At 49.0% G+C, this 142,690-nt stretch overlaps 3 protein-coding genes across 8 annotated transcripts; 1 reads left to right on the top strand and 2 right to left on the bottom strand.

Moving 5' to 3' along the window:
* Positions 1–22,500: 22,500 nt before the first annotated feature.
* On the top strand, positions 22,501–28,132 carry FABP6 (fatty acid binding protein 6). The gene is made up of 4 exons (XM_066277477.1): positions 22,501–22,696; positions 24,621–24,796; positions 26,024–26,113; positions 28,007–28,132. The coding sequence occupies exons 1-4, from the start codon at positions 22,630–22,632 to the stop codon at positions 28,058–28,060; spliced, it is 387 nt and encodes a 128-aa protein (XP_066133574.1). The 5' UTR covers positions 22,501–22,629; the 3' UTR covers positions 28,061–28,132.
* A 7,642-nt stretch (positions 28,133–35,774) lies between these two features.
* Positions 35,775–89,327, bottom strand: CCNJL (cyclin J like). The gene is made up of 7 exons (XM_066277478.1): positions 89,163–89,327; positions 88,882–88,951; positions 88,663–88,777; positions 60,477–60,690; positions 41,344–41,646; positions 39,173–39,332; positions 35,775–37,776 (listed from the first exon to the last, which is right to left on the bottom strand). Exons 1-7 carry the CDS (start codon positions 89,164–89,166, stop codon positions 37,353–37,355), a joined length of 1,290 nt encoding a protein of 429 aa, XP_066133575.1. The 5' UTR covers positions 89,167–89,327; the 3' UTR covers positions 35,775–37,352.
* Positions 89,328–117,465: 28,138 nt separating this feature from the next.
* Positions 117,466–132,827, bottom strand: C1QTNF2 (C1q and TNF related 2). Of its 6 annotated transcripts, none has more exons than XM_066277483.1 (4): positions 132,764–132,792; positions 124,229–124,334; positions 121,729–121,981; positions 117,466–118,411 (listed from the first exon to the last, which is right to left on the bottom strand). In XM_066277483.1, the coding sequence occupies exons 3-4, from the start codon at positions 121,970–121,972 to the stop codon at positions 117,798–117,800; spliced, it is 858 nt and encodes a 285-aa protein (XP_066133580.1). In that variant the 5' UTR covers positions 121,973–121,981; positions 124,229–124,334; positions 132,764–132,792; the 3' UTR covers positions 117,466–117,797. The 6 variants fall into 6 exon arrangements, with proteins under 6 accessions (XP_066133580.1, XP_066133576.1, XP_066133581.1 ...); XM_066277479.1 differs by lacking the exons at positions 124,229–124,334; positions 132,764–132,792 and adding exons at positions 128,559–128,701; positions 128,962–129,025; XM_066277484.1 differs by lacking the exon at positions 132,764–132,792 and adding an exon at positions 124,603–124,623.
* Positions 132,828–142,690: the final 9,863 nt, after the last annotated feature.

Here is a 142,690-nt window from a genome sequence, read left to right on the forward strand (position 1 = left end):
CTTTCTTTTTTATATATAATGAATATATCAAATAGTCGGGAATCTTAGGTTTCGTCTCTGTAACCCTGCCAATAAGTCTGTTTCAGGGCTTGCAGCAGATGACCAACCACAAAGGAACGTCTGACGTCACAAGCCTAGAAGTCCTGGCAAACTTCCATAAAAGACAATCCTTTGTCCAGCAGCCAATTAAAGGATGCCCACGATCCTTCTCACTCCCCCTCCCCCAAACCTCTTAAAACCGGGTCCCAGGCTGTGCCTGGCATGGGACTCCCCTTGCGAGCCAGCCCGGCAGGTTTTCTTTCAATAAAGCCTGTTACTCTGGTCTTTTTGGACTCCGATTAATTCTAACAAGACGATATCATCCTGTTTTACAGGTGGAAAACCCAAGGCCCAGAAGGCCAAGTAACCCACCTAATGCCACACATACAAATATTGTTAGAAATAAGATCCAAACCCTTGTTTAGCTCATTCCAAAGCCAAGGCTCTCAGCCACTCCACTGTGAGTGTGAGGACCCCCCATGCTATTGCAACTCTGTAATGTGCCTACTTCCATGTTTGGCATCCAAACTGATCCTTCTTCTTGTCCATCTACTCATTCACTCACTCTACAAATATAATATTGAGTGCTGGCTGTGTCTTCCAGGCCCTTGCTTACAAGACTATAAGATCCCGGCACCACTGTAGATTGTGTTCTAGTTGGGAGACAGGAAAGAAAGACAGGCAATTCCAATAGAATAGGGATGAGCCTTGGGTATCACGGTATGACCTAGTTCTAGGGGACAAAGAAGGCCAAGTTGAGATTTCAAGGGCAATGAAGCATTGTCCAAGCAAAGAGGACCAGCTGCTGCAGAGTCCAGAAGTAAGAGAGAGGACCAATTCCAGCACCAGGCAAGAACAAATGTTTCTCGACCCTCAAGATCCTCCTGGCTATTCTACTAACCAGATAAATGGGAGACAGATTAGCAAGAGAAAGTAACCGTATTTAATGCATACATATGCATGAGAACCACAGATACACGAGTCAGAGATCCCATGTGCAAGAGAGGTTCAGAGACAGAAAAATACCCTGAACTAGGGATGAGGTAAGGTGCCTTGGGGCTTTCAAGGACCATTGCAGAAAGATAAGAAGAGCATATATTGCCCTGGCTGGTTTGCTCAGTGGTAGAGCATCGGCCTGGCATGCAGGAGTCCCAGGTTCAATTCCCGGCCAGGGCACACAGGAGAAGCGCCCATCTACTTCTCCACCCCTCCCCCTCTCCTTCCTCTCTGTCTCTCTCTTCCCCTCCCACAGTCAAGGCTCCACTGGAGAGCAAAGTTTGCCCAGGCGCTGAGTATGGCTCTGTGGCCTCTGCCTCAGGCGCTAGAATGGCTCTGATTGCAGCAGAGCAATGCCCCAAGATGGGCAGAGCATCGCCCCCTGGTGGGCATGCCGGGTGGATCCTGGTCAGGCACATGCGGGAGTCTGTCTGACTGCCTCCCAGTTTCCAGCTTGGGAGGGGGGGGAAGAGCATATATTTAGTAAATGCAAGGCTGCCCTGCCATATAGGTAGATCAAAAATGTTATCCCTGACAATGTCTTTTTATGGGCAAGGCCCCCCATTTAGGTTCTTCTAGGTAGTTAAAGGGAGGGGCAGAAGTTTCTCTTGAGCCTGAAGCTAAAACTGCCCTTAGCTCAACACAGTCCGCCTACCACAGAAGCACGTCTTGTGATGAACAGGTCTGAACCCAAACAGCAACAGATGGAAAGAAGCAGAGACAGAACTACAGATTCACGGAGTGGTTGCAGTGTGGCCTCCATCCCTGATATGAGACTGTGGGGAGCCACAGCAGGAAAATGAGATTTGCATTTAGAGAGCTTGGATTCTGTAGGAAGGATGAAGTGGGGTAGGGTAAATGCCTGGAGGCTGGCTCCGTGGTGTTTCCAAAGATAAGGAGGGCTTTGGTGATTGATTAGATCTGGGAGTGAGGGGCAGGACTGACAGGCAAATGGTGAGGTGCGGGCTGAGAGAATAGAGAGCCAGCCGGGGAAGAGAAGTCTGGGGAGAGAGGCAAGTCTCCTTGAGCTATTGAGTTTTAAATGCCTAAGGAGCATCCAGGGGGTTTTGTTTATAAAGTGTGGCTGAACTTACTGGCTTGGATTTCAGGCCTTACTGGTCTTACGGTTCTGCAGAGAACAAACTGCAGACCATTTTACCCTGTGCCTCAGTTCCCCCATCTGGAAAATGGATAACATTCACCACCTAGCACTCTTTTTTCTTTTTCTTTTTTTTTTTTGTATTTTTCCAAAATGAGAAGTGAAAAGGCAGTCAGAGAGACTCTCGCATGCACCCAGTCAGGATCCACCTGAAATGCTCGCTAGGGGGCGATACTCTGCCCATCTGGGGTGCTGCTCCTTTTCGGCTGTAGCCATTCTAGCGCCTGAGGTGGAGGCCATGGAGCCATCCTCAGAGCCTGGGGCCAACTTTGCTCCAATGGAGCCTTGGCTGCCAGAGAGGAAGAGAGAGATAAAGAGGAAGGAGAGGGGGAAGGGTAGAGAAGCAAATAGTTGCTTTTCCTGTGTGCCCTGACTGGGAATTGAACCCGGGACTTCCACACTCCAGGCCAATGCTCTACCGCTGAGCCAACCAGCCAGGGCACTGCCTAGCACTCCTTTAAAGATCAAATGGATATAAAATATATAATTAATGTATAAAGCACTTAATGTAGCACCAAGCATATGGTAATACTTAATAAAAGTTAGTTGAATTACTCGAATGAATGGTTCTTAGGCTGTGGCTGATGGAAGGTATTTGGAAAAAGAGTTGATTAAAAAACCCAAGGACCTTTTCTTCCTTCTTCAGTATTTAGGGCTGGGTTGGAGGGCAAGGGAGAAGCATAGTGACACAAATGTTAGCTGAAAAGGATCGAGTGGGAGAGGGGATGGTGCCAGTTTTCATCCTTACTCCCACTCTGGACACACACACACAGTCTTCTGCTGGGGAGGCATACCAGCTACAACACAAAGAATAATATCATTCACATGGTAGCTTCATCTGTTGTCTGACTCAGCCCACAACCATACCGACTTTCGTCAGTATTTGCAGACGAGGAAATATTATAGTAATGGGCTGCATAGGCCCCACACCTAGGAACCCTTTAGAACTTCTCCTTTCCTTTAACCCATGGGCAATATCCTGTCATGTTACTTTGATTAAACCTTGGGAATATATCCTGAGTCTCTCCATTTGAAGGAGGGAGGAGAGCCACAGCTCTCTTTGTTTTGGGGCTACAATGTTTTGTTTTTTTTTAAGTTCTTTTTTTAATTTTTTTTTTTTTTTTTTACAAAGACAGAGAGAGAGTCAGAGAGATGGATAGACAGGGACAGACAGACAGGAATGGAGAGACATGAGAAGCATCAATCATTAGTTTTTCGTTGGGCATCGCAACACCTTAGTTGTTCATTGATTGCTCTCTCATATGTGCCTTGACCGTGGGCCTTCAGCAGACCGAGTAACCCCTTGCTCAAGCCAGCGACCTTGGGTCCAAGCTGGTGAGCTTTGCTCAAACCAGATGAGGCCGCGCTCAAACTGGAGACTTCGAGGTCTCGAACTGGGTCCTCGGCATCCCAGTCCGACGCTCTATCCACTGCGCCACCGCCTGGTCAGGCACTACGATGTTTTTTAAAAGCACAGAGCAGATCCTGCCACACCCCTGCTTAGAAACCTTAAAAGGTTTCCCAGTTGACTTGGAATAAACGCGAAGCCTTCCCTGGTGCCCAGCGTTCGCTGCCGTCCAGCCCCCCCCATGCCTCCACTCGTGCTGTCACCCCTGCATTTCCCGCGGCGGCTCTCTCTGCCCCTCCATTGCTCCAGGGGGCCATGGCCTTCTGCACTGCCTGCAGGTCTTCACGTGGGAGACGGCCCCGGTTACCCGTTCCCAGCGGGCTTCCCTGGCCACTGCAACCCCGCAGCCCCTCCCGTCACAAGCCCCATTTCACTCTCTTCCCAGCTTCCACCCTGGCTGAGACTCTGCCCACCCTGTGTCTCCCCGGTGGGATGTCAACTCCATTCCAGCAGGAACCATGTGGCTGCTCTCTCCTACATCCCCAGGGCTCAGCTGTGTCTGACACACAGTAGGTGCTCAGCCAATACCTGCTGAGCTCATGACTCACTGGATCTGGATCTCTGTCCTCTCTGTGGGAGATCGCAAACTTGCAACAAAACCATCTAGCAGGCAGGAAGTCCTACCATGTCCCTGGCCCTGCACCAGCCAGCAGGGCAGCCACGAAAGACATGCCGAGTTTTGGGCGGAGCGACTCACCGGCCCCCCACACAGGCGGGGAATGTGCACACACAGTCGAGGCCAGGTAGATGTGCCCCGGGTCTGCTGAAAGCTGCTGGGTTCAAAAGGAGCTGCAGAAAAGGCCACATGGCTACTGAATCCGGTCAGAAATCACAGTTCCCTGTGCCCAAGAGCTGGGCCTCTCGTCAGGAACCCCACCTGGAAGACCGCCCTCCACAGCACCCCCCAGCCTCCCTGGCTGTGATTCATTCTTCACTCCAGTTTCTCCACCACTTCCTCCCCGAGGCCTACCACCTCAATGGTATCTGCAGTCGATTCCAGTCCTAGCATGTGTCGCTTTGCATGGTTGGCCAGTTTCTCTGATTGTGCCTCCACCCCCGCCCCCACTCCCACTCTCTAGGGCTATTGGTCCCAGGGACGCAAAGACCCTGACCGCTGCTCGGCACAAAGTGGAGCTCCAGAAAGCTGTGTTTTCTGAATGAATAGACACATGGCAGAGGCTTTCCTGGGAAGGCAGAATCTCGTCTTTCTGAGGCCAGGACAAGGACCCTCTGTCTAGTCACTACCCATTCTCTGTCTGCGGCTGGCGTGGCTACCTCCTCCTCCTCCAGGGGCTCCAGTGCCCAGCCCCAAACTGATTCTCTTTTTGTTTTCTTAACGAGGTCTATGACGGCACACATTTCAGGAGTTACCAAGGACATACACTGGAGTGTCTTTCTCCTCCTTCCTACCTCTCCCTGGGCTGCCCACCTCTTTGTGATACATGCCCAGGCGTCAGTGCCCTCTATAGCTGGGCTGAGGCAGAAGCAATGATGGGGTGAAGGTAGAGGGGCCATGAGCCAGGATGATTCAGCCCAGACTGGAAGATTCCCAGGTTCCGGGGCAGCTGAGAACCCCCTGCAGAGAGAAAAGACAATGCTGGCTGTCCCACATTGCAGGGTCTCTGCAAGTCCTGGATGCCACATGGCTTGTGGAAGGGTGGGGGAGGGGTGGCCCAGGCTGTCAGGGGAAAGGATCTGGCTCCAGGGTAGACCCGGAGAAGGGACATCTCCAATCTGGCTCATTCTGCCAGTTCTAGCTCCAAACCTTCCCCAAGAATGTCGTAAAAATGGTAAAAATATCAACTATAGCCTTTTTCTGCCCAAACATATGAATCCAGAAAACATGAGGTTAAGGTAAAGAAAGGAAGACCCAAAAGGGAACCATGATGGGGCGCTGGGAAAGAGGCACAGCTGGTTCCCTAATTCTCAGGGGACCCTCCTGGGGGACCACTGTGTACAGGAGCCTCAAGTCCTGTGTTCAATGCAGGGTTCAAGGCCCATTTTTGAGTCATAACTGAGTTGCAAAGAGTGGGGAGAAGAAAAACATCTCCCAGTCAAATTCAAGTCCCTATTGCCCATCTCTCAGGACAGGGGAGGATTCACAGCCACCCCTATACCCCATCCTGCTCCAGATCTCATTATTAATCATGGCACCTCTTCTGCTAGTCAACACATGCTTCTGCTCCGGATGAAACTTTTTCATCACTCCTGCCCGAAAGGTACTCTGCCTTAGCCCTACTACCATCCTGAGGTGCTCACAGGAATGGCGTCCCCAGCAGTTGACAGCTCTCTTTGGTGGCCCTGCCAGGGCGGAGAGCCTCCAGAGGGTAGGCAGGATGAGGTGGGGGAAGGGGAGTGGGGCCCTGAATTCTGTCCCACCCTGCTTCACCCTTAAGAGGCTCTACTTCATCCCTTACACCGCACACTTCCCAGTAAGTCTTCATTTGAAACAAAATGTCCCAGCGCTCACAACAAGGTCACACCCTGTGAAATCCCTTCACTAGAGAGGAAGTGGCGAAGGTGCAGGCAGTCCCAGCTCCACCTCTCACGGCCTGTGTGACCTTGGGCCAATGCCACTCCCTCCCTCCCAGCGAGGCTAAGACCAAGGAGATGATGCTGGCGCAGTGCAACCACAGAACTACTACTGCCTGATGAATGGCAGTCATGACAGTGGGGCCACAGGAAGACGACAATCCCTTCCAGCTCTGAGGGTGGAGCTGGGCAGGGTCTCAACCACAGCACAGTTGACTGGGGCCACATTCTTCTTTGTTGTGAGGCTGTCCTGTGCCTCCCGGGCTGTTAAGAGCAACCCTGGCCTCTACCCACTAGATGCTAGTCACATTCCCTCACCAGTTGTGATAGTCAAAGATGTCTCCAGATATTTCTAAATGCCACAAGGAGACAAAATCACATGCGGTTGAGAACCACATAGGTATGGAGGGATCTTGGCTCTGGCAACTCCTCTTGCTGCAGGAGCAGGAGGAGGGACTGTGAAGGCAGCAAGGGCTTCCTCCCCACCTCAGAAAACTCCACAGTCATGCTTCTAGGGAGAGAGAGAAAGGGAGGGAAAAGGTAGGAGAGAGAGATTGCAGATGGGAGCACCTGGGGCATGGGGGAGGTGACCCCCAGGTCCCTAGTCTCTGAACACAGTCTAAATTTATCCCTGGGGGCCTCTGCCCCTCTTTTAAGCCATCAGTGAGTGGGCCCTACCACTGAGCTGGAGGGGTGTGGAGGGGGAAGAGAAGGCACCCAGCCTGGTCTCAGTTCTCCCTCCCTCCCTCTCCCAGACGATCACCACAGGTCCTGCCCCCGCCCCCGTGCCTCTGAGATGCACCAGAAACTGACTCCTTCTCCCTACCCTGGTTAGCCACCATCTCTTTGTATCTATCTGGACACCTGGACTTGCCTCGTGGCTGGCCTCCCTGCTTCCACACTCACTCTTCCTATTCCTTTATCCTCTGTGAATAAAGCAGAGGCACAACATATTAAAAACGCAAATTGAGCCTGACCAGGCGGTGGCACAGTGGATAGAGCATCGAACTAGGATGCCGAGGACCCAGGTTCGAGACCCCAAGGTCACCAGCTTGAGCACAGGCTCATCTGGTTTGAGCAAAAGCTCACCAGCTTGGACCCAAGGTCTCTGGCTCAAGCAAGGGGTTACTCGGTCTGCTGAAGGCCCGCGGTCAAGGCACATATGAGAAAGCAATCAATGAACAACTAAGGTGTTGCAATGCCCAACGAAAAACTTATGATTGATGCTTCTCATCTCTCCGTTCCTGTCTGTCTGTCCCTGTCTATCCCTCTCTCTGACTCTGTCTCTGTAAAAAACAAACAAACAAACAAAAAAACCCACAAATTGAATCATGTCATCTTCATGCAGTGAAACCATTGGAGGAAGCCCCCAACTTTAATATACCTGAAGCCCCTCTGCCCGCTATCCCCAGTCCTGTGACTTCAGCAGTAAGGTGCCTACATAGATCTTCCTTAATCAGACAGGACTTCTCTGCCCACCTGGCCTGAAAATTACTTCCTCGAACACTGACATATCATCTGTCGTGTAGTCTTCCTGCACTTCTGACCATGTGAATCACCTTGTTTCTTTGTGGTCTGTCCCTCCTGGCCTGGGGTTCCAATTCCTAGAAGTCAGGGACCTTGTCTATCATTAATTTCCACATCCCCAGGGCCCGTGTGTCTGGCACACAGTAGGTGCTCAATAATTACTGAAACGGACACACAAGTGAGTGACTGGATGGTCTCAAGGGCCCCTTTCTACATTCTCTTTGTGTCTCATTGCAGGCTCTGTGCTGCGGCTCACAGGCAGAGGTCACGGGGATGGGGAGTCAGGAGCTGACCTGGACAGCCCTGAGAAGGTGCATAAAGGTCAGCTGGGGAAATGCAAGGATGCCACAGGTCATAGTAGGAAGGATACTTGGGATTTCTTAACCTTTCTTGTGACTCTTGGTTTCAAGAGCCCTTTTCCTCCTTTCAACAGTGTCTTTGTGGCCCTGTGTGAGTGTCTCATTGTTATTACTTCTCTCTGAGGAAGGACACTCCTGGGAATAGTGGCAGGTCCCAGAGACAACAGTGGGAGGAAGGGGACAGCCCCTCAATCCCCTGGGCCCAGGTCGGACTGCAGAATATGCCACCAGAGGGCGCTCCAGGCCACTCATCCTGACTGGAAATGGGAGGCAGGCTGGGCTGGGCATGGCTACCTGTCCTACCTGCTGTGTCTGTCTCTGTCTCTTTTTCCAACCAACCCAGCTTTTCCCTGCTATTCACCTAAGCTCCTCTCTCTCAAGTGCATCAGCAAACCTGTTTTTGGCTCCACCCTCAAGTAAGCCCCAATGTCAGGCACCACAGGGTCTCTGCTCGCCTGGGAGCTCACAGCCCAGGCTGAAAACCCCTGGAGGGCCTGGAAGAAGAGGGAGAACTTCTGAGGACTCAGGCCTCTCTGAAAGGAGTGGAGCGTGATGTGGTCTCCACGGAGGGGGCTCTAACTCCCCACCCGCCCTACCGCAGCCAGGCCCTCTCCCTGGGCCCTCACTCAGTGACTGAGCCCTGAGCCCCTCACTACATGTCCGTAGGCCACGTGACCCCTGAGGTGGAAAGGGCTTAGGCAGAGTCTCCCTGCTTTACCTCACTGAGGGGTAAACTGAGGCACGGAATAGTGCTAAGCCTGGGCTCCAACCTGACACTGCCAATAAGAGCTGGCTGACTTTGCCTGACCAGGCGGTAGTGCAGTAGATAGAGCGTCAGACTGGGATGTGGAGGACCTAGGTTCAAGACCCCGAGGTCGCCAGCTTGAGCACGAGCTCATCTGGTTTAAGCAAGGCTCCCCAGCTTGAGCCCAAGGTCACTGGCTCGAGCAAGAGGTCACTCGGTCTGCTGTAGCCCCCTGGTCAAGGCACATATGAGAAATCAATCAATGAACAACTAAGAAACCGCAACAAAGAATTGATGTTTCTCATCTTTCTCCCTTCCTGTCTGTCTGTCCCTCTCTCTGACTCTCTCTATCTCTGCCACAAAAAATTAAAATAGCAATACTGCTTTAAAAAAAAGAGAGAGCTGGCCGACTTTGGGCAGGTTCCTGACCCCTTCTGAGCTCAGGCTGCAGAAGTACCAGCCCCTTGAAGCTATGGGAGACGGATTCATGCCATGCGCTCAGCACTGTGCCTGGACTTCGCCACTCATCATTATGAAAGTGGTCTGCCCAAGGCCACTGGTTAAACTGAGGTGGCAGACAGACCTGGGCCCAGGATCCCCACCTCCTAACTCTAAGGACGCAGCTCTTCCCGCAGCAGTGGGCAGAGGCTGCAGGGACAGGGTGCCACCTCTGGTGGAGTGTTTATTTTGGGGAGAGGTCTGTGTTACCAGTTGAGGTAACAGTACTTTCCCCAGTGTCTTGCCTGTGTTTTCCTGACCTGGGTTTCCCTGGGGATGGCTCCACTCTTCCTCCTGCCTGGCCACATGGGATCTTTCCTCAAACACAGCCCAGGGCTGGGGGAGGGGTGGCGGTCTCAAATACACAGGAGCATGAACCCTCAGGCAGGAGCGTCTAGCACATACTCCGATGCAGCCATTCTACTTCAGGAGACTGAACCCCCTCCTGCACCCCTCCTCCCTCTCCTCTGGGAGCTGCCGTCCCTGTGCCAGCCACAGTGAGCCTTCTCCAAGCTCATTCGTCCATTTATTCATTCATTCATCCTTCCTATACTTGTTCCCCCATGTGCTCTGCGGCAGAAGCAGGGATTTAGGCAGACTCTGCTTTCTTCTATGGTGGAGGGGTGGGAGGGGGAGGTGGGGACAGGTATTGTGAACAACCCAACAAGGTCATTACCGTTAGGTTCCTGTAAGTGCCCTGAAGAAACGACATGGCAGCGTGGAAACAGGAAACTGACCTAGCCTCCAGGACTGGAAAAGCTTTATTTACTTTTATTCTTTATTTAATTTTTAAATTGATTCGAGAGAGAGAGAGAGAGGAGAAATACCGATGTGTTGTTCCACTTATTTATGTACTCAATGGTTGATTCTTAGACATGCCCCGATCGGGATAGAACCCAGAACCTTGGCGTATCAGGACAGTGCTCTAACTAACTGAGCTACCGGGCCAGGGCGGAAAGACTTTTCTGAGAAAATTATTTTTTTATATTTACTTCTTGAACAACCTCTAAAAATTTCCTATGGAAGAATTCAAACACATATGAAATGAGAGAGGACATCATAATGCTCTCCAGCACCCATCACCCTGCTCCCACAACGATCAACGTGCCCATCCCACTGCGCGGCTGCCCCGGCCCCGCCCCCATTTCCTCCCCGCCCAGGTACTGTGAAACAAATCCCAGGTACCTTATTTCAGCTGCAAATACTTCAGTAAGAATCACTAAAAGATAAGTACTCTTTAAGAAAGAAAAACAGCCTGACCTATGGTGGCACAGTGGATAAAGCATCGACCTGGCTTGACCAGGTGGTGGCGCAGTGGATAGAGTGTCGGACTGGGATGCGGAAGACCCAGTTTCGAGACCCCGAGGGCGCCAGCTTGAGTGAGGGCTCATCTAGTTGAGTCCAACATCGCTGGCTCAAGCAAGGGGTTACTTGGTCTGCTGAAGGCCCACAGTCAAGGCACATAAAAACAAACAAACAAAGCATCGACCTGGAACACTGAGGTCGTGGGTTGGAAATGCCGGGCTTGCCTGGTCAAGACACAAACAAGAAGCACCTACTATGAGTGGATGTTTCCCGCTCCTCCCCGCCCCCTCTTTCTCTCTCCTCTCCCTAAAAAGAAAAAATATCATCAAATCACCATCATTATATCTAAACCAAATGAACCTTTCCTTAAGATAGGAAGCAGCATACAGGCTGAGAGCAGGCCAGGCAGAGGGAACAGCAGGTGCAAAAGGCCCCAGGTGGAGAGGGGCACCTATCTGTCTATCTGTCTAATCTCCGCAAGAATAAAGAGAAGGCCCAGGTGGCTGAAGCAAAGACAAGGCTGCTGGGCAGCAGCCTCACCATTTGGGACTTCAGGAGCTGCATCAGGAGCTTGGCTTTGAACTTCATCTTCAAAGCAATGCGCAGCCCCTGAATGGCTTGAATCCATGTTGAAAGACATCTATCTGATGGGCAGTGAAAAAACAATTCCAGCCTTGCACCTGGGCCTCCCACTGACCCTGATCTGTGCTTTTTGTTGACAAGGTCATATATTGCAGCTCACTTATCTCCTTCAAGTGTCTCAGCATCTGTGCTCCTGTTTAGTGGCTGGGACAGAGTGTGGGCCCTGGAGTCAGGTGGCCCGGAGTTCAAATGCCACCTCTGCCCCCTATAGGGGGTGTGACTGTGGGAACCTCTCTCCCTCTGCCAACACCCTTTCCCTCGGCGGTTGGTAAGAAGAGCTCCCTGTGGGATCGGGTGAAGTTCCGTGGGGGATGCACGGTGACAGCACACCCGTTTTTTCTCCCGGCTTCCTGCTCTGGGGACGTATTGCACCACTGCGGAGAGCGAGGAAGCCACGCCCTCCCAGCAGCCGCAGCTTCCTGCTCCCTCTGAAGCCCGGTCCTGGGGTTTACTGCCTTATGGGCGGCGTGGGGGCGGGGATGGTGGAGGGAGGGGTGTAACAGCCAAGCGCTTCCATTGGCTGTTTGGGGCCAGACCACCGGGGAATTAAAAAGAAATGTGGAGGACATCCTCCTCCATTGCCAACAGTGAGGTTTTCGTGGGATGGGGTTATGATAAGGGCTGAGTCTGCTATCTGGCTTGGGACCCAAGGTCTCTCAGTCAAGTACAAGGTCCCAGAAATGATTAGGTTGTTACCTTGGCCTGGGTTTGGGCTCTCAGCATATCTAAGCAAGAAGGCTACAGCAAGGGCAGGTCAACTCCACCAACCCTCCCAACTCTGCTTGCACACATACACAAGACCCTGGCTCAGGTGCATGGCCATGTCTGTACACACCGGCACACACCTCCTGTGTGCACATGCACATTCCTCTATACACACTTGCCCACATGCGTGTGCGCATGTGCACATAAACAGGCACACTTACATACACACTGCCATATACACATACCCCACCCCCTCATACACACATACAAATAAAAAGGCACACACTCAGACACACCACCCTCAGGGTCACCACACACTCCTACTGTGGTAACTCATTTCCAAAGGCTGTCATGCTCATCTCATGCCAAACCTCTAAATCAAGTTGATAAACAAGTTGTTTCAGGGGATAAGGTAGTGTGGGTCATATAAGTTTGCAAATATGATGTATACATTTGCTCGCTTACAGTTTGCATTGGGTGTGGGGAACATGCTATAAGCAGGCAGGGTCCTTATAGCGTAAGGCTTAGTTTTAAGACTAAGCCTTTCCTACCCTTTTATTTATTTATTTTTTTAAAGATTTTATTTATCCATTTTCATTAGAAAGAGAGACAGAAAAGAGAGAGAACAGGGGGAGGAGCAAGAAGCATCAACTCCCATATGTGCCTTTACCAGGTGTAAAGCCAATGGTCAGGGCCACCATCACAGCAGCCCGGTCCATGCAGGTTCGCATTGGATTCGGACAGTCGGTAAAAAAACAACAGAGCCAAAAACTGGTGGGCCATCATCTTTAATCCTAGCTTGCACCCGGCAGGTAAGTAAAAAACACACTGGGCTCCAAAACCCACTCACATTCAGTGCTCACAAAGCTACTGACTTATCTGAGTTTCCTGGAATCAAAGGTTTCTAGCTTACCAGACTTATTCACCTCTGTTCCCCATCTCCTTCCTTCTCCCTGCACAAACTCTGCACAAACTGGCTTCTCCCTCAGCACTCTGCCATCTTGGCTGCTTCTCCTGGCCTCCTTCACGTGGCCTTTCTCTGCTCTCCTCTCTGCTCTCTCTTCTAATGTTAATCTCAGGAACCAAGAGAGCAAACTCCCGTTCTGCCCCCATTTTATAATGTAGAAATCCAGACCTTTAATCCAATATACAAAATAAGGAAGTCTCTGATACAAAGTCACTTATCTGAGGCATGGTGGGGTTGTACCACCCCACATCAAAAAGGGTGGGAAAGGCTTAATCCTAAAACCAAGCTCCAGGCTACAAGGATCCTGCCTGCCCACAGCCTGCCCCCAACACACATTAATATCACCTGGGCAACAGCTTCTGTGTGGGCAGCGCCACCTTTAACAAAGTGAGCATAATATATTTTATCTGCCCAACACCAGGCAAGCCCAGGGTTTTGAACCGGTAACCTCAGCATTCCAGGTCAACACTTTATCCACTGTGTCACCACAGGTCAGGCTCCCACCCTTTTAATACTAAGATCTTCTCAACACTAGCTTTTCCCCCAATACCCTTGACTGTTGCATGATGTGGGGTGGTGCACTCTTGTGAGGAATCCCACTGATGCCTCAGATAAGTGGCTTTGTATCAAAGACTTCCTTATTTGTATATTGGCTTAAAGGTTTGGATTTCTACACTATAAAATAAGGCAGACCAGGGGCTTGCTCTCTCTTGGTTCCTGAAATTAGCATTGCATAGGAAAGGCAGTCAAGATGGCAGAGTGCTGAAGGAGAAGCTAGTTAGTGCAGAATTTGTGCAGAGAGAAGGAGATGGGGATCAGAGATGAATAAGGCTGGTGAGGTACAAACCTTTGATTCTAGGAAACTCAGATGAGTCAGTGGCTTTGGGAGCCCTGAATGGAAAGGGAAGTGTTTTCCCACTTGTGTATTTCTTGCCCGCCGGGTGTGGGCTAGGATTAAATGTAATGGCCTACCAGTTCTTGGCTCCGTTGTTTCATTACTGTCTAACCGAATCAAATGCAACCTGCACAGGCCAGGCGGCTGTGATGATGGTTGTGGCTACTGGCTTTACAGGTAGCAATAAGCAAACTTTCTCCCTGGCTATGTATGAGGTTCTCTGGGTTTTATTTGCTAAATAACCCTTTTGTCTCTTCCCATGACCCAGAGGAGTTATCAAGGATATTCTTGTTCAAATAGTTATTTGTTTTGTTGTTTTGTGTGTGTGTGTGTGTGTAAAGCCAGTAGCCACGGCCACCATCACAGCTGCCTGTCCTGTGCGGGTTTGCTAATCTCAGGAACCGAGAGAGAGAGAGAGAGAGAGAGAGAGAGAGAGAGAGAGAGAGAGAGAGAGAAAGCGCGCGAGTGCTCCTGGTCTGTCCCATTTTATAGTGTAGAAATCAAAACCTTTAATCCAATATACAAACAAGGAAGTCTCTGATACAAAGTCACTTAGGGTGGGAAAGGCTTAGTCTTAAAACTAAGCCTTAGAGTATAACAACCGTACCTGCTTACAGCCTGTCCCCCATACCCAATGCAAACTATAAGCAAGCAAACCTAAACTTATTTGACCAACACCACTGTGCCACCACCTGGTTAGGCCAATTAGTTTTTACTTGTCATTTGACAATATAAATTCACCTCAGCAATTCATGGTTCTAAGTTTAATAGAAAGCATTTTCCAAAATAGCACATACGGTATGCTCCCATTTTGAATAAAATGTTTGTATGTATATTTATATGTGCATTTGATAAGGTCTGGAAAGATACATAAACCAACTGTTAAACAATAGTAGTATCTGAGAGATAAGATTACAGATAATCTTTGTATATACTTTAGACTTTTCTGGCTTTTTCTGAATTTTATGCAAAAGGCACGTATTACTTTTATCACCAGGACACAATGATTTCAAACTAAAAGGAAAAATAGTTTAATCTACATTTTAGCTAAAACTATGAAGCTGGTTGTAAGATAGTGATAGAATATTTCATGGAGGTATAGGAAAAATAGACAGGAGATCAGCTTGTGCACGACAGAATCTTCCAGGTGTCTTTTAAGTGATCCGACCTGCTCTTTCCAAGGGAGCCTATGGCCCATCCTCTGAACCAAGGCCAAACAGGTCAAGAGGAAGGTCTGGCCTAGGTGGAAGCAGGGGTCACATGTGCATGAAAAGGGCTCTGGGCAGTAAATGAGAGGGGAGTGGGAAGAGAACTCACCTGGAAGTTGGGAGATAAGGTTCTGTTCCTGTTCTGGCATCCAGCGACCTTGGGCAAGTGATTCCACGGCTGTGAACTTCAATCTCCTTATCTGTCAGAGAGATATAATGACAATAATTGGGATGCTATGATGATCAGATAAGATAGCCTATCTGTGAGCTTTGTGAACTCTGAGGTATGGTACAGGTCACCTCCCAACCTGCTGCAGTGTCTCCAATGCAAACGGATACCTCCCTGTGCTGGAAATCCAGACCCAAGCAAAAGGCAAGTGGAGTAGACCATTCGGGCGCAGGGCCATCTTTGGAGGGGCCTTTAAAATCCCACCACATGGGCTGTAGCCTCCCAGCTCTGACGTTACACGACATAAAGTCAGGGTGGGCTCCCCTGCCTCAGCTCAAAGACCTGCACACTTTCCAGGAGAAAAAAGGAAGAAAAAAGGAGAAAAAAGGAACAGCCACTTTCCAGCCTTCTCAGAATGTCTGATGCTTTCTGTCATTTAACTGCCTGCTCTGGATAATTACTTTGCTCCTGCTTATGGGCTTACAGCAATAGTGGTGCCCAATAACTAGATTTAATAAGGCTAAATTATAATGAGTGTCCTGTAGAATTACGTATCATATTAACACCAAATGAGTTCATTAGAAATTCATTAGGACTGATTCCTGTGACTGCTGTAGGAATTAATCACAGGTAACCAGCAGCAGGAGAGAGGGGGATGAATAATTGCACAAGCAAGTGGATGAAGACCTTTTGGCAGCTGACTGTGGCCTGAAGCCCTGTGTTCCTAGGGTCACAGGCTGCTCTGGTTGTAAGTCGGAGGTGCGGTTGCTTGAATGTTGTTGGAGCAACCTCCCATGCTTTCTCCTGGTTATGGCCCCAGCCAGGACTAGACTGGTAGACATGGGGTGGACAGACTTCTTGTCCAGTCCTGGGGGGCTAAGGAATCATATGGGAGACTTACAGTTCTTGCCTGCCTGTAAGAACATGCAGGTCCCCTTCCTCTGTAAACACTTTCATGTTCCTTCCATGTCCCTTGAAGAGTTACTCCTCACCCAGCTGCACCTGTGTCTTCCCGGAACTGATAGTCAAGACCAGGGGTCCCCACACTTTTTACACAGGTTACCAGTTCACTGTCCCTCAGACTGTTGGAGGGCCGGACTATAAAAAAAACTATGAACAAATCCCTATGCACACTGCACATATCTTATTTTAAAGTAAAAAAACCAAAACAGGAACAAATACAATATTTAAAATAAAGAACAAGTAAATTTAATTCAACAAACTGACCAGTATTTCAATGGGAACTATGCTCCTCTCACTGACCACCAATGAAAGAAGTGCCCTTCCAGAAGTGCAGCAGGGGCCGGATAAATGGCCTCAGGGGGCCGCATACGGCCCGTAGTTTGGGGACCCCTGGTCAAGACCCTCCACTCAGCCCCAGAACTGGACTTTCTCTCCTGGTTCTTTTCTTTTTTTTCTTCAGTGAGATAGAGAGACACAGACAGAAAGGAAGAGAGATGAGAAACATCAACTTGTAGTTGTGGCACTTTAGTTGTTCATTGATTGCATCTCGAATGTGCCTTGACCGGGGGGGGGGGGGGGTGCCAGCTGAGCCAGTGATCCCTTGCTCAAGCCAGCAACCATGGTATCGTGTCTATAATCCCACACTCAACCACACTCAAGCTGGTAACCCTGCACTCAAGTTAGTGACCTTGGAGTTTTGAACCTGGGACCTCAGTGTCCCAGGACAATACTCTATCCACTGTGCCACTGCCTGGTCAGGCCTATGTTTTCTAATTTATAATTGTGAATAAACAAAGTGGCAACTGGATTTTCCAAGATAATACTGAATTTCTTAACTTCTGACAAAGTGAGGAGAATCAACATGGAATAAACTGCCCTCAGAGTTTTCATTTATCTTTGACGTTCTAAGGAAGTTTGATGGAGAAATCTATAATGCTGATCAATCACATACTTTATGGCAGTTCTGGAAGCTGCCCAGGTTAGGAGGCGGCCCAGGGCTTCTCCTCCAGTCCTGGAGCCAAGCACCTGCATTTGCCACCCCCTTCACCAGTTACTCTCAGAATAATGGGGGCGGATGTGAGGCAGGAGCCAGAGTCCAGGTGGGAAGTGGGTGGCCCAGGAAGACTAGCCTTGGGGCCCTTCTTTATCTCCATCTGGGTATAGCTGCTCTGCGGGTTCAATTACCTCATAAAACCTCACTGGGAGTTCATTTACCCCTCTAGAAAGGCTTCCAATGAGTACCTGAATTAATAGTGAATTCCAGTTGAAGAGGGAGCAAGACTGGGTGTGAGTAGGAGGGCTGGGGGTCAGAGGCACGTGTAGACTCCAGTGTACAGCAGAGGACTGACTCAGGTGTTCTAGTGCCAATGTTGTCCTTTCCACACACACCCCCCACTCCCATCTGCCACTGACGCTGACCTTGAATGAGTAGCTACTAAAGAGAAGACAGTTCTGGCCATGAAAGAGAAAGTCAATGCAAAGGGCATTAAATGAGGGCCTGAAGAGACCATCGGGTCCACCTAACCAGCTCTTGCTAACGTCCCTGGTCCTTGCTAACGTCTCAAGGTAACTGTGCAATACAACCACTGGGGAACTTGTCAAAGGCAGATTCCAGGGCCCCCATCCAGATCAACTGAGTCAGTTTCTGGATCAGGGCCCAGAGATTTCCATTTTTCACAAAGCCACCCCTCCTGCACCCCCAGCGGTGTATGAACCACACTCTGAAGAACACAGTCTCACCGTCTATTCCAGGTGGATCTGAACAAACAAATCAAAATCAACAATATCCTAGTGCCCGCCAGCTACATGGCCAGAACAAAGTGTGAATGCAGCCTCCGCCTTCAGCCCCCTCTTTGAAGGGGAGATAAAAGACACACTTTGTGAAGAGTTCCATTAACGTCACAATAAGTAGTGATTCCAAACCATAGGTAGATAGGCTGGACAAACTGCGAAAGAGTGAGAACAACAGTATCATTCCCTGAGCGTCTATGAATACTAGGTTCCGTGCTAAGCACTTTATTTATATACTCTCATTCAATCCTCATTTAATCTCATTAAAAATCTGGATGACAGGTACTTTTATCCTCACTTAATAATGAGTGATTTAAGGCTTTGGCTTATTTGTCAATTCCTTTCAGATCAGCCTTCCCTGACCCATAGGGGGTGGTCAGGATGCTGTCACTGTGTACTGAACTTACCAGCAGCTGGTTCTGGAAAATGATATAGTGGAATATGTGGCTTTCATCTTTACTATACTCTCTTTGAGCTTCTGTCTTTTTATACAGTGAGTATGTCTTAATTTTACAGTTGAAAAGCAAGAGCCTATCGGGGGATTCCAGGTAGCCTTTAGTTTATTGTGTTTTATTTCTCCCAAATTTCCTACTATGAACATTGATTACTTTTATTTATGTATTTATTTTTCTTCCATTACTTTTATAATTAGAAAAAAAATGTTTAAGCTTTTATTTATTGATTTTACAGAGAGAGGAGAGAGAGGGGTGGGGAGCAAGAAGTATCAACTCACAGCTGCTTCACTTCAGTTGTTCATCGACTGGGCCAGCCCAGGGCTTCGACCCGGCGACCTCAGCATTCTAGGTCAACACTTTTATCACTGCACCACCGTAGGTCAGGCTAATTAAAAAATTTTAAATCCTTTCCTCCATTAAGGTTGGTAAAAAGAAAATAGGCCCTGGCTGGTTGGCTCAGTGGTAGAGCATTGGCCTGGCGTGCGGGAGTCCCGGGTTCGATTCCCGGCCAGGGCACACAGGAGAAGCGCCCATCTGCTTCTCCACCCCTCCCCCTCTCCTTCCTCTCTGTTTCTCTCTTCCCTTCCCACAGCCAAGGCTGCATTGGAGCAAAGTTTGCCCGGTCGCTGAGGATGGCTCTGTGGCCTCTGCCTCAGGCGCTAGGATGGTTCTGATTGTAGCAGAGCGACGCCCCAGATGGGCACAGCATCGCCCCCTGATGGGCATGCCAGATGGATCCCGGTCGGGCACATGCGGGAGTCTGTCTGACTGTCTCTGTTTCCAACTTCAGAAAAATACAAAAAAATAAAAAAATAAAAAAAATAAATAGGTTCTCAAAATGGTACAGTTTATGATGTTCCTGGGCAGAACATTTGGGGAAAGTACTAAAGATTTTTTCCCCTAAAGATGTTTTTCCTAAAGCTGTTTTAAACATTGCAGCCCAAGGCCTGACCTGTGGTGGCACAGTGGATACAGCATCGACCTGGAACGCTGAGGTCGCCAGTTCGAAACCCCAGGCTTGCTTGGTCAAGGCATATATGGGAGTTGATGCTTCCTGTTCTGCCCCCCCCTCCTCTCTCCCTCTCTCTCTCTCTCTCTCTCTCTCTAAAATGAATAAATAAAATCTTATAAAAAACACATACACCCATTGCGTCCCAAGAAATTTAGCACCCAGGCAAGGTGAGTATAAACCAATTTAGTCACAATTTGGCAAAACATGCTAAGAGCTCTAACAATGTTCCAGATCCCATAACTCTGTAATCCCAACCTGGGGCTTTTGCTCAAGAAAATGCTAAAAACAAAAAAAAATCCTACATAAAGAAGCTCACTGTGGCCTGGCATTTAATGGGGTAAGCTAGGATCCCCCTAAAAGTCCAACAGCAAACGTTATGTAGCCATTTCTGACAACATGCCAGCTTTACAGAAACATGGGACTGTGTCCACAAAGTACTGCTGAGCAAAGAAAAACAGAATGGAATATTGCATTCACTTGGAGATTATGGCTATTATATATCTTTTATAGTTAGAGTCAGTGAAAAGAAAGCAAGGATGAGAGAGGAGGAGGGAAAAGAGTGAGAGAGGGAGGGCGAGGAAAAAAAAAAAAAGTGGCCTGACCAAGTGGTGGCGCAGTGGATAGAGCGTCAGACTGGGATGCGGAGGACCCAGGTTCGAAACCCCGAGGTCGCCAGCTTGAGTGTGGGCTCATCTGGTTTGAGTAAGACTCACCAGCTTGAGCCCAAGGTCACTGGCTTGAGGAAGGGGTCACTTGGTCTGCTGTAGCCCCCTGGTCAGGACACATATGAGAAACCAATAAATGAACAACTAAGGTGTTGCAACGAAGAATTGTTGCTTCTCATCTCTCTCCCTTTGGGTCTGTCTGTCCCTATCTGTCCCTCTCTCTCTCCCTGTCACACATACAAACACTCACACACAAATAATAAATAAATAAAAAGTAACAATGTTAGTGTAATAAGATTATAGAGAATTTTGGAAATGTTTTTAAATGATGTTGAAAGTTGCTTTGGTAGTAAATAGGAACTATACATAGGAGCTCTGTGACTTTGGGCAAGTTTCTTAACTTCTGTGAAGCTCAGTTTCCTCCTTGGCAAAATGGGACAATAATTGTGCCTACTTCATAGAGTTGTTTTGAAAATTAAATGAGGTAATCCATGAAAAGCACTCAGCATTGTGCCCAATGCATACTCAACACTCAATAAAAGTTAGTGACTATTGTCATTGTTATTCCATCATTATTATCAATGAGGGGAAATTCTCATATGCTCTAGGTACGAACATAAACTGTTAATACCTTTCAGAAAGGCAGTAGAGTAATAGATATAAACATTTTAGATACAAAAACACTTTGTTCCAGGAACCTCATGTCTAAGAACTCATCCTTAGCAAATAATCTCAGTAAATCAATCTAATGTGTACACCAAGAGGTGTAAATGAGATGTGAATGAGAATCACAGAGTTATTTATAAAAGAGAGAGACTGGAAACAATCTAAAGACCCAGCAATAGCTATATGAGTTATGGAACATGCATACAATAAAATACTCTGGAGCTGTCAAGAAGAATACGAGCCCTTGCTGGATAGCTCAGTTGGTTAGAGCATTGTCCCGAAGTGCAGAGGTTGTCAGTTCGATCCCTGGTCAGAGGACATACAGGAATAGATTGAATTCCTGTCTCTCTCTCTCTCCCTTCCTCTCTAAAAATAAATTAAAAAAAAAAGAATATGATACACCTTTATGTAATGATAGACATGAGGTATAGGTTATTAAACAATATAATCTCATTTATATAAGAAAGTGTAGGTGTGTTAAAAGTCTAGAAGGATAGATAGAAACTGTTATCAAAGGCTGTCTCTGCTAGGACTGTCAGTTGCTCTGAATTATGAAATTTTAATATACTATATAATCTAGCATCAGAAAAGCCATGATGATGATGATGATGATGATGATGTGTGTGTTGGGGGTGGTTTGATGTGTGTGTGTATGGTTTTTTTTGTTTTTTTTAAATAAGACCCCTGGCTGGGTAAGAACTTTCAAGATTGGAGATTAAAGAACAGCAATATGTGGCAAAGTTAGTCTCACTGGTTTAGAAACCACCGAGTCCCAGCTCAGGGGTTAGCAACTGTGGGGAATTCTGCTTTGGATAGAAATAAGGAGGATTCATGGAGAGCGGACTCTGAAAAGAGAGACTTGCAAACTTTCCTTAGGAACAAGAAGGATGAGGGCCTTCGCAGTGCTTCAGGCTTTGTATTGTCTATCTGTTGGGTCCACAAGACCACAAGACTGTCCTGCAAGACAGACAGGGCAGGAGTTATCACCCAGGACATGGGTGTAAAGTGGTGCCAGGAGACAGACAGGAACACAGAAGTCAGGAGTCTAACCTCCTAGCCCTCCCAGCTGCGAAGCTCGAACGAAGTCAAGTACATCAAGCTCCTTGCGCATGCCTGCCCAACGGGTCTTCATGCGCCCGGCACCTCCTCTTCCAGGAGGGCTCCCTGGGTCCATAGGCTACTGCTTTATGCTGCTTGCAATCTCTGTACCCTTTTTTGTATCTATTCTTCTTCAAGTACTCTTTGCTGCAGCCAAATTCATTGCTTCCTTTCATCCTGGCCCTTTCCACCTTCGTCACAGTGTTCCCTTATCCTAGTATGCTGTTTCCTTATGTTCTTAGCCTCTTCCAATCATACTGCTTGTCCCAACATCCTTCAAGATCGTAACAAATGCCTTCTACATAAGATGCACCAGTCACCTGGACACATCTGCATTTCCCTCGGGACACAGCACGTCCTGCTTGCATCCGAGTTCTTTGCAGGTGTGTTCTGTCTCTGGACCAGAGTGGAAGCTCTCTTGGGGAGGATGTATGTCTCATTCAGTGTCTCCTCGGTGCTGTCCCACACAGGAGGGGCTCCATGCATTCTGGTCGATGACTGGGGGTGAAAGAATAAGTGAGGGATGATGAGTGTGAATGGAGGGCAGGGTATGGGCAGATCCCTGTGGCAGTGCTGAAAATGGCAATGGGATTGCAGCCAGCACCTCCCTGGGTGAATAATCTCAGGGCTCGGCTCCTCCAGGCCCTGCCCACATCATAAAACATCAAGCACTTCCTCTTCAGGGGGCAGGAGGGAGAAGTGGGGTGACTTAGGGGCTGAGCCTCAGCATCTGGGAAGGTTTATAAGTTGGGGCATCAAGCCCTTCAGCACCAGGAACCTTCTTCTTCATCCCCTTGCTCCCTGGACTTCAAGTCTTCCAGCAGCATGGCCTTCAACGGCAAGTACGAGATCGAGAGTGAGAAGAATTACGATGAGTTCATGAAGCGCCTTGGTGAGTGGAGTCCTAAGTACACCTTCCCTGGACTGGTCTGCAACAACCAGCACTAGTCCAGCAATCCAGATTTCTGGGGTAAAGTGGGACAGGACTTCATTTATTCATTCATTCACTCCCTCATTTGTTGAGCACTATTCTGTCTCAGGGCTAAGAAGAACCATAAAGACTCTCTGATTTTAAATCATTTAGGGAATATTAGTATTTCCAATTTACTGATAGAAAATGTGAGGCCCAGAGAAGGTGAGTTACTAGTCCAGGGTCACACAGCCAGAAGTTGGTGAAGTAGAGGCTTGACTGGTTTATTCATTCAAACAGTTATTGAACACCTACTATGTGCAAGGGCCAACCCGCTGTAACCGATGGGACATCTCAGCTCTTGCCCAAGGTTACACTGTAAATCACTGGCAGCGGTATTAGAACCCAGGACCTTATGAGGAGATGATGGGTGGTATTACCATATCCTGCCCTGTCAGAGGCAGATTAAGGTCAGTTGAGGCCCCTTGTCATTAGAAAAAAGTGTAAAGTTGGGGTTTTGTGGGGCCCTTTGGAAGTCAGGGCCCAGGGTGCACACCTAGAGCACCCGCCATTAAATCCACCCCTGGGCCTTGTAAAAGGTGACCAAGGAATTAGCAGAGACTAGGTGTGATGAGCTACTCATTGATTCAGTCATTCAATAAACAAAGGCTTCTTACTATGTTAGGCTCTGTGGGCAGAGAGATCAAAGACCTCACACCTCTTACTGATTGATTTGCAACACTGGTTTTGGGGAACCAGTGAGACTGTGAACTTGACAATCCTGCAGAAATCGTGGTGCTCTATCTAAGTCTGCAGCAGTGCAACTGTCAGGGAATCAGAAGACAGCCCCAGGGACCAGTGCCCTCTGTCCTGGTGTCAGAGAGGCCCCAAGAGCAGTGCCTGTGGAACCTGGGACCCTGGGAGGCAAAAGCCCTTCCAAGTCAGTTCTTAGGAGTAGCCCTGAAGGAACAGTGACTTGGCCTCCCCTGTAACAGTCTAGTGTGGCATTAGAAGTAAGCCAGTCTCAGTTCCAGACCTGATGCTGTGTGGACCCGCCACTGAGATGCTGGGAGGCCCCTTTCCTGCTGGGGATCTTCCTAACCTGTGAAAGAAGAGCCACAGAAGACAGTCTTGAGGGTTCCCAGGTCCTCCTCATTTCAGAACTTTGTGAGCTTGGCAAGTTTCCATTACATTTATGTTATGTTACTAGTAGAATAGCTATTATTATTATTATTATTATTATTATTATATATTTTTTTGTATTTCTCTGAAGCTGGAAATGGGGAGAGACAGTCAGACAGACTCCTGTATGCGCCTGACCAGGATCCACCCGGCACGCCCACCAGGGGGCGATGCTCTGCCCCTCCGGGGCGTTGCTCTGTCGCGACCAGAGCCACTCTAGTGCCTGGGGCAGAGGCCAAGGAGCCATCCCCAGCGCCCGGGTCAACTTTGCTCCAATGGAGCCTTGGCTGCAGGAGGGGAAGAGAGAGACAGAGAGGAAGGAGAGGGGGAGGGGTGGAGAAGCAGATGGGCGCTTCTCCTGTGTGCCCTGGCCGGGAATCGAACCCGGGTCTTCTGCACGCCAGGCCGACACTCTACCACTGAGCCAACCGGCCAGGGCAAGAATAGCTATTATTTATTGAGTGTCAACTATATGTCACGAGCTTTACAAGACACACTTGAATCCCTGAAACAGCTCTGTGAAATGGGCCTTTTTATCCCCATTTTATGGATTAAAACACTGAGGCTTGGAGAGGTACTTGCCTAAGCTCCATGGCTCATGGTAGAAATGAAATTTGAGCTGTTAACTGTCAGGGTAGCCTGCCCCAGCGGAGGCTGGCTTTTTCCCAAAGCCACAGGTTGAAAGCAGGTCTCACATGGCCCTTCTGCTTGTCCCCTGGGCCAGGGCTCCCCAGTGATGCAATTGAAAAGGGCCGTAACTTCAAGATCATCACAGAGGTCAAGCAGGATGGGCAGAACTTCACCTGGTCCCAGCACTACCCCAGCGGTCACTCCATGACCAACAAATTCACCATCGGCAAGGAGTGCGACATGGAGACCATGGGGGGCAAGAAGTTTAAGGTAAGATGGGCTGGCCACTTTTCCCTCCTTCCCCTGGCTTTTGGCTAACTTCTGGGTCTCAAATATGTCTTCTGGGGCTGCTCCACAAGCTGGGGTGTCTTTCTCTAGTCTAGCATTAAGAGCTTGAATTCCCTGGCCATTTAACCACTACTGGGTTTTAAGGGTATCGTCAATAATAAACAGTATAATGATAATAAACATCGTTAACATTTGCTGAGCTTAATATAAGCTATAGTTGCTGAATAGTCACAGGTTAATGCAGTTAGTCCTAGGCGGCCACTACAATTATTACCGATTTCGGGGTGGGGGAGTTGGTCTGAGCCATGGGATGAAGTAGCTCGCCCCAATTACACAGCAGGGGCAGGCCTGCAAAACCCAAGCAGCCTGGCTCCACCCTGGACAGTCCAGAGAGTAATAGCCCAGGCCCCAGAACCAGGCTCATCTGGATTTGAAACTGCAATATTAGGGAGCAAAGAAGTGAAAGGTGGTGTTTGTCCTCATCCTACCCAGGCTGGTCCCTCAGGGCATTTACCCATTCGGGTCCCTTCCAGAGCCCCAACCATGACCATGAGTACTTTGCTCCTCAAGCTGCCAATGTGGAGAATAAGTCATAATGTTCATATCTGCCACTTAGGCCTTTTAAAAATTTAACGATCTCTCATGATGTCATTCCAGGTCAGCACATACTAATTTGCCTTATTCTTTTTAATAGCCACACAGTATCCTAAGTATGGAAGTTGCTGTCACTCATTTAACACACCCTCACTGATAGACATTTAGGTTCTTTACCAGGGGATAGCCTAGGTGCAATATTCAGAATGAAGGTTTACTATTACAAACAATGCTACAATGCACGCCTTAGATGACATCATCACAACTCTAACAATGATCACAAGTAACCCCGCAGTTAGCACGGAGGCTCACCACGTGCCTGGCACTGTTCTGAGCACTTCATGTATGCCCTATTAAATCCCTACTCCTCACAACAACTCCATGAAGAGGGTTTAGTTACTAACCCGTTTTAGTCATGCACGGCTGAGGCACAGCAAGGCTGAGTGGCTTGTGCAGGTAATCTGTATCTTTGGTTTATGTAATCGCATACCCACAAGGCACATTAATTCCTAGGGAGGACTGCGGGGGCGTCAGGCAGGCCCGTCACCCCTCAGGGGCTGGCCTGCATTTGGGGGCCTCAACCAACTGAGACCCAGCGTTATGCTTCTCTTTCAGGCCACTGTGCAGATGGAGGGCGGAAAGGTGGTGGTGGATTTCCCCAACTATCACCAGACCTCGGAGATCGTGGGTGACAAGCTGGTGGAGGTGAGTGTCCTGCCGGGTCTCAGGAGGACTGGAGTGTTTTTTCTGCCCCAGGCATGGCCCCTGAGAGGCGGTCCTCTGGGAAGCTGGCTTTATAAGCACATCCTGTGTGCCAGGCCCCATGCTCTCATTTGATCTTCACAATAACCCTGGGAGTTAGGGATTTTTCATCTCCATTTTACAGATGAGGAACTGAGGCTCAGGGAGGCTAAGTGATTAGCAGGAAGGCATACAGCTTTGATGACAGGGGTGGGATTTGTGACTCTGGTGCCCATGCTCAGCGACCTCAGAGGCCCAAGTTGGGAACCCTGTGGGACCCCTCCCAGAGTGTCAATGAAGGACAAGTCCAGGTGAACCCTGCAAGGACCACCAGCACTCTGCTCCTTGAAGACTTCAGGCTCTTCCTGCTGGATCTTCTGATTCTTCTTTTTTCGAGAAGGCTGGAAATTTGCACTTCTTTGTGAAATCTCCAGTTTATTAAATGTTGGCAATTAATTAAAACGTTTTTAAAAAATACACACACCTGGCCCTGGCCGGTTGGCTCAGTGGTAGAGCGTTGGCCTGGCATGCAGGAGTCCTGGGTTCGATTCCCAGCCAGTGCACACAGGAGAAGTGCCCATCTGCTTCTCCACCCCTCCCCTTCTCCTTCCTCTCTGTCTCTCTCTTCCCCTCCCACAGCCGAGGCTCCATTGGAGCAAAGTTGGCTCGGGCGCTGAGGATGGCTCTGTGGCCTCTACCTCAGGCGCTAGAATGGCTCTGATTGCAGCAGAGCGACGCCCCAGATGGCGGAGCATCACCCCCTGGTGGGCATGCCGGGTGGATCCCGGTCAGGCGCATGTGGGAGTCTGTCTGACTGCCTCCCCGTTTCTGGCTTTGGGAAAAAAAAATACACACACCTGTGACTGACCTCTCCCACACTTGGCGCTCTGTAACATAGGTTGGAGGTGTTGTCCTGGGAGGCCCTTCATCTAGCTTCCATTTCTACTCCCCCCACCTCCCAAACACGGGTGACGTTAGAAGGAAGAGCTTGCTGCTTTCCTCTGCTGGATATTAAGGCCAACTTATGACACATGCACATCATATGACAGCAGGTCTCAGTGGCCTCGAGCCCAGGACACTGAAGACATGGGGCCTCCACTGAACAGTATCCTCTATTTTTTTATTTATTCATTTTTTAGAGAGGAGAGAGAAGGGTAGAGAGAGAGAGAGAGAGAGATGGAGAGATGGAGAGAGAGAAGAGAGAGGGAGAGAGAGGAGAGAGAGACAGAGAGAGGGAAGGGGGGAGGAGCTGGAAGCATCAACTCCCATATGTGCCTTGACCAGGCAAGCCCAGGGTTTCGAACCGGCGACCTCAGCATTTCCAGGTCGACGCTTTATCCACTGCGCCACCACAGGTCAGGCTGAACAGTATCCTCTTGCCTGCCTCTTCCATAAAGCCTTCTGCTTCCTGAAGGCAGGGACCCCATCTGTCCATCACCGAGCACAGGTGTCCCTTAAGTACCTAATGGTGCAGAGTTTGAGTGTGACCTCTTGACCTTGGTGAGTTACGTGACTTCTCTAAACTTCAGTTTTCTCATTTGTACAATGGGGACAACCTCACAGTATTGTTGGGAGGATTCAAGGGGATAATGCAAAGGAAGTGCCTGGTCTGGTGGACTGAAATGAACAGAGAGGTGGCAAGTTATCTTGCAAAGACTCACCTGCCGAGCGAGTACTTCCACTACATTGAGTCTGCACAGTGATTCCTGTAACCAGCTGGGAAACAGGCTTAGAGAAGTGATACAACTGATCCATTTCTACTCAGGGCTGGGAATGGAGGCCAGTCTTTGGTCCGCTGTGCCCCATGATCACCCTGGGGTCCCTGCACTGAATCCTCGTTCTGGCTGCTTCTTTCAGATCTCCACCATCGGGGGCGTGACCTATGAGCGTGTGAGCAAGAGGCTGGCCTGAGCAAGCAGGCAGGGCCCCGAAGCGGCTTCAAAGCCACCAATAAAGCTGGTCCAAGAACAGATATTCTGCCCACTCCAGAGCCTCTTTGTCTTTTTCTTGTGTCGTGGCGGCAGTTTCTGGCTGGGTGAGGGTGGGAAACCCTTGAGGATGGCTACACAGGTCCCACCTTGGTTCTGAGATCCCTGTGGGATCTGTGTCATGGCACAGGGAGCCTTGAATGAGGACTGAATACTCCTGAGCCCCTGCAAAGGGGCCAAAGGCGGTGTGCTCTAAGCATGGTGGGCACAATTCTGTGGACCCCACACCCCACTCTACCACCCACCACTGTGTGAGTGGAGGTAATCCTTTCAAGAGACAAATGTCACCCAGAGGGCTGACACATAAACTCTGAGATGGGCTCCAGGACAAACATATCAGAACTGGTGTGTGTGTGAAATGGGGGAGGGGGAATGACACTTCCCAGAAAGTCCCCCACTGCCCGGACCCAAAGCTGCACAGACACTGGATGGACACACCCGGCTTAGCTGAAAAGGTGTTCCAGCACGTCCCTGGCTCTGCCACTAACTTCCTGTGCAGCTGTTCCTTTGGACCGCAGTCCACCTACTGGCCAGGAGGACCAATGAGGGAAAGAGGAAAAGTGACAGACCATCAGGTGGCCAAGAGGCAATGAGAATGACAGGAAAGGACTGGGGTGTCATGGTTTGGGATCAGTAGCTTGGGCAGGAGGGCCTGGGAGAAGCTGCAGTGGGCTGGAAAGGTGGTTGGAAGGTCACTCCGATCCCCTGGTGGGTCGTGGAGCCCCGAGTCAGGAAGGATTCTGAGGCAGCGTTTGGATTTGGCAGATGTCCCTGCCTGGTGACTGCGTCTGCCCAGGGCTTGGGAGTGAGAATGGAAGGCCCATTTAGTTGTTCCATTTGGCTATGCATTCACTGGCTGCTTCTCATATGTGCCCTGACCAAAGGATCCAACCCGTCAGCTTGCGCTGGGATGCTCTATCCACTGAGCCACCCAGCCAGGGCCTATAGCATCATTTCTAAACATGAAAAGCCAATATCATTTGCCATAAATAAAACTATTGAAAAAGTTGAAACTGAACCTTGTTGATTTCAAGCTCTATTCTGTTGCCTGCCCAAAACCCTGAGCCTGAGACTTCCCTATGTGAAAGGGAGACAAGAGATCCAAAGTTACGATAGCACCCAGTGGGAAGCTTCCTTCTTGACGATGAAAATTACTTCAAAACTACTGAAAAGGGAAGGCTATAGAAGTCCCCCCTTATCCGTGGGGAATATGTTCCGAGAACACCCCCCCCCAGGGGATGCCGGAAGCTGCAGATAGTACTGAACCCGATACATACTGTTTTTTCCCATGATAAAGTTTAATTTATAAATTAGGCACAGTGAGAGATTAATAATATATAATAACACTGAACAATTATAATGTAGTGAATGTGGTCTCTCTTTCTCAAAATACCTCATTGTGGACTGTACTCACCCTTTTTCTTGGGAAGATGTGAGATTACACCAACGTGAGAGAGACGGGAATGACGTAGGTGGTGACGTAGCGTTTGGCTACGAGGGACCTCCTGCCCACACGTAACAAGCACCTTACGGCTTCTCTGTGGCAATATTCACTACTCCTCAGCTTTCCGGCCATGCCGAAGGAAAATAAAGATTACTTGAACACGAGCCCTGCAACGCGGAGACAGACGATCTGAGAGCCAAGATGGCTGCTGACCGCTACGTCGACGGCGGGGCACGTCGACCGCGCACACACGCTGGACAAAGGGAGGATTCTCGTCCCAGGTGGGAGCCAGCGGGACTCGCGAGATTTCATCACATGCTACTCAGACTGACCCGCAATTTAGAACGTGAATTGTTTATTTCTGGAACTTTCCATGGACTGTTTTGGACTGTGGTTGACCATGGGTAAACAACACTGTGGGAAGTGTAACTGCGGATAAGGAGCTATTGTACTAAGAGTTGAATTATCTCTATTACCTTGAATATACAAACCCCAAATATGGGGCGGGGGGGGGGGTAAGAAATGTCTGTGCACATAGCACGTGCTTAATAAGCACTACTTGACCTGAGAGGTCTTTGCAGCTGGTATAATCTACAGCCTTTCACTCCTGGGGGCCAGCCTGGGCCTGGACAGAGGGCAGGGCCCAGTCCACTGGCAGTCTGTTCCTTGCTTCCCCCCACATTCTGCAACTTGTTTATTTTTCTAAGAACAGCACTTGCGTCCCCCCAACCAAGCCGGGACCCCATGAATTCCATAATTTTGCCAAGACTTTTTGCTAATTAAGTGAACTAGGTGAGCATTAAATTAAGCTAACAGTGTTGCTGTTTCCCCTCCAGACTGAATAATTACTCATAATGAGTTTGAGTAATAAGACTCTAAATAACAGTGAGTTAACCATAATTGGGCTAGAAATTGAGAGAGAGAGAGTGAGAGAGAGAAAGGAAGGGAAGGGGGAGAGGTTATTTTTACTTTGGAAACTGATGGAAGAAATTTTTTTTTTTTTTTTTTTTTTTACAGAGACAGAGAGAGTCAGAGAGAGGGATAGATAGGGACAGACAGGCAGGAATGGAGAGAGATGAGAAGCATCAACCATCAGTTTTTCATTGCGACACCTTAAGTTGTTCATTGATTGCTTTCTCGTATGTGCCTTGACCGTGGTGGGCCTTCAGCAGACCGAGTAACCCCTTGCTCAAGCCAGTGACCTTAGGTCCAAGCTGGTGAGCTTTGCTCAAACCAGATGAGCCCACACCAAGCTGGCGACCTTGGGGTCTCAAACCTGGGTCCTCTGCACCCCAGTCCGACACTCTATCCACTGTGCCATCGCCTGGTCAGGCAGAAATTCATTTTTTAAAGATATTTTTATTTATTAAGTTTAGCAAGAGTAGGAGAGACAGGAACATTGATCTATTCCTGTAGGTAGGTGCTCCAACCGGGGATCAAACCGGCAACCTCTACACCAGTGGTAGTCAACCTGGTCCCTACCGCCCACTGGTGGGCATTCCAGCTTTCATGGTGGGCGGTAGCAGAACAACCAAAGTATAAATAAAAAGATAGATTTAACTATAGTAAGTTGTTTTATAAAGATTTATTCTGCCAAACTTAGCGAAAATCTGACATAAAGTACTTGGTAAGTAATTATTATTATATGCTTTAACTTGCTGTAACTCTGCTTTATAAATTTTATAAAGTAAAGTTACTTCCCTACTTTATAAGTCACCATTACTGTGGAACCAGTGGGCGGTTAGAAAATTTTACTAACAGAGATACAAAAGTGGGCGGTAGGTATAAAAAGGTTGACTACCCCTGCTCTACATACACTTTGGGACGATGCTCTAACTAACCTAGTTATCTGCTAAGGCAGGGAACAAATTCTTAAGTCAATGTTATTACAGATTCACAGACTCACAGAATAGTAGGACCTCATAGCTCACTTATTAAACTATATATTTCAGTGATATGGCAACAGAGGCTCAGAGGAAAGAAATTCATGTAAGGTCACACAGTAGAGTGAGTCTCTGACAGCAATGTGAGGTTGGGCGCCACTGGCTGATGGAGGCTAGTTTCTCAGTGCGGTTCACGAGGGTAAATGGAGTAAGGTGAGCTAAAGTCAAGTGTCCATCTTGCTCATATCTTGGCAGGAGGGCTTCCTCAGCCAGTAGAAGGGACGGTGGTTCAGAGCTTCGACTCTGGAGTCACACATTGCTAGGGTTCAAATCCCTCTTCTACCACCCAGAAGCTGTGGTAACTTACCTTAGGGTAAGTTCATCCATTTCTTTGAGCCTCAGTTTCCTCTCCTGTAAATGAGGATAGTATCTGTACATATCTAGTTGAGTTGTCACTCTACAAACTCACTAAATAGTAGCCAGTGCCACCATGACCACCATCACCTCCATTGTCACCACCATCATTCTCAAGCCAGTGATCAGAGGCTTAGGAGCACCGCTTCTATTAACTTGAGGCAAGTGGGCAAGCCAGTGAGTAGCTCAGAGTCCTATCTGGTCCATGTGTAAAATGGACAAATCAGATCTCCCCTTGGGTCACGCAGCAGTTGCAAGGATAAGGGGTAAAAATCCATGCTCATGCCAAAGTTAGAGGAGCTTTACCATTTTGCTGTGCATTTCAAGATGCTGGAGTGACTCCCCACTCAGTTTTCAGATGCCCTTTACCCAGGCTCTTCATGACCCTTGGGAGACATCTCTTACACTCTGCCAGGGCAACCACACCCCTCCTGACAAGTTCATCTAAATGAGTGCTTCCCAAAGCATCTTTACAAACCACCACTAGGTGGCACTCCACCACCCACCTGCTGTCCACTGACACCAGAATGGGAGGTTATGTTGGGGAAGGTTGGGTAATGGGATTAGACAGTGAAATTCTGAGAGGTTGGGGGTTGGTGCAGGTGTGTGTCTGTATGTGTCATCTAGGGGTGAGAAGGCTTTGGAGGCCACATGGCTCCTCAGTCAGGCATATATAAGTGTGAAACCCACTCCCACCTCTTGCCATGGTGAGACCTTGAGCCTGCTTGAACCTCAGTATCCTCATCTGAAAAATGGTGATGACTCTAGCTAGCTATTGGTGGTGTTGTGAGGGCCAAATAAGAGTAGGGGGAATAAGAGAGCACAAGGAAAGTGTCAAATACAGAGCATAGACTATAGTAAGTGCTCAGTTAACAGCTAATGGTCCTTATTGGTTGGTTTTATGTGAGAATGAGTACACACAAGGTCAGAGCTTTTAGAGCAGAGAGAACTGTCCAAACCTGGCTGGCCGTGTGCATCTCCTGGAAGTCCTGTTAAAAGGATAGACCAAGGCCCTGGCCAGTTGGTTCAGCAGTAGAGCGTCGGCTTGGCGTGCAGGAGTCCCGGGTTCGATTCCCAGCCAGGGCACACAGGAGAGGTGCCCATTTGCTTCTCCACCCCTCCCCCTCTCCTTCCTCTCTGTCTCTCTCTTTCTCTCCCGCAGCCGAGGCTCCATTGGAGCAAAGTTGGCCCGGGCGCTGAGGATGGCTCTGTGGCCTCTGCCTCAGGTGCTAGAGTGGCTCTGGATGCAACAGAGCGACGCCCCAGAAGGGCAGAGCATTGCCCCCTTGTGGGCAGAGCGTCGCCCCCTGGTGGGCGTGCTGGGTGTATCCCAGTCGGGCGCATGTGGGAGTCTGTCTGACTGCCTCCCCATTTCCAGCTTCAGAAAAATTAAAAGGAGAAAAAAAAAAAAAAAGGCTAGCCCAAGCCCTACCCAAGACCCGCTGGACGGATCTCTCTAGGTACAAAGACCAGGGAGCTTTCCCTGAGTGCTCCTCAGCCAGGCATGACCATAGAGACTGTTCCAGTCCAACCCTTCCGTTTTGCAGATGGAAAGACTGAGACCTAGAAAAGGGAGACGACCTGCCCAGGTCCACACAGCTAAGGAGCAGCAGAACGCACAACTCCCTATCCATTCTGCCTGTTGTGTCTCTGGCAAAGGCAGGGGCCTGAAGCACTGGTCAGAGCTGGCCTGACCACTTGAGTTCTTCCTTTAAAGCTCGAGCTGGGTTGGAGGTGAAGCTCAGAGGAGGTGTTATTTCTCAAGGCAGAGAAACTCAGACCTTCCACTTCTCAGGCCCACCATTCTTCTCTACATAGTAGTAGACGTTGCAAGCTTCCAGCCCAAGAACAACTCTAACCTCCAATGTGTTATATTGGTCTTCTATTGTGTTAACGTGCTTTTTAAATTTAATTTTTAAATTAGATTTAAAAATTAGATTTTCTAGAAACTGTAGATTTCCAGTGTTTTGTTTGTTTGTTTTTCGAGAAATCTGAAGGTTTGCCAACACAGAGCTTACATCTCTGAAAGGTATAATTGACCAGAGCTGAGTAGAAGCCATATCCTCTGGACACTGGTTTCAACAGCCCTCAGCACCAGCTGGGTTCACTGCGTTACTTGCCTGGTCCTGGTGGGCAGTTGGACTTGAGAGTCCTGTCAAATGCTATGGCTTTTCTGCTGAAAGTCAAGCCACAAGATTTTCCCCTCAGAATAGAGAATGAGGTATTGAGGGCTGGTAAGATTCTTTCCCAGGTACTTGGTGCCAGGGCTAGCCAGAGCCAGCCCAGAGGCGGAGCCCCAAGCCGGCCCCAGACCTCCACCTTCACAGACGGGGCTCGGGGAACCCCTCCCAGATCAGAGCCTACTGGGGGCAGACATATGGTGCCATAGATCACGTTAGCCCGTGGCAGATGTGCAGGAAGCTATGCTTCTGTATTTCTGTCTGCTGGTGAGCACGCCTGCCACTCTGTAAGTCAGGAGCATGAACGCCAGGCAACTCTTTTCTTTTATGAACCCACATCCATTACTCCGTCACGTCTTCCCACCAGGCGAGAGGGATGGCTACAGAGTCTTTCACTCAATTCAAAACCCTTGAGGCACCACCGGTTGGCAGGACAGACCCAGACGGCCTGGGTTTGAGTTATGACTCCTTCTTTCACCACTGCCGTTCTTAGGCAAATAACCTCTCTGTGCCCCATTTTCTGATGTGTCAAATACAGCTAAAATGTTCCAACCGTGTAGGGTTGCTAGGGTGATGACAGCAAATGCCAGAGAGTCCCCGGCATGGTGCTTTGTACACAGTAAATGCTCAATGCCAGATGCCGTGATTGGTGCCACCATCGCCAATGATATTCTATATATTCTATTGGGGGTAAACAGCTTAGGACACAACCGTCCAACCAAGCACACAAATTAGCAAGACCATTTCAGAAGCTCTGAACAGCTACGAGGAGAATAAAAGGGGGCAATGACAGAGTGATGACGAGGTATCACAAGAGACCCCTCTGAGAGCCGACATGGAAGTTGAGCTTTCTCTCCCCTGGCACTAGTGTCCTTTCGGGCCAGATAATTCATTTTTCCCTCCCCCTAAATTATTATTTTTTTAAATTTATTTATTGATTTGAGAGGGGGGGGGGAAGGGAGACATTTATTTCTGTACATATGCTGACCAGAGATCAAACCGGCAACCTCGGGGCGATGCTCTAACCAGCCGAGGAGCCGAGTTACCCAGCCGGGGGCTGGGTCAGACAATTCTGTATCGTGGAGGCTCCTCCTGTGCATTGTTAAGATGGTGAGCAAGCAGCATCCTTGGCTTCCACTTGCTAAATGCCAGCCAAGCTCCTCCTCCCATTGTGACAACCAAAAATATCTCCAGACATTGCCACGCGTCCCCTGGGGAGCAGAAAATGAGCCCTGCTGAGAACCACAGGAACGAAGGAGAAGAGAACCGAGATGTGAGGGCAGATGGCTTTGGAGAGACGGACTCTGATCCTGGAGGACGGGAGGAGGCACAACCCTGACTCTGACCCTAACCCAGGCATCTGTAAGGTTGAGCCAGTCCCTGAGAATAAATCTCTTCTGCTGTATTTATAATGGACTCTGTCTGTCGGGAGAACCCTGACTGATTCAGTGGCAGAGCCGAGATGGAGCCTCTCTCACTCCAGCTGCCCGTGTCCCCAGGGAGGCCCAGCTCCACAGGAGCCAGTTCTGCCGCCACCCATTCCCCGACACCCTCTCCACAGGAGCAAGACACCCTCGGGGCCCATGCGGAGGGGAGTGGGGTGCAGGTGGCTGAAAGAAGACTAGGAAGAGAACTCGGGAGACCCAGAGTAGGTGATGTATTTATTGTGGACACCTTTTTCTGGGGGCCCCTTACAAGCCTCCAGCCGCAGAATCAACAGACACGATAACTTGGAATCCAAACCGGCTGCACATAAATAGGATGTTGGCAAAGGAAAAAAAAAGAGAGAGAGAGAGAGAGAGAGAGAAAAACAAACGAACGTGCGGTGTCCTATGTGCGTGTGACAGAGTGGCAGCGCCAGACCCACGTCCAGTCTCTTCTTGCTGCGCCTTCCACGCGGTGGCTTCCTCACGCTCGGACCGTCGCCTTCGGACCCGACTTGGCAGCGCGCTGCTGCCGTCCTGGCAGCCGTCTGCCAGTCTCTCGGACGGGCAGGTTGAGTCAACAAAACCAATGAGGGTTCTTAAAAAACAAACAAACAAGCACTTGCACTTTTGTGGTTCTATGCACCTCCCAGTTCTCCTGGGTGAACACGTCCCTCCCCCCCACTCAACCAAAACAAACAAATGAACAAACAAACAAAACAAAAACACTGTGCTGAGCACGAGCTGCGAGTCGGAATAAAAACATATTGCACGTGGCCAGCAGAGTGGTCCTGAGAGCCTCCTTACTGCAGATACCCGAATTCTGGCTTTCGATCCAACCGATCGCGTGCCTGTCACTGGTGGTGTCATGTTCACCGCCCCCCTCCCCCAAATCTAGCTGGCATGAAGCACACATTCCACATCATCACCCTTTGCTATCAGCCAAACTCCGAGCCGAGGCTGGGTTGAACCTCACCCACCAGAAGCAGGTAGAGGGAGGTGAGGATGGTTGGGTTTTGAAACCTTCGTCTACCTTTCAACAACCTTTTACTTCCGGGAAGTTACCCAAGTTCTACAGGTGAACACAGCATCCAAAGTATGGAATCTTCTGGAACCGAGAGACTGGAAAGTGGTTCTCCCCATCCATACGCTTTTGAAAAGGGAGTTCTGCTGTCACCTGCGGGTCAGTCACAAGCCAGGGAAAAACCTACAGCCCTACAGCCTGTGCACATGGGACAGGCAGTGTGGCCATCAACATTGTCTTTCTCCTAAGGAATTTTTCAAGTATCACAAAAATCCCTGATACAGTATGTAAACAAGACTTCTTACTGGACAGAAAGCTAGGTCACTTCGGAAAGCAGCAGCATGTGAAAGGTTTAAAAGGGCGAATAAGGTTTTAGGATCGACATTAAAGGTCAGACGGCCGCCCACCGTGCCCCAGAAAGCAGATGCTCAGGTGTCTCTCTCTCTCTCTCGTCGGTGGTGTATACAGGAGTCTTGGATGCTAAACACCGGGCATGCTCGCGGACTGGTGTCTGCACCCAGCTCCCAGTCCTCTGGCCTCGTACCAGGTGTTTCTCCCGTCTCTGGGCTCCTGCTCCCGGAGATGGCCACCGAGCCATCCCTGCACCCCAGGCACACGTGGAAGACGTTTTCCAGGGGAATGCTCTCGGGTGAGGTATCTCATTGATTGTTTTTGCTCGGAGTCCGTTTTATTTAAAAAGAGCACAGACCCTCTCCAATCAAGGGCAACGAGGTCCTGCAGGAAATGGCCACCCAGCCGCCTTGCTCTGCTGAACTCCCTCGTCAGTGTCCCCGTCCTCTTCCTCCGCCAGGGTCTCCAAGGCCTCCCTGGGTGGGCCGACGGGCCCTATCTATCAAAACAGCCTGTGGGGAACGCGGGGCTCCCGCTGAAGTAGCTGCTTCTGTAGGTGGTGGCGAGGCAGTGCCTGGGCTCTGCGGCGACGGCCATCTGCATGCTGAGGGATGCGGGGAGGGGCACGGGGCACACGTCCAGAGGCTGCAGGGAAGGGTACGGGGCATGGAGGGACGAGCCAGTGCCCCCCGAGAGCAGGCTTCCTGAACAGTGGGCCTGCAGTGAGTCCCGATAGGCCAAACACAGGTCCTGCCCGGGGGTCTGGACCTGCGCCAGGGCCACCGGCGTGGGCTGGCCGAGGGCGGGGTAGGCAGGTGGCTGGAACAGCATATGGGTGGCAGTCGGGGGGGTGCCAGGTACCATCACCAAGGCCTGGCTCTTGACTGCAACTGCATCCTTGAGGACACTGTCATAAGCTCTGAAAGGGAAGGGCCTGGGTGAGACTCAGAGGTGAACCTGAGGGCCCCTCGACCTGCCCTGCTCTGCGGGATCCGTGTGCTGCTCCCGCCAGACCTCGCCCAGCCTGTGCTCCCTGCCTCCCGCCTTGCCTCAGTTATTGTCGGACCAACCTCAGCCCTCAGCTAGGATCTACACCCTATAAAAACCTCTTCTGACCTCTCAAGACCAGCCTAGCTGTCCCGTGCCTCTGCCCTGCCCCACCCCATAGTCAACACCCCGGGCAATGACTCCCAAGCTACCTACTGTCCGGCCCCTCACCGCGCCACGTGTGAGCTCCCGCAGGGAGGACCCCGTCGGTACCTGCCTTCCCCACTGCACCCCCACACCAGGCCCAGAACCCGAGGGGCAGAGCTCCTGCCTCCAAGGCACTCCCAGGGGCTCCGTCCCAGCGGGGTCACCCCTGAGTTAGCAGATTCCAAGCAAGTCGTCCACAGGGCCCAAGTTTCTCCCTCCATGAAGGAGAACATAAGAAAGGAGCCAATGGAGGCTGCAGCAGGTCTGAGAAGGGGGCTATTCCAGGGTGACCACCATGAAGAGGCAGGGCTGGGGGCTAAGAAGCCAGGGGCCCCTGTCAGCACTCAGGCCAGACTGTGTTCTCTGGCTTTGGGAACTTTCTAAAAGGCACAGGTTTTATAACAAGGCCCAGGAAGCAGGACTGATGTTTCAGAGAAATGAGACAAGGGCATCTCGGCCAAGAGGTGGCGCTGTAGGGACCTGTGCACATCCTGTAACAACTCGGAGATGCTGCCACCTGTCCTGTGGAAGGAGGACTGGGTGCAGCCAGGTAGGATCGTTCTGTCCTGTGTGTCCTCCTCCCCGAGGTCACCACTGAGCTCCTTCACCTCTGTTCCATGGTGTTGGGTCTACGGCGCCTTCAAGCATCTTTTCTGACACACTGAACGTTTTCCCCCCGAGATTCCTAGGGATCTTTGCAAGGAGGCTGTGGCCTCTTACATTAAGCTGCTCCGGACTTAGCTGGCTAAGAGGTCAGCTTTGTGGCCACATCTGAGAAAACAGCTTATAATGAGAGTCCCTCAATGTGATCATCCATAAGACTGATCGATATACTACTAGGACATAGACCAGAGAGCACGGACATGCAGAAGGGTGTACACACAACCCCTCTTCTCCCTTACTCACCGACCAGAAAACTGCAAACCCGAAGCTACCCAAAATAGGAAGGACTAACCCCCCAAACCCCAGTTCTATCAGGAGTTACCATGGCCCACATACATGAGACACTAGCCGGGGGACCCACCAAAAACCTCCGACTTCAGGAAATCGCCTTAATTGGGCCCCAAGACAGGTGGAACCTCAATATTTCAGAAACACCGGAGGACCGGAGAGGAGCTTACATCAGCAGGATTTCGATGCAGGTGCTGAGATGTTCCAGGGAGTAGTTGGAGATCCTCTGCAGGTCTCTGGTCCAGTAGGGAGAAAGCTGAAGGCAGATTCTAGAGGCCCCGATGCAGGCCGCAGCGACCACAGAGGGCTGGAACTTGTAGAAAATAGGATCTGAAAGAGAACCAGAGGAAATCAGCATCATCAAGCCTCACCTGGAGGCTCCTCAGTGGTGGTGGTGGTGGTAGTGGTGCCATCTGCCTTATGCTTCCTAAAGTCGGTAGAGAAATGATGGGGTTTGAGGCTGTTCACAGCTGTACCACACACTCACACACACACACATACACACACGCACCATGAAAAAGTGGAAACAGCATGAGGTTCTTGAGTCTTAAAACACCTTGGCTCTCAGGGATTTCTGATGTCAGTCTCGAGCAGTGATTTTCAAAATATGGTGCCCATGGCTTCTGGGGGCATCAAGGGGCTTGCTGATGGGCTCCAACAGGCCCATAAACCTTTGTCCTTTCTTTGGTTGTCAGGGGCGGATGATATGCCATTTCAAAGGCTACTTATTGATAGCAACAAAGCCTGGACCAAAGGAGGCACACAATAAAAGTCTGTTGAATAAACAAATGTATGCCTGAATGACTATAGCTGTTTGATATTCATAACTAGAACTGGCACTTGACTTACATTTACTGAGGAATCATCCCCCCAACCTCAGCTTTACTGAAGTACAATCGACAAATAAAAATTACGAATAAGGTGTACAATGTGATTCCTTGGCTTATGTCTACAACTAGGAAATGATATAAGGAAGCTTAACGTCCCGCCAAGATACCTTGCAACGTGGCAAAGCCGGTATGACTTATGTGCAAAGGCAAACTGGCCCTGGCCGGTTGGCTCAGTGGTAGAGCATAGGCCTGGCGTGCAGGAGCCCCGGGTTCGATTCCCGGCCAGGGCACACAGGAGAAGCGCTCATATGCTTCTCCACCCCCCCACTCCTTCCTCTCTGTCTCTCTCTTCCCCTCCTGCAGCCAAGGCTTCATTGGAGCAAAGATGGCCCGGGCGCTGGGGATGGCTCCTTGGCCTCTGCCCCAGGTGCTAGAGTGGCTCTGGTCGCGACAGAGCGACGCCCTGGATGGGCAGAGCATCACCCCCTGGTGGGCGTGCCGGGTGGATCCCGGTCAGGCGCATGCGGGAGTCTCTCTGACTGCCTCCCCGTTTCCAGCTTCGGAAAAGTAAAAAATAAATAAATAAATAAACAAAGGCAAACTGTTGGAATTCCCACAATTTTCCCGAATGATGCTTGGTTATCAGTGCAGTCATGCTGTCTTAGATTGTTCGTGATTTTCGATGATTTCAATGCTTGTTAAAAGCGTGAAATCAGGATGGTTTTAGGGTTACAGGCACCGTGACAGAATCAGACTCTTCAGGTTCAAATTTTAGCAATGACCCTGGGTGAGTTTTTCTTCACCTCTTGAGCATCAATTGAGAAAACGGATTTGTCAAGTGAAAAATGACAACAGCAGAAATTATTTTTACATGACATTGTTGGGAGGTTCAAATGAGTTATATGCAAAGCACTAAAATAAGGAGCCAGGTACATGGTCAGCACTGAGTCTAGACTTGGTATCACAACCACTGGTACTGTTACACATGATATTTTGGTTTGTGGTGGGTTACTGGGTGGTTTTTATCAACTGGATTTCTGACCCAGTATTTTACCTAATACCTAGATTTTAAGACGCTAGGAAGAGTGAGATTCAAGCACAAGTCCCCAAACAGGGTAACTTAATTGCTAAGGCAGGTGTGAACATAACCACCTCCCCCACTCATCTGTATGAATACGGCTCTTTCAGCCTGATCTACCTGCAAATTTGTCCTATTTAGATCATCTGCAATGTTGCAGGTTAGCATAAGAAAAATTCTCAGGTTGACCCATAAGTTTGTAGAATACCAGTGGCCTGTAATTAGCTGCTGTTTCTTTTACACATGATTGGTAACAGATTGGGTGAATCCTTGTTCCTTTCCTGTTTATCCCTTGCAAAGTGGGAGTGATTTGAGCGGATGGGCTCCAGTCGGTAAGGACTCCCTGGCTGGACATGCATGCCTCTTGGTGCCGCCCGATCCCAGCCCCTGGGTGGGTGGGGGAGGGGGGACAGGTCCTGACACTGGGCCCCACCTTGCAGGGTGACCTCTAGGAAGTAGTGGGCGTACTCCTTGAGGCACTCTTTGGTCTTGCGGGGGCAGGTGGCGGGCCAGCTGTGGCAGTGCTGGTCCTTCTGGCTGCCGGAGGCCAGGAGGTAGTAGTCCAGGAAGTGGGCGGGCGTGGGCAGGCAGAGGTTCCAGCCGAAGGCCTCCAGCAGCAGCAGCTCCGTGCTCAGCAGCTCCTTCTTGGTGAGGGTGAAGTTCTGGCTGCTCAGGATCCTCGTACTGTTTATCTGCTCCAGCTTGGGTACGTGGTCTTCCCTATCCTCAAATTTACCTGTGGGAGGAGCAAAGGTTACTGGAAGCCGCTGCTCACCCGCACCCAGGAATTTAGTGAAGGTCCACCTTCATGTGCCCGGATGGTGCTGGGAGGGTCCAGAGCGAGTACGCGCATGCAGGCTGGATCTGTCACGCCCGAGCTGGCGTCCCCGACCCATCACATCCACCTGTGTGATCGTGCACAGGTAACTCACCCTCTCTGTGCCTCAGTTCTCTGATCAATCAGATGGAACGCAGACCTCATAAGGCTTCGATCAGATACAATGACAAAGCGCCTACCGAATGGTCAGGCCGGTGCGGGGAACACAGGAGGTTCGCAAGCGCAGTTAGCAACGGCGGCGAGGGCCTGCGGACCAGGGGGGCTCTCCTGTCTGGTCATGACGGCTTCAACCCCAGGACTGCTCAGAGGGTCAGATGATAGAGCAGCCTGCCCCCCTGGCCCTGTCCCCCCAGATGTGGGAAAGCCCTTCAGGAGCTCCCCATCGTCCTCAGTACTGAGCGTAAGTTCCATCCACAGGTTTGTAATTTGGGTGCTCTCAGAAACAGAGTGTGGGAGGGGGCCTAGGAAAGACTGGCAGGGGGGAGAAAACAGGAAAGGAAAGAAAGCCCAAATGAGTCTTTTTTGTGTGTGTGACAGAGACAGAGAGAAACAGATAGGGACAGACAGACAGGAGGGGAAAGGGATGAGAAGCATCAGTTCTTTGTTGCAGCACCTTAGTTGTTCATTGATTGCTTTCTCATATGTGCCTTGACCGCGGGCCTTCAGCAGACCAAGTAACCCCTTGTTCAAGCCGGTGACCTTGGGCTCAAGCTGGTGAACCTTGCTCAAACCAGATGAGCCCGTGCTTAAGCTGGTGACCTCGGGGACTCGAAACTGGGTCCTCCGCGTCCCAGTCCGACACTCTATCCACTGCTCCAGCGCCTGGTCAAGCTAAACAAGTACTTTTATCAAGCATGTTACCACTGTGGACACCTGAGGCCTATCCCTAGGAGGAATGCTGAGAAAGCATGAGCCTCGGTCACCAGAACCAAAGCATCCGCATATCGACGACCCCTGGTGGTCATCCTCAGGGTAGAGAGGCAGCCCGTGGCTGTTGAGGGTCAAGGGGCTGGGGCTGTGGGTGGAAAGTGGCAGCCTCCACTGTGGGAGGCTCTGCATTGGACCTCCCTGCCTCACCCCCTCACTCGAGAGACCGCACACAGCTGGCAGGGACTTCTGTCACTGCCATCCTCTGGAGGCACCGTGCTTGCCTACCAGCCTCGTCTACACAGCCCCTCTGTCTGGAGCACCCGTCCTTACCCACAATCAGAGACACTGCCCCTTGGAGGCCTTCCCTGACCATCGTCCCCAGGGACGGTGAGCCCCGAGTCCTGGCCTCGCTCTGGTCACCTGTGGCCTCCCAGCCCACCCTCACTGGGGGCAGAGCAGCTGCTGGGCGTGTGTCAGAAGAGGCAGCTGTGCTCAGAGCACATGTCTGCGGCCGTGAAGGAAACAGGCAGCAAAGCGTCCGCACACCTGTGCACAACCGCCGGCGCTGCTGACCCAGTTCTCACCCGACTGTCACGCTCCTTAGGAGAGATAAGGAGGGAGGTAACCACGGCAGGCTGCCCTACCGCAGGTACGACCCAGTCCCCAGGAAGGCTCCACAGATGTCACTGAGAAACGCCGACTCTGCGCAGCCCGTCTGTCCATCTTCTCGGGAGCCTGAACACTCCCACTAAGTGGACAGCACCCACTCAGCGGGACAGAAGCTCTGGTCCTTGACAGGGAGGCGCTGAGCGAGTGGGAATGGACAGCAGAGTGAGGGGAAGACAGCCGTCCACGGGTTCTTAAGCAGCTTACCCCCCCCCCGCCCCCAACCCCATCCCCAACGGGAGCTTGATCCGGTAGGAACCACCGCCAAAACGCACACTTTCCCTCGCCGCACATGCAGGGACAACTCAGGCAGGTGACGGCAAGGCCAGTGCTGCCCATGGGGGAAGGCCCTCTCCGCAGCTGAAATCCTGGGCCTTGCCTCGTCCCCCACAGCCCCCGTCGGCAAGCACAGGATGCAGCTTCATGGAACTCCGGCCCTCCTCCACGTGGGAGTGGGAGTGCTGGTCCTCTCACCCACCTTGTCACCTGTCAAGAGCTCAGTTCAGAGACCACTGGCTGTCACCAAGGCACTTCTCACACTCAGATTGCTTGTTTACTATCAGGTATTAATATTGCTGGCCAGCACCTGATCTTTAACAGGTTATTAACAAGTCTACGCCCCATGAGGACAGGAACTATGGCTATGCCCCAGGTCCCAGCACAGCCCTTGGCACATAGTAGGTGCACAATAAATATTTATTGAGTTGAAGGAACAGTTCTCTCTGGACAGTGAAATTTTAGGCCATTTGAATTGTCCTGATTATCTATATTCCTGGAACCTTTTCCTCACCATCATGTATTCTTTGTGCAATTTAAAAAGAAAAGAAACAAAAAATATATACGTATATATTTTTGCAAAATTGTCAAGGTTTTCCTGAACGGGGCCAGGCACTCGATAGAGAGGAGCTGTTTCTTCCCGGGAGCAGAAGGCGGCACGGTGAAGGTCACAGTCTCGGCAGAACCGTGCGTGGTGCAGGGGGCGGGGTTGGCACTGAGACCCTTCTGCGGCGTTGCTGGCAGCCAGCAATTCATTCCGACCAGCAGATGTGCTCAATCAGATTAGTTTCCTCCCTGTCCTCGGTGCCTTTCAAACCTTTCAGAGATCTTCTTTTTCCCCCAACCACCAGGCCCCAGAGGATTACCCTGAAATGGAAGGGGCCATGACTACACTACTGAGGAGTCTGAATTCACCTGCTGCTTCCTGGGGACCAGGCCAGAGCCAGGCAGAGGGGGTTGGGAATCCTCAGTGTGTCGGCTCTGAACCTAGAAGCAGTAAATCCACAGGCCTCTCATTTCCCACCTAGGACTACGCCCTGGGAGAAACGGTCACGCAGAATGGAAAGGGCTGTGTGCCCTGCACGCACTGCTGCACGGAGCCTTGTGCTGGGCCAGGCACTGTGCTGAGTTCTGGACGTGACTGGTCCTCCCGGTGGGTTCTGTTCATATCCCCAGACTCAGAGAGAGGGCTCTGAGGACAGCCCCCGCCCCGCCCATCTCTTCACTGCTGGCCAGCCACCCCCGGCTTAAAGTGACGAGTCCCCAGCACAAAGCATTTCACAGCCAGGAAAGATTTTATGAGTTTCCTGCTGTTGCACGTGCCTGGCAGACATTTCCTCCCCTCCTCCCATGACCGTGAGCAGAGCCAGTCCTTTGTCCCCAGCACTGCCACCACCAAGCAGCGCCACTCAGCTGCCTGCTCCTTATCGACAAGACGAACGGCACAGACAACAGATGCCTGTAAGTCTCCAGACGGGCCCCCTGGGAGGCGTGCAGGACAGAAGTCCGAGTCTTTCCAAGTCAGACGAGAGCCACGGCCTCTCTTGAGCTTGTTCAATGTATTTGGAAAATTTTCAAATCCACAGAAAAGATGAGTGAGTTGAGATGACCCTTCACCCAGATTCACTAATTGCTTGACCCAGGTTTGGTGTGTGAGCGCGCACAAGTGCGGATGTAAATATTGGTCTGCCCGATCATTTCTAGTTAAGGTGCAGATGTGACATGACCCCTAGACACTTCAGCATCTATGTCCCTGAGGTCTTTTTCCTACATAATCATAATGCTAATAACAACCCTAGGAAGATCAGCATTCATGCAACAATATTTTCTAATATTCAATCCATATTTGACTTTCCACAAAGGTCCCCAAAACACCTTTTATAACCTTTTTTTTTTTTCCTTTGAGGAGACAGGATCCAACAAGGCTCACATATGGTGCCTATCAGGTCTCTTTAGTCCCTTTCTTTCTTTTTTTTAAAATTTTTTTATTTTTCTGAAGCTGGAAACGGGGAGAGACAGTCAGACAGACTCCCGCATGCGCCCGACCGGGATCCACCCGGCACGCCCACCAGGGGTGGGATGCTCTGCCCACCAGGGGGCGATGCTCTGCCCCTCGGGGGCGTCGCTCTGCCGCAACCAGAGCCACTCTAGTGCCTGGGGCAGAGGCCAAGGAGCCATCCCCAGCGCCCGGGCCATCTTTGCTCCAATGGAGCCTTGGCTGCGGGAGGGGAAGAGAGAGACAGAGAGGAAGGAGGGGGGCGGGGTGGAGAAGCAAATGGGCGCTTCTCCTATGTGCCCTGGCCGGGAATCGAACCCGGGTCCCCCGCATGCCAGGCCAACGCTCTACCGCTGAGCCAACCGGCCAGGGCCCCATTCTTTCTTTCTTTTTTGTGACACTGATTCTTTGGATGAATCCAGGCCAGTTGTCTTGTTAAAAAATTCTGGGCTGTCTGGTAGCTCCCTCATAATCAAACAACTGGGGCAGCAAAACTACAGAGGTAATGTTTTGTGCTTCTCACTGGATCACATCAGGAATTATAGAATGTTAGTTTGTTCCAGCAATAGTGGTGCTACAGTAGATCGCTGGGTGACAGTGGTGACACCAGATCTCTCCATTTTAAAGGTACCGTTTTCCTGTGAAATTAATAAGCAATCTGTGAGGTATCATTTTGAGAGTCTAGGAATATCCAGTTTCCCAAAAACCTTCAATGGTCTGACATCCACAGATGATCCATCTTCTCCTGGATAAATTCCTATACTGGGGTTGAAAAAGATATTTTTTAACAATTTTATCATTCCATCTATATATTTTTAAGTCTTAAAATTATTTTATATTTATGGAGTTTAGAAAGAGAAGAAGGGAGAGAGAGAAAATCATTGATGTGTTGTTTCGCTTACTTTTGCATTCACTGGTTGATTCTTGTATGTGCCCTGACCAGGGATTGAACCCACAACCTTGGTGTATTGGGATAATGCTCTAACCAACTGAGCTACCCAGCCAGGGCTCCATCCATCTTTTTCTTTTTGGATATTCACTTTGCCCCAAATTCGAACACAGGGAGCTCTATCAACATCCTTTTAAGATAAGAAAAAAATCCTAAGCTTCCCTGGGTCTTGGAGGCCGGGTACACCCACGTGAACCCTTAGCGTTGATGGCTGGCAGTAATAATGAAACCTGCAAATGACACCTTTTCAGACCCTCTGCTCGCCCAGCTGACCAACTGTTCACACTGTCCCCAGGGGCAGGTACAGAGAGAGCCTGGGTGATTCTTGGCAGGCTGACTGCAGTGACTTACACTCAACCATATACTGGGCCATAGAGGCAAGACCCTGTCCATCCAGCAAGCCTAGGAGGGGGACATGTATAGACTGGCTTTTAACCATTTTTAACTGCATAGTTCAGTGGCATTAAGTACATGCAGGTGGTTGTGCAACCAATCTCCAGAACTCTTTTCATCTGGCAAAACTGAAACTGTATACCCATTAAACAAGCACTCCCCCTCTTCCCCTCCCCTCCCCCTGGTAACCACCATTCTGCTTTCTGTCTGTCTGAATTGACTGTTCTAAAGACTGGTTTTCTTCTTCCATCTACTGTCCTAGCAATCAAACCCTATTCAGACCAAACAGGATTCCGGACTTTTCTGAATTAGGGCCAAGAGAAGCAATACTTTGAATTGCTTAAATGAGACAAACACACACAAACAGGCTTTGAATCGGAAAATTTTAAATATAGAAAATAATAATAATAATAATAATAATGTTAAATCGACCCCCATGAAGGCATTGCCCAGTCTAACAATCATCCACCTTTGCACTGCCTTTAGAAAATTTCTTAAACAAAAAGGTAAGCAGCACAGAACAGGATTCAATAAAAAGCCAGTGTCGTTGCATTTCTGATGCCCAGGCTCAGTGCTGCTTTCTCTACCAGACAGGCTGCTTCCAGTTGATACCCCAACAGTCCTTCATGCCCAGCAAGGTGCCCAATCAGGGCTACCTGCTGCCCAATCAGGATCTAAACCTAACTAAGCTCAGAGATGACTCTGAAGAGAACCAGCTCTTAAAGCAACAGCTGGCTATTCTTTCCTTTAAAACAAAGTGCAATGCCTTTAAAACTAGGCAAAGCTACTGGCCAGGCTCTGCTGGACACCCAGAGCAAGTGCCACAATGACTTTGGCCTCCTTTCCCTGGACTGTGACCTTGAACTCCGCCCTCCTGCTGGTGGTTCCAAGGTTCACAGAGGAGGGAGGTGAAGGGGAGTGTGAGGTCCAAAGCCTTTTACCAGATGGGTCCTCCCCAAGGAGTGGGACTTCCCCAGTTTGCACAGCTGGTTAGCAAGAGGCAGAGAATCCTGCCTGAGCAGGCAGTGGCGCAGCAGATAGAAAGTTGGACTGGGATGTGGAGGTCCCAGGTTCAAAACCCCGAGGTCGCCAGCTTAAGCACGAACTCATCTGGTTTGAGCAAGGCTCACCAGCTTGAGCCTAAGGTCACTGGCTTGAGCAAGGGGTTACTCGGTCTCCTGTAGCCCCCCCCCCCCGGTCAAGGCATATATGAGAAAGCAATCAATGAAGAAGTAAGGTGCCCGAGTGAAGAGGCAGAGAATCCCCACACCAGGGGGGCTGCAGTCCAGGCGCCACCACTGCCTAGCCGGAACCTGAAACCCCGGGCAGCCCCCAGGGAGGGGAAGCCTCCGTGGACTTGTTTGTTAAGCCCTACACAAGGGCACTCTGTTCACTCTGGTAACAACCCCAGGAGGCTGGGGTGTTTTCCACATTTCATCAGAAGCTTTGCAATCACCTTGCTAGCTGATTCGGGACAGAGTAAGATGAGAAAGAAGCCTGGCTGTCCGCTCCACGGCGGTGGGACCACATCTGCCTTGTAGAACATCACAGCTCCCCTTCACATGTTAGCACAGCAGCTGGCATACAGTGCATCCTTAAAAAGTTGCATTTATTTTCTTCAGTGAATAGATAAGTGGCTCCAAAAGTCCAGAGCTTTCTAAACCACAAGCAGGAAATCTCTGATATGTCACGGGGAGCCCTGAAACCCCAGCGTCTCCACAGGGAGCACATCTATCTGGGGGCAGGAATTCCCATGGATGAGAGGGTCAGGACCGTTGCAGCCTCTCCCCATCAATCCACCCCGTGCTCCACAAATACTCGTCTTCGTCTTCCCTTCCCCTCTGCTCAAGCTATGTGGTCGTTCAGTCCCAGAGCCTGTCCACTAAGGGGCTGTATGATCAACAGAACTTTGTTTTTTCTTGCAACAACAGAATTGACGTTGAAGAGTAAGTCTCGACTGGTATACTTTCAATAGTAAAGGACCACCCCAACTCTGCCCAAACCAGCTTTTTCTTTTTTGAAGAAAGACACCTGCAAGAAGCAACTACTACGAGTTGATGCTTTCGAAGTTTCCCCCTAACTTTCTCTCTGTATATCCTCGCTCTAAAACAATAAATAAAATCTAAGAAAAACAAAAATTTAAAAACCCTCGTCTTTTTGTAGTTACCAGACGCCTTTTGTAGTTATCAGAAGCACCTTTTCGGTGCTTTCTACTCGTCCCTAAAGGGGGCACTGATCATACGTCCAGCAGACAAGTGTCCTTTCAAGGAACCAGGAGAGACATTTTGAGCGATCTGAAGGAGAAGCCAGGACAGCACCCTCAGGAAGGCTGTTTTACTTTTGGATGCAGCACAGAGAGGCAGAGAGCTCTTAGGATGACCATCCTGGGTTCCAGGATGCTCAGCCACTCACCAGCTGTGTAGTCTGGGGCAAGTCTCAACCTCTGGGGCCCAGGCACTGTGAATAACAGTAGAAAGAACTGTGGTGAGGATGACATGGGGGCTCAGTGTGTTGAGAAGGGTGCTCGGTCCTTAGCAAACACTAGGACCAGCTCTGCCTTGTAAACCTCGGCTCAATTCAGGACCAATTGAGCAATCATGGCCACAGGCACAACTGACAGCTCAGTTTCTGGATAGGATCTGATGTGGGAAAGAGAGAAAGCCAGAGACAGAGCAAGCAAACCCTCCAGCTATGTTAGCGGGGGTTTTTATGGCAGTTTTCAGAGAAAGAGGGAACCCACAGGGTGGGGAACAAGGAGCGTCCCTGCCACTCTGCCCTTAAACATCTGCTGCAGACATGACCTGTTCTGTTGGTCCAGCATCCCCCTTCTCTGGGGCGGGGCAGTCCCTGAGGGATATTGAATGAATGAATGAATGAATGAATGAGTGTCCATTTCTGACAGGCTGAATTGATTCCTGAGTATAATTTTGGAAATAAGAGGCTAGAGATGAAGTTGTAGGCCGTTTCATTCTTAAAGAGGAAACTGTAAATAATGCCTCCCAGGTCAGAGGTGGCACTCTGCCAGCTGGGTCACACACACACCGGCTTCCCTTCTGGCTGCCAGACTTTCCTGACTTAGGATGGAGCAACCAACACAATGACTTTACTTGGTGGCCCCGGCACATGCCTGGCTCTTCTGGGCTCTGCTTTATAAGGGACCCATACTTTCACTGACTGTCTAAAAAGGTAGGGGCAGGGGTCACTTGTCACATAAACAGCTGGCATCTGGAGCCAGGTCGAGCAAAGGCTTTGTGTAGAGAAACGGAGTTGTCTCCTGTAACGAGAGTCACTTCTGTGCACAGTGTGCACGCCCAGCTCAGCAGGGCTGCTCCACACCAGGCCCGGAGGGGCCGTGAGCAGTGCCAAAGGCGTGGGCATCATGAGTCCTGGGTCCTTTGTTCCCATCGGTGCTGGGAGCAGGGAGGAGGAGGAGGAGAAGCAATCTTGGCCCCTGCCATCGAGGTTAGAAGGGGAGCTGCTTCCAGATGAGGGACTTGGACTGGAGGCTGGAGTGTCAGAAGGCGCAGCTGGGCTTGCCCAGCCACCTCTCCATGGGTGGCCCAGGACTTCCTGGTACAGCCAGACCCTGGGGCCAGTTACCTAATTTACCTAATTACCTTATCTACTGGGCCTCAGTTTCTTCCTCTGTCAAACTGGGGAAAATAATACTGACTACGACCTAGAATTGTTTTGAAGATTAAATGAGTCAATTCATGCAAAGAACTCAGACTACTGCCTAGCATGTAAAGACATTAAATATGAGCCATCCCAGGATCACAGGGGCCAGACTCTGTCCTCCACCCTCAAATGTTGAGTATTTATGTTAAAAAATGTACTGAGTTTGCAACTAATTTCTATTTTATTCATGATATTTTTTTTCTATATTCTCATTTTCTGCACGAAATAAGTATTACTCTCCCACTGAGGAGAAACAGTTTAAACTTCTCAGAAGATAGAGATGCCACTGATGGGACCCTGGATGCCACAACTGGCACAGAAACTGCCAAAGAAGGTTCCAGAACTTGGGTCTGCCCTAGCCCAAGACTATCCTGGCATAAATCGGTTTTACTAGTGCCCACGGGTCAGGAGGTATCAGACTTTCCTAGAAGAGTTCCAGAAACCCAACCTGTCAGTGACAAAGAAGAGACTTCCTGTCTAGACAGTGAAATGCGTATAATTAACACGAAGGCTTAGGAGGCAGGGAGAGGCATGCTCCTTGAAGACGATTCCGAAAATGCAGGCAAACCCAACGACCATAAAAATAATCTCTCGTCTCCCCACCCAGGAGTGTCAGAGGCCGGTAGATTTCCTTCAGGTCTGAAGGTGGTTTTAAAACCAGGGAAAGCTGCCTTGCTGAAACTATCACGAGCCGCGCGGACCAGGCAGTGGGTGCCCGGCAGAGGGCAGGCTGCTGTGATCTGGGGAGTAAAACCTCCACCATGTGGAGCCCACAGGCGAGGCAAGGACGAGGTATTACCTGGAATATACCCCGGGTAGTTCTCCCGGGGATCAAAGGACCTAATGAATAAGAACTCTAGAGTCTTCTTCCTCATCAGCAGTAGCAGGAGAATGGACACAAGGATTCACTACACATAGGGTTCAAGGTTAAAGCAAATAAAAAAGAAAATAAACATAAACACCCCGCTCCCGCAGCCACACGGCATACAGCACGAAGAGCAGACAGGGTGCCTGACGTCAACGTCCCGGTCATTTTCCCGCTCACCATGTGAGCCAGGCTGTTCTCCCAGCAGGAAGGACAGTTGGGTTTTTCTTAGAAGGGCATTTAGCTTATTCTTGGCGTGGGTGCAGAGATCTGCTGGCAATGCCTGGATTGAAGGCTGTTTCTTTAACCCGGGACTTGGTCTGTGATGTGCTCCACTGTCTCCAGGCTTAGCGCATAGTAGGCACATGTGTGTGAAAGGAATCATCTTCAGCAACAGAGACTGCATACATTCCTTCCATTCACCACGTCCCCAGGGCTGAACATGGCATCTGGCATATAGCAGAGGTCAACTAAATGTTTTTCAATGATTTACCTGTGTGGGGTCAAGGGCTCCTGAACAAGGCATGTTCAATAAACTCATGCAGGTTAAAATCTCCATCCTCTCAACCCCCCAAAATCCTCAGAGCCCAGAACCCCAGGCCCTGGATAAACAGGTCCAGGCAGCAGACTTGCTAAGACAAACTGTAGTTTCTGAGTTTCCAGCCCAGCCAGCTGTCTGACAGGCACTCACTCACACAAAACCCTCCCCCCAAAATAGCTCTAAGCCTGCCAGTCTGCAGAGACAGGAACAGGAATTGGAAAATCACCTCATCTTCGCTCACTGCGTTGTAAGCCTGGAGCCCCGAGCCCGGATTTGTGCAGTGTGGCCCCTCACATGACAAACCACACTACCTTTTTCCAGACCGCCCTGGGCTGGGTGGCCACTACTGAGATGCCACCGATGAGAAGGCGTCCCATCGATGCTGGGGCAGCTTTCAGAAAAAATCATCAACAACTGTCACATCCCGTGCACATAGCCAACATCAGTCCTCTTCTGACTTCTGAGACGTGAAACCGTGGCCAGGAGGAAATGTGGTCTTCCTCCCGGCGGGCACTCTTGCATGAGACGCAAGGAGCGGTGAAATTATCGTGAGACGCAAGGAGCTGCGAAATTATCTCCTGCAAGGGGGCAGCCACATGTCCTTGCAGATTTGGGTTTAATCCTGTAAGTAAATCTCATGCTCTGTCTGCAATACACCCCTGAAAAGGACACCTGGAAAAACCACCCTCTTTGCAGGTGCTGCGGACCATCAGTGCCCCGGAGGCACCTGAAGCACCCGCAGCCTGGACAGCTGGCGGGCTGAACCTCCCTGGGGAAGGAAGGCAGCGCCATCCTTCATCCCTTCTTCCAGGAGCGATTAAACCTGCTTTCAAGTTTCCAAAATCTCCCAGCGGGTGACCCCATCCTGCCCCCACTGCTCTGCTGCCAAAGCTGCTTCTCAGAAGCAATAGTTGCCTGGTGATCAAAGCAGGGCATGAAGGTGGCTCACTGGGAGAAAGAAGGGCCTCTCTCTCCTAGAGTCGCACAAGCACCTGGCAGGCAACGATGCTTACTGGTACCTGCCCGACAAGATGTGGCTAATGACTTCTGGCTTTTAGGAGCCTTCCAAGCAATTGGTCTGGGAACTCACTGCTTGCCAGGACATCCATCCCGGACAGGGCAGGGCAGAATGGCAGGACGTAAAAGCACTCCCCACGGGGAGCACAGAGGAAAAGCCACCCAGGGACACTGGTGGTGGTGGGGGGGGGGTGGAGAAGGGACATCGAACACTTTCCTTCTGATAGTTGCTGTTTAGGTAGAAGTCGTGGTTCCAAAGGCTCCTGCAAATTAAGTTCAATCAAAAGGTATCTCCTCAGTATCAGTTTTTTGTTGTGGTTGTTTATTTATTTATTTATTTATTTATTCATTTTAGAGAGGAGAGGGAGAGACAGAGGAGAGACAGAAGGGGGGGAGGAGCTGGAAGCATCAACTCCCATAGGAGCCTTGACCAGGCAAGCCCAGGGTTTTGAATCGGCGACCTCAGCATTTCCAGGTCGACGCTTTATCCACTGTGTCACACCACAGGTCAGGCCTCAGTATCAGTTTTATCGACACCTAAAGCGAAGCAATTATTATTAATTGCGAAGCAGTTGAGCGCTAGCTACCAAAATCTGAAAAGTGTTCTGTAATAGGGCATTTCCTACAAAATAATTAATTTATACTTTGAAGAAAAAAAAATCTGAAAAGTACACATCCTTTGATCCAAACAATTTCTCCCCTGGGAATTTATCTCACAGACATACACACGTAAGTGTGCAAAGATACAGAGGAAAGGACAGTTGCTTTATCGTGCACAGCAGTGAAAAAACTGATGTCAAGCTAACCGTCCAACGACAGAAGCATCATGAAATAGACAGCAGTGTTTATATTAGGGAACACTCTGCCGTCAATATAAGAAGGTGAATCCACACAGACTGATGGAGAAGGTGTTCCCTAGTGTCCTATGAAGAAAGAACCTTCAGTATGAACCCAGTCGGGTGATCTACAGTGGACTCCGGTTATTCACACTAATCATGGTTAAGTCAATGCAATATGGTGCTAGGGCAGGGGTCCCCAAACTTTTTACACAGGGGGCCAGTTCACTGTCCCTCAGACCGTTGGAGGGCCGGACTATAAAAAAAAAACTATGAACAAATCCCCATGCACACTGCACATATCTTATTTTAAAGTAAAAAACAAAACGGGAACAAATATAATATTTAAAAAATAGAACAAGTAAATTTAAATCAACAAACTGACCAGTATTTCAATGGGAACTATGCTCCTCTCACTGACCACCAATGAAAGAGATGCCCCTTCCAGAAGTGCTGTGAGGGCCGGATAAATGGCCTAAGGGGACCGCATGTGGCCCGTGGTCTGTAGTTTGGGGACCCCTGAGCTAGGGGATACTGAACCACATTCTAGAATAGGGGGTCGGGAACCTAAGGCTCGTGAGCCAGATGTGGCTCTTTTGATGGCTGCATGTGGCTCGCAGACATCTCTTAATAAAAAAAATATTAACGTTAAAATATAAAACATTCTCATGTATTACAATCCATTCATTTCCTACCACTCATGTTCATGGTTGTAGGTGGTTGGAGCCAATCACAGCTGTCCTCCAGGACAACACTAAATTTTTATTGGATAATGCTTAACGTACACGGGTCGCTGTATGGCTCTTATGGAATTACATTTTAAAATATGTGGCGTTCATGGCTCTCTCAGCCAAAAAGGTTCCCAACCCCTGTTCTAGAAGGAGATACAGGGTTAGGATCCTGTGGGTCTCGGATCACAACTGATCAGTACAAAACTCTGTTTTGTGTATTTCTGAGTAATATATTCTTGATTCATTATCATAAAACTCAGAGCTGAGAGTACTACTACAACTCACGCCTGAATGAAGCATTTCTAACATACCTATCTTCTCCAAAAAACACACACACTACAGGCTTCTTGTACTTGGGACCACTAGACAGCAATGCAGCACTATGATCGGGGGCCATTTTCAACAGCAAAACCACCCACAGGTAGAAAGACGGGACAGCATGGTACTCAACAGACTGAGAAAAGGACTTGTTCTCGGTAACGAGAGCTGCCGCGTTCCGTCTCAGCTGGGAACGCACAGGCAAGATGGCTAACATTTTCTGCTGCTCCACACGCGTCCACGAACGGCCGCAGAAGTTCCGTGAGTACTGGCGTGGGGGTTAAGAATAGTTCTCAGTGAACAGGCAAATTCGCAGGTACGGCATCTTCAAATCGTGAGGATCGACTGGGTGTCTGTATATTCTCAGAACACTTCTAGAAAATATACCGGATCAAGTTTGGAAGAAGATACAAGAACCTGCTGCTCCCAGAAGTCATCTCTGGGGACTGGGATGGGCAACCAATGGAAAGAAAAAGAAAAAATGAGAAAGGGAGGAAGGGAGAGAACCTGCGATTTTGTTTACTGGCCAGTTTCTAAGGGTATAATCCATGATTCATCCACTCCCTCCCCATACATGAAAATAGATATTCCCAATTATGAAAACATAAGTATAGATATATCCAGGTCTGAAAGAATATATACCAAACTGTAAGAATGGGACTATGGGTTTGAAAGGAAATTAAATTTTTACACTAAGTAGCATTCCATCTTTTGGATTTTTTTTTTTTTTTTTACAATAAAAATGTATCTTGGCCTCAGCCTGTTGGCTCAACGGTAGAGCATCAGCCCAGAGTGCAGAAGTTCCAGGTTAGATTCCCAGCCAGGGCCACACTGGAGAAGCACCCATCTGCTTTTCCACCCTTCCCCCTCTCCTTCCTCTCTGTCTCTCTCTTCCCCTCCCGCAGCCAAGACTCCATTGGAGCAAAGTTGGCCCGGGCGCTGAGGATAGCTCCATGGTCTCTGCCTCAGGCCCTAGAATGGCTCCAGCCATAACGTAGCAATGCCCCAGATGGGCAGAGCATTGCCCCCTGGTGGGCATGTTGGGTGGATCCCGGCCGGGCACATGTGGGAGTCTGTCTGACTGCCTCCCTGCTTCTATCTTTGGAAAAATACAAAAAATTAAAATGAAAAATAAAAATGTATCTCATACTTCTTGTATCATTGTAATACGGGCTTACATTTAAGGTGACACTACCCTAGCAGAAAAGTCACCAATTCTGCCTTCTGCCCACTGGCTTTCTCCCACCCTCTCTCCTTCCCCTTCTTGCTTCTTGCCCTGGGGCTAAGGACATACTACCTAGTCCTTCTGAACAGCAATAACTAGGCAGAAGCGAAACTCCAAGTTTACTCAAAAAGTTCAACACAGAATTATCATTTGACCAGAAATCCCAATTAGGTTTATACCTAAAAGAAGTGAAAACAGGTATTCAAATAAAATTGGCCCCTAAATGTCCACAGCAGCACTAATTAGTAACAGCCCAAAGGTGGAAACAACTCAAATGTCCACCAACAGACAAAGGAATAAACAAAGGCGGGCCACCCATAAAATGAAGTAGTACGCAGCCGTAACCAGGAGTGAAGTCGACACACGCTACAGTACAGTATCGAGTGGAAGAAGCCAGACACAAAAGGCCACCTATTATCGGATTCTCATATGAAATGCCCAGAATAGGCCAACTTGTACGCACAGAAAACAGATGAGTGGTTGCCAGGGGCTGGGGGTGGGAAGGAACGGGAAGTGACCGCTTTTAAAAGATTTTATTTATTGGTTTTACAGAGAGAGGAGAGGGGAAGTGAGAAGTATCAACCCACAGCTGCTTCACTTTGGTTGTTTATTGATTGCTTCTCTTATCTGCCTTGACTGGGCAAAGCCAGGGCTTCGAACCAGCGACCTCAGCATTCCAGGTCGAGGCTTTATCCACTGCGCCACCACAGGTCAGGCGGGAAGTGACCACTTAATGAGTATGAGGGTTCCTTTTGGGGTGATGAACATGTTCTGTAACTAGACAGAGGTGACCATAGGACAGCAGTGTGAATGTACAAAATGCCACGGAATCGTAGTCATTAAAATGCTAAATTTCATGTTGTGGCATGAATTTTACCTCAATTAAAAAGAATAAAAATAGCCTGACCTGGCGGTGATGCAGTGGATAGAGCATAAGACTGGGATGCGGCAGACCCAGGTTCAAAGCCCTGAGAACCCCAGCTAGGGTGTGGGTTCATCTGGCTTGAGCAGGGGGGCTCATCTGCTTGAATGTGGGATCATAGATATGACCCCATGGTCGCTGGTTTGAGCAAGGGGTCACTCACTCTGTTGTAGTCCCCTGGTCAAGGTACATATAAGAAAGCAATCAATGAACCACTAAGGAGACTAAAGAGCCACAGTGAAGAATTGATGCTTCTCATCTCTCTCCCTTCTTGCCTATCTGTCCCTATCTATCCCCCCCCCCCCGTCTTTGTCAGAAAAAAGAAAAAATAATAAAAATAAAACTGAGCTGTGTGACCTCAGGCAAGTTATTCAGCCTCTCTGAACCTACAGAATGAGCAGATGACAGCAACGACCATAGAGACTGCTTGTGAGGATTCTACATGATGTGTGGGCAAGGTGACTGGCAGCACAGGGCTGGGTATGTAGGAAAGGACCAGGTAAGCAACGAGGCTGCCGGCGCCAGAATTACGGATGATGACAGAGCACTGTCCCAGTCAACTCCCCTGAAAGTCAGCTTGCACCTGAAAGTTGTGGGGGGTTTCCACATTTTCAAGGTCTCCTTTTAATTAAATAACAACAAAAAGATAGTTAGGGGAGGGATGCTATGTGAGATGGGAGAGTAAAGGAGAGCAGGTCTACTTGATTTACAGCAGATGTATAGCGGGCCTGTTTTTAGTCTGTCCTGTGTTAAACAGGAAAGCCAAGCAATTAACCCGGTCATAGGGCAACAGTGGGGTGGCTTTGCCACTGGTCCACCAAGGAACATGCTACCCCTTCCATAGGCCTATAGATGGGTCGTGTACTGACCCCGGTTCTATGGGGGCAGAAGGGCCTGTATATACGTGACAAGGCTTCATCTGGGCAAAGAGCCTTACCTGGAAACAGCTCTCAGCTCCATGAAATGACAGGTGGGACAAGAAGAGCTGTGGCTCTTCCTGTCTCTCTGGGAATTATTTGGTATAGAATGAGCAGAGCTTCAAACTTCCTGAGGCAAGGTGACCCCCCTTGTGGCCGCCGGTTGGCCTGGACAGAGGGGAAGGAGGGGTGAATAGGATTGCAGGCTGTCATGGAAACTTTTCTTTCCTTAGGCCTCTGAGCATATGGCAGGTGTCCTGAAAATGCCGGCCCTGCCGCCTGAGGCTGGCTGCTACCCTCAGACATGTGGGTGGGGGTGTCTGCCTCTCTGTCTGCAGGGCCCCCACCCTCGGCTGCGGCCCCGGCAGCACAAAGGAGTCTCCAGTGTGTGCCTCCTGCCCCAGCTCCCCAGACAGATGCTGGGGGAGAGCCTGCGTGGCCCCATGGAAATCCAAGTCCCCGGCCCCCAGCGGGCCTCGACGCAGCCCACAGATCACAGGCAGCGGCAGGCCAAAGGCCACCACACAGGCTCCGCCGGGGCTGCCTGAAATGCGACGCCCCTCCTGCCCTCCACCGACAGGGATGCCTTGCGAGCCCCACCTCTCTTCCCGAGAGACCTGCATGTTGATTTGGGACTTGGAAGCGGCAAACAGCATGGACGCAGCCAGCCTGCTGGTCCTCCGTGTAACCCGGGAAATCCAGCAGGATCAAGGTAGAGAAAAATCACAAATCGGGGGGCTGTGAACCCACAGCAACCAACAGGGATGACAAATAACAGAAGGTGGAAGGTGCCAGGGTGGAAAACAGGACAGAATTTTGAAAAGTCCAGAGCTTCTAGAACTGTGGGCTCAGGCCCGTGGAGGGCTCGGGGCAGTGTGCCAGGAGCCGGCAAAGCCACGGGAGGAAACAGGCCTGTGGTCCTGCAGCCTCACAGCAGGACTCACGGATGGCGGGAGCGTGCCCGTGGAATAAAACAGGGTGAGAACATGCTGTGGGTGAGAACGTAAAACCTGATCGGATTTTTAAGGAGAAAATACTAGATGTCAAGGAGATGTCATGGGCCCTGGCCGGTTGGCTCAGCGGTAGAGCGTCGGCCTGGCGTGCGGGGGACCCGGGTTCGATTCCCGGCCAGGGCATATAGGAGAAGCGCCCATTTGCTTCTCCACCCCCACCCCCTCCTTCCTCTCTGTCTCTCTCTTCCCCTCCCGCAGCCAAGGCTCCATTGGAGCAAGGATGGCCCGGGCGCTGGGGATGGTTCCTTGGCCTCTGCCCCAGGCGCTAGAGTGGCTCTGGTCGCGGCAGAGCGACGCCCCGGAGGGGCAGAGCATTGCCCCCTGGTGGGCAGAGCGTGGCCCCTGGTGGGCGTGCTGGGTAGATCCCGGTTGGGCGCATGAGGGAGTCTGTCTGACTGTCTCTCCCCATTTCCAGCTTCAGAAAAATACAAAAAAAAAAAAAAAAAAAGGAGATGTCATGATGGCCGCAGCCTTCTCGGGGGCACTCCGCTCCTCTGCGTTACGGGCCGCCTGGAAAAGCGTGGAAGGTCAGCTCTAAGGAAACCCTCGCTCCATTCATTTCATTTACCCAATCTTTTTTTTTTTTTTTTTTTTTTGAGGCTGCATTCCCTTCCTGAAACTCACCGTTTAGTGGGAAAGTGGGTGTTCATTAAAAGTGCACGATGCCAGGAGACCTGACCTGCCAAGGGCAGTGAGGGAAGGCTTTCTCGGCAGTGCCAGCCCGAGTGACATTTGACCAGGACCAGATAAACCAGGGGCGTGGCTGGAACCCAGCGAATGAAGAGGAAGGAGAAAGACCTGAGGTAACAGAGGCAGGACTTTGACATACGGCCTTCATCCCAAGAACACTGGTAAACCAGGGGGTGCTTGTACGTGGCATGGTGGCAGGGCCAAAATCCTGTTTTAAGCAGGTGACTTGAGCGGCAGCATATTCACCGAGTAAGCCCTACCCAGGCAGACAGATGGCCAAAGCTACAGGGTGTTTTCCCGGAAGCCTCTTTGGAAGATGCAAACCTCTACCCAGGTCTGCCGACTACATCATAGGTCCAGCTTGAGCCCCAGTCAAGCAGTCACATCTCTAAACACTTCTAAGAACAGGGGTTGCCAGGCGTTCCCCTCCCGGCAGACCCAGAGTCTCCATACCAGGAAGCAGGTGACACGGGGTCAAGAGCACGGATTCTGACACAGTGCACTTCTGGGCTCAAATCTTGTCTGCTCTATACCAGGTGGGTGAGCCAAGGTTAAGGTTTCTTAACCTCTCCGTGCTTTGGTAAAACAGGACACTAAACACACCTGACTCGAGGAGCGTCGCGTGAATTCATTAAGATCAAGACGCTGTAGCCTGGTACATTACAGACGCTGGAGAAGTTGATGGTTATTACTAGTCATATTAGTTTCCACTCAGGCTACGGATGAGCACAGATGTGCACAGACCACGGACATGCACAAAGATCAGGGAGCAGCCCGGCTCACGGAGGAGGAGGCAGCCCAGCAGGGGAGGAGGTTTCCACATACTTGCGAGCAGGAGGCAGGAGATGGCCACGGCGTATAGCTGCTTGGAGCTGGCGATGTTGTAGCGGTCCAGGAAGTGGTCCAGCAAGTAGACGGCCAGGTGCCGGGCGGCGGGGCAGAGCTGGCAGTGGCTGCTCAGCAGAGTCAAGATGTCGACGAAGAACTGGCGGCTCTTGAGGAGTGGGGAGTGGGCTTGGAAGGCAGGCAGCTTCAGTTCCTGGAATGGGCAGGGAAGAAGGGGGTCAGGGCTGCCTCCTCAGAGCCTCGGATGCCTCAGGAAAGCGAGAGACGGGGACCAGCCTGCTGGCTGGGAGGGGGCTGATTCCCTCCAGACTCTGCTCGCCCTCCTTCAAGTCCCAGGATGGCAGCCCCTCTATTCCAGAAAGTCCTGGATCCTGTCCTATCCACCCTCACCAAACACAAGCTCAGTAAGTGTCAGGGACCTTCACGACAGCAGAGGCAGGTGAAAGAGACAGTCGGCTCCATTCCCAGGGGAAGGGTGACTACTGGAGACACATAGGCCATAGCAGAATGGCGGAGACCCAGATCCAAATTCAGGTTTGCCCCCCTGGTCACCTGCTGTGTCCCCCCTGGTCACCTGCCTTCACCTTGGCTACCTCCTCAGCAGCTGAGGATGACACAGAAAATGAATTTAAAGCACCTAGTACATAGTAACCTCTCAAGGCCAACGGCTTACCTCCCTCTGTGGCTGGGAGTGTGAGAGACAATTAAAAAAAAATTCAATATAAAAAGGTTGTCAAAACAAAAGTACAAATAACTCCCAAATGCTCAGATGACCCCACCCCCCAAGAGGTGATTTTTACTTTGTAACTTAAACACTGCCATGTTATCGGAATTTGTTTGTCTAACACAAGAAAAGCCAATAAAATACCAAAGCAACCAAGATGTTTATGACAGGAAAAAATGTTTCTTATATAGCTATCCTATTTGCAATTTAACCCAATTAGACCAGGCACGATTTATTTAGAAAATGTCTTAGCAACATTTTGTTAAACGGGGAAATCAAAGAGACACAAAAGTGAATAAAAACAGGAAAGGAGAAGCTGTCAGGTTCATCAGGGGATGTGATTAGAACAAATTGGTGTCATTCTCTTAACCCAGAACTTTGGGTAAGTAGCAACAGCTCTGGCACTAGAAGCTACCTGTTCACTCATTTATGCATGCATTCACTTACTCATTCAAGAGATAGTGATTCATTCATTTCATCAAGTAAGTATCAAGTACCTTCTATACATTAGGCTATTAGTCTAGGCACGGGAAGACAATCTGGAATAAGACAGATACAGAACTAAAGATTAAAACTAGAAAGCTCTTAGAAAAAATTAGAAGCAACACTTTATGACTTTAGGCAATGATTTCTTCGCTCTGATACCAAAGCAGAAGCAATAAAAGGAAAAAAAAAAGCTATATTGGACTTACACGGTTGAATTTTATGGTATGTGAATTATATCTCAATAAAGCTGTTATAGCAAAATAAGGAGGCCGCATCACCCACTTGCAAGGAGTCTATGGCCCAGTAGAAGAGAGAATGAGCAAATAAAGACAATTACTGATGGACACTGGGGAAGGAAAGCTATGGCCACGGTGAGAGCCCCCATCTTCTCCGAGGGCTGGCGGTGGTCTGCCCTGAGAGAGTGAAGCTGAAGTGGAGATTTCAGACTGAAGTCTCTTCTTTTCTGGCTGGTTCCCCCAGAGAGCCTCAGGCTAGAATACGGCTCTCTGGGGAGCCCCAGAGCTTTGCTATGGAAAATGCTCAAAGCCTGAATAAGTTCCTCTCCCTACATCTACATTTTTAGAACCTGAGCTTGAAATAGTCCTATAACAACACCCCTAACCCCCACACTCCCACACCCCCACCCTGGCTTTACTTAACTAACAACGGGTCTGAGACTGGAAGTCTTTCAGTGTATTCTCTCCCCCTCTCCAACCTTTTACTCATTCATTCATTCATTCATTCAGATCACAGAGAAGCACTTTCACAGCCAGCTTAACTTCTTACTGATACTATATGGTTTCCAAACATTTTCTGTGGGGTGACTTCTCTCCGTATTCTTCACCTTCATGATGAATTTATTAGGCAACCACAAAATTCCTTGAGGGCAGCGTCTCAGCCTTGTCTTCCCACAACTCTACTGTGACTAAAACATGGCCAGGTGCCCAATAACTAATCAATGAAGAAATGAAGGGAGGGGAGAAAAAAGGAGGGAAGAAGGACTGGTGTGTGGAGCACCCTGGGCCCGCAGAGGAAGGTGTGGCGAGCCGTAGGGAGTAGCAGGTCAGCAAGGACTTCCAGGAAACGAGATCTATGAAGCCAAGTTTAGGGAAGGCATTTAGGATATGAGCTGGGCAGGAAGGAAAGAATGTTCAGCAGGAAGGACAGACAGTACCTGCAAAGCTGTACAGATGTCCCATCTGGAAATCTAGTTATGCTGGGAACAACCAGATAGGTATTGTATCCCTGGACAAAGCAGGAAGGGAGGGTCCCAGCTGGGGCAGGGTCCCAGCTTGTATGCTGTTAAGATATCTGACCTGACCTGAGGGCAGTCGGGAGCCACTGAAGGATTTAGAGCAGGGCATCTATAGGGTGCTGACCAATGTGGGGCTGCAGCTTCCCCCAACAGCAGTCTACCTCCCCACCCTCCAGCTGCCCCCACAAACTTGCACGTTGTGTTAGTTCCTCTAAGCCCTAAGGCTTGAAGATTCTTTTTTTTTTTTTGCGACAGAGACAAAGAGTCAGATAAGGACAGACAGACAGGAAGGGAGAGAGATGAGAAGTATAAATTCTTTATTGCAGCTCCTTAGTCTCCTTAGTTGTTCATTGCTTTCTCATATGTGCCTCGACCGGGGGGGCTACAGCAGATTGAGTGACCCCTTGCTTGAGCCAGCGACCTTGGGCTCAAGCTGGTGAGTCTTGCTCAAACCAGATGAGCCTGCGCTCAAGCTGGCAACCTCGGGGTCTCGAACCTGGGTCCTCCACATCCCAGTCCGACGCTCAATCCACTGCGCCACCACCAGGTCAGGCAGGCTTGAAGGTTCTTGACAAGAAGCAACCACAATCACAGATCCTTGGGTTCTGTAGGCAGCAGCTAGTGGAAATTAAGACAAGCGGACTTTGGCCCTCCTCAAGGCAGTTCAAAGCCCCCAAACACAGGTCAGATACGCTTCCTCCCTGCTCAACTCAGCCAAGCTTAACTCCTGCATTTTCCTTCGTGCCAACTTCGTGCAAGAACAGACAGAGCTCAAAGCTACACGCCGCAGGTGTTCCCTCTGGACGCTTCCGTGGGGAGAGGGTCCCCTGGCTCGAGCAGATTCTCACAGGAAGCCATCGGTACACAGAGGAAAAAGTCATGGACCTCTGGAACAGGCAACAATGCATGTCAAGAGTTAGTTAGCAGGTAGGGCTTCCTGGAAAAGGCTCATCTCAAGGGTAAGCGGGACTCTGAGAGCCAGGACAGTTGTCTGTGATGGTCTCTCCATCCCCGTTTCTGCTTGGCCCTCAGACACTGGTTTAGATGTCCTTCCTAGGGGAGGCTTTCGCGACTTCTCGTCATTCCAAATCAGGTCCCCTTGTCCTCTCTGGGCATGCTGTTCTCCGTGGTCAGAGGTTTACTCATTTATGCATCTCTCCCTGCTCAACTCTAGCTTCAGGGACCAGGAGCTATGTCCACGCTGCCTATAGCTACCTCTTGCCCAGAGCCCAGGACGTGCCTGGCACAGGGGCAGGTGTTCAAAAAATACTGGCATGAGGAAAAAAGAATGAATAGCCACGAAAAGACATAAAGGAAACATAAATGCATGTTACTAAGTGAAAGAAGCCAATCTGAAAAGGTTATACACTTACTCTACGATCTCAATTATAGGACATTCTAGAAAAGGCACAACTATGGAGTTGCCGGGGGTTGGGGGAGACGGAAGCATGAACCAACAGAGCAGAGAGGATTTTTAGGGAGTGAAACCTCTCTGAATGACACTGCAACGGTTGATATGTATCATTATACATTTTGTCCAGACCCATAGGACGGACCACACCAAGAGTGAACCCTAATGTAAACTGTGGACTTTAAGGGACAATGATGTGTCAGTGTCGGCTCCCCGGCTGTAACAAAGGTACCACTCTGGTGGGGGATGGTGACGATGGGGAGGCTGAGGTGTGGGAGGAGCAGGGGTATATGTAGGAGAAACCTCAATACGGCTGTGAACCTAACACTGCTTTAAAAAAAAACCCTAAGTCTACTTAAAAAATGAGTACGGGGACATCCTTTCCTGTAGCAGATATGCTCCTCCCCCCAACACACAGGGACACGGCCTGGAGGAGATCATGGAGTCAGGAATCAGGGGTGGAATCTCTACTCCGCTATTTGTCAACCTCGGGCACGTGAGTTCTGAACCCCAGTGTCCTCCCCTGCTGTACATATCAAGTAGCTGGTAGCACTCAGCAAGCCCTGGGGGGCTCTCCCTGAAACCAGGCAGTCAAACCCCAGAGGAGCTGAGGTTTCTGCCACCGTTGAGCTGGCAGAGGATCTTGCTTCACGCGGCAGCGTGGACCTTTCCCTCCAGGCTTTACGGCTGGGCCTGGGGACCTCTGCAGGACAGGGATGCCGCCTGTCCCCTTCATAGCGCTCCCAAGTCGAATGGAATCAGGAGCTCCGGGCTGCAGCTCTTCCCAGCACTCCCAGAAGGAACATCAACGCGGGCAGCAGGCATGCCCTGCTCACGCCGGCCCTGCCCACGCCGGCCCTGCCCACACCGGCCCTGCCCACACCGGCATGCCCTGCTCACGCCGGCCCTGCCCACACCGGCCCTGCCCACACCGGCATGCCCTGCTCACGCCGGCCCTGCCCACACCGGCCCTGCCCACACCGGCATGCCCTGCTCACGCCGGCGCTGCCCACACTGGCCCTGCCCACACCGGCATGCCCTGCTCACGCCGGCCCTGCTCACACCGGCCCTGCCCACACCGGCCCTGCCCACACCGGCATGCCCTGCTCACGCCGGCCCTGCCCACACCGGCCCTGCCCACACCGGCATGCCCTGCTCACGCCGGCCCTGCCCACACCGGCCCTGCCCACACCGGCATGCCCTGCTCACGCCGGCGCTGCCCACACCGGCCCTGCCCACACCGGCATGCCCTGCTCACGCCGGCCCTGCTCACACCGGCCCTGCCCACACCGGCCCTGCCCACACCGCATGCCCTGCTCACGCCGGCCCTGCCCACACCAGCCCTGCTCACACCGGCCCTGCCCACACCGGCATGCCCTGCTCACGCCGGCCCTGCCCACACCGGCCCTGCCCACACCGGCCCTGCCCACACTGGCATGCCCTGCTCACGCCGGCCCTGCTCACGCCGGCCCTGCCCACACCGGCCCTGCCCACACCGGCCCTGCCCACACCGGCCCTGCTCACACCAGCATGCCCTGCTCGTGTCGGCCCTGCCCACGCCGGCCCTGCTCACACCAGCATGCCCTGCTCGTGTCGGCCCTGCCCACGCCGGCCCTGCCCTGCTCACGCCGGCCCTGCCCTGCCCACGCCGGCCCTGCCCTGCCCACGCCGGTCCTGCCCTGCCCACGCCGGCCCTGCCCTGCCCACACCGGCCCTGCCCTGCCCACGCCGGCCCTGCCCTGCCCATGCCGGCCCTGCCCACACCGGCCCTGCCCTGCCCACACCGGCCCTGCCCTGCCCACGCCGGCATGCCCTGCTCGTGTCAGCCCTGCTCACGCCAGCCCTGCCCACACCGGCCCTGCTCAGCTTGCGAGTGCAGCTGACGACTTCCCTAACCTGATCAGGGGAAAGGCACGTGTCACAAGCCTTTGCTCAGGACGTGCGCTCCCCCCACAGCGCTCCTGATCTGAGCCAGCCTGAAGGCCAGGCAGTCGGGCACATGAAGCAGCCCCTTCTGGTGAGCGGCTCGACTCCAGAAACAAAAGAGCGGCCTGGGAAGAGCTGTGGATCAGGCCGGCCCTCAGCAGCCAGCTGGTGGAGAGGGGACGGAAACCATCCAGGCGGGGTGACCTTCCTGTCAGCATGGCCAGCTTCCATGTGGACGGCAGAAAGGCTACGGGAGCACAGATGAAGGGGGTGGGCAGCGGCCTCCTGGTCCTGGACTCTGCCTGCCCGGCTGCTGGTCCTTCTCACCTGAGCCCCACAGGAGAGCACCTGCACTCGGGTGCACCTGGAGATGAGCAGGTGACCAGGTGGGCACAGGGACAGATGGCTTTGATGGAGTTCTGGGGGGGGGCAATCTATCTTACAAAAGCCTGCTTTTGTTATCTCAGTAAGTTTATTTTATTTTTAAAAATAGTAACAATGGGCTAGAAAAACCTATTAGCTGCACACTGGAATGTTAACCACGGTAATCTCAGAGGGCTGGAACCTCGTGTGAGTTTTACTGTCATGCTCTTCAACACTGTCTGGATTTAAAAAAAAACAACATTCATTTTATAACCATTTTGTTATCTCAATTACTGTGTTTCCAGTCTGAAAGAAAAAAAAATGGAGAGGGACTCGACACTCAACTGTGTTATTAAGGCTCAACTCAAAGCCTCCCTTCAACACCCCCCCATTATCATATTGACAAAATTCACCGTTGAAAAATAACATCCCCATGCCAGCACTGTGCTCAATGCCTCATGGCATCCTCACAAGACACAAAAGCCCCACCAAGGTCCCACCTGGACGTCTTTTCTTTTTGCGTTCATCCTGACCTGTGGTGGCGCAGTGGATAAAAGCATCGACCTGGAATGCTGAGGTCGCCGGTTCGAAACCCCAGGCTTGCCCGGTCAAGGCACCTACGAGAAGCAGCTACTACAAGCTGATGCTTCCTGCTCCTCCCCACCCTCCCTTTTCTCTCTCTCTCTCTCAAATCAATAAATAATAGACCTTTTAAAAAAATTATGTGTTCACTGGCAGGTTTTCAAAGGTAGTAAAGAATAACAAATATCACGGATAGTCCCTCATGCGGAGAGAAGTTCTGTTAAGTTTTATGTGGATTCCTCAGATGTTTCTCTGGGTGAACGTTCACAAGACAGGACCATACTCTACAAGCATGTCCCACGTCCCCTTTACATGGACCAGGAACAGTGTTTTCGGCAGCTGCCTAGCATTTCACAGCAAGGTTGTGCCCCGACTTCACCAGTCCCCCACGTTAGACATGGGTTGTTTCTCTTCCTTCGGGTCTCTGTTCTGGCCACGCATCGGCACCCTAGATGGCCCCACCGTCAGCAGTTACTGCTGAGCAAAGCATTTGCTTGTTTATGAACTGTCTTCATTCCCCCAGAATGTGAGAGACGGGGCCACGTCTCTCTGGTCCTGGCTGTACCCCTGGCACTGAGCACACAGTTAAGGCTCCTGAGTTATCTGATGGACGGAGTGTTGTTCTGCATGATGAACACAGGTGTGACCCAAGTAAAGACCAGCTGGGGGAGCCTCCGTCCACCTGTGGCCTGCTAGGCTCTCTCCCCTGCCCCGGGTGTCCCTTACCTAGCCTTGCATCCTTCCCTGGGGTTGCCCATAGGGTGGGGGAAACTGCCCCCCCCCCGAAAGGGAAGCCCTGGCATTTCTGAGGCCAGAGGAGCCATCCTGGGGGGTGGTGGGGAGAAAGGTGGTAGGAGCCAGGACAGGCTGGAGTCCTTGAGAAAGCACTCTGCTTGCTGGGCGTTCTGGAGCAGGAAGAGGATGGTCTGAGAGGAACAGCAGGGCCGAGGACAAGTGAGTCACAACCCACACACAACCCCAAACTGACCGGCAGACAGAGGGGGCAGGGCTGCCTGGACCGGCTTCAGGGTCCACCCGATGAGTGCCTCCTCTCCAGTGCCCCTCACTGCCGTGCTGACCTTGGCAGAGGCGGCAAACACTCCACACCTGTGCCAGGCTGGCCCAAGCGTAGTTAAGACCCTGAGCCCACAGCCTGCACTGCTGGGAGGGGCCCCCGGGCTGTCACGGCTGCAGGACAGATGGGAGGACAAATTCATCACGTGCTCTTCACACACGAAGCTCTGCCAGCTTTTGGAGGCCAACCACAGAAGAGCGTGAAGGTCAAGTGCACTGCACCAGTTCAGCTCGTCACCCCTGGTTTCTCATTTAGGGGAGGAAGGGACTCCTTCATTTGAACCCTTGGGGTCCTGCACTGTGTTATTTTCTAATCGTCTCACTATTACCCCAGTCTTCCTTCAGGTCTCAGCTTGAACGTCATTTCTGAAAAGAGTGTTGTTCCCAGGTCATGCCCCTATCAGTCACTCTCCCAGCATCAAGGACTTATTCATCCATGAGTCCATCTGTCTGTCCATCCATCCATTTCACTGTTCTTCACCCCTCGATAATAAACACCACAAAGGCAGGGGCTGGGTTCGTCTCGTTCAGCTCTGTGACCCTGGTACCCGACACAAAAGACATGCTCAATAATTACCGAAACCTCCAAATTTGGCAAATATTTGAAAAGGTGGGAGAAAAGGACTTGTTCCTAATTTCGGGTTGAATAAACTACTAATCACAATGAGCAGCTCCAAATACTCATGAAGAGCAAAGGGGAGGTCCAAGAAGCCTGGGAGGCTGAATTCCAAGGGAAAGAGAAAGCTCTGTCCTTGCCCTGGGGTGACAGGTGCCTCAGTCTACCCAACAGCAACAGAGAATGCCTAAGGAAGAAGCAGGTCAGTGTTTACAGAGGACCAGGAGCCTCAGGAATTATGAACTGTGCTCTCTATTTTCAGTCATTTAAAAGGCCACATTTCCCAATGTGTACTCCATGACACCCCAGTCCCAAGGAACACTCCCTAAAGGAAAGGGTTCCATCAGCTGTTAGTTTGGAAAACACATATACTACATCTCTCCTTCCTAAAAAAAAATCATTTTTTAGCTCATTAGAGGCCCTGAAACATTTGTTCAGAAAAAAACTTAACATGGTTTTGGGAAATTCTTGGTTAAATTTATTTATCCATAGACAATGACCACAGCCCCCCTTTTTGGAGGACAGAGTAACAACATCCCAGAGAGCTGGGCAATGGTGCTGGAGGCTGGGCACTGGGGTGTTGGGAAAAACTGAAATTGTAGAAATTACAGATGAGTGCCAAGAGCACTGAAATTGCCAGCAATCCCACCAGCAGGAGATAACTTCTAGTAGGCACATATGTCGGTATATGCCCTTTCAGTCTTGTTTCTCTGCACGTGTACACACACACACACACACACACACAGTGCACTTCTCCCTCCCTCAGGGATTATCACCCTCCTGACAGCAAGTGACTCAATTTAGGTCTCCACCCCCAACACCCACCCTCTGGACTCTGGAGGTGGGCCCAGGCAGCGGTAGTATCCAGAAAACTGAGGCACAGCGGTGCAATGGCCAAGGCCACACTGCAGGCTGATGGCAAATCCTGGATGTGGACATCAGAGGAGCTGGCCGGGCCGGGGTGTGACACTCCTTTGAGTGTGACAACCTCTTCATAAATGGCCCGAGGTGCAGGGCAGAGCTGAGCTGCTCTCCCACACCGGCCCCTGGAAGAAAACCACTCCGCTGTCCTCCGCTGGGCACCCCGCCATGGCCACGCTCACCCTCACTGCTGCCCACTGCTGTCTCCCCAGGGAGGCTGGGCCTCCAGGCACTGGGCCAGCTGCTTGGGAAACAGCTCCAGGGGTTGAGTCGGCCTGAGAACAAAGAGTACCAAGTCGGTGAAGAAACACCAGGGGTAACCGGGTAACTCGGTAACCGAGGTGACCAACAGGAAGTGGAGACCTTGCAAATTAAAGGAGAAAAAGAAAGGGGAGGAAGTAGGTCGGTTCTTCAGAGGCTACAGAAGCACACACCACTGTCCTGGGAGGCCCTGCGAGGCTGGAGGGTCACCCCCCTTCCCCTCTGCACCCGTTGCTTCATAAACCCAAGGAGGCATTTTCGGTAAAGAATCAACATCTCTGCAGGAACACTATTTCAACATTGTCAAAACTGTGGCCTGAGGGACACAGAGCCAGAAATGCCAGTGACATCTTCTCAAGCTGACATCAGGTCTGCAGCTTCTTTTCAGTGGAGAGAAAGGCCACCTCAGCCACTCGTCACGTCTCTCACCAGCTCCCTGAACTCAGCAAACGGCAGGAGGGCCGGCTCCAGATACACCTTCTCATCCCCAGGAGCCAGAGCCACGCCAGGCATCCAGCTGTGGCCAAAAATAGGTCTGTCTTCCACTCGGTGCTCCCCCTCCCACCCGAGCCACTGAGCAATCCCCCAACACCTCCATGGACAACACTCGTGACCTTCTATAACCCTCCCCATCCGAGTTCTTCCGCAGTTTCCCAACGGGACGCCCTCCGTTATCTAGGGGCGGGGCCCCCTACATGCCGCCTTCCGTGCTCGTTCTCCGAATCTTTCCTCTCGGGTCACCACCCCTAAGCTGTGGTCCCAAAGGCTCTTTATTCCACACTTCCAACTCCCACCCCCAATTTCCAGATTCCTTCTGATGGACTCTCTTGGGCGCCTTGATGCTGACGGGCAGCAAAACCCAGGTCAGGAAGGTAACCATCACCACTACCCACTAGCTGCTCCAGCTGGGACTCCGTGTCCCTGCTGATCCATGGTCCGGGGTTTCTATAACTTAGTCAGTTGACCACATGCACTGGAATCTCCTGGGGATTTATTGAAAAACAGAAGCCTTCCCCTCCAGACTGGACAGTACCCCCCACACACATAAAAAAACCCCTACAAAACAACAAAATACCTTACGTCTACCCAGAACCTTAGAATGTCACATGTGCACAAAGGATCTGTACAGATACAATCAAGTTAAAGTAAGGTCCTAGTGGATTAGCATGGGCCCTAATCCAATGGCTAGTGTTCTTATAAAAAGAGAAAACAGAGACACAGACATACAGAGGAAAGACGAAGCAAAGACAGACACAAGGAGAAGGCCCTATGAGAATGGAGGGATGTAGCTACAAGCCAAGGAGTGCCAGCCAGCCACCAGAGATGCTGCAAGAGCAAGGAAGGACCCTCCCCAGAGCCTCTGAAGGGAGCAGGACACTGACTTTAAACTTCTAGCAGAACCGTGACAGAGGAAACTTTGGTTCTTTTAAACCACCCACTTTGAGGCAGCCCAAGGAGTCTACTATACTCCTTATTTCCTTATTCACTGAATCAGACTTCCTGAGTACAGAGCTGGGCACCTATCGGAGCTTTAAAAGCCTGATGCTTGACTATGAGCTCCATGAAGGAAGAGAACTGCGTTTTGTTCTGGGAGAAAGGGGGAGGTAGAAAGGGGTATAGAGGAGATAAATGCTGATGGACAAAGACTTGACTTGGGGGACTGAATGCACAATATGGGGTACAGAGATGTGGTGAAGAACTGAGTACCTGAAACCTGTATAATTATGCTAACCAGTGTTGCCCTAATAAATTAAATTAAAAAAACAAAACAAACAAACAAAATAAAAACAAGCCCGGCCACTTAGCTCAGTTGGTTAGAGCACCATCCCAAACTGCCAAGGTTGCGGGTACGATCCCTAGTCAGGGTGTGTACAGGAAACAACCAGTGAATACACAATCGCTAGAACAACAAATGAAAGCTTCTCTCTCTCTCTCTCTCTCCCCCCCCCTTCCTCTCTTTCTCTAAAAGCAATTTTTTAAAAAAGGGTTATGTTCTGAGAAATGTGTTGTTAGGCTATTCTGTCAGGATGTGAACACCAGGGAGTACACTTACACAAACCTAGACGGCTAGACGGCTCAGCTTGCTATACAGCCAGACTATAGGCACAGCCTATTGCTCCACGGCTACAAGCCTGTACAGCGTGTTACTGCACTGGATACTGTAGGCAACTGAAACACAATGGCACGTATTTGTGTATCTAAACATGTCTAAACACAGAAAAGGTACAGAAAAAATATGGCATAAAATATATTAAAAAAACAACAAAAACCACAACACAGCGGTAATAGGGCCCTCTTAAAGTGAATGGAGCGTGCAGAGCTGGAAGTTACTGTGGGCCAGTCAGTGAGTGACCGGTGAGTGAACGTGAAGGCAGGCGCAGGACAGGATAAACACGGCCCCACAAACCTCCCCCCGGCCTCCATCCAACAGGATCAGAAGTAGGGCACTGAAGCAGCCAGTGCTGCTCCATGGACAGCGATGTGGGCTGAACTGATTGGAAACTGGCTGGACAGGGCACTGATGACAGCAGTGACCATCAGGAGGGAGAGAGAAGTGGTCTGAGGACCAGCAGGAATAAGAAATCACGATGGAGAGGTAAAGAAGCACGGAGACCGTCACGGCAATGTGGTTCTGGCGGCAGCCACGTTAGAGCAGTGGTCGGATTGAGGACCGTTGTGGTACTTATAAAAAAGAAGCGGAGAGTGTACAGAATTGAGGACTCGCTGTGTTGACTTTGGAAATTTGTTTTTGGTTCCACTGGCCCTACTGGCATCAAACTGACGGAAGAAAACTTAACTATGCTTCACACCATTACAACCTGACAAGACTTGCAAAGCCCAGGGACGGCTGCCTCCACACGACCACAGAAAGCTGTTACTACAGCGGCAGTGGCACTTAATACCTGCTAAGGTGGCTCCTGTGGACCTGTGTCCTTGTATGGGATCTCAGACCCTCAGCGAAGAATTTACAGCCATGTACCCAGAACACCGTCCTCTCGCTCTGGAAGGGCTCTACCTCCCTGTGAATACTAGCGCTGGGGAAGGGGCTCCTCTGTGCTGGCCCAGGCCAGCAGCTGGCTGATCGGGACGGAGTTGGTGCGCTCAACACTGAGGTACTGTGGATAGGAGGGAATCTAACACCAAGCCCCAAGATCCTGCTCCCATCAGAGGGGAAATAAATCCTCCTAAACAACATATCCTTGCACTTCTTACAGGAAATTCAGGTCTGTTATGGTTTTATGGGACCACCGTGGTATATACGGCCCATCACTCGCTGAAACATCATCGTGCAGCACAGGACACTATATTGCCAGTGGACAGCAGTGTTTGGCATGCGGTCGGCTGCTAAAAATATGTATTCAGTGCAAGAATGAATGTGCGCTGATGTTCAAGTACCACCAGCGCTTTGGTCAGGACATGGAACTCCTTTTTTAAAAAGCAACTTTAATAATCAAACAAAATAATGTACATCCAATATTTAACAGTGTCTGACATATTATAGGTGTCCAAGAAACAGCAACTCCCTTAATTTAGTGGGCAGTGAAGTCTTTAAAGATTACAAAGAAACTAGCAATTGCCAGAGGGAGCTTTCTGAGAACAATGTTCACTATGACAAACGCCCATCATGCTCAGCGACAGAAAATTACTTTGCTTCAACTCGCAGGAAACCTGACATCTTTCACTCCTGTTGACCCTATTTCCTGAGTCTCCCTCCTTCCTGTCGTCGTTCCCACCCCCCCACCCCCCCACCCCCGTGCTCTCAGGAAGAGTACAGACTCCTGGGGAGATCTGTATCCCCAGAGCCACTGCTCCCGGTCCATCTCCCTCTCTGGGCCGCTCACCAGCCCCGCGCTCACCAGCCCCGCGCCCAAAGCTCACTGATGTGTGATCTCAGAAGCTGCCCTGGGCTCGGTGGATGAACGTTCTCCACACCTCTCTCTGCCTAGCAAGCTTCTGCTTATCCTTTGAACCTGGCTCACCTTCTCTCTTTTTAAAAAACTTTTTAAAAATTTTAATTCTTTATTGATTTCAGAGAGAGAGAGGAAGGAAGAAAATGAGACAGAAACATCGATCTGTTCCTGTCTGTGCCCTTGACCGGCAATCGAACCCACAACGTCTGCTCTTCAGGACGACGCTACCGAGCCCATCCAAAGAAGCCAGGGCTCACACCTCCTCTTTGAAGCTTTTCATACGTCCCTGGTCAACTCGATGTCATTGCTGGTAGAGTGGTTAAGAGCCTGGGTTAAAATCCTGACCTTGCCCTCTATTAGCAGTACGACTTGGTGTAAGTTACTTATTATTTGTATTTATTTACTCATTTTAGAGAAGAGAGACAGAGAGAGAGAGAGAGAGAGAGAGAGAGAGAGAGAAGGGGAGAGGAGCAGGAAGCATCAACTCCCATGTGTCTTGACCAGGCAAGCCCAGGGTTTCGAACCAGTAACCTCAGAGTTTCAGGTCAATGCTTTATCCACTGCGCCACCACAGGTCAGGCTAGGTTACTTATTTATTTGAGATGTTGTAAGTGTTCATTTGAGCCAAACTTATGACACATACTGGGGACCAAGATCTCAAACGCCCAGGAGAGGAACAGTTTTTGCAACCTCTTTTATGCCTTTGAAATTAAGGAAGGGGCCTAAAGAAGATGACATGGAGGTGGGAGGAAGCAAGGCGGGGACTGGATTACAGGACAGTCAACAAGATTATATGCTTTCTTGAGGTGGGTTAACCTAGACACACAGAAACGAGGGACAGGGCTTGCTTAAGGCAAAGATAAACTTCTTACTGAAAAGTAATATGCCTGGTGTGTGACTACCCACCACGACCTGCCCAGTTAGTAATTTATGATCAGAGCACCCTGTGAGCCTAGAATATTATTTAATTCTCTAAACTTGAGCATGTCCCATCTGTAACATGGTGATAAAAACACTGCCTAGTCCTGGCCAGTTGGCTCAGTGGTAGAGCATCAGCCCAGTGTGTGGAAGTCCCGGGTTCGATTCCTGACCAGGGGACACAGAAGAAGTGCCCATCTGCTTCTCCACCCCTCCCCCTCTCCTTCCTCTATCTCTCTCTTCCCCTCTCGCAGCCAAGGCTCTACTGAGCAAAGTTGGCCCGGGTGCTGAGGATGGCTCCATGGCCTCCACCTCAGGCGCTAGAATGGCTGATTGCAGAGAAGCAATGCCCCATAGGGGCTGAACATCGCCCCCTGGTGGGCATGCTGGGTGGATCCCGGTTGGGCGCATGTGGAAGTCTGTCTCTCTGCCTCCCCCCAACTTCTCACTTTGGAAAAATATAAAAACAAACAAACAAACAAAAGAACACTGCCTACTACAGTAGATTGTCTGAGGATTTCATTCATGGAAGGAAATATATGTCAAGCAAGCACTCATTAATGTGGCCGGTCATTTCTAACACTGAGGCCCCCAGGGTCCTGGCAGAGCCTCCCATGGGTCTGAGGGTTATACATGGGGCTGTCAATGCCTGCTGCATAAAGAGGCTGCCTGCCAACCAAGCCACACAGACAGTCCAAGGAAACAGACCAGAACGCTGACTTACTCCCCAGAGTCACAGCCAGCAAGGCTGCCCATGCCTGCTAGGCTTCCTCCTTCCTGACCTGAACGCCAAATCCCTCCCCCCTTCAGAAAGAAAGCCTCCTGACACCTGGGATGATATCGGTAGTGGTTTGACAAAAATCCCCCCAAGAAACCACTTCATGGCCCATCTTAAAGGTAACCGTGTAAAAGGAACCCTGAAGTATTCATGTATAACAGGGTATGTCTGCAACTTGGTTCCAGGGAAAAATTTATATATATAAAGATAGAGAAAAAGAATGGTAAGGCAAAATGTGTTAAAATATTCTACAACTGTGTACTGTGCTGGCAATTCTTCTGTAAGTTTAAAATTCAAAACAGAAACTTCAAACAAAAGGAGACCAACAAGAGAGTTCAACTCAGAGTCAACAGGTCAGCACCCCCTCACCCCTCCACGGGCCTTCTCACCTCCTCAGTAGCTGCTCAGTGTCACCCCACTGAAGGGGAAGTTCATGTTACCCCATCACTTACTGACTTCAAGGCTGGTCGCAACTCCTCTGATTGTTGAAAGTCAGACTCTGGGTGGCACATTGCAAAGTTATAAGGCTCCAGCTGTCCCACTTAATAGGGGGACCCTGGCAAGTCCTCGAGCCCTGGGAGGCCGTTTCTCTACTAGAAGGATGGAGCTATTGGCAGCCACGCCACCTATCCTACACGCAAGATGATTTCAACAGTGAAATCCGGGAAGGCAGTGTGTGGGGCCATAAGGCACAGATCTCAGATAAGGCGCCCGGGATGGTGCACACACTGATGGGGGGGGGGGGGTGTTCGTCTGCAGCCGCTGTTGAGACCTGGGGAGACGCAGCCCCTGCCTGCCCCTCACAGGCACAGGAAGCTGGATCCAAACGAAATAATCGCGTATACAAACGTATAATTAGAAACTGTGCTGGCTGCTAAAAGAATAAAAGAATAACCCAGGGTGGTCCAAGAACACATAACAAGTGCTCCAGTCCTGACCTTGCCTGGGACCCAGGAAAGGCACCGCCGAGGAAGTGATGTTCGAGCTGACAGCTAAATGAAAGATGAACAAGTAGGTTAAAATCTCACCAGAGTACGGACGTATATAAACCAACTGTTAATAATGAATGCAAGTTAAACAACACCATGAAGAAATAATAGGCCAAGTCAAGGATAGGGGACCTTCACCAGGACAAATGACCTGGTTCCTTCAAATATCAATGGCATGAAGAAATATCTTTTAATGCAATGGGAGGCAGGGAGACCATTAGAGTACAAAAGACTACAAAGTTTTTCTTTTTCTTTTAAATAGACTTTTTTTTTTTTTTTTTTTTTTTTTTACAGAAAGTGAGTCAGAGAGAGGGATAGACAGGGACAGACAGGAATGGAGAGAGATGAGAAGCATCAATCATTAGTTTTTCATTGTGCGTTGTAACACCTTAGTTGTTCATTGATTGCTTTCTCATATATGCCTTAACCGCGGGCCTTCAGCAGACTGAGTAACCCCTTGCTGGAGCCAGTGACCTTGGGTCCAAGATGAGCCTGCGCTCAAGCTGGCGACCTAGGGGTCTCAAACCCGGGTCCTCTGCATCCCAGTCCGACACTCTATCCACTGAGCCACTGCCTCGTCACACTAGACTTTTTTTTTTTTTAATTTTTAAAGACTCTATTCATTTTAGAGAGGAGAGAGAGAGAGAGAGAGAGAAGAGAGGAGCAGGAAGCATCAACTCCCATATGTGCCTTGACCAGGCAAGCCCAGGGTTTCAAACAAGCGACCTCAGCATTCCAGGTGGATGCTTTATCCACTGCGCCATCACAGGTCAGGCCTAAAGAGTAAGTTTTTAAAATGGAATGCAGGCCCTGGCTGGTTGGCTCAGTGGTAGAGCATCGGCCTGGCATGCAACGAGTCCCAGGTTCGATTCCCTGCCAGGGCACACAGGAGAAGCGCCCATCTGCTTCTCCATCCCTCCCCCTCTCCTTCCTCTCTGTCTCTCTCTTCCCCTCCCGCAACAAGGCTCCATTGGAGCAAAGATGGCCCGGGCACTGGGGATGGCTCCTTGGCCTCTGCCCCAGGCGCTAGAGTGGCTCTGGTCGCAACAGAGCAACGCCCCGGAGGGGCAGAGCATCTACCCCTGGTGGACAGAGTGTCGCCCCCTGGTGGGCATGCCGGGTGGATCCTGGTCGGGCGCATGCGGGAGTCTGTCTGACTGTCTCTCCCCGTTTCCAGCTTCAGAAAAATACAAAAATAAAAAATAAAATAAAATAAAATGGAATGCATAACCCTTATCTGGACCATGACTTGAACAAACCAACTATAAACACCATTTTTGAGACAACTGAGAAAAACTAAACATGAACAAGGCAACAGAAGCTATTCGTGAGTCACTGTTAGATTTGTTAGGTGTGAGAGCAGCACAGTTGTTATGTTAAAAGAGCCTTTACCTGTTTGTAGACAGTTATGGGTGAAATGATACGCTATCTGGGAACAGATGAAGCCGGTACCAAAGCTGGGTGGAGGGGACATGGGGATTCATTCTACTATTCTATTTTTGTGTGTCTTTTAAAACTCCTAAAACAAAGAGTCAAGGAATAAAACAGTGGCACACTCCAAAGAGTCAGAAGTGCTCTGAGTTGTTTGGATTTTTTACAATGATCAGAAAAATCAATTGTCATTAAATCCAAAGGTGTCTGCCATTTTTCAGTGAAATCAATTTCCTTCTGATGGGCTTTGGGTTCTTTCCAACTTCTCCTTCCAGTCACTCACCCTATCCATTTCCTGATGCTTCTGTGCCGACGACCCACCCCTCTCCCGTCTCCGCCAACCCACCCACCCAAATCACTGGATAACTGTGTCTGGACTAAGTTGCTAGTGGTAACTGCATGAATGACCCCATCACAGAGAAGGCCCAGGCTCAGGTACCACCTGCTCCAGTGACCTACAAGGGACCTCAGGACAATTCAAATTTCCAGGTAACTGCCACTTGGGGGTGAGGGCAGCACACGCTGCAATGATGGGGCTGAGAGGGAGTTTTCTGGCCAGGGAGGAAGGTTACCTCCACAGCCTGCACACAGCCTGACACAGGTCTCAGGGTGCTCCCCGCTGCAGATGGTGCTCTCCACGTCCTGGGAAGTGTTCAGAGCGCCTCACTACTTCCCTCCAGCCTCCAGGGCTTGTTCCACTGTGGGTTCTGCTCATTTTACAGCCAAGAGATACCGTTTTGATCTATCCAAAGGGAAAGGATTTTTTTTTTTTTAAGGATAATATCCAGGGTCAGCAACATTGCCAAAGAGTAGGCATTCTCCCACACCACTGGTACAACCTTTGGAGACTTTTCATTAACTGGTGATATGCAAAGTTCTGAAGGTCACACCCTGTGACCAGCCATCTCAGTTTAAGAAACTGAGCCGTACTCACAGATAAAAGACGAGGATCACCACCACAGTGCCGTGTGAAATCAAGTGGTACACTAGGAACGACCCAAAAGACCATAACGAGGGTAATGAATGAACACATTGTGTTAGATACACACGATGGAATACAACTCAGCAGTTAAAGGATATAAACTCCTAACAGACACAACACCATGGATGACTCTCAAACACATGATTACATTAAGACATTAAGTAAAAAGAAAAAAGAAAAAAAAGGCAGACAGGGAAGAATTAGTTGTAACTCCATTTGTATGAAATTCTAGAAAAGATACATTTAGTCTACAGCAGGCCCCCTGAGGCCATCTATCCGGCCCCTGCCGCACTTCAGAAGGGGCACCTCTTTCATTGGTGGTCAGTGAGAGGAGCCTAGTTCCTATTGAAATACTGGTCAGTTTGTTGATTTAAATTTACTTGGTCTTTATTTTAAATGTTGTATTTGTTCTCGTTTTGTTTTTTGTTTTTTTTACTTTAAAATAAGATATGTGCAGTGTGCATAGGGATTTATTCATAGTTTTTTTTTTATAGTCCGGCCCTCCAATGGTCTGAGGGACAGTGAACTGGCCCCCTGTGTAAAAAGTTTGGGGACCCCTGGTCTACAGGGACAAAAAGAACAGGGATTGCTGGGGCCAGGAGCAGGTTGGGGGGGGGGAATTCTGCAGGATGATGGTAGCAAGGTTCTCTATCTTTTTTTTTAATTGTTTTTAGATTTTATTTATTCATTTTTAGAGAGAGAGAGAAAGAAGGAGGGGAGGAGCAGGAAGCATCAACTTCCTTATGTGCCTTAACCAGGCAAGCCCAGGGATTTGAACTGGTGACCTCAGTGCTCCAGGTCGATGCTTTATCCACTGCGCCACCACAGATCAGGCGCAAGGTTCTCTATCTTAATTACAGTGGTAGTTACATGTACCCATTTGTCAAATCTCACTGTACACCCTAAACTGCATGCACACTTAAGACTTATACACTGTACTGTACATAAATTATACTTCAATTTAAAATAATTACTGAGCTGCCCCACCTAAATATCCAACAGGAGATGAGTTTAATCAGATCACAGTGTATCCATACAATCAAATGTTACGCCCGATATTATAGAAGATTAGGTAACGGACGTAGAAAGTTACTCAGCATATACAGTTAAGAAAAAAAGTTAAGTTATGGAACTGAAAAATACTGTGATGGCACTTTTGTAAAACAAAATGTATATATTTAAATAGAAAATGAGCAAAAAGAAATGTTCCCATCATTTATTAAATACACATTTATTGAATATCTACTGTACACCTCTATTGCTACAATGAACAGAAAAGATTATTAAAAATCCCTTCTGGTCACAGAGCTTCTGTTTGGTAGTTTCACACAAAATATTTAAATTATCAAAATGCAAACATTAAGAAAAGCTAATGGTAAAAGGAAAGTGTGTAAGTTATATTACCACTGTGTCAGAAGACACACACACTTGTGTTTGTTTATATTAAGAATAAGTCTGGAGTGCCTGACCTGTGGTGGCGCAGTGGATAAAGCGTAGACCTGGAAATGCTGAGGTCACCAGTTCGAAACCCTGGGCTTGCCTGGTCAAGGCACATATGGGAGTTGATGCTTCCAGCTCCTCCCCCCTGTCTCTCTCTCCTCTGTCTCTCTCTCTCCTCTCTAAAATGAATAAATAAAAAAAAAGTAAAAAAGAATAAGTCTGGAAGGATTCATGACAAATTGGGACAGGGGACTTTTCAAGGAGAGAAAACAGGAATGGGACAGGGGTGCAAGAAAGCCTATTCACAATCTATCCATAAGAGCCTGATTTTTTCTTTTACCATGGGTTTTTAAAATTATTATTATTATTTCTTTTTATTTTAGTGAGGGGAGGGGAGGGGAGGCAGAGAGACAGATTCCTGCATGCAGCCATACCAAGTCCACTTGGCAAGCCCACTAGGGGGTGATGCTCTGCCCATCTGGGGCATTGCTCTGTTGCTCAGCTGCTCAGCAACCAAGCCATTTTTTAGCACCTGAGGTGGAGGCAAGAGTCATCCTCAGGGCCCAGTGCCTGAGGCCAACTTGTTTGAACTAATCGAGCCATGGCTGCAGGAGGGGAAGAGAGAGAGAAAGAGGGAGAAGGGGAAGGGGTGGAAAAGCAGATAGTTGCTTCTCCTGTGTGCCCTGACTGGGAATGGAACCCAGGACATCCACACACCAGGCCAATGTTCTACCACTGAGCCAACCGGCCAGGGCCCATGTCCTTGGATTATGTATTCTAAATCAGGGGTAGTCAACCTTTTTATACCTACCGCCCACTTTTGTATCTCTGTTAGTAGTAAAATTTTCTAACCGCCCACCGGTTCCACAGTAATGGTGATTTAAAAAGTAGGGAAGTAACTTTACTTTATAAAATTTATAAAGCAGAGTTACAGCAAGTTAAAGCATATAATAATAATCACTTACCAAGTACTTTATGTCGGATTTTCCCTAAGTTTGGCAGAATAAATCTTTATAAAACAACTTACTATAGTTAAATCTATCTATTTATACTTTGGTTGCTCTGCTACCGCCCACCATGAAAGCTGGAATGCCCACTAGTGGGTGGTAGGGACCAGGTTGACTACCACTGTTCTAAATGAGCACAATCCATAGTTTCTAAGTTTTTGTTAACGTCTGATAATCAGGAGTTGGGTGGAGAAGAATGATACAAGAATGTGCACATGATACACTGTGAAATAAGCAAAGCGTTCTGAGCCAGATGCTTCACAATTTTACTAAAAAAAAAAAAAATCCAAAATAAGAATGTATTGTGATGGTACAGACAAAAGAACCCATGCCAACAGAGATGACTTCTGAGTGGTGGCACCCAGGAGGGAATTTTACATTCTTCTGTTTGCTGGTATTCACTTTTGCAGTTTCTTAAACAAACAAGCAAGAAAACATACTAGCATGTGCTCACACACGTGTGTACTTAGTAACTTAAAAGGAGGAACAAAAAGAGCAAAAAAAGAGCAGAATCACAGCGTCACCTCCTTCTGCCAGGTACTGAGACACACTAGAGAATGGTTGGCTGCGCCCCCTTTACCCAAGGGGCTATGTGGTTTAGGAAGACAAAGAACAAGTCAAGGGCAAGGGCACAGGGCCAGCGCAAAGCCTTTAAAGTGCTGCCCTCACTGAGCACACAGGCTTCCCCAGCCAACCAGGGTGCCCGCCAAGCCCCTTCCCCATGTCACCACCCAGAGGCCCTGGAGGTCAACGAGCGCTCCCACACCCGCTTTCTCCTGGGACAGCTGGGAGGCAGGTGGCAGGGATCACTGTCCCAGTTTACAGATGAAAGGCAGGTCCAGGAGAATGTGCTTCTTCTATAGATAAGATGCACGCAGACCAAGTCGGAGCTGAGTGTTATGGGCACACTGAGCGTTTTGGTATTCTGCGACATGGAAGGACCCGAGAGAGGATGCCAAGTTCTGACTCAGTTTTGCCCTTGGCTTCTTACAGAATACAGGGGAGGCACTGGGGTTGGGGAGCCTCCAAGCTGGACACCACCCTGAATGACATCTCTTCCAGCGCCCCTGCATTCCCACCTCTCACCTGTCTTCCATTCTGTTTGTGTGCACCTCTGGGCGCAGCCCAGATCACCTCTGCAGGCTGGACAGCAAGACACTCCTCCTTACACTAGGAGCCTCACTTCAGTCCCGGAAGGGACCCAAAGGCCAGCTGCTTAAGGTTATTTGAGCACCACAAGCATAAGGCAGCCCTGTCAGTAGGTAAGGGCTTGTCAAAGCCAGCATTTGGGTTTGAAAAGCCTGAATGACACATTCCTGGAACTAAGCTGGGCAGACTTGTGCCACCGCCAGTGTCTGGAATACTTTCTTATGGGCGGAGCTGGGTGTGTCTCGTGATCAGGGAAGAACTGTCCCCTGGTGCAGAAATGCAAAAGGAGAGGAAAGGAATAGAAAAATCAATGAAGGATGACCAAAGCATTGAGCATGGACCCAGATCACCACTTTCTATAAGGAGACAGGTATTCAGCTTTGTAATGAGGAAACTGAAAGAATTTAAGGAGAGGAGTGAGAAGAAAAACCATGAACATTTGGAGAAATAAAAGGATGTACTAGCTTTAGAGGTCACTAGAAAGCGACGTGGTTTTAACTCAGGAGCAAGGGATGGAACTGGGATGAGATTCCACCAGGTCCAGCTGCCGAGGGTTCAGGCAAGAGAGGGAGGCCTCACGGTCTTCCCCTGGCCAGTCGGCACAGCCCACACATCCACCACAGGGACAGGCAACAGCGAAGGTCAAGTCCCTTCAAGGTGAGATGTACCCCACACAGGGCAGGCACCTTGCCATCAGCCTTTCCCAATGCCCAGAGCAAGGCAAGAGCCCAGGGCTGGCAGTTTCTCTGGATGGTTTTGGGACTACCCAACTCTAGTAGAACCATTGTAACACAAACTAAACTACAGAGCCCACAGTACACTGATGGCAGAGCCTTGGCTGTTCCCTGCCTTGCACTTCTATGCCTCTCTAAAATAGATGTCCTTTTAAATAAATTTACGTTCAAACTGACACCCTCCTAGCCAATTCCCACACTGGGGCAGACACCAGGAGCAGGGGAGATAACGCACGTTCTGGGCTTGGTGCCTTGCCTGAATCACAGTGAAGGCTCCATAAACAGGAGCCACACATGTTATTGTCACTAAACGTCATTGTTGGTGGTGGTGTTTGGGAAGATCTTTGTATAAATTCAACCACAAATCCGTAGAAATGTCCTTTATCCATCCCCTGGTTGAAGAAGCGTGGTCTCACACGGCTAAGGTTCTCCACGTGTACGAGGAAGCATGTGTCGAGGAGCAGGAAACACGCATGTGGCTCTGCAGATCTCAAGTCTGGGCCAGGGTGAGAAGACCCCAAAGTTTTCCGTGACTCCAGTCCTGGGAGATGGCAAAAGACCACTGGAGGAGGAGGAGCCTGTGCCCCCGAAGATAAACCTACCAGGTTAATGCCAAGGAGGGCTTATCACATGATTTGGGAGGATGGGGTGTATTTTCTCTCCATGCCTCCCTATATCTCCATATTCAGAAAGTCTTCCTCATACTCAAGAAGCCGTAAATCACAGCGTGAGGGTCCTTTACTTACTAACATAACCACTTCCTACTCATCAGAGGGAAAATTACTTGTCAGACAGATGTAAATCAAATGGAGACCAGACCAAGTTCCATTCTGCTGCTTATTAGGAGATAAAATTCAGGGAGAAAAATGGAGCCTCTCGCAGAAGTCTGAGGGGAATCATCTGGGCTCAACCGGCAGTTCTCATCCTAAGATCTCTATGTTGGACATTGGTCCATGCCAGTAAATCAGCTCTTGTGGGAAATTCCATTTCTAACCTCTCCCCCAGCCCTCTCTTCCGCCCGAATTATCCGAGAGACAAGGGTGCAAGTATGTAGGAAGCAGCGAGGCAGTCACCACCTGCTCCTGCTCCTGCTCCTGGCACTGCAGCCAGCATCATAGCCATTCAAACTGACTGCCCAACCAGGCTAGGGGCATCTCCTGGCACGTGCCAAAGACCCGACTTGGATCCCTGGGAAGCATTCCTGTACATCCACTGGGCATGCCCCAGGAGAGTCCATCCAAGCCTAATCTTTCCCTTCTGTGCTCCCCCAGTGCTGTGCCTGCAGCGGGTGGGGCGGTGGACACTCCATGGCCCCCCTCCACACCGGACACTGGTCTAGGAATGCCAAGACACCAGACACACCTCATGCCTGCAAGAAGCTCACAGTCGAGTGGGTAGGACAAGTTACTACATAGGGTGACAAGGACCGTGAGAGAAGTAAGCATGAAGTCGGGGGCCAGGAACCATGATGCAGGGGAGAGAGGCTTGAAGGACAAGGAAGGTGGCCCTCGACCTGTTCTTGGACTCGAGATTCTATTAATATTAAACTTTGGTGGATGCATCTTTCAGGAAGGGGGAAGGTGGGTCTTAGTTTTAATCTGAATATTCACGAGGGCAAATACCTTCTTGCCAAAAAATCATCACAAACAGCCTCACTGTCATGACCAGCCTGATGATAATCTGCTCCTCCCCTCATGTTGAGTGCAGAAGAAGTTCAAGGCCACTGGTGTGACAGTAAGAAACTGACTCCGCTACACTACCTGGCACCAAGGTTTGCTTCCACAGTGTCATATATTTGTTTTTTCTTTTTTTTGCATTTTCCTGAAGCTGGAAACGGGGAGGCAGTCAGACAGACTCCCGCATGCGCCCGACTGGGATCCACCCGACACGCCCACCAAGGGGCGATGCTCTGCCCATGGGGGGGGGGGTCGCTCTGTTGCAACCAGAGCCAGTCTAGCACCTGAGGCAGAGGCCACAAAGCCATCCTCAGCGCGCCCGGGCCATCTTTACTCCAATGGAGTCTTGGCTGCGGGAGGAGAAGAGAGAGACAGAGAGGAAGGAGAGGGGGAGAGGTGGAGAAGCAGATGGGCGCCTCTCCTGTGTGCCCTGGCCGGGAATTGAACCTGGGACTTCCGCACGCCAGGCCGACGCTCTACCACTGAGCCAACTGGCCAGGGCCCACGGTGTCACATTTTACACACCGTAGTGTAATGTTCTGCTGGAATGTCACACCCGGCAAAGTAGGGTCTCTGCTATCTCCGTGACCCCAGCTCACTTCCTGCTCATAGTTGTACAATGACGGTCTAACAGCAGATAAGGCAACATGCTGTGCAGGCAATCTGGCAACATTCAACAATGAGTGTCCGCTGTGCGCCAAGCACTTGTGAAGTCATTCCACAGTTTCAGATATGTGTTATTAGAATAGATGTTTAATTAAAAGAAAATTACCCTGGGAAAAATAAAGGGCCAGCCCTCCTTTCTTAAGGAAGGTGAAGCTAGTATGGAAATTGGGTCCCCCTAGCCTTCACTTTTCTCTCCATTAAGCCAATTTTTCTCGAGAAGCATCTTCTTGAACCAGGAGAAAATAGTCAATATACTGGGAGGTTAAGCCATTATTATCAAAGGAACCCAGGATTTACCCTGTAAGACCAGCTTCGAACCACAGGTGACCCTTTCCATCAACTCAACTGACTTTTCTATTTCTAATCTGTACGACCTGAACAAACCCTTCCTGGAGGCAGTGCACTAGGCTGGCACTAAGGCCTGGCTGAGGCACAATCCATGGGCCCTGCCTGCCCTGCACCCTTGAGTGGCTGGAGGAAAGATGTAAACACGTTCATTTACATATAAAAGACAGGATTCTCAGGTAACTGAACCAGTTGAGTTCATACTGTTCTTAGAAATCCTTCCTGCTGGAAAGAGGCAAATGAGGTCACAGTCATTCCTCCCAAGCTAAAAATCATCCCTCTCAAGCTATGAGCAGAACAGACAACCACATTAGCTCATGTTAAGCAAGGAAGCCCAATTTCCATGGCAGCCCTCACTAATCCATTTAGCCAGCTCCTCCAGAAAAGGCCCACGTATGCCCAGTCTACCATCCCACTGCCCTTGCTCCTTCCCCCTTTTTTAGTGAGAGATAAACAGGATGGGAGAGAGATGAGAAGCATCAACTTGTAGTTGTGGCACTTTCATTGTTCATTGATTACTTTCTCATATGTGCCTTGATCAGCGGGCTCCAGCAGAGCCAGTGACCCTTTGCTCAAGCCAGCGACCTCTGGGCTCAAGCCAATGTCCATGGGGTCATGTCTATGATCCCACGCTCAAGCCGGCAACCCTGCATTCAAGTTGGTGAGCCTGCACTCAAGCTGGCAACCTCGGGGTTTTGAACCTGGGTCCTCAGCATCCCAGGTTGATGCTCTATCCACTGTGCCACCGCCTGGTTAGGCTGACCCTGCTTTCTTTATTGCACCACCAGAAGTTAGAATATGCTGCACCTTGACCATTCTGCTCCTGAAAGAAGACCAAGGAAAGCGAAGGAAAAGCTATTGCCTAGACAAGGAACACAAGACAGAGATGAACCGGAAAAAAAAAAAAGAAAAAAAGAAAAAATAGCTTGGCCTGTGGTGGTGCAGTGGCTAGTGTTGACCTAGAATGCCGAGATTACTGGTTCGAAATCCTGGGCTCGCCTGGTCAGGGCACATAAGAGAAGCAACTACTGTGAGTTGATGCTTCCCATTCCTCCCCACCTCCCCATCTTTCTCTCCCTAAAATCAATAAATAAATCTTTTTAAAACAAAAAAAAGAAATGAAAAAGAATCTGTCTGAAAGAGCTGCTTCCAAATGAGGGAGAAACCCTGACTAGCTGGTGACTGTTTAAGCAGAATTCCACAGACACGGGAATGCACTTGATGTGGGACCTGTCTGTGGAGACCCAGGTACCACACTGAGAGGACCTCTTCCTCCCTGCACTGGATTGCACAGTGTCCCCCAAATTAATCTACCTGGAACCTCAGAATGGAATCTTATTTGGAAATAGTGTCTTTTCGGGTGTACAATAATTACTTAAATCAAGACAAGCTCATTCTGGATTAAAGTAGACCCTATTCCAATGACTGCGTCCTTATAAACAGAGAAAACAGAGACACGGGCAGACATACAGACAGAACGCTATGTGACAACAGCCAGCCACTACAGGGATACGCTGAGGATGAGAACGGAATGCCTGCCTGGTCACTGGACTTCTAGCCTCCAGAACAGCGAGACAACACATTGCTATTGTTCTGAGTCCTCTCATTTGTGGTACCTTGTCAGGGCAGCCCTAGGAAACCACACCCTCCATTTCACACCTGTTCTCCAACCCACTTTCCCAGGAGCCAGAGGCAAGGCACAGGAAGCAAGGCACAGGCCTTACCTCCAGCCCACCTGGACTTTCCCACCTTGTCAGTGCCCACCAGGAGGTCTGCCTCTGAGGTGAGGGGAGTGCAGGGATCACATGTCAGCTGCCCTCACCTTCTGCTATGGAGGCAGACTGGCAGGGGGAGGTCTGTTTCCCCCTCTCATTCTCTTAGATTTACAGCCTCTCATTGCGCTTAGTATATCTTTCTTTTTCTTTTTTTTTTTATTTATCGGGATGACACTGGTTAACCTAAGTATAAAGGTTTCAGGTGGAAATGAGTATTTCTTAAATTTATTCAGTTCATCAAAGACATACTGAGAGATGATAACTATGGTACCTGATACTATCCTTTACCTAATATTTCTTTCTGGTGAGTTACTACTTTTACTTAACTTTCTTTTAAAAGGAACTGCTATATTGAGACAGTAAATGAAAAACCAGCATCATTTATACTATGCAAAATTTGCTAGATACATGTTTTTAAGCTGCACATTACAATAGTTTTAAACCCATTCATTCACCTTTTAAAATAATCTAGGGTGACAATACTATGGGAAATACCACCTTAAAGAGTACAGTGACTGTCTCGATTTAGCTGGCCGGGAGCTCTGTGCGCTTAATCAGGAAAACCAACTTAAGCTCTCCAAACCCGATTCTCCCCGGACTCTCGGGGAGAAAGCTCAGGGCAGGAGCAAAAAAATGCACCGGGAGTCAGTATTTCCCCCGCGGGTGACCTAAGCAAACAGAGTCAAGAGCGAAAGGAACTTTAAATACCCAGTCCAGAGAGCGACAAGGGCAGGGAGAGACTGACCTTCTCGCGCAGGGTGCAGTGGACGTCCGAGGCGACGCGCCCTTCCCACCACGGCTCATCCATCACTGCGTCTGCAGCGCCGCGATCCGAGGCTACCGGGATCTCAGGATGCACCCTGCGTGGGCACGGGCTACCTCAGCGGCCGCAACGCAGCCCCCGCTCCGACCCCCGGCATCCCCATCCTCGCTCGCCCCCACCCGGGAGCCCCTTCCTGCCCACCTCAGCGGAACTGGTGGTCGCCTCCCGTCCCGGGAAGGTTGCGATATCCCCTCCACTCTCTTCGTGGGACCTGGGGGGAGGGAGACCTAGAGCTGTGCAACAACTTGCAGAATTTTTATCTTCCCTTTTGCAAAAGTTGCAGAGAAAGTTGCCAACTCCGCTAGCTTGCCCGAGGCTGGAGCTCCGGCAGCGGCCACCAGCTCGCGCCTCCCAACTCCTCCCCCGCCGCCCAGCCTTTGTCCTGCTCCCACATCCTGCCCTCCAGCCGGGGCGAAACTCACGCATCCCTCTGCGGGCGTGGGGGCTGCGGGCACCGAGCCCTTCCCAGGGGCGAGGAGGCGGGCCGTTGGGTGCCCGCAAGCGGCCGAGCACTCGCGTCGGCACTCCAGGATATCCACGGCCACCTCCGCAGCCCGGCTTGTCCCTGCGCTGCCGCGCCCACTGCGTGCGCTCCGGTCCCGCGGCAGCTCGCAGTCTCCGGGCCGCCGGGGGCCTCCCTCTCTCGCTAGGGGAATTGGGGGCCGGGCCTCGCGCATGCGCTGCCAGCCCCCGCACCCCGCGGGGCGGGGGGCTGGGAATTGGAGTCTTTCTTTCGCCAGTGCTGGCTCCGCTTCCTGCCCGCCCTTCTCCCTCGCCTGGGTGGAAAGCTTACCCTCACCTTCGCAGACACTCCTGGTGGCCTCCTGGGCACCCCGCGGGCAGCACAGGGACCGCCGCGCCACCTGCGCGCATCACGCGTGAGCCGCGCGGACGTGATGCCCAGAAAGTTACGTCTCCCGTGTGCGCTGCTCTAGCAAACCTTACGTCGGTTTCACCTGTTCTTCCTTCCTTACTTTCTTTTTTCCTTCTTCACTCCCCCCACCCCCCCCCCCGTTCTGTTTTTGGAACCTGTCCTGCGATGGAGTAGATTTCCACCAGTCCCTAATTGTGAAGGAGGCTCAATAAATCAACTGATATTCACTGTGCAACTGCAAAGTACAGATTTAACCGGTACATTGAAAGAAAAGCAGTGTTTGTGGAGGCTCCGGTGGGTAGGAAGCATTGTCTTTTTAATTTAGTCGATTGTTTTCGAAAAGGCGCTCCTTTGAATCAGCACAACTAATGTTACAGCATTGGTGTCTTCCTGGCTGGTGGGTTTTTTTGTGTGTGATACTTTTGGAAAGTCATAAACCTGTTTCAAATCCACCTACCAGCTGGGTGATAGGGATAATCGCCATGCTAAGTGTAAAACGAACACTCAATGAATAACTGCTACTAAAGAGAGCCTCCGGTTTTCTGACTGGTTTCCTGCAAGCAAATATCCACTTGGAAAAAATTTTGAAGTCAGCTTTAGGTAAGCTTCAATTGGAGTTTGCAGAGCAGTTTTAACGTAAAAAAGGAAAAAAATCTGCAGTCTTGTAAAAATACCTAAGAATAAACTTATAAAGTGAAGATTTGCTTTTTGTTTTTGTTTTTGTTTTAAGAGAGAGAAAGCCTGACCTGTGGTGGCAGAGCAGATGGGGCATCAACCTGTAATGCTGAGGTCGCTGGTTCAAAACCCGGGACTCCGCCAAGGCACATACAGGAAGCAACTACTATGAGTTGATGCTTCATGCCCCCGCCACTCTCTAAAAGTCAATAAAAATCTTTTTAAAGATAATTTAAAGAAAGAATAAAACAGAGAGAAGCAGACAGGAAGGAATAGAGATAAGAAGCATCAACTCATAATTGTGGGGGGGCTCCAGCCCACCTAATGACCACTTGCTCAAGCCAGTGACCTTGGGCTTAAGCCAGCTCAAGCCAGTGGCCATGGGGTCATGTTGATCAGATGCTCAAGCTGGAGACCCTGTGCTCAAGCTGGTGATCTGTGCTCACGCCTGCGTCCTCGGAGGTTCCCACCCTGGCTCCTCAACATCCCAGGGTGCTCTTTCTACTGCACCTCCACCTAGTCAGGCAAGTGCAGTCTTAATGAAGAAATAATAAAGGCTAAAGCAAAGGCTTGGAAGAAATAAAAGGTGAAAATACCAACTTTACCCAAATCAACTCTTTTAATAAAATTCTAGTGGTAGTGGGTAGATGGAGAAGGGATGACATAACTTCTAACACTCAAATAGAAGAATATCTGTGAGAAAAGCTAAGATCTTTTAAAAATGAGGAGGGGGGGGGCCTGGCCGGTTGGCTCAGCGGTAGAGCGTCGGCCTAGCGTGCGGAGGACCCGGGTTCGATTCCCGGCCAGGGCACACAGGAGAAGCGCCCATTTGCTTCTCCACCCCTCCGCCGCGCCTTCCTCTCTGTCTCTCTCTTCCCCTCCCGCAGCCAAGGCTCCATTGGAGCAAAGATGGCCCGGGCGCTGGGGATGGCTCTGTGGCCGCTGCCTCAGGCGCTAGAGTAGCTCTGGTCGCAACATGGCGACGCCCCGGAGGGGCAGAACATCGCCCCCTGGTGGGCAGAGCGTCGCCCCATGGTGGGCGTGCCGGGTGGATCCCGGTCGGGCGCATGCGGGAGTCTGTCTGACTGTCTCTCCCTGTTTCCAGCTTCAGAAAAATGAAAAAAAAAAAAAAAAATGAGGAGGGGGGAAGGGTATACCTATATTATCAAATCTTAAAACATGTCGCAAAGCTATCCCTGAAACTGTGGTGTTGATACAAGAATCGATGAGTAAGCCTCAGTGGAATAATTGAAAACTTAGAATCATATACAACATGTTTTAAATTTTACTGTATGATTTATAATGTGGCATTTCCCTTTTGTGGGGAAAAGGGTAAATTCTTTAGTAAGTTAGACTGGGGCAATTAATTTGGCGGGGGGGGGATGTACAACTAAGAATTTATTTAAATCATCACCAAAACCAAAATATAAGAAGCTGTCACGTGACAGAACTAAATTTAGTAATGACTTTAATGTCTTTATTCAAGGAAAAACAATCCATGAATTGGGGGAGTACTGTGCCTCACAAGCAATGCAGCACTCTAGCCACCATATCTAGGGCAAGAGCCAGTGTTATGGAATGTTAAAAGAGGCAACCCAGAAACAGGGCGTGACTGCCTAGGAGAATGAGACTTCTTTATAAGACTAGCTCACAGGTCCTATTTCCTAGGGTAAGGTAAGCTAGCTCAGTGGCTTTCAACCTTTTTTACGCTTGTAAAATAGGACTGGTGAAAATGGAATTATTTCGGGTGCCGCTAAGGCAGAAATCACCCTGAGCATAAGCTAATTCGACTAAGATCCTTGGGTCTATAATCGTCATACAACATCAGGGTGCTTAACACCTTTGCGGGCCCATGTGAAATTTATGGCGGACAGGTCCATGAAACACTGAAGCTGAGTTGGAGGATTGTGATTGGTGTATGTTAGGTTTCCTTGACAGGTGTCTCCCCTAAGTTCAGGCTGACATAGGATTAGATTTGTGGCATTAGTGGATCCCAGTGCAGTAGTCCTCCCTTATCCATGGTGTCACTCTCCATGGTTTTGGCTACCCACAATCTGAAAATATTAAATGGAAAATTCCAGGAATAAACTATTTATAAATTACAAATTGCTTAATGTTTCAAGTAATGTGATGAAATCTCACACCATCCCACTCCCGTCTAGCCCTTGTCCAGCATACCCACCTGGTATGTACCCTACAACAAGATACTTTGAGAGGGAGGCCACATTCACATAACTTTTATAATAGTAGATTATCGTAGTTATTCTATTTTATTATTAGTTGTTAATGTTCATCTTTTACTGCACCTAATTTATAAGTTAAACTTTATCATAGGTACCTGTGTATAGGGAAAGACATCATCTATATAGGATTCAGTACTATCTACGGTTTCAGGTATGCATTGGGAGTCTTGGAATGAATTTCCCTTAAATAAGGGGGGGACCACTGTATGTAAATTAACTTTATCAAACCCAAAGGACAAAACAGACAATGACAACAACAAAAATCACCAGGCAACTGAAAGAAAATATAGGTGAATTGTTTCAGAGGGGAAGGCCCCGATACTATATATATTTGAATAAATATGCAAGACTCAGACATATCAAATATCATCAAAAAGGCAAATGACAAATTGGAGAACATGTTTTTAATGAATATGACAAAGGTTGATCTTACTATTTAAGTTTATAAATCGATACATAAAATACTAATATCCTAAATGCAGAAATAGATGAATCCGTACGCCATGAAAGAATGAATTCACATGAATATTTTTTAAATGTCCATACTCACCAGCAAAGACATTAAAAATGTTAAAGTTTTTTTTTTAGAAAGAGTGGCGTACATCTTTGTCAAGGATTTCTAAAAACATAACATGCACGTTGACAAATAAACAGTGTTGTTGAGAATATAAATTAATACAATCTTTCTGAAAGACAATATAACTCCCCCAAATTTTAAATTGCCAACTATTCCAAGTCTGGCAGTTTAAAAAACAAGAAGATGAGTACAAAGATTTATTTACAGGGGTTTCATTACAATGCTTTTTTATTATAGAGAACTATTAGAACAGAGATTGGTTAAATAATGATTTAGCTCTTTAAAAAATGTTTTTTTAGCCTGACCTGTGGTGGCGCAGTGGATAAAGCGTCAACCTGGAAATGCTGAGGTTGCCGGTTCAAAACCCTGGGCTTGCCTGGTCAAGGCACATATGGGAGTTGATGCTTCCTGCTCCTCCCCCCTTCTCTCTCTCTCTCTCTTTCCCCCCTCTCTAAAATGAATAAATAAAATCTTAAAAAAAAAAAAAAAAAGCATTTAAAAAAAATGTTTTTTTAAGAGAATGAATAATGACTTGGGAAAATGTTTACAATATATTAAGTGAAAAAGGTTACAGGATGACCTTAATTATACTACATTCACACATACAGAAGAAACAAGAATATCTGTAAAAATAATTAGCCATGTGATCAGAGTGAAGCATTATTGAAAATTTTATTTTTCTTTTTTTTCTAGCATATCTGTATTTTCTAATTTTTCTACAAGAAACATGTATTCATTTCATAATCAGGAAAAAAAAGAATGAATGTTATTTTTAAATAATCACATGATATAGTTAGCTAGAGTGGCCTTCCACTGAATCACATGATTCACAGTGTTATTTGGTTTTTATTTTTTATGGTTGTATTATTTATTTCTCAGTAATCTTTCTATGCACTGAAAGAAGAAAGGCCTTTATCATTCACTAATTCGGAGTCCTCTTTTCCTAAATTTTGGTTCTCAGTTCTCAGGAGTTCTGGCAGGTGAGAGAGGGAGGCAGAAACTTTGGGCTTTTTTCCCCCAGGGACTATTTTAAAAGGATTCCAGACATCATTCGTACTTGCAATCCTTTGTGGATCATTTTCAGGAGTCTCTCATTTCCCCCGTATCTCTGAAGAATAAAAATACATCACCTAAGGGGGTTGAGAGGAGGATGAAGAGGGTCAAGGGGGTCAAATACAAGGTAGCGGAAGGTGACTAGACTTCAGATGGTGAGCACACAAGAGGGTATACAGATACTGTATTATAAAGTTGCACGTTGGAAATTTATATCATGTTATCAACCAGTGTTGCACCAATAATTTTAAAGATTTTTAAAAATTTATTCATTTTAGAGAGGGGAGAGAGAAAAGGGGAGGAGCAGGAAGCATCAACTCCCATATGTGCCTTGACCCGGCAAGCCCAGGGTTTTGAACCGGCGACCTCAGTGTTTCCAGGTCAGTGCTTTATCCACTGCACCACCACAGGCCAGGTATTGCATTGGTGTATTTGGTAGTGAGTCACCGTCCACAGGTAGAAATGCTGGCAGTGTCCTTAGCAGGGGAGGACAGTGCTGCTGGAGTTTCTTTTCCCACCACTCCATCCCCAGCCAGGCTGAGAAGTATTCATTTGTTCACTCTTTCCTTCCTTCATTCAAACAAACCTTTATCAGTTGCGTACTATGAGCCAGCTTACAATGTTTCTCTCCGGAAGTGACCTATGCGATTACCTATAGAGACATTCCTGCTTGTTCTCCTCTACACAAATGATAGCACACTGTTCGTAGCCTTCTGAACCTTGTTTTGTCCTGTCTGTTGTTTCATGGCAGCGCCTACAGAGCTGTGCCTCATCCCATAGCCCGTAGTCCACGGTACAGCTCTATCATATGTGTAACCATGATATGCTGGACATTTAGGTGGATTCCAGCCTTTTGGGGCCATAATCACATAGCAGTAAATATCCTGGGCGACAAGGAGGTCAGTGAGATAAAGTCTGCAAGCACTCAGCATTTCAGGGCAAGTTGAGTCATACCCTTTGAGTCGTCCTTCCTTAGTGTCTTAATGGTTTGCATTGCTCCATTAGGACCAAAAAGCACGAAGACTGGCCCTGCTCATAGGGACAGAGGGAAGACATCTGGGCCATAAACTTTTGAGACATAAACCTTGTTTACCGCTCCGCTCTTTAACCGAAAACCAAGCCAATCCCTTTAAGCTGTTTCTAGCTGTGTGTTCTACATAGTCAGGAGAGCATTGACCCAATGCTTTACAACTCTTGACCAGAAATCCTTGAGCCATAACTCCACTGATTAAGTCTGAGGACCACCCGGCAGGAAGAATTAAAAAGCGGCATTTTATAAATAGAACTCAAGACCTAGGACATTTATAAAGTTGGTTCATATTTGTTTTTGTTTTTTTTTTTTTAATTAAAAAAAGAAAGGTATAAGATCAAAAAGATGCAAAAGAAATAAGTGAGCAGTAAATCTCCCTCCACCAGGGGCTAGTTCATCACCCACACGGTGGCACAGGCCATGGTCAGAAAGGGCGTGTGTTTGGTTTAATGCTCTACATGAAATGTTTCCTAGAATGCTGCTGCCTTCTGTTTTGTGTTGAACTGTGTCTTTCCAACCAGATATATTGAAAGCCTAAAACCCAGTATGTCAGAACGTGACCTTATTTAGAAATAAGGTCGGTACAGATGTGGTATAAGTTTTGTGCAGAGTTTCCACTGTTATTTTGTGAATTAAATAGATAAGCACATGCGAGCTCATGTTTGATGGTCATTGGCCACTCCAGCAAAGTTGGGAGTGGTGAGGACTGTGGTCCTCCAGAGAGTTCCTGGTACATCCAAAGTGAGGAGTCACTTCTGCACCCCTCTGATGGTTCTGTTTCCAGCATTTGGGCCATTTATTGCCGGATTGTTAGAATTTCTGAAGAAATAAGAACTCGAGATAGCTCCTGATTTTTAAAACACCCGTGTGGCCCTTTTCTTGTTTGTTTGTTTCCCTGTCTTGTGGCCCCGCCCAGCCTCAGCCCTAGTGTGTGAGCTCTGGAGTAGGTGTGCGATAAGGAGCTATGCAGGCTGAGCAGGACTCTTCCAGGAACAATGGAGCTCCAGAATCCAGGAGGAGGAAATAAAAGCAGCTGTTAACTTCAAAGGCCCCAAGCCTACTCCCCTCCTCTGACAATGAACAGGAAGGAAACTGAGACTGGACAGTAAAATGCAACCAGACCAACCTGCCAGGAGCTGCCCGGGGGACCCTTCCCCTCAAGCTGAGGAGGTCCTGGCTGTCAGCAGCAGAGCACTGCTTTTCTCAGATCACGGGACACTTTGAGGTCACCTTCTGCGAAAGACTTCCAAAGCTTCCAGGTGTGCGGAGACCCAAGGTTGAACAGCTGCGGTTTGAGGTAGCAGCCCTTCACCTGGGGAGACTGAGGCTGGGCTACGGAGGAGGGTGCTGGGCAGGAAATCGTGCGTTTGAAAAAAATATTTCTTTTTTGTGATAGAGACAGAGAGAGAGAGAGAGAGACAGAGAGAGGGACAGATAGGGACAGACAGACAGGAAGGGAAAGAAATGAGAAGCATCAATTCTTCGTTGCGGCACCTTAGTTATTCATTGACTGCTTTCTCATATGTGCCTTGACAGTGGGGCTACAGACCAAGTGACCCCTTGCTTGAGCCAGTGACCTTGGGCTCAAGCTGGTGAGCCTTGCTCAAACCAGATGAGCCCACGCTCAGGCTGGCAACCTCGGGGTTTCGAACCTGAGTCCTCCGCATCCCAGTCCAATGCTCTATCACTGTGCCACTGCCGGGTCAGGCTGAAAATTTTTTGATCATGCAAGTATCGCTCTCTTTGTAACACTATTAAAGTATGATTAAAATGTTAAGGCTCTGAGCAACCCCACACTGCTACCACCACCAGGCAGCTGGGTATTCTTAGCATGGCGGTATCCTTGGCTGAGCACAGATAGTGGGGGGCAAAGGAGGTCAGTGTAGGAGGGGAGGGGCCAGATTGGGAGCATATTGGGAACTTAGAGCTGATAGGCTCTGCTGATAGACCAGATGTGGGATGTGAAAAAGGGAAATCAGGAAGATCCCCGAGGTTTTAGTTCTAAGCACCTGAAGGCTGAAGTTCTCACTTATAGTCATAAGTTGCTTAACGAGGGACACATTCTGAGAGATGCATCATTAGGCGCTTTTGTTGTGCAAACATCATGGAGTGCACTTACACAAACACCTTGGCTACATAGTAGAGCCTATTGCTCCTAGGCTACAAATATGTACAGCATCTTATTGTTCGAAACATGAGATTAAATCAAGCACAAGAGAAAAGGATGCAATCAAGTCATGATCATATATAAACACAAGATACATGAGGCTGCTGCCTGCATAACATGGCATACTGTTTTATTGCAAACTTCTTTTTATAAATAGAAAGAGTACACTCTAAAATAATGATATGCTCTGGCTTGATAGCTCAGTTGGTTAGAGCTTCATCCTGAAGCACAGTGGTTCCAGGTTCGATACCTGCTCAGGGCACATATGGGAACAGATTGATGTTCCTCTCTCTCTCTCTCCATTCCTCTCTCTCTCAAATCAATAAATACTGGGAAGATGCTTTAACCAACCGAGCTATCCAGTCAGGGCTTTGCTGGATATTTTAAAATACGACCAAGAGCTATTGGTAACTCTTACATTATTTCTGATTTCTCTCTGTGCATAATAAACAACACTGAGATGAAAATCCTCAACATACTTTCTTTATGTTTCTCCAATTATATCCTGAGAACACACTCCTAGAAGTGAAATTGCTCTGATAAAGGGTATGAACAGATTTAAGTTTTCTGAGACAAATTATAAATTGACTTCCAGAAGGTTCTACCAAAACATATTCTTGCTAACACAGTTTAGAAAGTGCCTGCTTTGCAAGACCAAGTCATCATTAAACAAAAAATAAATAGCTTGGCCTGTGATTTTAAAAAAAAAACAACTTATTGATTTTATTTTTTTTATTTATTCATTTTTTATTAGAGAGAGAGAGAGAGAGAGGAAAGAGATAGAACAGAGGGAGGAGCAGGAAGCATCAACTCCCATATGTGCCTTGACCAGGCAAGCCTGGGGTTTCAAACCAGCAACCTCAGCATTCCAGGTCAATGCTTTACCCAGTGTGCCACCACAGGTCAGGCTTGGCCTATGATTTTGCAGTGGATAGAGCGCCAACCTGGAACATTTAAGGTCGCTGGTTTAAAACCCTGGGCTGCCTGGCCAGGACACCTATATCAAGCAACCAATGAACAGCTAGAATGAAGCAACTACCTCTTGTCCCCACCTCCTTCATCTCTCTGTAAAATCAATAAATAAAATCTTTTTAAAAATACATAACATATACATATATAATATGTTATATATTTATATATAATAGATCATATGTATAATATAATATGTACACAAAGTATGTCTATTAAATTGCCCCCAAATATATTATGAACTTGAATACAGTGTTTTCACATTTCTTTGCTCTCCAGTAAAACTGGAATTTTAAAAATGTGATTGTGTTTCTTCTATTTTCTGTTGGTATATTAGAATTCTGCTAAAGGAAGAGCAGTTATATATTAAAGCTAACAAAACTTGGTCTGTTGAATTTGTAGCAAATCTTCTTCCTGCTATTTTGAAATTCCATGTTGGGTTTTTGTGACCTACAGGGCACATGCAGTCACACCTGCTTCCTTCCTGAGAGTATGTGCTTCCAAAGCATTTGGCGTGCATCCTGCAAGGCACCTGGGAACCAGGTTGCAGGCTCACCCTTGCCCTAGTTTAATGTATGGCCATAGGGAGGTGACATTTCCTCCCGGACCACCGTATCCTCATCTGTCACTGGGGGGCAGATCTGGTTAGACTTCCCAACTCCTACCCAGCTCGGGCATCCTATGATTCTAGTTCTAGAGCTAGAAATGTGGCTCTGAGTTCAGAGGCCACTGTAAGAAACGGTTACAACTTACTACAATAGTCTCTGTTTTAGCTGAGGCTGCTGGAACGCCTTACTGTAGACATTTATTTCCCACAGTTCTGGAGGCAGGAAGTCAGCCTCAGGGTGCCAGCGCGGTTGGGTTCCTGGACAGGGCCCTCTTCCTGGCTTCCAGACAGCAGCTGTCTTGCTGCGTCCTCACATTGCAGAGAGGGAAAGCTCTGGCCCCTCCATCGCCTTTTAAGAACACCATGTCTATCCATGGAGTCTCTACCCTATGACTCCATTCAAACCCAGTTACCTCCCAAAGGCCCCGCTTTGCAATACCATCACATTGGGGATTAGGACTTCAACACACACATTTCGGGTCCAGGAACACAAACATTCAGTCTATAGCGGTGGCTTAACTGGTCTCCTGTTGGGGACCCCTCCAGCTCCAATCTCTGGAGGGCATTGCTAGCATCAACCTTCCTCGGAGGCAGTGTGAGCGCTGTTCAAAGTCTGTACCCTGGACCCCACACTCCTTGGAAGTTCTTGACCTCTTCCCTGCTTTCCAGCCCACCACCTCCTGCTCCCTTCCTAAAGGAATATTTGTGGTTCCCCAAATATTTGTGCTCATACCATTGCCTTTGCTGGGAATGCTCCCACACTGTAAATTTTACATGGAAAAATATTACCTAACTTTTAAACCTCAGCTGTTACTTACTACCCAGTTCACAAGACATTTTCTCTCTTTTGAACTACAGTATTTTCCACATGCCACATGTATAGTGATTGTTGATGTCGTATTTTTTCTTTCTTTCTTTTTTTCTTTTCTTTTTTTTTTTTAGATTCTTATTTATTCACTTTAGCAAGAGGAAAGAGAGAGAAAGAGAGAGAAGGGAGGAGGAGCAGGAAGCATCAACTCCCTTATATGCCTTGACCAGGTAAGCCTGGAGTTTTGAACAAGTGACCTCAGGGTTCCAGGTCAACACTTTATCCACTGTGTCACCACAGGTCAGGCTGATGTCTTATTTCCTAAACAGCAGCAGACAGACCTCCGAGGCAATAGGGCAAGTTACTACATTAGTGAGTGCAAACTGGCAGCCTAGCCGATATTTTCAGAATTGGGAAATTTCATATAAAATCCCGATTTCCATCTTCTTTTTAAGAATCAGAAGATCTGGACTCCCAACTTCCCATAATGCAAACTACAGCCTTTGGGCCAAATCTGGCCTGTCACTTGTTTTTGTAAATAAAGTTTTATTGGAACACAGCCATGCCCATTTGTATACAGACATATTCACCGTGGCTACTTTCATGCTGGAATGGCAAAGGTGAGTGGCTGCCACAGAGATTATATGACTCACAAGGCCTATTCACTATTGGGCCTTTTACACAAAAAGGTTTGCTGACCTCTGCTGTCAGGCACCAACTGTGGACCATCATAGAGGCTCTTCAAATGGAACACATGCAATCCTGGCTAGGTAGCTCAACTGGTTAGAGTATTGTCCCGACACACCAAGGTTATGAGTTCAATCCTCAGTCAGGGCACATACAAAAATCAACCAATTAGTGCATACATAAGTGGAACAATAAACTGATGTTTCACTCTTTCTCTCTCTCCCTCTTTCTCTAAAGTCAATAAACAAATTAATTACTTTATAAGTTACAAGTAAATGGAGCACATGCTCTCCATTTTCCTGCAGGAACCTTAGATCAAGCCTGGCCAGATGCCAGTATTTATCTTACCCTCCAAGGCCTTTGATCCATTTGCATTTTTCATTCTTATGAATCCTCTAAATGACTCTCTAATACAACATGAAAGCCATTATGCTGTGTATGTAAGGCCAACTCTAAAAAGTACCTGAAAACATTATACTGCCAAGACTAAATTTGATGATCAAGTCTACTAATCGTCCTCAGGGACTATAGCTGCTGATTAAATAAATTCCTTTAGTTCAATGCTTGTGTCTAGAGTCAGATTGCCTGGGCTGGTATCCTAGCTGTATCACCAGCCATCTGGGTTACCTGGGTAGGAAAGACTGAATCTTCATTTTTTTCATCAACATGAAGATGACAATAGCACCTACCCCAGATTGTTGAAAAATTTAAGGTTCCTTCAACTAGAATTTACTGATACTGCTCTCTGGCAAGCTCTGTGCTGGGCACTTGGGAGATAGAGTGAACAGAAATGGCAGTCTTCAATCACCAAGAGCATGCCCCGTAGCGGGGGAAATGGGCCGGGCAGCAGACCCCACCAGCCGGGGTGTGCAGTCTGACTCTGAGGTCAGCCCTGGCTGAGGTGGGAAGCGCTGACTGGCCTCTGGCTCCCGGAGCCCCCTCCCATGCAGCTTTGCCGCTGGGACCAGCTTGGCCCTCAGACAAGCACAAGACCTGGGGGTCAGGGAACAAACGCCCCAGAGGCAGCCCTCCACTAACGGGGGCTGGCAGCCAGTGGATAAAGGCGACAGCCTCCCATCTCTCAGCAGGACCACTCTGGGAGGCATTCTGTATGAATCCCAGAGGTCCTGCTGAGGTAAAGCCCTTCCCCTCCAGTATCAAGGTTGATAATGTCGGGGTTCAGAACAAGTCAGTTCAAGATGTACCTCTGTGGTATGCTGATGGTTTGGAGCTAAAGGCAGTTTTAGCCTGGGCTCAAGAGAAATTTCCCTTTAGCTACCTAGAAGAACTTGAATAAGGAGCCTCACCTATAATAAGACATCACCTGCCATAACCTCTTTTGACCCACCTATATGGCAGGACAAACGTCTGTTTAGTAAGCATCTGCTCTTCTTATCATTCTGCAATGATTTTTATTTATTTATTTATTTTTTTCATTTTTCTGAAGCTGGAAACAGGGAGAGACAGTCAGACTCCCGCATGCGCCCGACCGGGATCCACCCGGTACGCCCACCAGGGGCGATGCTCTGCCCACCAGGGGGCGATGCTCTGCCCATCCTGGGCGTCGCCATATTGCGACCAGAGCCACTCTAGCGCCTGGGGCAGAGGCCAAGGAGCCATCCCCAGCGCCCGGGCCATCTTTGCTCCAATGGAGCCTCGGCTGCGGGAGGGGAAGAGAGAGACAGAGAGGAAAGTGCGGCGGAGGGGTGGAGAAGCAAATGGGCGCTTCTCCTGTGTGCCCTGGCCGGGAATCGAACCCGGGTCCTCCGCACGCTAGGCCGACGCTCTACCGCTGAGCCAACCGGCCAGGGCTGCAATGATTTTTTGAAGCCGCCAAGGCACCTTATCTCATCCCTGGCTCAAAGTGTCTTTTTTTTTTTTTTTTTTTTTTTTTACAGAGGCAGAGATAGGGACAGACAGGAACGGAGAGAGATGAGAAGCATCAATCACCAGTTTCTCGTTGCGCGTTGCGACTTCTTAGTTGTTCATTGATTGCTTTCTCACATGTGCCTTGACCGTGGGCCTTCAGCAGACCGAGTAACCCCCTGCTGGAGCCAGCGACCTTGGGTCCAAGCTGGTGAGCTCTTTGCTCAAGCCAGATGAGCCCGCGCTCAAGCTGGCGAGCTCGGGGTCTCGAACCTGGGTCCTTCTGCATCCCAGTCGGACACTCTATCCACTGCGCCACCACCTGATCAGGCTCAAAGTGTCTTATATACTCAAGTTCCCTTTCCGTTCTGAACCTGTTGTGTGTAGGAGGTCTCTGACTCTCTCATGTAAGCAGGATTCCTATATGCATGCATGCATTAAATCTAATGATTTTCTTTTGCTAATCTGTCTTGTGTGTATGTGATTACTAGACCAGCCAAAAGAACCTTGAGGGTAAAGTTCGTTCCTCCTCTACGACACCACCCTCATACTGCCTCTACACCCTCCCAGTCTCACCCTCCCTGCATCCTCACTCCCACCTCCGGCAACATCTTCCAAATAAACCATCGGAGCCCAAATCCTGGTCTCAGCTTCTTCTTTCGGGAAAATCTAAAGTAGAACAGACATAAACAAAACCAAGAAAGTGCAAAAAGGGTAGCGAGTACCATGCAGAGAATTAAAATAGGCCATGAACAAAGTGAGTGAGCAGAGGCCGCATGGCATGGGGGTCATAGAAGGCCTCAGCTCAGACCTGAGGGACAAGAAGACTCTAGCTGTGCACAGACTAGGGGAAAGAATAATCCAGGCTAGAGGGAGCAGCAGCTGGTGCAAAGGCCCAGAGCAGGAGTGTGCTCGGCATGTTAAAGAAGAGAAAGGTGAGTCATCCGGGAGCTTAGTGGGTGAGGAAATGAGGTGGAGAGGAAGGCCATATGGTAAGGGACGCTCTAATCCAGGAATAATGATTTGGGACTTTATTCTAAGTGCCACGGATGAGAGCTCACAGGAAGATTTTAAGCAAAGGAATAACATGGGTTGATGTGCAGTTTCAAAATAACTGTTCTGGCTGCAGTATGAGAGTGGGTTAGAGTGGGGAGTGGAAACGAGACCCCCAGCCGTGATGGTGGGTGGTGATGCTGGCTTGGCCTCATGTTGGAATAATGGAGATGGAAGTAGAAGAGTTGGGATGTGTTTTATGAAGACTGGGAAACACAAGTAGGACCTATGATATTGATATATCGGGGATTTTTCTAGCATCCCCCATAAATTAACTCACTTGATGGTCACAGAATTCCTTGATGGTGGATTCTGTTCTTGGTCCCATTTTACAAATGCAGAAATGGAGACACAGAAAGATTGAGTAGCTTGTCTAAGGTCACCGAGAGGGGAGATTTGAATCAAGATCATCCGACTCCACAGTTTAGACTCTAACCACTAGATTACCACATGTCTTAGAGCCCATTGACTTGCCGAAGGAGCAGATGTGGGAAGAAGATGCTTCAGGCAAGACCCCATCCCTCCGTCTCCCCAACACTCACAGCCTCACCATCGTGATCGGCTCTGAGACTGTAGTCAGGCACCTGAACCCTCCAGCTCAGGTCTCCCAGGCCTCCCGCAAACCCAAGGCTCGAACCGTCATGCCCCCCATCCTCCCCTCTTCTGACCCCATCTCTTGAAGGCTGCCATTTTCCCCTCTGGACCCCAGGCCAATTAAAAACGAAGTCCTCCACATCCTTGAACTCCTTGGTGCACTACAGACTGAATTTTGTGCCCCCCTTCAAAACTTATATGTTGAAACTTAATCCCCAGTGTGCTGGGGGCCTTTGGGACGTGATTACATAGGTCACGAGGGTGAAATCCTCATGAATCCAGGATCAGTGCCATTGTAAAAGAGGTCCCAGAGAGCCTCTTGCCGTATCTACTATGCGAGGACACAACAAGAAGATGGCTGTGTAGGAACCAGGAAGTGGGCTGTCACTAGACACTGAATCTGCTGGCACCTTGGTGTTGGAGTTCCCAGCTTCCAGAATTAAGAGCTCTTCATTTCCATTGTTTATAAGACACCCATGCATGGTACTTTGTTACAGAAACCGAATGGACTAAGACACTCTGCTTTCAGCACCAGTTCCCTGATGCTTTCCTACCTCTGTAGAGGTAACATGACCAAGGAGGCAGAAAATGGACAGTGTAGCCCAGTAGTTCTCAATGCCCTGGGCCATGAACCGGTACCGGTCCGTGGGCCATTTGGTACCGGTCAGCAGAGAAAGAATAAATAACTTACATTATTTTCGTTTTATTTATATTTAAGTCTGAACGATGTTTTACTTTTTAAAAATGACCAGATCCCTCTGTTACATCCGTCTAAGATTCACTCTTGACGCTTGTCTCGGTCACATGATACATTTATCCGTCCCACCCTAAAGGCTGGTCCGTGAAAATATTTTCTGACATTAAACTGGTCCATGGCTCAAAAAAGGTTGGGGACCACTGGTGTAGCCCACAGTCAAGGATGCCATCACCCATAGGAAGCTGAAAGAAGCAAAGAACAGATTCTTCCCTGGAGCCTTCAGAGGGAGCATGGCCCTGCTGACATGTACGGCTCTGGCATTCAGAACTGTGAGAAAATCCATTTCTATTGTGTTCAGCCACCAAGTTTGCGATAATTTGTTACAACAGCCCTGGGAAACTAACAGAGCCCTGTAACAGACACCTTCAACTCAACTGTCCAACAGCAAACTCTTTGTTTACTCACCTCCCACTCCCGCCCACCCAACCTGCTCCTCCCACAGTCTTTCCCGTCTCAGTAAAGGGCAATTCCAGCCATGAGGTTGCTCAGGCCAAAACCTAGGTGTCCTGGTTGACCCTTCACTTTCTATCACACCCCACACCCAAATCATCAGCAACCCCTGTTGGCTCTTCCTTCAAGGATCATCAAAATCACATCACTTCTAACCTCCTTCCCTGAGACCACCTGCGTCCAAGCCACCAGCATCTCTTGCTTCGATTATTGGAACCATCTCCTGTCTCCACGACTTTGTCCTTGCCCTTTACTGTTCATTCTCAAAATAGCTGGAGTGATGCTGTTAAATCTAAGTCAGACTTTGTCACTGCTGTGCTCAAAGTGAATGAGAGAATTAAGGAAATACGGAGTTATCCCTCCGATGGGGCTCTGTCTCACCAAACATAAAAAGCCAAGTCCTTGACGCTGTCCTACGAGGGTCTGGATGATCTGGCCACCTGCAACCTCTCTGGTGTCATCTCCTGCTATTCTGCCCCTGCTCAATCACTCTGCTCCTTGAACCAATCGTGTTGGGTCCCACCTCAGGAACTTTTCATGGAGAACACTGGGAGTTTGGGACGGGAGCTGGCAGGGTTGCTGGGCTACCTTTTGTGCCATTTGAGGTGCGTTAGACATGACTGAGACCGACTGGCACAGTGCGTTCTCCTAACCTTCTGCTGGGAATGAGTGGATGGAGAAAGGAGGGGGCTGGGTTTGGCCAGAGTAAAGTTTTGCTGGGGAAGAATGATGGGAAGAGACGAGGGAAGATATTAAGGCCATTTTTATTTATTTATTTATTTTTCGTTTTTTTTCTTTTCTTTTTTTTTTTTTTTCATTTTTCCGAAACTGGAAACGGGGAAGCAGTCAGACAGACTCCCGCATGCGCCTGACCGGGATCCACCTGGCATGCCCACCAGGGGGTGATGCTCTGCCCATCCGGGGCATCGCTCTGTCGCGACCAGAGCCATTCTAGCGCCTGAGGCAGAGGCCACAGAGCCATCCCCAGTGCCCGGGCCATCTTTGCTCCAATGGAGCCTCGGCTGTGGGAGGGGAAGAGAGAGACAGAGAGGAAGGAAAGGGGGAGGGGTGGAGAAGCAGATGGGCGCTTCTCCTGTGTGCCCTGGCCGGGAATCGAACCCAGGACTCCTGCACGCCAGGCCGACGCTCTACCGCTGAGCCAACCGGCCAATAAGGCCATTTTTATAAGGCAGTGATCATGAAGTTAGGGCCATGAGACCTAAGTTGGATGAGAAAGATGGCTTTGATGAGACAGCAATAAAATCTGAGAGGAAGGTAATACATAACAGGTATATGTGAAGCTGAGGCATAAATAAAAAATATATGTCTGAGTTTATCACCACCAGAGTGAAAAGTCATAACTGCCTTTGAACTTTAAGAATTTATAATGAGCCCTGGCCGGTTGGCTCAGTGGTAGAGCGTCGGCCTGGCGTGCAGGAGTCCTAGGTTTGATTCCCGGCCAGGGCACACAGGAGAGGCACCCATCTGCTTCTCCATCCCTCCTCCTCTCCTTCCTCTCTGTCTCTCTCTTCCCCTCCCACAGCCAAGGCTCCATTGGAGCAAAGTTGGCCCGGGCGCTGAGGATGGTTCCATGGCCTCTGCCTCAGGTGCTAGAATGGCTCTGGTCACAACAGAGCAACGCCCCAGATGGGCAGAGCATCGGCCCCTGGTGGGCCTGTTGGGTGGATCCCAGTCGGGCATATGCGGGAGTCTGTCTGACTGCCTCCCCGTTTCCAACTTCAGAAAAATACAAAACAAAACAAAAATAATTTATAATGAGCCTGACCAGGCGGTGGTGCAGTGGATAGAGTATCGGACTGGGATGCAGAGGACCCAGGTTTGAAACCCCTAGGTTGCCAGCTTGAGCATGGGCTCATCTGGTTTGAGCAAGGCACACCAGCTTGAGCCCAAGGTCACTGACTTGAGCAAAGGGTCACTTGGTCTGTTGTAGCCCCACAGTCAAGGCACATATGAGAAAGCAATCAATGAACAACTGAACAACTAAGGTGCTGCAACGAAGAATCGATGTTTCTCATCTCTCTCTCTCTTCCTGTCTGTCTGTCCCTATTTGTCCCTCTCTCTGTCTCTGTCAGAAATTTTTTTTTATAATGAACAGCATGTAAAAAAACCCCCACAAAACTCACACATCTAAACACAACCTTTAATTTAAATACCTAAAGATTTGCTTATCTCCAAATATTTCAGCCTAATGATATGGTAGTTTTCTCTCATCTGACAAATTGTCACTGGCTTGCTTTCAGTGATACATTAATGCTGACACAGAAAGTGACTTCTCATCTGTTATATCAGCCAAGTGGCAAACTGTGGCTGACTAATTGGAAACACACATCCAAATGGTTCGACTTTATCAATGTGTTCTGGGTAGCCAAGGCCACGGCTCGTTTTCCTTTAGGTGTCGATGTTATTCAAAGATTTGGCTAAGAAAAATATTTTATTTCTATGTGCATAAAATAGAGATGTTAATGAGAAGAATGTCAAAGTCACGTGTATTTTAAAAGATTAAAACACATCAGCAAAATTTAGGAGCTGGGCCATGAGCAAAAAATCAACAGCTTGGGGAGGGGTGGTTGTGGTGGGAGGCTCCATCTGCCAATGTCCTGGTAATTTCAGATTAAGAGGAACTTTCTGCCCCCCTGTGAACAGTGTGGTGTAGGGAATGATTTTGACATTTATGAGCAAAGCACCTGACTGGATGGGGTTGCCAGTTACTAAAACAACGGAGCTCTGGCTGAAATAAATGGTTGTGGGTTCAAGTCTTAGATTTTATATTTCTAACTACAGGAGCCTCAATTTCCTTATCTGTAAAATGAATGTGATAACTCCGAATTTCCTTAATTCCGTCATTCACTTTTTTTATTTTTTTTTATTTTTCTGAAGCTAGAAACGGGGAGAGACAATCAGACAGACTCCCGCATGTGCCCGACCGGGATCCACCCAGCATGCCCTGCATGCCCACCAGGGGGCGATGCTCTGCCCCTCCGGGGCATTGCTCTGTTGCGACCAGAGCCACTCTAGCGCCTGGGGCAGAGGCCAAGAAGCCATCCCCAGCGCCCGGGCCATCCTTGCTCCAATGGAGCCTCGGCTGCGGGAGGGGAAGAGAGAGACAGAGAGGAAGGAGAAGGGGAGGGGTGGAGAAGCAGATGGGCGCTTCTCCTGTGTGCCCTGGCCGGGAATCAAACCCGGGACTTCTGCACACCAGGCCGATGCTCTACCACTGAGCCAACCGGCCAGGGCCTGTCATTCACTTTTGAACATTTCCAGTATTGAGACCTTGTCTTAACAGGAACCCATTTGAAGAGTTAGTGCTTGTCTTCAAATGGAGAAAATTTAAAGTGGGAAGAATTTCTCTTTCTTGTTGATTTAAAATGTAACGGAGCTGATAGGACCCAGCTCATAAGGTTGCGTGAGGATTAAATTAGTGGAAATGAAATGATGTACATAAAGCATTTAGGAGACTGTCTGGACCAGGGGGCTGAGGCGGGGTGCGGTTGTATTTCCCAGTCTGGTGTGCTGCTAAGATTTCCACGTCACCTCATCAGAGCCAAAGCCTGGTGGAGCAGGGCAGGAAAAAATGAGGAGAAACATTCCAGCCCTGCTCTGTGGGGTTCTTATCTCTGATTTGTTGTAACTAGGTTCAAGGAGGTGCATTTCTCTGGGGCTGTTTCCTACCCTACTTCCTTTACTTTGTTAATCACTGTGAAATGTATTTAGAACCGGCTCAAAAATTTGGCCCACCCAATCAGCACCTCTGCAGAGGCCCTGGAGCCTGCATTTCTGTCTTGTTTACATGCACGGTCATTTACGTAAAACCTCTGTTCAGAGTGCTGGGGGGGGTGCTCTCCATCTCCATGGAAAAGCCAATGTCAGTTGGGCGGCCCATACTGCCGTACATGGTCCATGATGCTCACCGTTACTTCTCTGACTCTGGCCACGGTGGCCCCCTGGTCCTACACCCTGCAAGCTGCTGTCCCAGGCCTTTGCATTGTTGTTCCCTCAGCCTGAAATGCTCCCCCACTCCGTACACACAACACCTGAGATAGTCTTACCTCACCTTCTCGAAGGTCTTCACTCAAATATCACCTTTGCAGTAACGCCTGGCTAAAGTTGTGACCCACCCCTAACCTGCGCCCTATTCTCTCTTCTAATTTATTTTCTCTCCATAGTAGTTAGGACCATCCCACCTACTATTTTACCTACTTAATGTGGGTTATGGCTCAGCTCTCTGTTAGAATGTAAGTAAGGGGTTTGATCAATGAGGAAACAGACAGAATGGTCAAGGATAAAAGGTGAGTTGGGATCAGGCTTTGTCTGGCAGACTCCAGCCCTGAGGAGCTGAGAACTCCCAGTCCTAAGGGCAAGGTTTCCACTTAGAACTCGGGTCCACCGGCATCTCTTCCATCCCCCCTGCCTTCTCCCTGCCTCTCTCAGAAGTGGGGCTCCGTGGTTCCTGGTAGAAATGGCCCCTGGTGTGGGTTTCTGATTTCTGCTTGCCAGTGAGATCCAGTGTGACCTTGGGCAGATTGATTCATCTCTGCGCCTCTGTTTCCCCATCTGTAAAATGGACTGATGGTACTGTCCTCCCTACCCCCCTTACAGAGTTATCCTGAGAACAAAGGTACCTCACAATCAGTTGGAGTCATAGTCTAGGCTGCGTGACTTTATACCAGCCATAAAATCTCTGACCCACCCACCCTTCCAATTTCTTATTTATATTATGAAGAGGGCACATACGGTCACGAGGCATCAGATTCTGAGTCTGTACATGAGATAATAGTTCCAGAAGGGTCTGGACAAAGCAGAAAGCAGCCCACAGATGAGAGTATTGCTCTTCATTCTCTGCTGTCCCATCTCTTTCCGTGGTTGTGCAGCCACTGGGCTCAGGGAGGGTCAGATATAAGCACTTGTGACTTGAGAAGCAGGTCAGGCTGGTTGGAGGAATCCCCTCCCCCAACTTCCAAGGCTCCTAATGTTTTCGGAAGGGTGGATCCGTCCCTGGTAACAGCGCCCACAGCCTGCAGCATCCAGCCCTGGCAGTGCCCACCGGGAGCTGGCTGACCCTTCTCTTCCTCCTCTGAACTCTTCCGCGGGTTGGGTCTGAGCCAGCAGGAAGGGTGGCAGGCAGGGCTCAGAAACGCAGCCTTGAGGACTTGGCTCTCCCTGCCAGCCATCAGAGCCAATGCGATGTTACCCGGGTCCCTCAGCCTCCACCTGTCAGTTCCAGAAACCCAGTCACCTTGCGGGGAAGGCTTCTGGAAGCAGAACTGGTGAATCACAAAAATAACAGGCTATCCAAGCAGGAAGAAAACTCAAGGTCGCTGAGTCCAGCCAGAGATGGCTCTCTGCGACAACCGTCCTTCCTAGTGGTTTTCTGGGCTGCAGGCCGGTGGCTCTCAACCTGGCTGCACAGCAGACTCACCTGGGGCGGATCCAAAAACTCCCAAGCCCAGGCTGCTCTCTGGGCTCACTGCATCAGAATCTCTTGAGGGGGGAGGGGGTGGGTTCAAAACTTAACTCCCAACCCTGGTGATTCCAATGTGAAGTGAACCAAAGTGTCGCCAATCTGCCGCTGCCTTTTTTAGGGTCTTGATTGTAAGCTGTTTGTTATGAAACAAGAGTCAGCAAAGAACCTTTGATCCTTCCCACTTTCCTGCCCCAGAGATTCAGACAGAGAAGCCTGCTTTAGGAAGGGAGCCTTGGCTTAATCACTAAGAATCTTCACCCCAGCATTAGTCAGGAAGACTCCAAGATTGTCAGCTAGATACCCGCTGTGTCCCATTGTTTTTCTGCTGCCTGGCAAGAATTTTCCTGCCCTGGACTGGAGGTTCTGCTCTTCCCCATTCTTGCCTCTGAAATCTAAGACCACACTCCCCTCCTTTTCTCCTTTGTCCAAGATGTCTTTTACACCTGATGTCGCCGCCTCGTCTTCGGAATTTTTATGCTTATGTGCATTCCTCATGCACATGTTGGTGAACATCTGATTTTCTCCTGTCTCTGTTCGTTTGATTACTAGCCCAGCTAGAAGAACACAGAAGGTGGGAGGAAAAGTATCAACTCTTTTAGCCCCCACCTTGCAAGGAAGGTGGAGGACCAAGGCTGTGGTCCTTGGCAGCTTTTGGTGCTGCGGCCATTTACGAGGGAGCCTCCAGGGTCAGACAGACTAGGATCTGAGCTTCAGCTGAACTTCGTCAGCTGACCTCACGCAGCTTTCTGAACCTTTCTGCGGCCTCTGTGCCCTCACCTGTAGAAGTGAGCTACACCTCCCTGATATGCCGTTCCCACGCCCACGTGTATGCAGCCATGAAAAGCACATGGCGCAGGGGCTACATCCCTAGTAAGAGGCCGATAAGTGTTTATTGTCATTACTTTCTCAAGGTCAAGCATTCAAATAGGAAGCCATTATTCTTCAGGGAAAGTTGAAACGTTCTGATGGCTGCAAGAGTGATCTGTTGATGTCACCTGCCCACTTAAAATCATGCCGTGGCTTTCCGTTATTCTCAGGGTCAAGACAGAAGTCTTTAGTTTGACCTACCAGCCTCTGAGGTCTGAGCTCTGCCACCCTAATCTTCTCACACACCGTTTCCTCCCGTGGGGAGGGGGCTCCTCTGATCCGCTCCCCCTCCCAACCTGGAGTGCCTTCCCCACCCTGCCTCTCGGGCTCCCCCCCCCCCCCCCCCCCCCCCCGCGGTCCTCAGCTTTGTCCTCTGCCAAGCAATGGGGCAGTGGAGAAAGTGGTTCAGGATTTAATGCCCCACTTAGCCTTTCACCTCTGAGGCTCTCGATCTCCATGTAATTAAGCTCATACATTAATGCGTTTTTAAGGAATAAAGGAGCCCCGAGTGGAATAGGAACTTTTCACACTAGGAAGCCATTTTGGATAATTACCAGCCTCGGCTTGAAACCCACTTGAAGGTGGGAATGAATGGCTGTCGCAAGCTGACAAAGGGCATCAGGGAAAATAAATACCGGTGACTAAACTGAACTCTCTTCATTCTTGTTTTTTAATCAGGGCCAACCCGAGGCAAAATTATAAAGTAGACGAAAAATGACTTAAAAAAAAAAAAAAGAGCAATTTGCCCATAGCCGTCTGTGGGCTCTTTCTGAGAATTTCCTTTTTGGCTTCCTTCTCTGAAAGCAGGAAGAGGGGAATGTCACAGAGGTCATTAGGAGCGAGCCAGCCTCCGCACCCCTCCAGTGCCCAGGCTGAGGGGTTGGGCCTGTGAGCTTACCTTCCCCATCGCCCTCGGAGCTCCGTTCGCAGGGTCCACCTGGGCCTGCGGACAGCTGTGGAAGTGACAAAGTGAAGACAAAGGGGCGCGCACACGTCCCACCCCCCAACCCCTCATTAAAGAGCAGGATTGGCCTTTCCTGCTTCCCTTTCTCCCCCTCTGGCCTGGGGATGGGAATTGAGAGCTGGCCGAGCTGAGCTGCCATTCAGGCCAGACTCACAGCTGTGCCAGGAAGCCCAAGGGCCAGGCCAGGTGCAGCTGTGTCCCCCTACCCCCATTCGCAGGCTCTCAGCTCCACCTGCCCTGGGAGATCCTGATTCCCCACCTGTGTTGGGGACCCCTGGTGCCTTCCCGGGCCTCGCCATAGCAGAGCTGATGTCTGCTGAGCTGACGTGAACCCTCAAATCCACTAGACCAGATGGTGCTCTGCGGGAGGGAAGTGTTTGGGACCTGACCCCCTGCCACTCGGGAGCTGTTCAGAATCAGAGCACTTCTCATATACCCGCTGCCCTCCGACAGGGGCCACACAGCGGGGCAGGGAGGGCCTGGCTGGTGTCGCCCAAGGCAGCCTCTGGACTCCGCCGTCCATTCTAATCCTCACCATGTGTTTACCAGCAAGGAGACCATTGGCATCCTGTCCAGGACTCCGATTTTTCCACCTGGGAAGCAGAGCTGTTGAGAAGCTGGGAAGAAGCAAATATGGAAAAGCCAGCCTAGGGCAAATGTTCGAGAACAGTTTCGTCGTGGTTTCCATTCTAGCGCGGGGAGCCTGGGAACAGCCACCTGCTGAAAGTCTTCAGTGGAGGCAGCGGGCCGAATGTCCAAGTTCAATGTTTCAGAGCAGGCTGGCCCGATTCACCCAGCTGTTATAATTTATGTCTCTGGAACGTCAGGCTCGCTTTCTCGTCTCTGCTTGGGAGGCAGAAACGTAAAATTTTCGTGCCCAGATGGATTCGGAGATCATCTGATCCAACTCTTCATTTTACAGAGGGGACAAACTGAAGCCACCGGACTAGAAAGGACCTGGCCATGTCCACCCAAGGAGTCTGAAGACAGAACTAGAACTGGAACCCAGACTTCCTTTGTCCCGGACAACTGCTGTTATATTCATGCCCTACACTAGCTGCATGTGCCATTTAGAATGTGTGCAAAAATCTCTTTAACGAGAACACTAGGAAGACAGGCAGCTCTTGTGTTTAATTCTTTTTCTTTCCCCAGCAGGTCGCATAAAACAATGGGCCAGAATGCTTCTCTCTTTCCTTTTTTTTTTTTTTTTTGGTCTTTGGCTCTGAATCCAAAAAACAGTCTGGAGGAGAGAGACCAGGGTTGATCTTCCAGCCTCTAAGCCTCAGGACTGAAGGCTTGTGTGGTGAACGTGCCCCCCCTGGTGGAATATGTGAAGAGGCCAGGCAGGAAGTGAGTTCACCTCCAGCGCCTGGCTGCCCAGGGGTCCCAAGCTGCTGCTGCACGACTCAGTTTCCCTCAGCTCACCCTCATCTCAGCCCTGTCAGATCTCACTTTTCTTGAAAATTTTGATCTTTGATTATCACAGAAATTTTTTTGCATTAATTTTGTATTAAAATATTACCTTATTATGTTATTTATTCAGGGTGGGGCAAAAGTAGGTTTACACTTACTTGTGAGTACACAAAACATAGAGTTCATTCTTGTATTAGTATTTATTAATTATTGTATTATTTTTCGTATGAACGGCTGTAAACCTACTTTAGCCCAACCCTGTACTATTGCAATTTATATATTATATATTCCCTATATGCCGTTGCAATAGTACATTACTGATTAAAATCTTGCCTGACCAGGTGGTTGCACAGTGGATAGAGCGTCGAACTGGGATGCGGAAGACCCAGGTTCGAGACCCCAAGGTTCCCAGCATGAGCGTGGGCTCATCTGGTTTGAGCAAAAATTCACCAGCTTGGACCCAAGGTCGCTGGCTCAAGCAAGGGGTTGCTTGGTCTGCTGAAGGCCCATGGTCAAGGCACATATGAGAAAGCAATCAATGAACAACTAAGGTGTTGCAATGTGCAACGAAAAACTAATGATTGCCTGACCTGTGGTGGCGCAGTGGGATAGAGTGTCAATCTAGAACACTGAGGTCGCCAGTTCAAAACCCTGGACTTGCCTGGTCAAGGCATATATGGGAAGTTGATGCTTCCTGTTCCTCCTCCTTCTCTCTCTCTCTCTCTCTCCTCTTTGAAAATTGAATAAAGTCTTTAAAAAAAAAACCAAAAAACTAATGATTGATGCTTCTCATCTCTCCGTTCCTGTCTGTCTGTCCCTCTCTATCCCTCACTCTGACTCTTTCTCTGTCTCTGTAAAAAAATATAAATAAATAAATAAGTAAGTAAAATAAAATCTGTCTATACCACTTTAACTAGTGTCGAGCTTAGTTTCTCTTTGACATTGGCTGCCTTTCAAAGTGAGTCCCTTACGCCAAAGACCCTGGGGTCAAGGGCAGTGTTATTGCTCAAAGATGCTCTGGGTTCTGGGTTTTCCTCGATGCCTGCAAACGTGAAGGCCTAGAGGTAGGCCCTATTTGCTGAGGTTCACAGTATGGGGCTGGTCCCCTAATGTGTCTGGAAAGGCCACCTGCTTGGAGACCTTCTTCCATCCTGTATCAGCTGCCTGAGGACTCCAGTGATTCACAGAGGAGGCAGCCTCTCTCAGAAGTGTTAGTGGATCAACCAACCCTCTTTCTTGCCATCGGTGGGTTACCAGACGCCCCCTGGACTGTGTCACTTGCTTCTGCCCACCTGCCACACACCCAGCAGTCCTGTCTCCCCACCTCCAGCAGCCCTGGGCCAAGGGAGACAAAAGCCCAGCCCGGGTTCCTGCAAGGTCCTGCCTCCACCTGCCCCACCCCCCACAATGAATGCTGGCTCTCTCGCCATCAGCCCCACCATCCTCCCTGGGGATCCCCTGGCAGAGTGACAAAAAGGCATGGGTTTAGATCAGGCCCAGAAGTGGCAACCCCAGAGCTTCAGGGTCCTGCTATTCTCGCTCAGGCTGAAGTTATTACCCAGGCTACAAAGGGTTAAGTTCACTGCTTTCAAATGCCCACTTCAGAGGGAAGGAAGAGGAAGTGGTTAAAGGTGCTTCTTAAAAAATTAGAAAAATGAGGCCCTGGCCGGTTGGCTCAGTGGTAGAGCGTCGGCCTGGTGTGCAGAAGTCCCGGGTTCGATTCCCGGCCAGGGCACACAGGAGAAGCGCCCATCTGCTTCTCCACCCCTCCCCCTTTCCTTCCTCTCTGTCTCTCTCTTCCCCTCCCGCAGCAGAGGCTCCATTGGAGCAAAGATGGCCCGGGCCCTGGGGATGGCTCCTTGGCCTCTGCCCCAGGTGCTGGAGTGGCTCTGGTCGCAACAGAGCGATGCCCCGGAGGGGCAGAGCATCGCCCCCTGGTGGGCAGAGCGTCGCCCCCTGGTTGGTGTGCCGGGTGGGTCCTGGTAGGGCGCATGTGGGAGTCTGTCTGACTGTCTCTCCCCATTTCCAGCTTCAGAAAAATACAAAATAAATAAATAAATAAATAAAAATTAGAAAAATTAGCCTGACCCAGAGGTGGCGCAGTGGATAGAGCGTCGGACTGGGATGTGGAGGACCCAGGTTTGAGACCCCGAGGTCGCCAGCTTGAGCGCGGGCTCATTTGGTTTGAGCAGAAGCTCACCAGCTTGGACCCAAGGTCACTGGCTTGAGCAAGAGGTTACTTAGTCTGCTGAAGGCCTGCGGTCAAGGCACATATGAAGAAGCAATCAATGAACAACTAAGATGTCACAACATGCAATGAAAAACTAATGATTGATGCTTCTTATCTCTCCGTTCCTATCTGTCTATCCCTCTCTCTGACTCTCTCTCTGTAAAAAAGTAAAAATAAATAAATAAAAAATTTAAAAATTAAGAAAAATGAAAGGGAAGTAAAAAGAACTGTTCAAGAAGATTCCTACTCAAATCCAGAAGCTGGCCCCTTCTTCCCACAGGGGTGCCAAGCAGGGCCCCAACCTACACATTAATCCCTTTGGGTCCCAGAACCCTTCCTGGGTTTCTCAGACCCATCCTAACCCCATACTTGTGGCTTAGTGAAAACTGAGCTATTTTTAATAAACCCCATTTGATGTATGGAGGAGGCCGCCCCTTCCAGGACCACGCCAGGCAGTGTTCCCCGTTCCTGGGGCGCCGCTGGTTCCTCCTTCCAGCCAGAGGCCGGTGACAGCAATCTGCCAGGAAGCTGTGGCTCCTCTTTCACTAAGTTCTCTCCAGCAGTTGACCTGTGGGGTCCTCTCCCCATCAGCCACTCCATGCTGTGGCTTCCTGTCCCTCGGGTCCCTGCACACTGGGAACCCCTGGGTCAGGGGCAAGACTTATTTATATGCTACCCAGCCCCGCCCCCCAGAGCTGCGGTTCTCAGGAACACGGGGATATCCTGGTGTCGTCACTGATTGAGAAGTGGGCCTGCAGGTGATTTGTAAGTAATAATAGAGTGCTTAAGTGTGAGTCGGACTTGACTCATACATGGAGCGGGTTCAAGGTTATCCCTGTATTAATGCCATGCTCACTTCTGCATCCTGACCAGCGGAATGAACTTGGCCACAGCCTGAGGTTCTGCATAACCTTCCAGCCTCACACCTCCCTCCACCCTCTGGCCTCCAGTCAGTTCCTCAGCTATGCCAAGCTCTCTCCAATGTCAAGGCCTTTGCACCTGACGCTCTTTCTGCCAGGAGACCCCTCCCCCCAGCCCGCTGCATGGCTCTCTCTTGCTTCAGTGTTCAGCTTAAAAATGAACCTCTTCCTGGTACTGACTTGAAAGGGACGTGAGTTGTCAGGGAGCCTTGGGTAGTTGGGGGGGCCGGAAATATTCTGTTCCTCATCTAAACGGAAGGTATAAGGTGTGCACGTATGTAAAAACTCATTGAGCTGTCTGTCCGTTTAGGATGTGTAGACTTTATGTAAGTAAATGTAAAAATATGGAATCCAAAAAACAATTTCCACCTCCTTCCCTGTCTCCTGTTATTCTGATTACTCTTGACCATGGCAAATGTATTTCCATCCCAACACCATCATTACATTCATTGTTTATTTGTAAATTGTGTCTCCCGCTCGAATGGAAGCCCCATGAGGCCAGAGCCAGTCTGTCTTGTTCGCTGTGGTACCTTCCAGAGTGTAGCACAGTGCCTGTCACACAGTAGGTATAGGAAAAAAGTAGAGTGAATGAATAAACGGAAGGATGAATAAAAAAGCTTGGATTTAATGATGGAGAAAAAGGGGGCAGAGGAGTCTGCCCGAGTCCAGAAGCTCCCGACTCCCAGCCCCAGCAGACAGTTTAGGGGTCTCGCTCTGTAAAGCCCAAGTCCAGGAGCGCGTTCTGTCTCTGGAGACCCCGCGCGGGCCTGTCTACACCTCATTGGGGTCGTCCTGGTCGGCGTAGATGAGAAAGCCTGTGAAGAGGCTGTCGGTCCAGTAAGGGTCGTAGAAGAGCCCGTTCTGCTCTGAGTAGAAGATCTGCAGCCAGACCTCATCACCCTGCTTGAGAGCCAGGATGGTGGAGCCCGAGGCCACATCATGGTTGCCTGTGTTGGCGTCGAAGGTCCGGATGCGGTACTGGCCATTGTGCACCAGGCCGATGGCCAGGTGCTTGTTGGCCAGCGTAATGTCGTAGGTGAAGTAGTAGATCCCAGGCACGCTGCAGATGAACTTGCCGCTGGACGCGTTGTAGTGGCCACCCTCGTTCATCAGGATCTTGTCAAACTTGATGGGCAGCCGCTCCCGTGGGTAGCTCTTGGTCACCGCCACAGAGAAGGCCGACTTGGCATGGCCGCTGCCGCAGCTGCAGGGTCCCAGGAGGCCCGGCTCCCCCTTCTTGCCCTTGGGCCCCTTCTTGCCTGGCGTGCCGTGCTTTCCCGGGGCACCACTCACCCCCTTGGGGCCGCGGGGGCCAGCCCGCCCGATGGCACCAGCTTTGCCCTTGGGTCCTGGCTTTCCCCGGTTACCTGTCCGGCCAGGGGGACCTGGAAGACAGAACAGCTGGTGTCATGAAGGGGCCCTCAGAGAACTAGGCACAGGCCTGGGGGTCCTGGCTTTCCATCTTTGCAGCACAAGCCTTTGGGTATCGGGAAGAACGAGAGGGCGTTGGAGTCATCTAGAAACGGGTGCAAATCCTTATGGTGTCACCTGGGGCCTGTCTCCTAGTCTGAGCTGGAAAGTGGAAATGGTGACACTTACCTTCCAGAATCATGGTGGATCAGGGATAAAACAACATAACAGTTCACAGCCTTTCCCCTCTGCCTTCTAAGGAAGAGTCTGGTTTATCTGTCAGGACAGTCCTTTAAAGGGCTGTGCCGGCAACGGGTTGAGTAGAGAATTGGAAGAAGCCTCTTGACCTCAAAACACTGATCTTAGTGAAATCCCTGCCCAGTGCCCAGATCCCTGCCCACGTGCACACGGGGTTCACTGCAGCGTTGCTTACACCAACAAATGCTAGGAACAACTAACTGCCCATCCAAGGGGAAACGATTAAAAAATTATGGCCCATCCATAATGTGCAATTCTATGCAGGCCTTTTTTAAAAATGAGGCAGATGTATGTGCCCTATATGCAAACTTCTCTAAAAAGGTCCTGTGAAGAGGAAAGAGCAGGTGGTAGAACCTCTTTTTGTTCAGAGGAAACCACAACGCTGTTTCTATACCCACTCAGGAGCACAGCAGAGTGCCCGGCCCAGAGCAGGCACTCGCTAAATGCACTTGGCACACCCTGCAGAACGTTTGCTGTAGAACAACTGTTGGTTTTGAATACCCGTATTTCAGAAAACATGCATTCTCTCAATACAACAATTTTAGACAATGGTTATATAGAAAACATTTATAGTCATATCCCCTAAACTCAATACAACATTTTAAGGAAAACATACAATGAGTAAAGAGTTGAGTTCCATCCAAACACAACTGTACAACGGGTGCAATTGGTAGACCGGCAGAACTGGGTGTAGATGTTTTGAAAAGCCTGCAATGCCAAGCCTGCTTCTGACGGTTGCTGGTGCTACGGAACATTGGAGCATCATTGTACACAAGACAACGCTCTGTTAAGCACCATATAAAATGGATGATCCATGTAATGTAGGCATTTTATACTCTAACAAGATACTTGGCTTCTTATATGTATATATGTAGGCATTTTACTGTTGTTTAGAGTTTGGGGTTAGCAGGTAATGCCTTTAAATTCTTCCTAGTTTAAGTAAGTGGGAAATAGATTTCCTAATAGAATTTTCTCACGGAATATCTAATTTTTCAGGGGCAGATAGCTTACACTAAGTGCCTGTCAATGCCTGGTATTATTATACACTGTGTAAATACACCGAAAACGGTCAGGAAAGATGCCTCTTTAACCAGTCATCAGTGGTCCCCTCTGGAGGATGAGGGGTACACAAGAAAGGGTAGCAATTAAGAAGGATTCTTGCTTTATTTGTATTGTTTGAATTTATTATAATACGAAGGTATTTGTGTGTTACTCATATATAACTAAAAGTAAATAAAAGGGGGAAAATAAAACTAAGAAAGGTCACAAAGCCATTCCTTGAAAAATCGAAAATAAACAAAAATTGGGAGAAGGGGCGGAGAGACAAGGAGGAGTCAAGACAGAGTCCTTTTGGATTGAAGTGTTTGGGGGACGACAAATCAGGAAGCTTCTACCGTGCATTTGTTACGTGATGAGCTTCCCTCTTGATGACTTTTTCGAGAAATTTCAGGAAAAGCTGACTTTCCTTTCCGAGACCTTTCTGGAGACGGATTTACACACGTCTGTTGGGGGCAAGGGGTTGGTGGCTGACCTGTCCTATGACTGCCCAGGGTGAGCCGGCTTTATCTGGGTGGCACGTCAGGGCTTCCCACCTCTCAGAGCCACCTTCCTCGGTGTGTCGGGTTAATTCTCAGCACAGATTCCATACGAGGTAGGAGATATGGCCAAAAGCAGCCCCCAGCCTACATCTTCACAGCTCTTGATCCACAGAGAAAAGGCAACAGCAGAGATAACTTTCCTCCCCAGAACCGAATTAACCATGGTGGTTAGGAAATGGGATAATGCTCTCTCAATGTTATAATGTCATACAAGTAAAAGGCACAATTTCCCTACTGCTTAAAATGTACATTTTGGGGTGCTATTCACACTGGAAAGTTACTGGGGTGATAGCTCAGAGATGCAGGGAAAGTCCAGGCTGAGAGGGACTGCAGACAGTGTCCAATGTGTTTGCTGGCTTCCGGGCATCCTTTCCTTTCGGAACCACACTTCACTACCTCACGAAGTCCCAAGAAGCTGTCAATCACAGTGACCAACTGCCTTCACTACCAAATCACACACACCCAGGGGTGGGCACAAGACCCAGTCTTGGCAAATGGTGATACCTCACCTCCATGGTTAAGGGGATTGGTCCAGGATGCCCATGTGATCAAGTAGAATCAGTTATCCTGAGATTTGCTCTATAAATCAAGCCATGGAAAAAAAAAAAGGTTTGAGCTTACCAGGAGCCATTTCGGAAACTCCAGCCTTTTTGAGAATAAAACCAACACACAGAGAGAAGCAGACCCTAGACAACAATATTTGAGCTCCTGGATCCAGCCATTCCTGAAGCTCAACTCTTGGACTTTCCAGTTGCATAAGTCAATAAATTCCATTTGGGGTTATAAATTGTGTTTCTGTCACTTGTAATCAAAAGAAGTCTGAAGCTGGACCAGGTGGTAGTGCAGTGGATAGAGTGTTGACCTGGGACGCTGAGGTCTTGGGTTTAAAACCTCGAGGTTGCCCACTTGATCGCAGGCTTACCAGCTTGAGCTTGGGGTCGCTGGCTTGAGTGTGGGATATAGACATGGTCTCTGGCTTAAGCCCAAAGTCACTGGCTTAAAGCCAACGATGCTGGCTTGGGCAAGGGGTCACTGGCTCAGCTGGAGTTCCCCAGTCAAGGCACATATAAGAAGCAATCAGTGAACAATCAGTGCTGCATCTACGAGTTGATGCTTCTTATCTCTTTCCCTTCCTTCCTGTCTGTCTCTGTATCTCTCACTACAAGAAAAAAAAAAAAAAAGAGGTCTGAAGAGTATTTCAGGAAACTTGCCCAAAGTCATTCAGCAAATCAATGGCGCAGCTGGGGAAGAAACACAAGATTTAATACTCATTGTTTCTTTTAGGAGAATACACTACTCTGTTTTTTTTAAAGAGACAGTAATTAGTTGATAACGAGATGGGATTAATATCAGTTTTCATAACTTCACAGAACCCCCTCTGTGCCAGGTGCTGTCACCCAGGTGGGAACAGGAGGGGCACACACTGGGCCTCTTACCTTCCTCTCCGCTGTCCCCCCTGTCCCCGTCCTGGCCGTCCTGGCCGTCTTTGCCGGGAAAGCCCATCCTTCCCACCGTTCCTGATGGCCCCGGGACTCCTGGAGGGCCGGGGGGCCCCTGGGGCCCGGGTAGGCTGCAGACAAGTTGAGGGGAGCCCTTCTGGGAATCCCTGGGGGCGAAGGCACCAAGCAGAGGGTCCGCTGCACAAGGGAGCGCACAGGCCAAGAGCACCCAGGGGATCATGGCGGTCACCTGTAGGAGGCAAGAGAGCTGTCAGCAGCTCTGTCTTTCTCTCTCTTCCTTCCTCTCTCCCTAAAATCAGTTTTAAAAAAAATGTTTTTAAATGAACAATAAGGACAGTGCTCAGTGACAGCTGGCCCAGGGTAGGGGCCAGTGTCAGGGCAGAGCAGGGCCCTGGAACAAGCAGGGAGCAAGGGATTTCTCTGCGCTGGAGCCCAGAGGATCCCGCAGTCAGAGCCAGGAACTGTTTTGGAAATAAAGGCGGGGTGGCTAGATTCTGGTTCCAAACCTAGAGGGAGGGAGGGGAGAGTCTTCTTGGCCCTGGGAACCTCCAAGAAAAATAAGGCTCTAGATAGTCCTGCTCCCAGCCTGGGTGCCCCCAGCCCATGTTCCACACCAAGGTGGTGAGAAGCCGGCTGGGGTACCACGGCCCCAAGGGTCCCACACAGGTTAACTCTTCCAGGGTCTTTAAATAAAGTCAGAATCATAAACTTGGGAAGGGCCCCAAGGAATGGTCTCATCCAATATCTTCAGTTACAGGCAGGGAAACTGAGACAGAGGCAAGCTGACTCTATTGGACACCTACAACGTCCCAGGAACTGTGTGACACTCTTTACCTGAATTCTTTTTAATTTATTTTTTATTCAGTTTTTTTTTTTTAGAGAGTGAGGAAGGGAGGGGGAGAGAGAGACAGAGAGAGAGAGAAAAAGAGAAAGATTGATTTGATGTTCCACTTATTTATGCATTCATTGGTTGGTTCTTGTATATGCCCTGACTGGGGATCAAACCCGCATGATGCTCTAACCAACTGAGCTACCTGGCCAGGGCTACCTAAATTCTTTAATTTCAAATTTACAATAAATCCTACAAAGGTGGAAAACTTAACGTTTCCATTTCTTCAGAGGAAGAAACAGAGGCTCTGTGAAGCCAAATGATTTATCCCAAATCACACAATTGGGATATTGGGGACAGCATTTGAACACGTGTCTGAGGGGCTCTGAGGATCACCCTTAGCCTGCTGCACCTTGCTCCCTTTTCCTGGTATTTTTCTTCTGTTTTACAGAAGAGGAAACTGAAGCTCAGAGAGACTAATTTGCTCATGTTTACACAGCTAGCTCGTGGCAGTTATATTTGAACTTGGGTTTGGCTGACCCTAATGCCCAAATGCTTTCCATTAAGTCAGCATTTCTTTGATTTTTTCTCCTAAATATCCCAAATTACAGAAGAGACCTTGAAGTACATGGCAAAGATACACAGAGCAAGAGAGAGATTTGATATTTTGTATTTTGTCCTTCTACACACACACACACACACACACACACACACACACACACACACACACTATGTAACTTTGAATATGTAAGAGCAAGGTTTTTCTCCCTCAGGATACTTGAGCAAATCAATGCTTGAAGAAAACGTCCTGCTCTTTGAGAGGTCTGCACTTGGCTTAGCCAAGACGATGGGGTGGGGACGGGGAAGGGCAGCCTCCTGGGCTCTGACTTCCCAGCAGGAACCTCTTTGGAGTGTTAACGGGAGAGTTTCCAGGGCTGAACCAGAAGACCAGGGTGCGCAGAGCACCTCCAGGGGCCCTCAGCTCATTCCTGGCTTGGACCTGACAACAGCCCCTCCCTGATCTCTGGCTCCCCACATGCACTCTCTGTGCTGAAGCCCGAGGGATCCTTTAGAAGCATATACCAGACCCGGATAGTCTGTTGGTTAGAGCTTTGTCCCAAAGGTGCAGGTTCGATCCCCAGTCAGGGCACATACAGAAACAGATGGATGTTTCTGTCTAGCTCTCTCTTTCTCTCCCTTTCCCTTCCTGTTTCTAAAATAAATTAAAAAAATAAAAAAGAATATTTCAGCCACATCACATCCTGTGGTTGCTGGCTGCGAGGAGCAAATATGAGAACCCCTGGCGATGTGGCCCACGAGGCCCTGAAGGACCCCCCAGCTCTTCCCCACCTCTCACTGCTCCTCCAGACACCCCCTCCTTCGGACCAGGCTCCATCTGCCTCTTTCTGAAACCTAGGGCCCTTCTCTTTGCCATGCTAGCTCTTATATCCTGTGTTTCAGCTCGAATGTCACTTCTTCCAAGGCCTTTCCCGACAGCTCTCCCTTTGGACCCCGGCTCCTGGCTTGTGTCTCTGCAGTCCTGCAGGCTCCCCCATACTCACTTTATTTGCCTGCATACCCGCTTCCTGGGCCTGTTACCCCTCCCATTAAAATGGAAGCCCCATGGGACCAAGCACTGCAGCTTACCTGCTATATCCCTGGGGCTTCCGACTTTCTTGCTCACAGTAGGTGTTCAAGAAATCCTTGCTTGATTAATGAGTGTTTGAGACTCACAGATTGCCCTCAAGAACATCTACAGCACAGGGAAAACAAGGCAGTGGCCTAAATCCAAAAGGGCACCGATGCTCTTGGAGGTAAAGTAAGTTTTCTCCCTTCCTGTTTTTTTCCCTAACCCAGACCAGATCTAATCCCTCCTTCCTTTTGACCTCCTAAAGCACAAGGGCCCTACCCCTACTCCGGAGGGGGTGAGGGGGCATGCATAATATTTTATATATAGCAGCAGGTGCACCATAAATATCTGTTCAACTGACCAGAGGGAAAAAGTATTGGTCCTCCCTCACCTTTTAAAAATTATCTTTGTTTCTAAATTGTCCTTTCTGGTGTGAGTTGACTAGGGGAGGCCGCCTGCCGTCTTCCTGCTGAAGGGAAGAAATGTGAGATGGTGAAGCCCCACACACAGAACCATGACCTGCTAAACTTGGATGAAGTTCTTCAGTTTGGTTTTAATTTGTCCAGTTCCTGGGCTTTTCATCTCTCAGTTAAGTAGCTTATGATTCATAAATACACATGTCCTAGGAGGAGGTTAGGAGAAAACCGCCTCACCAGAACTGTCAGGGAAGGAGCCTCCCTCCTTCTCTCTCTCCCCCAACCCTCAGGACACGCCCCACGCCTTCTAGCTCCTTCCCAGCCGCCCTCCACCCAGACTTTGATGTGAGAAGGGCCCGAAGTGGGGACACCTGTCTCTCGCGGACTCTACCCGAACACGGTCTGCCACTAGAAAAGTCCGGGGACACTTGTCTGGGCCTTGAGCAAGGCTCTTAGGCCTGAGTTCTGAATGATGTCCCTTGGACATCAGGGGATATAAATTAGGTGCAAATAAACGTGACCTGTTGGTTATCAGGCTGTGACACGCTGATGTGCAGCGGTGGCGTTTAACTCGGTGATGGAGAGACATGAGAAACCCAGCCACTCAGCATCCTTGACTATCCAGTAGAAACGCCCATCTGGGAGTTGGGGGAGGAATCATGAGACAGTGTCATCAAAGCTTCTAGCTCAATATGTGACACTGTAAGTCAGGGGTCGGGAAACTTTTTGGCTGAGAGAGCCATGAATGCCACGTACTTTAAAGTGTAATTCTGTGAGAGCCATACAATGACCTGTGTACATTAGGCATTATCCAATAAAAATTTGGTGTTGTCCCGGAGGACAGCTGTGATTGGTTCCAGCCACTCGCAACCATGAACATGAGTGGTAGGAAATGAATGGATTGTAATACGTGAGAATGTTTTATATTTTTAATGTTATTATTTTTTTATTAAAGATTTGTCTGCGAGCCAGATGCAGCCATCAAAAGAGCCACATCTGGGCCCTGGCCGGTTGACTCAGTTGTAGAGCACTGGCCTGGTGTGCAGGAGTGCCGGGTTCAATTCCTGGCCAGGGCACACAGGAGAAGCACCCATCTGCTTCTCCACCCCTCCCTCTCTCCTTCCTCTCTGTCTCTCTCTTCCCCTCCCGCAGCCAGGGCTCCATTGGAGCAAAGTTGGCCCGGGCACTGAGGATGGCTCTATGGCCTCTGCCTCAGGCTCTGGAATGGCTCTGGTTGTAACAGAGCATCGCCCCCTGGTGGGCAGAGCATCGCCATCTGGTGGGTATGCCGGGTGGATCCAGGTCGGGCGCATGCGGGAGTCTGTCTGACTTCCTCCCCATTTCCAGCTTCAGAAAAATACAAAAAAAAAAAAAAAAAAGAACCACATCTGGCTCACAAGCCATAGGTTCTCGACCCCTGATCTAAGTGCTCAGCAGGTGGACAGAACTCTGCCTAAAACGCCTCCTGATGCTTATCTCCTTCCTCCCAAGCCCCTCCCCCAGCTGTCCGGCTCACCCTTCCGTTCTTGGGTTGAATGGCCTCTCTGCAGAGAGGCCGCCCCAGCACAGGGTCTAAACCCCTCCGCCCACCCTGTTTATCTACTCAGACTACCCTGGTCTTCCTTTCGCAGCACGTGGCTCAAGTTGTGATCACATGTTTATTTGTTTCTTGACTTGTTAGCTGTCTGCCTTTCCTCTGGAGTGGAAGGCCCAAGAAAGCAGAGGCCCTGCTGCTGGTCAGGCTCTGTGTTACATCACCAGAGCCCAGCATGGTGCCCACCCAGCACGGTGCCCCACACGCATGGATTGCTGAACTCATAGTTTTTCCAGCCACCAATGAAATAAATGGTCACTCAGAGTAGAAGAGCAGCAGGATCAGAAGGATCTCAGTAAACGTGCGGACGACAAAGCCACGGAGGGAAACCCAGTGAAGTGACTGGACTTGGACTATGAGGGTCCCGGTCCTGGCTTTGTAACTTACTGGTCATGTGACTGACGACACCTCTTTGCCTCTTATCTGGGCTTCCATCTCCTCACCTACACAGTGGAGATAGAAACACTCACCTCGCTGCCTTACAGGACTGTTCTGAGAATCCAACGAGATAAAGGATGTTGAAAGCAAAATGTGATACAAAAGTTACAGCCTTGTTTAAAATTATAGCTGCAGCAGTCCTGACCTCACACTAGGGGCCCCTGGAATATTCCATGGGGAGGTCTAGTTCTTGGATGGGGGAGGATATCTGAATCTGACCCAGCTGGGCAATTCTCCCAGTGTTTGGAGTTAAAAATGTAAGGGCTGGTGGTTGGAATGGGGCGGCGCTTGCTCACAGATGAAACATGCTAAAAATTGGCTTTAATGAGAGTGCAAATTCTATAATGAGAAACACCCCACGCTTTCCCTGAATTCCAGGAAGCAAATTGGAAACAGCCCTCCCCAGCTTCTCGGAGAGCTGGGGCGCCCTCTGGAGGAGAGAGGGGCTGGCCACAGAGGCTCCCGCGGTGCTCACCCAAAGGCCCGCTTCCCTGGGGTCTCCAGACCCCTGCTCCTTTGGAAACACTCCAGCATGCAGCGTCGAAATGCAGATCATTAAAAGTCATGGGACCTGCTTGTCGAAAGGCCCTGGAAAATATCTGATCTGTTTTCTCTCTTTCCACCCCCTATTTCTGGCTCAGTCTAGGAAAAAAAAAAAGAAAAGGTCCAAGGCCAAACCATGACCTCATGAGGCCTCAGGAACCATGATCTCGCACAGTTTGTCTCTGTGGCACTCCTGAGAGCACACCGGAAGCCAGCCTGGTAGCCCCTGCATTGTCACCCCAAATTCTTAGAAACCAGAGAACGTGGCATGTACCGGTGGTGGGCACGAAGCCCACCCCTTTGGGCTCCGGGCTGCTTCATGTTGAACCTCAGCTGCCTGTGTGGTGAGGTCCAGAGTGAGGCTTTGGAGTGGCGGAAGCCAGAGCCATCGAGCTCTGAAGCTGGCCAGTACTGCAGCGAGTGAGCGAGAAGAACACAGCTGATGTGCCAGATGTGGGGGGAGGGAAGGAGGCCTGTATCTAGCTTCCCCTGAGGGCCAGCCTCCAAGGGGTAGGCCAGAGGGCTGAGAAGGTTTGAACAGTGCTGTCCAGTAGGCCTAGGACATGAGGTCACCTGTTATTTTGTTTTGTTTTTGTATTTTTCTGAAGTTGGAAACCGGGAGGTAGTCAGACTCCCACATGCGCCTGACTGGATCCACCCGGCACGCCCAACAGGGGGCGATGCTCTGCCCATGTGGGGCATTGCTCTGTTGCAACCAGAGTCATTCTAGCACCTGAGGCAGAGGCCATGGAACCATCCTCAGCGCCTGGGCCAACTTTACTCCAATGGAGCCTTGGCTGCGGGAGGGGAAGAGAGAGACAGAGAGGAAGGACAGGGGGAGGGGTGGAGAAGCAGATGGGCACTTCTCCTGTGTGCCCTGGCCGGGAATCGAACCTGGGACTCCTGCACGCCAGGCCGACGCTCTACCACTGAGCCATCCGGCCAGGGCTGTCACCTGTTATTTTAAATAGCCTCATTGCCATATTAAAAAGATAAAAAAAAAAAAGCAGTAATCCTGGCTCTTTGGATTAGAACATAGTTTTGATATGCCAAGGTTGGGGGTTCAATCCCCGGTCAGGGCACATATAAGAATCAACCAGTGAATGCATAGATAAATGGAATAACAAATCATTGTTTCTCTCTTTAAAATCAATCAATCAAAATATAAAGTTCAGTCTAAAAAAATTTTTTTAAAAGCAGGTGAAATCAATTTTAATAATATGTTATTGCCTAACATATCTCAAACACCATCATTTCAACATGTAATCAATGTAAAAATTATTGTATTTTATTTACTAAAATAATTTTTCCCATTGATTGAGAGGGGAAAGGAGGGGGGTAGAATTATCAGCTCACCATTCCACTTAGTTGTTCCATTTACTTGTGTACTCATTGATTGCTTCTTGTACGTGCTCTGACTAGGGATTGAACCGATGACTTCAGTGCACCAGGACGATGCTTTATCCACCGAGCCACCTGGCCAGGGCTCAATGTGAAAACTGTGAATGAGGTAGTTTATATTCTTTAATTGGCACGAAGTCCTGGAAACCTGGTTTGTATTTTACACTTGCAGCATCTCTTATTTCAGACTGGCCACATTTTAAATGCTCGACAGCCACACGGCAGCTAGTGCATTAGCTCTAAGCATAGCTGGTTGGTTGGAATCCCAGGACCTGCTGTGGGACCTTTTACAAATTACTTATCCCCTTTCCCTCAGCCTTGTCCTCTCCAAAACGGGGATGGCATTAACAGCACCTACCTTCGCAGGTTGTTAGAAGGATATAATGCTGCTAGAACAAGGTTTGGCATTACCTGTTGTTATTCATCATTTCTTGTCCTTCTGAAAATCAAGCAAGATAGCGAATGTTGGAAGTAAAGCCTGATACAAAAATTCAGACCTTGTTTAAAATTGTAATTGTCACCAACTGCAACTGAATGAATGAAAAACAGCCTTGACCTCCCTCCATGAGTCCTGTGGCTTTTCAAGTGGAGGTTCCTGTAGTTTTAGAATAAATTGTCCCATTTCTACTTAAGCTTGTTTGAGTTGTGTTTCTGTCGGTTGCTATCAAAAGAGCATACTAAGGAGGCTTGTCCTTCATTCCTGCCTAGTCATTTGCGCTAAGGGAAGTCTTGGGGGTCCCTGTCTTGGCCCCACACCTCTGAGCCACCTGGTGTGACCATGCCCCACAATACAGGTGAATAATAAAGACAGATGAATGGATGGGATAGTGCTTAGCGCTTCAAGTGACAGAAGGCTGATGGGACATCACGTATGCTGGTGCTTGTACTATGGCTTGGCAAGGATGACCAATAAATGGTGTCACCTATTTTTCCTGCCTTTGAGGCCAGGAACGGGGATGAGAAGACGTGGTTGCCACTCTTCCAGGGCACACGGTATGGTGAGAGGATCCAGCCCGGCACACCTGAATGACTGGAAGTGACAGTAAGCATGCTCCTCCTTTCTCTCTGCAACATGCTCTCTCTCAAAGGGCAGCCAGGACCACACTGAAGGCAGGGAAGGAAATCGGGGGCCAGGCGATTGCTTGGAAACCGAGGGAGCACGCTTGATGATCTGGGAACTGAGGGACAATATCAAAGTCTGAACTCTGAAGGGTTGAGGAGAAAAGCCTGGGTTTTTTTGCTTGACTTTTCTGGGCTTGCTGTTCTCCACGGAGTCACTTCCAGTCAGGCCCTGACAGACATTCAGAATAACGCTAAAGATCTGACATAGGACTGGCCGTCAAGAAGCACAGAACTGGTCTGGCGGTTAAGACATAGTTGAGAATCACTTTCTAGCTATTTGTCCTCTGTTATCTCTGAGCCTCAGTTTCCTTGTCTGTAAAATGGGAAGGAAATACAGTATGGTCATATTTGAATGATTTGCATTTGAAATAGCATGATGTAAACATATTTATGGTTTCACTGTATGTGTGAAAGTTTGTCAAGAACCTTGCAAAGCAGCATGAACTGTAAATTGCAGACTGTGTTTATGCTATAGCCACCACCAGCCCTATGCTAATCGGGCAACAGAAATACTGCCATCTTTTGGCAGGTGAGTGTTGAATTACACCAGTCTGAATTATATGACGTCTTTAGGAATGTCTCCCTGTGTGATTTGCTTGTCTGCACCTCCCTTATAGAGCAACTATGAACATTAAATGAGAGAATGCAGTAACCAGCCCTCAGGAAGCAGTCAGTAATAGTAATGTTATTCTGATATAATCAATGACATGCGAAAAGAGGGAGAGATTAAAATGCACAGCCCTGTGGGCATGTGAGTTTGCCACTCCTGAACTAGAGGAAAGGGGGATTCTCTGTGTATGTGTTCTCGGTGTACGTTGTATGTTCTTGTTTTAAAGCGTTGCTGTTCATTTTCTCCTTTAAATCTCCCCACAGTTCTAAGAGATTGATACTATCATCCCCATGTGGCAAAAGAGAAAACAACTCAGAAAAATGAAGTCATTTCCCCTCCAGGGTCAAAGCTGGGATGGAACCCAGGCCTGCTGACTCAGGGCCCAGGGCTCATGTCCCTCCACCGTGGTTCCTCTGCTTGGGCACAAACCTTACCAGGGCAGCTCTGTAGTAAATAAGTCACTTACAGAAATACACAAATCCAAGGGAGAATTATTTTCTTGAAAAAAAATGATTCAGCATAAAATTTCTTTCAAAAGTAAACGTAGACTAGAACTTCATGCAAGTTTCTACAGGGGTTCATCCCACTGAAGCAAAGCCAGGTTGACAGTCCTTTGACATGAGGGCGTGTGGGAAGCTGTGAATGTATACACTCCGTTACCCCACGGTGAACGTTCAGGAGTAGAAAGCGTCAGAGGTTGGGACTGTGGAGAAGAGGGCCTGGTCGTCTGTGCCCACTCAGCAGGTGAAAATGAGAGAAGGAATACCAAGATGGGGCAGAATGGAGGGATCTGCAAAGAAGGAAGTAACTTCTTGGGGGAATTTGCTGGATGTTTGGTGGAAGCAGGATAGCTTCTTGCCCTGGCCTGATAGTTTAGTTGGTTAGAGAATTGTCCTGATAGGCAGAAGTCGCCAGTTTGATACCCAGTCAAGGCACATACAGAAACAGATCGATGTTTCTGTCCTTCTCTCTCTCTCCCTTCCTCTCTACCTAAAATCAATTGATAAATTAAAAAAAAAATGAGCCCAGACTTGTGAAAGAAATCTCGATTCATTCGTACAATGCACACACTGAGACAGTTATAAGAACAAAGTAAGTCCGTATATGCCGATAGGGAAAGCTGGCCAAGACACACAAAGTGAAAAAGGCCAGTTGCCGCATAGAATGTGAAGTGTGGTTATCTTTGAGTTAAAAACAAAACAAAAAAAAAGAGATATACAAAAATACATATGAGATTTCTGAAGGGACCTACCATCTTGTTAAAGAGGTTACCTTTCACAAGTGGGAGGTATATGGTCTTTTACTTTTTTCACTTTCTACTTTTTTCAAGTGCCTGAATTTCTTATGATGAACATTGTTTTATGTTGTTTAAAACAAAAGGTAACTGTAAGGCTGAAGGACTGGAAGACAGGCAAGGCTGGCATCCCTGCCAGTGGCCGGGTAAGTCAGAAACCCGGGAAGAAACAGAGCCTGTGGTGCACAGAACGAAGGGCGTGCAGAGAGGGAGAATGGAGAGGACTTTCAACAGTGCTGTCTGAGCTCAGCCATGGGTTGACATATATAGGTCACGGTTGCTGCTCTATTGCTGCCAGTTCAGCGTGGCAGGGACCCAGGGTCTCTGGGAGATGGCCAGTCTAAGGAGAGGGCTCTTGAGGGCTCCAGGCAAGAGACCAGGTTCACGCTGAGGTTGTGCAAAGGACGCATAGTGTGAGGGGAGGGGCCTGGGCTGGGAGACCACTGGGGCCACTGCAACACTTAGCTGAGAGACCCACTCCTGGAATGGGCCGCGGCAGTGGGGATGGAGAGATAAGAACAAGGTTTGGGGGAGGACGGAGAGTGAAGAGAGTTGTGAAGAATTGCGTGCAAATCTCAGCTGGCCCTTTAGTATCTTTTAAGTTCAGTTTGCCGCTCTGTATTAATGTATTTAATTAAATGAATGTTGTGAAGGTTAAATGAGATCATGCTCTCAATAAATGTTAACTATGATGTTAGCTCAGGTACTGGACTTAGCCTCACCAGGGTTCAAATCCCTTTACCACCAGTAACTAGCTGTTCCATCCTGAGCGAGTCAGTAACACCTCTGAGCCTGGTTGCTCTTTTGCAGATAAGGATAAGCTGTTGTCATGGAAACGAAATCGCACGCGCAGAAAGGCTTGCAGGGCCCCGCACGAGAGATATTACTACCAACAGGAAAACCACTGAGCACAGAGCCTGGCACACAGTAAGCGCTCAATAAATGTTCATTCATGTTATATAGAATTCAGAGGGCAGAGGTCAAGAGGTAGGAATCCGTGGACTGTCCCGCCTGCAAAGAGGGGGCGCTCGCAGTCCTCCCCTCCCACCGACTCCTACTTGCTACCCCTCCCCAGCACCGCGTCTTTTCCCCTTCTCTGCCCGCACTTTCCCCGGACTGCCCGCGGCCACTCACCCTCGCTGCCGCCCGCCACGTCCAGGAGCGTCTGGAGCGACAAAGCTGTCGGCGGTGCTCCGCGTCCCCGCCTCCTGCGGCGACAGCCGCCCTCCCGGCGCGACGCCAGCTCCCGGCATACTTTTCCCATCCCGTCACCGGCCGGAGCGCCTTTCCCCCATCACGTGGGCCCGCCTGCTGCGCGGTGCTCCTCCTTGGGAGTCGATTTGGAAAAACTTTCAGCGCTGGTGACAACTTAGATGTGTCGATGCATCTCTCCATGTGTAGAGCCTGCCAGTGTATTTGGAGGTTTATGTGCGTGAAAGTGATTGTTACCCAGGCGTTTTCAAGGGTATGCGTACGTGTGTCTGTCTGTTGCTTGCAAATGAGCATTCATGTGGCTGGATGGGAGGGTGCGTGTGGGTGGGACAGCTTACAACAGAGTACATCTCCCTGTGGACTGAATGTGCATATATTTGAGAGTAAGAATCGTGTATGCAAATATACATCAGGGCTTATGTATGCACATGTACATTCACAGATCCACTACTGCTGCTTGCTATGCACCTGAAATGTACTTTGGCTGCTAGGTGTCCACAGTAGTGGCTTGATATCTGTGCATTGGGTACATATGCACAGATGTGCGTACCAGTATGCATAACCACATACCAGTCTGTATGTGCATGATGCCTTGGGCACCTGTTTGTGCAGTGGCTCATTCTTTGTGTTTATATGCGTGCATGCCTTGGTGTGGATTTTCCAGATGTGAGTATGCGCATGTATGATACAACAGTGTGAGCTGGTGTCCTGTCATAGCCCTCATCTCCCTCCTCTCCAGAAGATAAGGCTTCACTGGGCTCACTGCACACAGCAACCCTGTTTAGGTAACAAGCAGACACTAGGGGAAAGAAAGGTCATCAGAGGCTGGGCTTTTGCTCCTCTCTCTTCCACTAGCTACCAGTATTTCACTGAACTGCCAGGGCGTCTGGTTAACAGGTGGTATATGACCCAAGGTTTACAGTTAGAATTTTAATGCAGGTATGCATTTGAACTCTAATGCTGGTTCTACCACCTTAGATAAGTCAGTTACTTCATGGATGGTGTTTCATTTTCTGAAAAGTTGGGAGAATGACATTATTGCCCTGCTCTTCCCCACAAAGTTGGGAAAGTCACCCATAAAGGTGTTTGGTAAGCCACTGAACTATGTAGGGAATTATTACCAATAGCACATACATAGTATGTGAGGACGAAAGTTAGTGGGCTCAACATTCATTCAGTAAACATTTAACGAGCATTTATTATATGTCAGTCCCCAAGCTAGGTGCTGCAGATATAGAGGTAAACCAAATAGGCTCGGTGCCTGCCTTCATGAAACTTAAGTCTAGTGAGGACGATGCAAATCGTTTCATCTGAAATGAGTGTTGCAGAAGAGAAACACACTGAGTATAAAACTGGGTGGCCCGGGGAAAGCTTGGGGAAGTGAGGTTTCAGTTGGGCCCTGAGGGATGACTGAGACCTGTCTGGGGATAGGGGCAGCGTTGAGTTCTCCACATGCATGAATGATGACATGTGAAGTATGACAAGTGTGTTGATTCACAGATGGCTAGAAAGGGGACCTCTGTCACCTTGGGCAGCTAGCTCAGTGGTAGAACGTTGGTCCGGCGTGTGGAAGTCTTGGGTTCAATTCCTGGCCAGGGTACACAGGAGAAGTGCCTATTTGCTTCTTCACCTTTCCCCCTCTCCTTTCTCGCTGTCTTCTTCTTCCCCTCCTGCAACCAAGGCTCCATCGGAGCAAAGTTGGCCCGGGCATTGAGGATGGCTCCGTGGCCTCTGTCTCAGGGGCTAGAATGGCTCCAACTGCAGCGAAGCAATGCCCCAGATGGACAGAGCATCGTCCCCAGGTGGGCATGCCAGGTGGATCCCGGTTGGGTCTCTCTGCCTCCCCGCTTCTCACTTCAGAAAAATACAAAAAAAAAAAAAAAAAAGAAATAAAAAGAAAGGGGACTTCTGTCCACCACCGTGTCTGGGCAAGTTGTCAGGAACGGAAAAGGACACGCTGCTTAGACTGTAGAGAGCCCATGCAGAATGTAAAGGGCTCAGGAAAGCCCCTCTCCTAGGGCAGAGTAGGAATCTCCGTGTGTTCCCCTCCAGCTCCACTGCCGCAGAGGTTGAAATCATTGGCCTGCTCTTGCTAGTAAGGAAATGGTTATCAAGTACAGGGAAGGAACTGGTGCCACACTTGGCACCCAGCAAGCATTTAGTAAATGTTTCCTGGCTGAGTAAATGGATGAATGGGAGTGGGTGGTTTCCCAGCTCTTGGAGGAGCCTTGAAACCTAGGTCTCCTGAAGCCAAGCAGAATCCTTGGGGCCTTGTCCTGTGGGTGCTTGCAGTGGTGATGGCTTCATGTCGCAGGAACTCCAAAATACTCATGAAACCGCGGCTCTTGGAGCTGCCTTGAGTAAAATGGGGCTGAGAACGCCCTCCTTCTAGCCTGTTTCTGTGTTTAATTCAGTCCACAAACATCCATTACCTATTATGTATCCTTGTAACTTATGGGCTACAAGAAAAATGAATGAGAATACAAATTACTCTAAGGGGCAAAATGCACTAGGTCCAGAAGAAAGGTACAAAGTGTTTTCAGAAACTGGGAGGCTATTCTCTGTTTGAGTCAGTTCAATTCATTTTGCATCTGTTCATGCCTAGAGAACATGCCCAGCATCAAACAAGAAAAGATGGATGCCTGACATGTGGTGGCGCAGTGGATAAAGCGTCGACCTGGAAATGCTGAGGTCGCCGGTTCGAAACCCTGGGCTTGCCTGGTCAAGGCGCATATGGGAGTTGATGCTTCCTGCTCCTCCCCCCTTCTCTCTCTCTCTCTCCTTTCTAAAATGAATAAAAAATAAAAAAAAAGATGGATGATATTGGGACATTGATGGCCACAGAGAGTTTTGATCAATACATCAGGGGGGCCTGACCAGGCGGTGGCACAGTGGATAGAGTGTCAGACTGGGATGCCGAGGACCCAGGTTCGATCAAGACCCTGAGGTCGTGCAGGCTCATCTGGTTTGAGCAAAAGCTCACTAGCTTGGACCCAAGGTCGCTGGTTTGAGCAAGGGGTTACTCGGTCTGCTGAAGGCCCGTGGTCAAGGCACATATGAGAAAGCAGTCAATGAACAACTAAGGTGTCACAATGTGCAATGAAAAACTAATGATTGATGCTTCTCATCTCTCCGTTCTTGTCTGTCTGTCCCTGTCTATCCCTCTCTCTGATTCTCTCTCTGTCTCTGAAAAAAAAAACACCACCACAAAAACGTCAGGGGCAGCAATGTGACAGATGTGGTACTTTGGACATCTGTCCAGACCTGTCTCAAGTATGCCTTCCTATACTATAGAGATTGGAAAACTAAAAACCCATTTTCTAGATTCCCTGCTGCTGGGGTTCCCACAGTAAAGTAGGTTTAGCCATGCCTGTATGCTTGTGGAAGGCCTGAATTTAAAACCGAGTCAGAAAAAGTACAATTGAGTTAGGTGGAGAGGAGGCAGCAGCCTGGGTGGAATCCACTTTGCTGGTGCTGACCCGAAGGTGCAGTAATGGCGCCAGAGTTCCGGCAGGAGCTCCTGGTCCCCAGATGACACCCAAGATGAAAACCTATTACTTAGTAACACCCCTCCCCTCAATATAAACATTTTTTAAAAAGTACACGGTGTGTTAAGAATTCTTGGAAATTCTACCTTGGCTCTTATGGATGAGCTGGGTCTGGGGATATGGCAGAGCGTTTAGAGTTAGTAGTCAAAATCCCCACAATTACATATTTGTATATAAAAAAAAACATTTCAAAGCCCAGTCTGTTCCAGTCTTCCAAGATTGAGACAAGTATTTCCCCCACGGTACAGCTGAAGCAACAGGCACAGAAGCAGGCCATCTTCCCAATGTCACACAGGGAGTGGGGGACAGAGTTGGGATGTGAGCGCGACCCGGCCCCGCCCTAAGTCCTTCTACTAACTATAGACCATATCAAGCTGTGCAGAGAGCTTCAACAAGCAGAGTGGTTTTCCTGGGAAGGAAAAGAAAAACCAGAGAGTTCCGAGAGGTTCGTCTGGTCTAAGGTTTCAGGAGGGTTAAAGCCCTGAGCCAGCTAGAGCCCCAGCACAAATGAAGTCAGACCAAAACAGACACCACTTCTGCTCAACGGGAAATGACCCAGACAAGAGCCAGCCAGTTTCCAGATGTAACTTGAAGGGCCTCAGTTGGGGAGACTTCATTTTGGAATCTGATGCAACAAGCTCTTGATGAGCTTTCACAACCTACTGTGAGGATCAGAAATGAACAGATGTTTGATTGAGGAAAATGCCCTGTTAAGAAGGTCTGGACTGACCAGGCAGTAGCGCAGTGGATAGAGCGTCGGACTGGGATGCCCAGGACCCAGGTTCGAGACCCGGAGGTTGCCAGCTTGAGCGCAGGCTCATCTGGTTTGAGCAAAAGCTCACCAGCTTGAGCCCAAGGTCGCTGGCTCTAGCAAGGGGTTGCTCGGTCTGCTGAAGGCCCATGGTCAAGGCACATATGAGAAAGCAATCAATGAACAACTAAGGTGTTGCAACGCGCAACGAAAAACTAATGATTGATGCTTCTCATCTCTCCATTCCTGTCTGTCTTTCCCTGTCTATCCTTCTGACTCTCTCTCTCTTTGAAAAAATAAAATAAAATAAAAAATAAAAAAAAAGGTCTGGAGCAGTTTTTCAACTGCCGCTCTGCCAGAAATTTTGTGCCTGTCCATGGAAGAGTTAACCACCCTGATGTTGTATGAAGATTGTAGACCCTAGAGGCTTCTGCTTTGTAGAATCAAGCTTTGAAAAAGCCGCTCATGAATGAGTATAGAAAGCAGGGCTTTGCCAGCATCATTTTGGGAGGAAATGTGAAAAATAAAGGGACTACCTCGGCCTTTTGGCTTGGCGGAAAAGCAGAAATCCCAGACAAAAATGAGGCATGATTAAACTATGTAAATGAAATATAACTGGTGACTAGAAGATTTTTAATGTTAGCTGTTGTGAAGTGGAGACTAATTTCTCTAAATCTTGTATTTCAAAAGACTTCTACAGATTTCTTTTAAATAATGCTCATAAGACACTTAGCTTTATACATCTCACTCACTTAATTTATGTGTATAATAAAAAATTAAAAGCCTTAAAGCCTCAAGTATCTCATGTGCTCATGAAAAAAAGGTTACACATACACATTTATGTGTAACTATCTCTTTAAAGCCTGACTTGTAGTGGAGCAGTGGATAAAGCACCAACCTGGAATGCTGAGGTTGCTGGTTCGAAACCCCCGGCTTGCCTGGTCAAGGCATATACGAGAAGCAACTATTATGAGTTGATGCTTCCTTCCTCTCCCCTACTTCTCTCTCTTGCCTCTCTCTAAAATAAATAAATAAAATCTTTAAAAATAACATGGTAAAATAAATAAATAAAATAACCTAGCAACCGTGGCTGCCCCTGGGGAGAACTGCGGAGCTAAGAGATGAGGTGGGAGATGCAGCCGTCACTGTACTGTTTGGATTTACCACATGCCTACAGTACGTATAAAAATAAAACGCTCTTAAAAAAGTTCAAAGGGAAAAAGATACTCCATAATGGAGAGGTTTGGTGGCCAGTCTATTGACCAACTAAGGAAATTTAGCATCACCAACCATATAACAACCTGACATTATATGATGTATTAGGGATTTTATCCTGAATATCATCAAGCCTTCATATCTAACCTCTGAAAACACATAAAATAGAGGAGCGAGTTAACTGATATAGGAGAACACAATTCTGAGAGCAGGGCATTCTTCAAAACGTTAATGTTGTAAAAAATTTAAAAGGTGGTTCAAATAATTAAAAAATATTTTGGGGGCAACTGGAGGGTCTTTGAATATGGCCCGAGTATTGGTAATTTTATGGGGTGAAAAATGGTTTTATGAATTTAAAATAATGTCCTCACTCTTTGGAGATGCATGCTGAAGTATGGAGGGGCAAAGAGACATGATGTTGGGAATTCACTTTAAAATGGCCCAGAACACCCGGGGGGGGGGGGGAAGAAAGGGAATCTGTAATCTGTTAGCTCCTGTAACTAAATGGGATGACCACACTTAGGTGCTGAAGCAATGTCATAAGAGATTCGTCTCTTTCCTTTTCTTGACTTTGTCTTTGCCAGCTTCATCCTTTGGCACCAAAGTTGATCCCTGGAAGCTCCACACTCAACACCTAGTTAGTGTAGCAAGTACAGTATCTTTCCCACTAATTCCAGCAAAAGTATTGGAGCTGACTCAAATGAGCCAGGAATGAACCAGACAGACAGACAGACAGACAGTGGGATAAGGAAAGTTCCTCAAATAAAAACAATGGGGCTGAATGAATGCTGAACAGGGTGAAACAGACATGGCTGGTCTGCCAGGCAGACCACTGGGTCCCTACCCGCTGAGAGCCACAGGGTTACGCAGCTCGGGACTGGCTGGGCCATGCCTGGAACCAACTTCTGTAAGATTTAGAGTAAAACTGTAAGACACGAGAAACATAACCAGAGGTCTTTTTATTTTCAGAAGTTGAAGTACAAAATACAATGAGTTAGACAATGACCTTCTGCTGACTTTAAAATTAAGGTAGAATAAAAGCTTCAAATTTGATTTTCAAATGCTTGGTAAAAATAAAAGCCACGCTTACAAAATTTTGAGAATTTAGTGCTAAAAGGATTATTCTCTACTATAACTATTAAGAGCCTAATTTTAAAAAAAATTGAGATATAAGTAATGTATTGTATAAGTTATCCTTTATTTGCTTTTAATTCTCATTGACATGATGTCTGAAAATGCCGACTTACCCACCTAGTTCAAGAAGCTTTCGGTGACTTAGAAAAGCAGCCAAGACATCAAAACTCCACAAGGTCAGGTCAGTTGTAGAGGAAAAGCCGTTCACATCTTCTCTTTCCCACTCTGGCTTCCCAGTGACCTCTTGCAGTCTGGTAGTTACTGGCCCCACCAGAGCTGCCTGCCAGTCTTGAGCCAGCGGAAGCTTAGGTGGGGCATTTTGAACTTGAGTTACACGCGGGTTTTCTAGAGATGTTTAAAATCAGGTATTTGGCAAAACTGGAATGCAGAAAGTTTGCTTTCAACCAATCGTGCACAGAGTGACATCTGCTGGTCATAATGATTACGCTTTATCCTGACTCCTATTTTGCAATTATCAGTGACCTTAATTATATAGTAAAAATATAGGAAAATTATCTTTTCCTTGGAAGAAAAAGAAACCAACACACACAACTTATATGTACCAATATATGTACCTTTTGTGGGAGTTTATTAAATTAAAAAACAAATTTAAGTTTCTTCATTTTAGTAGACACTGGGGTCTCTTTCACTTGGTTAGGAAAAATAAACTGTTGTAGAATTTGAATTTAAAAAACCATCTACTGCTTTAAAATGCCCTTTGAGTGGCCTGACCTGCGGTGGCGCAGTGGATAAAAGGATCGACCTAGAGCGCTGAGGTCGCCAGTTTGAAACCCTGGGCTTGCCCGGTCAAGGCACATATGGGAAGCAACTACTACCTAGTTGATGCTTCCTGCTCCTCCCCTCCCTCTCTCTCTCTCCTCATCTCTAAAAAATCAGTAAAAAAAAATTTTTTTTTTAATTAAATGTCCTTTGGGGTTTTGTTTGAGAGCAGAAATTAATGAGTTTAGTCTAAGGGACGATACTAGTGGACTTCATTCATAACAGATAGTCTATCACAGGTCATTTGCTTCTGGCATTCCACCCTCCTCCCATGTCACTGTCCTGTTAGGTTCCAGGTTTCATGCTCCCACTTGCTCCCATCACTACTTACTTCCTACCTTTAGACATGCAAACATATTAAGCATTATACATACTCATCCGGATTTATTCCTTTACTAGCTTTGGAAATTTTTCCAACTGTTCTTCTTCTTTTTTTTTTTTTTTGTATTTTTCTGAAGCTGGAAACAGGGAGGCAGGCAGGCAGACTCCCGCATACGCCCGACTGGGATCCACCCGGCACGCCCACCAGGGGGCGATGCTCTGCCCATCCGGGGCGTTGCTCCATTGCGACCAGAGCCACTCTAGTGCCTGGGGCAGAGGCCAAGGAGCCATCCCCAGCGCCCGGGCCATCTTTTGCTCCAATGGAGCCTTGGCTGCGGGAGGGGAAGAGAGAGACAGAGAGGAAGGAGAGGGGGAGGGGTGGAGAAGCAGATGGGTGCCTCTCCTGTGTGCCCTGGCCGGGAATCGAACCCGGGACTTCCGCACGCCAGGCTGACGCTCTACCACTGAGCCAACCGGCCAGGGCCCCAAAAGTTCTTGACGTTAGATTATACTAGGAAATACTAGGACATATTTTGTAACCACATTTTTAAATGAAAGAAGGCATGTACTTGAATTTACTGACAAAAGTATTTTAATGGACGATTATAACGTTCAGTTTTGCATAGACAATATAAATTTCAATTTGCATCTAAATTTGTAGTCACATTCCATTCCTCTCCAGGTCCCCACCCCCCAATTTTTTCATATTAGAAAATGCTGTGATCACTCACCTTCTAAACAAAACCTTGTGGAAATCCCTGATTCTTCCCATTCAAATTCCTAGAGGGAAAAATCCTCAATCAAAGGACTATGAATAACCAATAGAGGAACTAAAATTAGTAATAATAATAAAAAAATTAAGAGTAGCAGAAAAGGAGATGGATATTTTGTAAATTCAATCTTTACCTATTATCTAGAGAAGTCAGTATATAACTTCTAAAGCTGATAAATCAAAACTAGCGCTTAATTATATGGGCAGAAATGGTTAAGATAATTAGGCAGAAAGGAGATGACAGCTTTTCATTAAAGGACTCATTTTTTCCCCAGCCTTGAAAATACAGAACTTTGATAAAACATTAAAGTTTTGAAATAAAAATGTAAATTTACTTAAATTAAAAAAACATTTTGCCAAATTATCATTCAGAAAGAGTACATTAATTTAACTTCCCATGGGTCTGACCAGGCGGTGGCGCAGTGGATAAAGCGTCGGACTGGGATGTGGAGGACCCAGGTTTGAGACCCCGAGGTTGCCAGCTTGAGCACGGGCTCATCGGGTTTGAGCAAGGCTCACCAGCTTGAGCCCAAGGTCTCTGGCTTGAGAAAGGGGTCACTTGTCTGCTGTAGCCCCCAGTCAAGTTACATATGAGAAATCAACCAATGAACAACTAAGGAGCCTCAACGAAGAATTGATGTTTCTCATCTCTCTCTGTTTTTGTCTGTCTGTCCCTATCTGTCCCTCTCTCTGACTCCCTGTCTTTGCCACCAAAAAAACCCAAAAAACAAAAAACTTTTTGATGGCCTTTAATTACTACAGTGACTTTGAGACAATTTATTATTTGTATTCTGGTCTACTCAAAAGTTTTAAATTATGTTAGAAAAATACATATAAAATATAATATAAAGAGGAAACTAGGGTAAAGGAAAAATAAGTGTCGGAGAAATAAAGACGAGGCCAGATAACCAATGACCCCATCACAGCCATCTGGAAAGCTGGTTAAGAATGAGGATCCCAGACCTGCTAAGTCAGCCTCTCTAGGGCAAGGCTCTGGGATCTCCTTTTTAGCAGCCTCTAGGACTTGGCATCCTGATGCAATGTAAAAGAAGACAGTGACTAATAAGACATTAGGATATTTATTAATGTCATATATAGAGCATGATAGCTAGAAGAAAGGACACTATGAGACTAACTCTAAAGAACACATTTAAAAATAACTCTTATATAAACTAGAATCAACCCTTTTCCCACTAGAACATTTTATAATTCTCTTCTTATTTCATTATCCTCCCCAACCCTCACAGACATGGGATTTGAGGGTTGTCGTTTGACTTCTACTCTTAACATGAAGATGAGTGTTCTGGTAGGTCTTCTCTTATTTCCTT

Source organism: Saccopteryx bilineata, chromosome 4 (assembly GCF_036850765.1).
Source record: "Saccopteryx bilineata isolate mSacBil1 chromosome 4, mSacBil1_pri_phased_curated, whole genome shotgun sequence".
Lineage (NCBI taxonomy): Eukaryota > Metazoa > Chordata > Mammalia > Chiroptera > Emballonuridae > Saccopteryx > Saccopteryx bilineata.

Coding starts and splice junctions, on each gene's coding strand:
- FABP6 (XM_066277477.1), top strand. CDS start 22,630: ATGGCCTTCAACGGCAAGTACGAGATCGAGAGTGAGAAGAATTACGAT. Junction 22,697..24,620: donor TGAGTTCATGAAGCGCCTTG/GTGAGTGGAGTC, acceptor CCCCTGGGCCAG/GGCTCCCCAGTGATGCAATT. Junction 24,797..26,023: donor TGGGGGGCAAGAAGTTTAAG/GTAAGATGGGCT, acceptor CTTCTCTTTCAG/GCCACTGTGCAGATGGAGGG.
- CCNJL (XM_066277478.1), bottom strand. Junction 39,333..41,343: donor CCTAGAGGTCACCCTGCAAG/GTGGGGCCCAGT, acceptor GTTCTCTTTCAG/ATCCTATTTTCTACAAGTTC. Junction 37,777..39,172: donor TGCATCGAAATCCTGCTGAT/GTAAGCTCCTCT, acceptor CTTCCCTTTCAG/AGCTTATGACAGTGTCCTCA.
- C1QTNF2 (XM_066277479.1), bottom strand. CDS start 128,579: ATGGAACAACTAAGTGGAATG. Junction 121,982..128,558: donor TGGAACAACTAAGTGGAATG/GTGAGCTGATAA, acceptor TGCCTCCTACAG/GTGACCGCCATGATCCCCTG. Junction 118,412..121,728: donor GGGGGACAGCGGAGAGGAAG/GTAAGAGGCCCA, acceptor TCTGTCTTCCAG/GTCCCCCTGGCCGGACAGGT.